This window comes from Eptesicus fuscus, chromosome 4 (genome assembly GCF_027574615.1).
Source record: "Eptesicus fuscus isolate TK198812 chromosome 4, DD_ASM_mEF_20220401, whole genome shotgun sequence".
Taxonomy (NCBI): Eukaryota; Metazoa; Chordata; class Mammalia; order Chiroptera; family Vespertilionidae; genus Eptesicus; species Eptesicus fuscus.
In genome coordinates, this window is record NC_072476.1 from 58,822,081 (window position 1) to 58,929,342 (window position 107,262).

The 107,262-nt window shown below is 41.8% G+C and overlaps 2 protein-coding genes and 1 long non-coding RNA gene across 8 annotated transcripts; 2 read left to right on the forward strand and 1 right to left on the reverse strand.

Annotated features, from left to right (window-relative positions):
• Window positions 1-1,916: 1,916 nt before the first annotated feature.
• GLRX (glutaredoxin) lies at window positions 1,917-13,248 on the forward strand. 3 transcript variants are annotated; one of them, XM_028149876.2, is made up of 3 exons: window positions 1,921-2,224; window positions 10,266-10,388; window positions 12,021-13,248. In XM_028149876.2, exons 1-2 carry the CDS (start codon window positions 2,003-2,005, stop codon window positions 10,380-10,382), a joined length of 339 nt encoding a protein of 112 aa, XP_028005677.1. In that variant the 5' UTR covers window positions 1,921-2,002; the 3' UTR covers window positions 10,383-10,388; window positions 12,021-13,248. The 3 variants fall into 3 exon arrangements, with proteins under 3 accessions (XP_054571029.1, XP_028005677.1, XP_008142778.1); XM_008144556.3 differs by having other exon boundaries at window positions 1,923-2,224; window positions 12,016-13,248; XM_054715054.1 differs by lacking the exon at window positions 10,266-10,388 and having other exon boundaries at window positions 1,917-2,224; window positions 12,016-13,248.
• A 13,259-nt stretch (window positions 13,249-26,507) lies between these two features.
• On the reverse strand, window positions 26,508-80,295 carry RHOBTB3 (Rho related BTB domain containing 3). 2 transcript variants are annotated; one of them, XM_028149877.2, is made up of 12 exons: window positions 79,890-80,295; window positions 79,492-79,717; window positions 74,544-74,730; window positions 67,160-67,311; window positions 64,036-64,147; window positions 61,398-61,763; window positions 53,906-54,018; window positions 49,019-49,139; window positions 42,199-42,372; window positions 40,403-40,569; window positions 35,296-35,392; window positions 26,508-29,605 (listed from the first exon to the last, which is right to left on the reverse strand). In XM_028149877.2, coding segments are annotated over exons 1-12 (1,833 nt in total). In that variant the 5' UTR covers window positions 79,892-80,295; the 3' UTR covers window positions 26,508-29,489. The 2 variants fall into 2 exon arrangements, with proteins under 2 accessions (XP_028005678.1, XP_008142749.1); XM_008144527.3 differs by having other exon boundaries at window positions 67,160-67,314.
• Window positions 79,576-94,277, forward strand: LOC129148855 (uncharacterized). 3 transcript variants are annotated; one of them, XR_008555847.1, is made up of 3 exons: window positions 79,576-79,635; window positions 92,345-92,489; window positions 93,941-94,277. It is a non-coding gene; the product is annotated as an uncharacterized LOC129148855 (long non-coding RNA). The 3 variants fall into 3 exon arrangements; XR_008555848.1 differs by lacking the exon at window positions 79,576-79,635 and adding an exon at window positions 79,696-79,881; XR_008555849.1 differs by lacking the exon at window positions 79,576-79,635 and adding an exon at window positions 80,280-80,600.
• The last annotated feature ends 12,985 nt before the right edge of the window (window positions 94,278-107,262 follow it).

The following is a 107,262-nucleotide window of genomic DNA, read 5'->3' on the forward strand; positions in this document are numbered from 1 at the left end:
GAGTGTATTTCTTAAAGCTGGGGACAGTGAGAATTTAGGAGAAAGAAAATAAAAAGTTCACACCTGGCCCTGCTCCAGAGAGACGCCCCAGCTGACATCCTTTGTCTTGAGGGCTTTTCTCTCTCCTGCAGGTGGGAAGGTTTCAGCAGCACATTCATCAGCTTTCTAGGCGTGTTTTTGAATATGTTAATGTACCAAAAGGAGTGTGTAGAGGGACTAGGGTCACTTTCTGGTCAGCTTTGCCTCTGTGTTGGATTTGTTTTAGTCTGATTGTTTTTGTTGCTGTTACTTATTCCCCTGACTTTATCTGTCCTGGGGTTTGGCTGGCACTAATGACACTAATGGGGTCTCTGTTTTCTATCTCCCTGACCAGCGTGATTTAAGCTATTTACTCTCTGGTTAGGGAGGAGAGGTGTAAACTGTTCGTTCCCAGCGTCCTTGGGTAGGGAAAATAAGAAGATACCATCTATGATTTACTAGCTCAGCTGTAAATTGCTTAGCTTGTCTCTAACTGTTGTGGGGTCGAACCCTGGAATCAAAAATAAGACCACCGGAGGCTGCTAATTGATTAAAAAAGCAGGCAAGGATTTATTGAACTGGCCAGGACGGCCGCGAGGGCACCACACGCAGGTGGAGTCCACACGACCGCACTGTCCCAGGTGTAGGCAGTCCTTTTAAAGGTCCAAACCACAAAAATTTTCCTTTGTTCTAAATTCTAAATTCTAAAGTCTGGGAACAGCCTGCAGGGGGGTTCCCAGCTCCTGCTGGACATTATTGGAATGTGGCCCTATCTTGGGAAAGCAGGTTTTTACAGAAGCAGACCCAAGCGGAGTCAGTAATCTCTAAAGGTTATCTACAGTTTCTACTCCTGGAGCCACTGAGTCCGTGGGAGTCAATCTCCTGTAGTCCTGGTCCACAGGCACAGGGAAATTACCTCTGTGAGTCTCCAGGTCTCAGTCTGGAAGCTGAGGTAACCACCCTATTGTCCAAGCAAGCAAGTGCGTGCAGAAGCCAGAATAGCAGGGTTAAAATTCAAACAGCAGTTTTTACCTAAGTATGGTTGCTACCATACTTCATAACCATATGCCTCAGTTTCCCTTTTCCCACTTGTCAAAAAAAAAGAAATTCTAACATCTAACTATTCTGCCTCAAAACTTCCTGTGGAAAAGGATGACTCACTTTGAAAGGAGATGGCTAGTCTTTGGTTTGCTCATGGAACTTACCGAACACAGAGGGGGTCAGAACTGACCTGGGCCAGCAGCCTTGGGCCCGCCTTCCGGGGAGCATGGGGACCCCAGGACAGAGCATCATCCTGCCCAATGTGGACAACAGCGACTCGGCCCCAGCTGCTGCCACAAAGGAATACCAGCTGTTTCGTCAGACCTGACTTTTCAGAGAACAACAAGACCAGATTCTTTTATGAAATCTCCAGATTTTTAAATGTTGTAAAATCATTCCATTGAAACACTCTCAGCAACAACAAAAAAAACCCTGTGCAGGCTAAGAAAACAGCCCTGGTAGCAACCTCAAGACCAGTCACAATTTTAGTTTCACTTCCTGTAAGGAGATTTCAATGCGTCCCATTTCTTGAAGGATTCTGTTTGTACACTCGTTTTTTCAAAACCATCTCTCCCCGAGGGCAAACAAAGATTTCACACAGGGAGGTCGCTGCCGGCTCAGACGCGTCCCTGGGGCTGGTCTGTGCGGTGGGAGTGTTCTGGCCCTGCCTCCTGCCAAAGGACAGGCGCCCCTGAAAGCTCCGAGACAATGACACCCCCCGAGCCCAGCTCCAGACGAAATGCAAATATGCATTCCTGGGATTCACTCGCCGGTGAATCACCTCAGGGTGTCATGACTTGCGGGCTGTCCCTTTAAAAATCAAGCACGCTAGGCTAATGGGGCAAACTCCTCCTCCAGGGAGGTTCCTTTAAATGAGGGCCAGCTGACTGGGCCTCCATTCTGACTCCTGAGCGGTACCTGCCGAGGAGGCTTCCCCCCCAGGATGCAGCCCACCTGCACAGCCCAGGAGTTTGTGGACAGCCACCTCAAGCCTGGGCGGATGGTGGTGTTCATGAAGCCCACCTGCTCCTTCTGCAAGCGGACCGAGGAGCTCCTCTGCCAGTACCCCTTCAAAAAGGAGTCGTTGGTGTTTGTGGATATCACAGTCACCAGGAACACAGAGAAGGTTCAGGATTACTTGCAACACCTCACAGGAGCCAGAACGGTGCGTCTGGGGTTTTGTTCTAAAAGGTTGGGGAGTGTGTGGGGGGGATACCCAATTCCTTTTTCTTGTTAGGGCCCTCCCTGAAAGGGTTCGCCTGTGCTTTTCTCTAGGACACCGCTAGGGCTCCGTCAGTCACTTAAGGCTCCGGGAGGGCGGGGGAGCGGACACTGCTCCCCGGCCTGGGCGGTGGGACTGCAGCCAGGGCCCGAGGGCCCAGCAGCTGTCCTGAGTGTGGGGAGTGAGCGGAGGCCTTGTTTGAAGCATGCTGTGCAGAGTTTCCAGCTTGCAGGGCTGGGGTGGACGGCGGGGTGAAGGGGCCAAGTGTGATCTGTACGTTTCTGTTGTCCACACGAAGGCCTTGCGTGCCCTTCTGTTCTCACGTGGCCAAGTGGGATTCGCTGCCCTTCCGTCTTTTCTCTAGGCTCTCTTTAACGTTAACCCAATTTGCTCATTCTCCCTCATCTAACGCCTCCCACTGGAAAAAAAAAATCTAATGAATAAAAATGGCTTATTATTTGCCCCTTGTTCTACATTATGGGGTGTTTTCAGGCCTCTCATAGGAGGAAGGCCAGAGGCCAGAGTTCCGGCCTGGCTCTCTCAGTGGCTTGCTGTGTGATCCTGGGCAGGTCACCACCTCTGTGGCCAAGGACCTCCTCGCTGCAAGGCTAGAGCAGCCACCTCTACATTTCCTTTGCTATGAATGGACCGAGGGCCCCTCTAAGAATTGCTGTCCTGTGTCTGAAAAGGCTTCTTGTGGGGTGCCCACCCAACCAGGCTGCCTGTACCAGTCCTGGTGCTGGCTGGGGTGCATGGTGTCCCACCAGCTCACCCAATTCCCTTTCCAGACGCACATGCTAGGGCACAGGGTTGCCGAAGCACATATCCTAGTTCCACGCGAGTTTGGCTTACCGGGTTTTCCCTGGGCTCTCAGGGAAAGTACGGAGGCTTTCCCCCTGCCTCTCCAGTGAGAAACCAGCGCTCTGGTGCAGACGGAGGCGACCTGGGTTTCCCCCTTGCTTCTAGGGCCCCAGCTGTGGGCTGAGGACTCCCGTCTCTGGAAGGTCCTGGAGCAGAGAGACTTGCTGCTTGGCTCCACACCTCCCCCTCCTACCCCCCCCCCCTTCGCCCCTCGGCAGCTGTCTAGGCTGCTGGGCTGTGAGAGGAAAGAGTCAGGCAAATACTCAAATACTGCCAAGGCCTTCTCTGTGCTGGGTCCCTCTTGGCCAGTGGTTCCCAAATGTTGCTACACATTAGAATCACCTGAGGAGCTTTAATAAAAAATAAAACCCCCATGCCCACATCATATCCCAAACCAATGAAATCACTGTGTCAGGCCTCAGGAGTTTTAAAGATCCCTAGGTCAAAGGGTACAACCTTTTAGTTACTATAAGATGAGTAAGTTCTAGGGATCTAATGTTCAGCAGGGTGACAATAGTTGATAATGCTGTATGTATGCTTGAAATTTGCAAAGAGATCTTGTTCTCACCTCACACACACAAAAATGTTAACCGTGTGAGGTGATGGGTGTGTTAATTGTGGTAATCATGGTAGTGTCTACATAAGCAAACCATGATATTTCGTACCTTAATGTATACAATTGGTCATCTGCACTTCATAAAAGCTGGGGAAAAGTTTTATTTTTCTATCCAAAGAAAAGATGCCCAGGTAATTCCAATTTGCAACAAGTTTTGGGAGCTTCAGCTTTCAGCTAAGCAGCACCTGTTCTTTACAGGAGAAACAAACCCCTTCCTGCATGCACTAGTGCAGTGGTCGGCAAACGCATTAGTCAACAGCCAAATATCAACAGTACAACGATTGAAATTTCTTTTGAGAGCCAAACTTTTTAAACTTAAACTTCTTCTAATGCCACTTCTTCAAAATAGACTCGTCCAGGCCGTGGTATTTTGTGGAAGAGCCACACTCAAGGGGCCAAAGAGCCGCATGTGGCTCATGAGCCACAGTTTGCCGACCACAGCACTAGACAATACTTTCTTCAGTTCTTTGTAATGCAATGGTTTTTCTCCTAGCGGTCCTCCTCCGAGGGGAAGAGCAAATCCCTTAGAGTTGTGTGCTTTCTGATCCCCAACAGTGATGGGTCTATGCTGGGAGAGACTGAAATCTTGGAAGCAGTTGCTCTCTGACCCTGTACTGGCCCTGGGTGCTGTGCACACAGGAAGCGCCCAGCAGGACTTGAGTCCAGAAGTGTATGCCTTCAACCAGCCATGCCCCTAGAGAAGCCCATTTTGGTTTTGCTACAGCCCCATCTCCTGGATCGGTGCCTTCATTTAGTCCTTCTCTGAAACTCTTCTTCACGTAGATTCAAGTTTCTGACCTCTATCATTTTCCTTCTCTCTGAAGAACTTCTTTAAACATTTCTTGCAAGGCAGGTCTACTGTCAACAAATTCCCTCAATTTTCATTTGTGTGAGAGAGTCTTTGTTTCTCCTTCACTTCTGAAGGATAATTTTGCTGGACACAACAAATATTTTTAAGCACCCATTACATACGAGGCACTTTTCTGCCCACTGGAAACACCTCAAAACAACAACAAACAACACAGCACAGAACAACAAAACAGCACAGAACAACAAACAAAAACTCGGCCTGTGTGGAACTTACACTCTAGTAAATACAATAAATAAAATATTATGTTGGAAGGCAATAGGTGGTAAGTGGTAAGTAGGGAAGGGAAGGAGGCAGGGAGCAGTAAGGAAAAGTTTTAATGGAGCCGTCGGGGCCTCACGGTTTGACTAGATCTCTGAAGGAGGTGAGGGAGCAAGGCTCACAGAAATTCAGGAGTGAGAGTGTGTTGGGCGGGGGAATAGCAAGTGCAAAGGTACTGACTAGGCCAGAAGTGCGCCTGATAGGGAGGCCTGTGTGGCTGGAGCACTGGAAGCTGGCAAGGCAGCAGGAGGAGCTGAGGTCTGGCAGGTAGTAGTGACCGTGGCTAGTGGTGTGAGATGAGCAGAGGGGTGCTGGGAGCTGCCTTACTTTTGGAAGAACCACTCTGGTGGCTGTGAGGAAAAGAGATTGGAGGAGGGCCAGGCTGGAGGTTGAAATGGAGACATCTGGAGGCTACAGCTTTCATTCCGATGAGGCATGCCGGTGGCTTGTACCAAGGATAGCCTAAGGTGAGTGACTTTGGCCGCATCTGAGTAACCTTACAGCACAGACAGTGCCTCCTAGCTGAGGCTGGGGGCTGGAGACACTTACTCCTCGTACCAAGCTTGCTTATGGTAGGAGCTGTCTTTCTCCTTCTTGACAGTAACAGACTCAAGTTCCCCAGAAAAAGGAGATGGGGCCAGGGGCCAGGAGGGGCAGGCACTGAGGGTGCCTCTTCCTTCCTCAGATGAATCAAGTTTCCTGTTTTGCCACCACAGACCCTCACACCCCACTTCCCCTCTCCCGCGTGTGCGCACACAGGCGGGTACAGCCTGTAATTCAGCTCCCTTTTGAGGTGCCCGTACCTGGTGGCTTTAACGTGGTTTGGGGGCTGCGGACACCAGAGGGTGGGTGTAAGAGCAAGGGGGCCTTTGGCTCTCGGGCCCACCAGCTCCCTTGCCAGAGGGGGGACACAGAGCTCCACCCTGGAGACAGCTGATGGTGTTTCGGGCCTGTCTTGGACATCTGGAGGCTGCTGGAGGCCTGTGGGGTTCTGGAGTCTCAGTTACCCTGGGAGGAAGGAACAGATGCTCAGTGTCAACCAGTCGTTGCAAACACGATCCCTGGAGCAGCAGCGTCAGCATCACCTGGGAACTTACCGAAAAAGCAAATTCCTGGGCCCCAGCTCGGATCTCCCGTATCAGAAATTGGGAGGGGGCGGGAGGAGGTGTAGAGCTCTGTTGGCAGGTCGGTGGCACGTTCCACTGTCTGAAAAGAGGACTCCTGGCTCCTCAGGACTCCTCCTGACTTAGCTCACACCCTTCTGGCCAGCACCCCACTCGCAGGTGGACATGTGGCAAGCTGTAGGAGTGATGACAAAGGCTGACTTCTTTTTGCAAAGACAGAAATTCTAGAATGCCTACATCTCTCCCTTACACAATACAAAATAATCTAGTATAAAAAGCAGTGATCTTTGTTTCAGTAGGCACTGCCTTCCACGGGAGTTCTGCAATGTATTAGAACTACATCAGGATTCTGCTCTGTTTACTGTTACAGCTCACCACAGCCGAGTTTTCCTGGGGAGACAGAAGCCAAAAGGCCCCCAACCATTTGTGGGGGAAGCTTTGTTTTCTCTGAAGTAATGGCCAGGACCCAGGGGAACACTTAGGCTTCTGACCTCAACTGTCTGCGGCTATTCTTCTTTCAGCCTCAGAAAAGCAACGTTGCCTGGATGACTCTGCCCACCTGCAAAGCCCCGCCCAGGCTGTGCTGCACCGGGCTTTCTCTCGGGAACGCAGCCCTGAGTGCGCTTGCCCACTGTCAGGGCACAGGAAATACCTGGACTTCTTTTTAAATATTTGGCCTTAATTTTTAAAGTCCACTTCCACCCAGACCTCCCCACCCCCCCCTTTTTTTTTTCCTCAAAAACATTTTTACTGTAATTTTTTTATTGATTTCAGAGAGGAAGGGAGAGGGGGAGAGAGCTAGAAACATCAATGATGAGAGAGAATCATTGATTGGCTGCCTCCTGCATGCCCAGGTATTGAACTGTGACCTCTTGGTTCATAGGTCGACACTCAACTATTGAACCACATTGGCTGGGCCAGGTCCCTTCTTTTTTATTTTTTATTTTTTTTTATTTTATATTTTTATTTATTTTTATTTTTTTTATGAATCTTTATTGTTCAGATTACAATTGTTTCTCCTTTTTCCCCACATATCTCCCCACCACCCAGTTCCTAATCCCCCTCTGCCCTTACCTCCCCCCCCCCCCGCTGTCCTTATCCATAGGTGTATGATTTTTGTCCAGTCTCTTCCCATACTCCCCACACAGACACCCCTTTCCCCCTGAGAATTATCAATCCACTCCCATTCTATGCCTCTGATTCTATTAAGTTCACCAGTTTATTCTGTTCCTCAGATTTTTAATTCACTTGACTTTTAGATTCACTTGTTGATAGATATGTATTTGTTGTTCATAATTTTTATCTTTCTTCTTCTTTTTTCCTCTTTTTAAAGAATACCTTTCAGCATTTCATATAATGCTGGTTTGGTGGTGATGAACTCCTTTAGCTTTTTCTTATCTGTGAAGCTCTTTATCTGCGCTTCAATTCTGAATAACTTTGCTGGGTAGAGTAGTCTTGGTTGTAGGTTCCTGCTATTCATCACTTTGAATATTTCTTGCCACTCCCGTCTGGCCTGCATGGTTTCTGTTGAGAAATTAGCTGATAATCGTATGGGAGCTCCCTTGTAGGTAACTAACTGTTTTTCTCTTGCTGCTCGTAAGATTCTCTCTTTGTCTTTTGCTCTTGGCATTTTAATTATGATGTGTCTTGGTGTGGTCCTCTTTGGATTCCTTTTGTTTGGGGTTCTGTGCGCTTCCTGGACTTGTAAGTCTATTTCTTTCCTCAGGTGGGGGAAGTTTTCGTTCATTATTTCTTCAAATAAGTTTTCAGCATCTTGCTCTCTCTCTTCTTCTGGCACCCCCATAATTCTGATGTTGGTACGCTTGAAGTTGTCCCAGAGGCTTCTTACACTATCTTCAACTTTCTGAATTCTCTTCTCTTCATGCTTCTCTGGAGGAGTGTCCTTGGCCTCTTTGTATTCCAAATCTTTGAGTTGATTCTTGCAATCCTCTAGTCTGCTTTTGGGTCTCTGTATAATATTTTTTATCTCAGTCAGTGTATGTTTAATTTCTAGTTGGTCCTTTTTCATATCCTCAAGGGTCTCATTGAATTTATCGGCCTTTTCCATGAAATTCTTGAAAAACCTTATAACCGTGGTTTTGAACTCTATGTCCAGTCGCTTGTTCTCCTCCATTTCTTTGGTTTGTGATCTGTTTCCTTGCTTCCTCATTTTCACTGCTTCCCTGAATTGGTAGGGTAGCTTTGTGTACTAGGTGTCCTATTGGTTCAACGGGTCAGCCTCCCAGTTACTTGAGGTGGACACTCTGGGTGTACCCTTGTGTACTGTGTGTCCCCCAGCAGGAGCTACAGCAAGGGCTAGTTTTCTTCTCCTTTGCTTGGGCGGATTTGGAGCAGTCTGACTGGAGCTGCAATTTATTTGGTTAAGCTGTCACAGAACAGGCCATTTATATGCAAAAGCCGCTGTGTGGAGCCTGGGAGGGTTTGTAGAATGTGCGGGGCGGGGCCTCAGGGCGGGGCGGGGTCTCAGGGCGTCACTAGGCTGGGGCGTGGCCAACGGCGATGGCTGCTGTCAGCCATCTCTGCCTTTCCACGTTTCCAAGTCCCTGCGCCCCGCACTCCAGCGCAGTAAACAATGATTGCTGGGCGCACCTCTGCAAAAAAGTCACTCTCACTTTCCGACCCGATGGCCGAGAGTCCAGCCTCTCCCCGTAGGTGCCTGGGTCCCCCGCGTGTCCCCAGAAACTGGATTTCCGAGTGATTGGGAGCTTGTCTCCCTGCGGGTTGAAGAAAAACCGTGCACCCAGCCGCCCGCCGCCAGCCCGATTCACGTGCCTCCGTACCTCAGCTTTTCAGCGTTTGTGCTCCTTTCTCTTCTTAGGTATAAATCTTCCACTCAGCCAGCTTTCCCGTGGTTCTGGGTGGTAGATGTTTTGTCTTTTAGTTGTACCCTTGAAATTGTTGTGCGAGGCAGCAGACCAGCCGTTTAACTATGCCGCCATCTTGGTTCCTCTCCCCCAGGTCCCTTCTTAATAAAAATAATGTAAGGACTTACCTGAAGTAATTCAGCCCCCTTTCTCATCTCTCTCACTTTTTAGAAAGTTTACTTGAATTACTATGGTTTCCGAGGAAAGCCGTAAAAGCTTTGAAAATATTCTTACCACTTCTTGTCTGTCACCTCTCCTGGTCCAGAAAGAGGACCGGCACGCAGTGGCCAATACAGTGCTTGCTGCTTCGCGGCCAGGCAGCCTCTCTGTAGCGGGGCCCTTGGCCTGGAAGTTGTCCAGGCCACCGTGAGAGGACTTCTTCCTCCTTCAGGATCCCCAAAGCCCTCTGGAATTCTGGAGTGTGCCTGCTCCTAGCAGCAGGGAGGGAGCCTGCATGTGACTGGAGATGAACGAACGCATCAGGTGTAATGGCTGCATCAGTCTGGCTTGCCTTGTGTGACGCACCGTTGCAGGTGTGAAACTAAAGCAGAGGAATGGCCGTGGCTCCCAGGACGGCAGCACTTAACACATCCTAGGATGGGCCAGGAATTGAAGGAGACTCGACACCACCATGCCTTTCCCAGCTGAGGACAGAGCTCACAAAGGAGAGCTGACTAATAAATGGTGGATCTAAAAATCAGGGGCAAAGACCTAATGCAAATACTTTGCCAGAAACAAACTCCTTCCTGCTTGCCCTGGCTCACATTAAGGGCTCAGAGTGGTCCCAGCTGCACAGACACCAGAATTCAATCAGGGTGGTGGTCCAGCTGTAGCCAATCAAAATTCCCTCCCGGAAACGTGTTTCTGTAGAGTGAAAGTTTTATTTCATTTAAAAAATATATTGCTTTAAGAGAGGAAGGGAGAGGGAGAGATAGAAACATCAATGACGAGAGAGAATCATTGATCGGCTGCCTCCTGCATACCCCACACTGGGGATCGAGCCCGCAACCAGGACATAAGCCCTGACCTGGAATCAAACCATGACCTCCCAGTTCATAGGTCAACACTCAACCACTGAGCCACACTGTTGGGTTATACCTGGTAGAGTGAAAACTTTAAATCACTGACAAATTAGGCAATCTCATGCACAGCATATTCAATCTGAAAGATAATGTGGCTTTAAAACATCCTTTAATGGATAATTTTATCCTTAGAATAAAATTTTGTCCTGTAAGACTATACATGAGGAGATTGTAAAGTGATTTGAAAAGCTTGGATTGTGGGAAATATTTAGAGGGAGGGTAACATGTCATTCTCGCTAAGCTCATAATTAAGTTCCTTAAATGTCCTGGCTTGTTTGCTTTTTTAGGTACCTCGAATCTTTATCGGGAAAGAGTGTATAGGTGGATGCAGTGATCTAGTAGAGATGGATAAAAGTGGGGAACTGATGGTACGGCTAATAGAAATGGGAGCTCTACAGCCGTAATTACAGGTGAGTGGGAACACTAGGAGATGGTGGAATTCTACTGCTATGTTTTATCATAATCTAGGAAGGCTAGGAAAAGGATGGTTTGGAGTGATCTGAGGAACTGTAATTTCATTTATTAACTTCCCTTTTTACAAAGGAATTGTGCCAATGGGAGACATCCTTTCACTCAACCTTCATTTCACAAATATTTATTGAGCATTTACTATGTGCCAGACACTATACAAGGCACTGGGAATATAGTGATGAACCAAAAGATAACATGAACCTTATATTCTAGAGAGGTGGACAGATTAAAAATAAGTAAATAATTCCTGAAACAAATGAAAAGACTAATGTGATAGAACATGGCAGGGGTGCGGGAGCAAATTTAGCTAATATGGTGAGGGAAGGTCTTTCTGAGAGGGGCTGGCTGAGTTGAGATCTTGTGACAGTCAAGTAAAGATGAAGCAGGAGAGCTTTTCGACAGAGGAAATAGCAAGTGCAAAGGCCCTGAGGTGATCAGTATAGAAAATTCACGAATGAGAAAGCAAGGAAGAGCAGACTGAGTACAGTGCAGTGAGAAGGGAGAGCAGTAACAAATGTGGGCAGGGGCCAGAGCTCACAGGCCATGGTAAGCAATTCAGATTATAATAACTGCAATGTGAAATGAAGGTAATGTTTGCTTCACTTGTGTTCACACGGCACCTCAATTTCAGTTAAAGGGCTTCCCAAACACCAAAATGAAGTTTTCTAAAATGGTAGCCTAAAGCAGCGGTCGCCAACCCGTGGTCCGAAGACTACTGCTGGTCCATGAGGTCTGAAAGGTTGGCGACCGCTGGCCTAAAGGGTATTCTTGGCTGAATAGAAAACCATAGGGCAATGAACCCTTTAGAAAGGAATCAGGATACTTTTGGGGTCTGATGAGCCCCCTTCTTCCTCAGCCCCCCTTAGTGCTAGCTAGCCTCTCTAGTCCAGTTCCACAGACTCAGACACAGACGTGGTGGTGGTTTTGTAGTCAAAGGAGACATTTATGGTTCTTAAAACCAAAATGTTCTTTGAGGGCTATTTATTGCCCAGTAATTAATAACGTAGCCTTGAGCAATGAGTATATAAACTTTGTGGTGGTTACTCAGAATAACCACAACAAAAAGAGTTCTGAAAAAATACAAATGAATCCTTTGAAATAAAAATCACTATTATAAATTTTCTAGACAATTCTATGACATCATCACAGCAGGTGAATACTATGTCTGTCTGTGTTAGCTTTCCAGCCAAACCCCATGTACTAAAGCTCTCAAAATTCAATTAGTTGGGGTGCCAAATGTTTTCTATTCTAGAACACCTTTTTTTTTTTTTTTTTCCTTAGCAGTGTAGGCTTAGATTAAGAATGGAAGAAAACAAATGACTTTCCTGGGAATATGGGAAATACCATTTCCCCAACTATTAGGTCCCCATATTCACAAGGCCTCTTTATTTGCTTTGCCCTTCAGCATGATATGCTCTCAGTATTTTGCTGACAGATGTTTTCAAGGCCACCTGTAACGGATTGTGTATAGATAACAGGAGTACGTGTTCTGGTGATGAAAGAGAACTGAGGGGAATTCACCTTTGCAAGAAAATGTAATTCTTTGTATTTTTTTTTTCCTGGCAGAGCAGACCCAGGCTGATGTCTCCCTCGAGAGCTGGATGGCATTGTGAACGGTGGCAGCACTTCTGGTGGATGGATCTGGGGCGAACTTTACCCAGCAACTGATTACTTAATCTTCTGAAATATCTAAGCCAAGAAATGGGAGCGTTCTCAGCAAAAACAGGCTTTTCTTCTTTCAACTCTATTGAAAGTGGACCCACGTGCCACAAACCACAGGTCTGAGATGGTGGATGGACATCTTGGGTTTCTTCCGGATGGGCCCTTGGGTTTCAATAGACCGTGACAAGTTATGGCTCAGGATTCCCTCATTGACCCAAAAAAGTTCTTTCTCTTTTGCACGTGGTTCTTACTAACTGTTGTTCGTGTGCCAGGACTCCTACCTCTAAGCCAGTGTTTCCCAACCAGTTTATCCCAGGCTCCCTAGGATGAATTGATAGTTAATTTTACGCTACTGCCCAAACATTAGTTTGTGGAGTTTGAATTTATAGTTTGTATTTTGAAGTCAGTAGGTATTTTGAATGTGCTTTTCCAAACTCCATGTGTCTTCCCCCATCCTATCTTGAGAATCACTGCTCTGAACTCGTGTTCTTAACCTTGACAACTCGCAGAGGTCACAGGAAATGCTCAACAATTCTGGGAAGGGTCTGAGGGCCGATTTGAGAAGTGCCACATGAAACGTTAAGCACAGTGGGTCTTCAGTTGGTCTACAGGGCTCAGAGGTTCACGTGCAGATGCTGTGATCATGTGGCAACACTGACTTGTGAGATGATCACTGTTTTGTGAGATGACCCTGCACAAGTGTGTATGAATTTTAGATGATGAACAAAAGTTAAATTTAAAACATTATCATAAAAACCTTGCAGCTCCCCTCTCCCAAGAATGTCTGTGAAAGTAGCTCTATTTGAGAAACACTGTCTTAAATGATTTTATCACCTTTTATCCCACACTCTATGAAAACTTAAGAATCCCTCATTATGAAGTTTGTTCTAGAATTACAAGATTAACTTAACTTCCTTTTGCAGTCTCTAGGGTGAAAGGTTAATATATTTTGGTAATAGAAAAGCAGTCACAGATGACTGACTTTTTTGGTCCAATTCTCTTCTATGTTCTCAAGTCCTTAAGGAATGATATTAATGTGAACACATCAATTTGAAGCTTTATTCATGTTTGTCCCCTGCCATTATAAATAAAGGTACATGCTATTCACTGAGAACAAATGGTTGATGTGATTTTTAAAAGTCATATTGAAATGACAAATAATTTGAATATGTCAACACTCGCCTATTGAATAATGTTTAGGGTTCAATAATTTTTTTTTTCCCTTTCACGTTCCATGTTTCAATTTCTCACCAAATGTCCTTGTACTTTTGGCTTCCTCTCCCTTCCCTTATGGGCCCTGGCCACTTCCTTCAACCAGGCTGTGGTGGGAGGTGCATATTGTGTGGGTTACTCACTGCGCAACTGTGAATGCCACCCCCTGGAGGTTGTGCGGTGTACAGCCTGCACAGCCCTTGATCGGTTCCAGACCACTCACCTGTACTTGCTTTCACACCTCTGCATCCTTGCTCATTGTGTTTCTTCTCTTCTGCTCTACTTTCAAATTCTTCCTTCAAGACTCATTTACAGATGATCTCCCCTGTACATACCCTCTCGTCTCACTGCTTTTTTTTTTTTTAACTAAAAGCAGATATTATTCCCTCTTCCATAATCCTAAAGCACTGTGCATTTGGGTACTTGACAACTCTCCCCAGGCTGTATGGTAGCTGATCATCTGTACTGGTTTCCTGCCAGATTCAGAAATACTGTACTCAAAGGCAAGAGCCTGGACTCTAACATTGTTGCATGCCCAATTCCTAACACAGAAGTTCTGTGTTATCAAAGCAATAGCTGCATGTGGTTTACCATGTCAAACGATACCAAAGTCTTTCCTCCTGTACCCCTCCCAAACCCTAGTCCTTGCCACACATTTATCAGTTCCATGGGTATTTAATCCTATTTTAAAATATCGTAAAATGTCTTAAACATATATTAGAGTGTAAGCGGGCAGAGTCCTATTTAAATTAACACCTGGGTATCTACCTTCTGAGTTAAGAAATAGAGGAACCATAGAACAGTGTTTATAAAGTACCTGAGAGGCCATGTGCCCCTTCCCAGTGAATCCTTGCCTTCCTCCACAGAGCAGTCTAGGTGGTGTCTGTTGTACTCATTCTGATGCTCCTCTTTATAGTTTTACTCCTTGCAATACCCCTAAGCAATACATTTTCGTTTTGAAAAGCACAGATAAAAATAAGTATCACATGATCTCACTCATATGTGTAATCGAATGAACAAAATAAACTGATGAACAAAAAGAGATCCAGAGACATAGAAGTATGGAACAGACTGTCTAACCTCAGAAGGAAGGCGGGGGAGGGTGGGTGGGAAGAGATCAACCAATGAACTTGTCTGCATATATGCATAACCCATGAACACAGACAACAATAGCATGGTGAAGGCCTGGGGTAGGGGGTGGGGGCAGCTAGAAGAGGTCAATGGGGGAAAAGGGGGGACATATGTAATACTTTCAACAAAGATTTTTTTAAAAAAGAAAAGCAATAGCAAACACCAACGTAACTGTGCAAGAAAAGGGCAATATCATAACAATCAGATGAATGACCCTGAGGGGAGAGAAGCTGAACAGAGGCTCAGCTTCCCTGGAACTGACCAGAGGGTGGTCCTGAGTGAGCCCCTGGGAACACCGGGCACCCGGTTGGGAGGCTATCGTGTGAGCAGGGAATGGATGGTCAATGGAAGTGGGCTGCTCGGCACTCTTTGCTTCCATGGCCACCTCCAGCTTTCAGGGGCAGGTCAGAGCAGGTGCCTCTTCTGGGGTGGGGGGCGCTCCCACGCCCCCTCAGCTGGCTCGTGTGCAGTGTGAACAGAAGTCATCAGCACAAGGCAAGCAAAGTGCAGATAAGGATCTGCTTCAGGCTCATTTGGGCATTCTGTCCTCAAGTTTAAAAACACATAACAGGAGAGCCCTCAGCGTGTTGACACTGCTCTAATCATCCCGGGCCCTCTATGCAGGGCAGCCAGGCACCGCTCTCTTCCTGGGGTCTACGCCCTTCTCTGTCATCCCAGAAATTCCATTTCCCTCTCTCCCGAATCAACTCTCCTGTTTCCCACACCCCATATATATTTGCCATAGCTAAACTGCTGTAACAAAAACATAAAATTATGCTAGAAGCTTACTTCCCATAGCAGCCCAGGGGTGGGCAGGTGGCTTGCTCCACAGTCACGTCACCCCAGGGGGTGTGCGCACCTCTGCCCACATCCCGTCGGCCAGGACGTAGCCCACGGCTGCACTTGGCTGCAGGGAGGCCAGGCAGCGGTGTCCCTGCCGGGGAGCCCCTAGTCCGGCTCACACTCAGGCAGTTACACTCCTAAAGAAATTAGGGGCAAATGAGCAGATGGTGTCCTTCTCTTTTAAGTCTTCTTTTTCATTTCAGAGGACCATCTATCCACCACAGGTTTAAGAGAGAGGGAATGGGAAGTAAACTTTTTGAAACCTTGCTTGTCTGAAAACATTTGATGCTGGTTTGACGCCTCCGAGTTGGAAATTATTTTCCTCCAGAAGTTCGAAGACACTGCTCATTGTCTTTTGCTTTCAGCATTGCTGTTAAGAAGTCAGAAGCCATTCTGATTCTTAATCCTTTGTGGATGACCTATTTGGTTATCTTATTTTATACTCTAGACGCTTAGAAAATCTTTCCTTTGAGCTCTGTGCTCTGAACTCCCACAGGGATGTGCCTTGGTGAGGGTCTATTTTCATGCATTATGGGGGCTGCTTGGAGGGCCCATTGGAAATGCTATTGGCTTACTTTGTGGATACTTTCCTCCCCTCCATTTTCTCTGTATTCGCCTTCTGGAACTCCCAGTAACCAGATACTGGCTCTCGTGGACTTGTCCCAAATTTAATTTTTGTTTTATTCTCTTTCTAATTTTATCTTTTTTTTTTCCCTGATGGGTTAACTCATCCTTATCTTCTCATTTTTCTATTGAGTTTTTAATTTCTGATATGTTTTGTTTTTAATTTCCAATAGCTCTTCAATATTATCCAAATGTTCCTTTTTTGTAGAATTGTTTTTGTTTCATGAATGTAGTACCTTATCTCTCTGGTGTTACCGTGATCTTTTTGTTTCCAATTACGATTTTTTTCTTCTTTCCATGAGTTCTCGTCGTTCTGTTATTTCCTTTTTTCTTATTCGTGTTTTATAGATGCAATCACTTATTTTTATCCCTCAAAAGATATTAATTATAGTTGAGGTTTTTTAAAAAGCTGTCTTCTGATTCCTGGATTCGCCCTCTTTTCTCTGAGTCCCTATTTGCTATGTCTGCTTTCCATTTGAAGGCCTCCCAATGTTCAGCACTGAACACTTGCGATCTGGTTGTCTGTAAATATTTAAGAATGGCACACAAGCGCAGGACCGCAGGCAGGACCGCAGGACGGGAGAAGCAGCCTCTGACCCCGCTCTCCCTCGCACTCCCCCCGCAGCAGCGCCCAGGGGCGCTGGGAGAGGAGGGGACTGAAGAGAAGGTCTGTTTCTCCGCTCTCCTCATCCTGTGCGTCCCCGCATTTCTTGATTTGGTTTTGAAAGGTGGGCAGGGCTCCCTCTGACTCTCCCTGACTTCTCCCTGGATTTAATTTAACTTTCTCTCCCCAGGACCTACTGTGGGTTCTGACTAGATGCTCCCTTCTCCTCACTGACTCCTCTGTCACACACTCAATATACAAGTGGAGATGTAAAAAAAAAAAAAAAAAGAATGGCACACAAAACACTGGTTGGAAGATCTGTATGTGCGGATTGGGCTTGTCAACTGGCGGGCTTCACCCAGAGCCTTTGTTGAAATGTTACTTTCTACGCAAGGCCTTCCACGTCACTCTATTTAAAAACATCGCTGGAATTCCCATGCCTCTTGCTTATTTTTCTCTAATTTATTTACCACCTAATATATTGAATACTTTACTTACTTATTTTGTTTATTGTGTGTCTTTCCCCTTCAAATGGAGGCCCCTTGAGGCCGGGAATTTGTGTCTGTTTATTTACTGCGATACCTACAGCACGCAGAAGACCACCTGCACATAGTAGGCACTTGATAAATATCTGTTAGGTGTTTGAATAAATTAATAAATGAATGAATGAACGATCAGGTGCAGATCCCCCAACTGTTGGTGCCTGGATGTTTTTCAAGCCCTTCAGTTTCTCCTACTCCTTGGCTACAGGGTTGGGGCTTCCTTCAGTTCTGGCTGCCAAACCAGCGGGGGGGGGGGGGGGGGGGGTGCAGGGAGATTTTTGGCAGCCCCCGGTCAGTGTACAGACTCTCCCAGAATCTTCTGTTTTCTGTCGGCTCCTTGCTAAGTAATTCCATGTGAAACACAGGGATAGAAAATACTATAATCCAAAGAGACCTGAGAAACTGGCATAGGAGGTTGGCAGAGGAAAGCAAGAATAACCAGGCAAAACATGCATAGCCAAAGCTCTACTCCTGCTTACTTTAAAAAGCAAGTGACTCACTCCCCTGTGCATGTCTCATTTTAGTAACTGCCTACCGTCTGCTGCCTCCAGCCTGGCCCCCAATTCAAGGCTGTCCAAAGATGGCCCTTAAGGAGAGACACAGCCATGGGTACTAAATGGGCCCGTGTGGCCGAGAGCAGTGAGTGTTGCTGGCCACTATCTAGACATCTGGATGTAAGAGAAAGCCATGCTCCCCAATTCACTGCACCATAGAAATTGTTAGTGGTTCTGGAAATATTTGAAAGAACTGGATTCCTGATATATTTGAAATAAAATTCCTTTCTTAAATTAATAGGGCTATGTTCTTGTTAAATACATTGAACATTGGAAGGGGCAGAACTTAATCTTACTAATTAGTGGAAGAGTATTCTGGCCTGGTCCCTTTAAGCACAAGTGGTATTTAAACATGGGCTTCTACCTATGCAGAGACTTGTATTTCCTGTGTCCAGGTGACTTTTCTGGCGAGCGTGCAGGACTGAAGAAAGAAGGGGAAGGAAGGGTATTAGGAGAGCCAACGAAAGCGAAAGCGCAGAACTTTGTGTAACCTCTCTGGGCTGCACCTAGCACACCCGGGGTTTCATTCCCAATGGCTGTTCCTGCCCAATGGGCTTCTCCCTCCCAGCCAGCAAGGCTGCCGCCTCCGGGCAGCCCCTACAGCCCAGCTTTCTTGGGAGGGAGCAGAGCAACTGCCTTTTCACTTTCCTTTTGTGTGTCTTGTGAAACTTGCACTTCTTCACACATAAAATTACAAGTTGTTTTTAAGGTAGAGTTTTGCACTGTCTTTCCTTAGGAATCTTCCAGGTCACCCTGAGGAATGGGTATGGATGCTCTTTAACACAATCTGCCCCGGGTTCTACCCAGAGGTGTCACATGGGTCCTCCATTCCCAGAGGATCCACTGGGGGAATGGAGGACCAACAACCCCTGGGAAGGTCAAATTAGCTGAGCTTGAAGCTGTGGCCACAAAGTTGTCCCCCAGCATCTAGAATGCATGCGATTAGTGACAGCAATCATACACGGACAATCATACAAGAACTAGGATAATTTTGTTATTATAAGGTACTCACACTACCTGTGAAGCAATGTATTGTTATTTGAAAGTGGACTTGTATTAGTTGTAAATGTATACTGCAAACTCCAGGACAACTACTAAACAAATAAAAAAGAGTTAAAAAATAACATGCTATGAAAGGAGAAAAAAATGGAATCATATAAAATTCTCAATTAAAACCACAAAAGGGAGAAAAAGAATTAAAGACAAAAATAGGAATAATGAATAAGGGCAACAAATAGAAAGCAGTAGCAAATATGGTAGATATTAATCCAAGTATATGAATAATCACTTAGAATGTCTAAACATACCAATTAAGAGAGATTGTCAGAGTGGATAAAAAAACAAGACTCAACTATATGTTGTCTATAAGAAATTCACTTTAAATATAAAGATGCATATAGATTAAAAGTAAGTAAATGAAGAAAGATACACCAGGCTAACACTAATCAAAAGAAAGCAGGAGTAGCTATATTGATTTTAGGCAGAGCAGACTTCAAGGCAAAGAAAGTTACCAAGGATTAAGAGAGGTGTGCCACATAAAAATGAGGGAATAAATTCTCCAAGAAGACATAGCAATCCTTAACATGTATGTGACTAACAAAAGAAGACCAAAATGCATGAGGCAAAACCTGATAGAACTTCAAAGAACAATAGATAAACTCACTATGATAGTTGGAGACTTCAACACCCTCTGAGAACTGGACAGATCCAACAGGCAGCAAATCAATAAGCACATATTGAACTCAACAGCACCTTCAATCAATGGGATGTAACATTATAGACTATATAGACTATATTCAATAGCAGAATACACATTCTTCCCAAGCTCACATGGACTACCCACCAGGATAAACCACATATTGGGCCATAACAAATTTAAGAGAATAGAATTCATACAAATTTAAAAGAATAGAAATCATACAATATCTGCTCTCAGACTACAATGGAATTAAGCTAGCAATCAGTAACAGAAAGATACCTGGAAAATCTTAAAATACATGAGGATTAAAGAACAACACTTCCAAAACACACAAGTCAAATAAGAAATCTCAAAAGAAAATTTTGATCTAAATTAAAATGAAAAGAGAACTTATCAAAATGTGTGGGATGTAGCAAAAGCAGTGCTTTGAGGAAATTTTATATCACTGAGTGCGGATATTAAAAAAGATCTAAAATCAGTCATCTAAGCTTCTAGCTTAGGGAACTATAAAGAGAAGAGCAAATTAAACCCAGATTAAGTAGAAAAAAAGAAATAATAAAAAGTAGAACATAAACCAATAAAATTGAAAACAGAAAAGCGGTAGAAAAAAAACAAAAAACCAAAAGCTAGTTCTTTGAAAAGATCAGTGAAATCAACAGGTCTCTAACCAGGCTAAAAGAAGAGGTGGGACGCAAATTGCTAATACCAAAAATGAGAGAGGATACATCCTTGTCGATCCATGGACATGAAAAGGGTAATTAAAGGAACATTGAACAACTCTGTGCCCACAAATTTGATGACCTCGCTGAAATGGACCAATTTCTTAAAAGATACAATTTCCCAAAACTCAAGATGAAATAGACAATTTGAATAGGCCTAAACCTATGAAAGAAATTGAATCAATAATTAATAACCTCCCCAAACAGAAAATTATCAGGCCCAGATAGATTCACTGGTGAATTCTAGCAAACATTTAAGGAAGAAATTATAACAATTTTCTACTATCTCTTTCAGAGGATAGAAACAGAAGGCTTGAATTCATTCTATGAGATCAGCATTATCCTAATCCTGAAACCAGAGAAGACGTCATAAAAAACCTACAGTCCAATATCTCTCATAAATACAGATGCCAAAGTTCTCAACAAAATATTAGCCAATCAAATCCAACAACACATACAAGGAATTATATACCTCAACCAAGTAGACTTATCTCAGATTTTCAGGACTGATTCAACACATGAAAATCAATTAATTACAACCATTCACATTAACAGGGTAACCCAAAGAAATCACATGATCATATCAATAGATCATATCAGAAAAAGTATTTGATAAAATCCAGCACTCATTCATGGTAAAAACTCTCAGTAAACTAACAATAGAGGGATACTTCCTCGACTTGGTAAAGAATATCTACAAAAAAAAACCTCACAGCTAATATCATACATAATGGTAAGAAACTGGAAGCTTCCTCACTAAGATCAGGTACAAGGTACAAGGCCAGAATGTCCCCTCTCACCATTCCTTTTCAACATTTCACTGGAAATTCTAGCTAATTCAGTAAGACAAGAAAAGGAAACAAAAGGTATACCGACTGGGAAGGAAGAACTAAAACTTTCCTTGTTCACAGATGACACAATCATCTATGTAAAAAATCCAAAGACTGAGGGAAAAAAACCCTTCAGGAACTAATGAGCAATTATAGCAAGGTTGCAGCTGTACACCACCAAGAGTGAACCCTGAGGTAAACTGAGGACTTTGTGTGATTCCAATGTGTCAATGCATGTTCATCAACTGTGACCTATGTAGCCCTAGAGTGGGGGATGCTGATAATGGGAGAGGCTGTGCAAGTGTGGGAGCAAGGGCTACATGGGAACTCCCTGAACCTTCTGCTGACTTTTGCTGTGAATTTAAAGCTGCTCTAAAAAAATAAATTATATATATATTTTAAAACTTATGCTCTTGGCCTCAACAAACTTCACTTTGCATATAAACTTTGACCCCTCTCCTTTCGCTGAGACATGGGAAAGGGACAACAATGGATGATGTTGGGGAAACAGCCTCCCTGCGGGCACCTCCAGCTTGGAGGAGGATGTGGGGATGAGTCATATAAGGTCATAAGCAGGTAAGCAGAACCAGGCCCTAAACTCAGTTTTACTCCTTGGACCTTCCAGATGTACTAAATCAGCATCTGCGACATGTTAGTGGAACTGAATGTTTGATTTGTCCTGGGTGCTAGCAGCAGAGCAGCAGCAGCCTGAACAGGTGCTAAGCTTGTCGAATTCACCCAGAGACACCCACGAGGCTTGGGAAGGCTCTGCCAGGCCCATCAGGCTGCCAGCTTTACCTGGGAACGTTTCAGAGTCTCTAATATGCTAGTGTGCACCGTGAGTTTCCAAAGTCATCATGGTTAGGTCTGATCAAGCAATTCAATCGATTAACCCTTCCCCTGGGAACAGACCTTTCTCTCTTTCTTTAAAAAAACAAAAACAAAAACAAAAACTTTATTTAGGCGTAGTCTATGGCTCACATAACTCACCCATTTCAGTTATACAATTCAATGAAGAGCGTCCATCTGAGCTGCACCGTTGCTCCAGGAACATGAAATTGCTGCTCCAAGGGGAGATTTCTATGGTTTAAAAGCAACATGGACTGAATTCAAACCCTGGTTAGGCTACTTCCTAGATGTGTGCCTGTGGCTATGCCAATTTCTCTGGTTTGAGCTCTCACTATGAGAATTAACGTCAATTAAGAGAGCTGCCCTTCTCTCTGACCATTTCATATCAGGATATGCTATTTGTTTCTGGTCACCAGCCTTGGGTTATTTATTTCAAACATTAACCACAAAGGTGGCATGTTAACCAGTCCTATCATTTGGAGAATGGTGATCAGATTAGACCCTGGGACAGTTTCCGGAGAAGGGAGTCGAGGGAAGAGGATGGAGGTAGGGGAGGAGAGATGACCTTGATAACTCCTTGACCTTGGAGTTATCCTTGCAAGGAAGCTCAATGGTGCCTCTCCCAGGACATGTCCAGTTTGCTCTTCCCACAGACCAGCAGTGTTGCAGCACCTTCAGAGGGAGCTGCCACCCCAGCCTCAGCTGGATGGAGGCACCCTTTTCTTGGCATTCTTATGGGGGCTGTTTGCTGGCTGGTAGAGCACTTGGGTTTTGGAATCAGGTTCCGGTTCTTCCCAGTTCTGTCATTTACTAACTACATGGCCTTGTGCTTTTACTCACTGCTCACTTTAGAATGGAGATACTGACAGCAACCTGGCTCATGGGGCTGCTGGAACTATATGATAATATTAATTAATGCGAATACTAATAATGTCAAGAGTATACGTATCACCCCCTTTATTCCTCCCAATGAAACGATGAGGTTGCTACATCCAGTAGCTCCATTTCACAAATGAGCAAACAACGTCCAGAGAGGTCACTTCGTGTGTCCGAGGTCACACGTGAGAGGCGGAGCTGCGATCGGATTCAAACCGGGCAGTCTGGTTTCATCACCCTTGTGTTTAGTCACCCCACCAGACTACTCTCCTGCACTCTACTGTCTCTCCTAAAGGAAATAATACAGGAATTGTGCCTGGCATTAGTAACAGTGCAATAAGTGATAATATTGAAATAGTAAGTAATACCTCAATTTCCCCAGGCCTCACCCGCCGATGGAGTTCATACCAACAGTAATAACAGAAATTTCACTTCATCACACCTCTGCTTGCATGACCCGGGTCCCTAAGTCTCTCAAAGTTACTGCTGGGATATCTCACCTGGATCTCCAGCCCTCCCACACTTGCCCCTCCCTGAAGGCCCTGCCCTTGAAGTCCCTTCTGCTGTGAGTGTCCTCCATCCCTCTTCACAGGGCTAAACGCCCTGGGCCCTCAGCAGACATGGGCCATCAGAGTCAGCACTGTCATCTTGGAGACTAGCAACTCTTGTCAACTGTGTGCTGTTACAGTTAGCAGACGTCTCTTAAGCAACTATTATGTTTTGGAAATGATGCCAGAAGATACAAGATACAAGCAACCAGTATGTCCAGACTGGTACCCTATGGCAGCTTAGGAACCCCTGGCGTCTACTAAGTCCCATACAAGATCAGCCTTTCTTACCATATTCATTTAAAATAGTGAGGGTTGTAAAATAGAAAGCTTTGTTGTTGGTGGTGATGTATAGCTTAGGAAAATGCCCAGGCAATTCTTGACAGTATCTATTTACTTTATTTAAATGGTCTTTACATTTGAATTCTTGCCAAGGAAATGTCCTAACTTTTACTTCCATCTGGCCAAGCTAAGCATTTGAACCTCCCCTGGGCCTTGCAGCATTGGAATCCACCCTCCTAGCATCACCAGGGCTTCTATTTGTGGCCTCTCGGGGTTTTGATATGCCATAATTCCCTTGGAGGCAATTTGCTCTTCAGAGGAAGTCTCTGTAAATTGAGAAAACCTCCCCCACTCCTCCTCCAACCAGGGGGACAGACGACCCAAGAACAACAATGTGTTGTCACCTCGGTGACCATGGGGACAGACTCAGACATGAAATTTCTATGAAAATAGAAATCATCTACACAAACGGGGGGGATTGTAGTTATTTTCCTACGGCCTTAAAGTTACTAAAAGTGAAGGGAAAGCAAGATACTCCAATCAGGAGGAGGAAAGGAAAAGCGCTCAGAAGCCGGAGGCAGACCTGTGTGAGGGGCAGTGGCTAATCAGTAATTTCCTGCTGTCTGTCATAAGCAGTCCTAGGGCTCACAAAACTGGTTTAACCAAACATTTGTCCTATAGGCCCTTGGCTTCAAAGTTAGTTATTTATGACTGTGCTTCAATATCGCTTTCAATTCTTAAGGGCAGCTGAGTCTTTTTTTAAAAAGCAGAAAACGAAAAGGTAGACCATTTTCAGGCAAAAAAAAAAAAAAAGTATTCTGAGGTAGTAGCAAAATCTGTCATTGTAAACAAGACAGGCACTAAGTCATAGATGAGGGCCTATGCTGCCGTTAGGGAAAATGTTTTGGTTTGTTTTTGAGTTACAGTACTCCCCTGAGGATCTTTCAGGCCAGGTTTCCTACAAAGGAAGAAGGGCTGAGATCCCATCTCCTTTCCACTTCATTTAAAAAATAATACACTGTGGCCACTAAATTGCGTGCTGTTTTCCTAAATGGGAGCAAATAAGAGAGCTCTTTGCTTTGAACATGTAAAAGAGAAAGCCAGTCACTCATACTAACGCTGATCATTAGCTCATTGTTGAGCATTTAGCTGTCACAGTAGGCCGGACAACTAAGGTTTTGAGGACATAGCCTGCTGCATGCCAGGGGAATCATTTGCATGCAGTTATGGAATTGTTTGCATGAAGTCAAACACTATGTTTAACACTGGAAGCCATTTCTGCCTCATTTTGTCCAATAAGAACTCTTCTGCACCCCCAAATGCATCTTGTTGCCCAATCTCCAATAGAGACTCCCAGGCAGAGGTGTCCCCAAGGATCATTTTGTACATGTTCTGCAACCCCCCTCAATGGCCCAACATTTATTCACTTTTCCATTGTATGTTCATCAACTCTCCAGCCAGCCAGCTGCCCTGGTCACCCCAGGTCTCATGACTATTAACTCAGGCTACTCCTGAGACAGGGCACACAGAGCTTCAAGTGTGAGCATACTTTTCATTTGCATTTGCAAGTTTTGTCTATTCCAGCTGAGGCAAGCTGGCCTTTTCAGGGCCATTTATTTAACATACAGCCTGAGTCAGTCCCTGTGCTTAGTGGAAGGTTGGAGAGTGGTTCACAAAGAAAATCAAGACATGGTCCCTGCTCTCAAGTTCTTGCCCAGTAGAGACCACCAATACCTAATAGGCAATAAGTACCACAAAAGAGCTAAGAAAGCCCTAGCTGGTTTTGCTCAGTGGATAGAGCATCGGCCTGCAGACTGAAGGGTCACGGGTTCGATTCCGGTCAAGGGGACATGCCTGGGTTGTGGGCTCAATCCCCACTAGGGGGCGTGCAGGAGGCAGCTGATCAATGATTCTCTTTCATCATTGATGTTTCTCTCTCTCCCCCTCTCCCTCTCTAAAATAAAATTTAAAAAAAAAAGAGCTAATAAAGACACATGTACAAGCAACTAATTCTTCCTGGGAGAGTCATAGAAAGCAAAAGAGATAGGATTTTTAAGCTGGGCTTTACAGGATATGCAAGAGTTTGCAAAGTAGACAGGGGATGGGAACCCAAACCAAGCCACAGGAAGTGTACGAGGTGTGCAAGTATATAGATAATCTGGATGAACAGTCCCGAATGTCAAAGTAGAAAAGATGGGGTAGGTTATGAAAGGCAATGAGGACTGTGAAGGTTCTTCCATAGGCAACAGTTGTCTTCGAGGAGAGTGTGTTCCCAGGTCAGATTTGTGTCAGGAACACTATTCCAAAGCAACTGTGGAGGACTTTATGGATACAGTAGCCTTTACTGACAATGTGGGAAGCCTGGGGAGAGGTTGTAATATATAGTGCACAATCTATCCACGTGTTAGGGCTTCCTGGTCTCTCTCCTGCTCCTATCTGTGCTCCTCAGCTCTGAGAAGTTCCAAATTCTTCTTCTATTTTTTTTTTTAAACTTTTAAATAGCCCAGATAGCATGACTCAGTGGTTGACCAGTCAGGGTTGCAGCTTGATCCCCAATCGGGGGCATGCAGGAGGCAGCCAATCAATGATTCTTTGTCAGCATTGATGTTTCTCTCGCTCTCCTTCTCCCTTCCTCTCTAAAATCAATAAAAATATTTTTAAAAACTTTTAAATATGTTTTTAAATTTTTATGTATTGATTGATTTTAGAGTGAGAAAAGGAGAGAGAAAGAAAGAAGAAGTGAGAGAGAGATATAAACATCTATTTATTGTTCCACTTGGCTGATTCTTGTATGTGCCCTGATGGGGATAGAACCTGCAACCCTGGCATAGCAGGACTACGCTCTAACTAGCTGAGCTACCCGGCCAGGGTAAAAGTTCCAAATTCTTAAGTCCATTATGCAGAGCCAACATTCAAGCCTGCAGAAGGCTCATTTCTATGCTAAAGAATTATCAAAGCACTTTTTCTAAGTAAAGACAGTTATATTGTTAGGAGAAATTGTGGTAATAGCTGCTAAATATAATTTTCTATAGAAGTTATAAATTTATTTCATTACACGCATATGAATCATCTACAATATCAGCAATATTCTAAAAGTTGTACACATAATGGAAATTTTTTGTGAAACATAATTATTGATAAACACAAGGCAGTATTCCCAAATTCACTCCAGCATTTCAACATCCAAGATAAAATAATGATAGAACACTGTGGTAAACTTATTTTTTAAAAAAGGTTTATTTGTTACAAAATGTTAAATACTAAAGCTAAAAACATATAAATTCAGATCAGGCTATATTAAAATACACACATATCCTTCTTTGCAAAATTATTAAAGATTTAATTAAACAGATGCTTTAAATAAAATAAAATACTCTTGAGGACTTTTTTTGTATAATTAACTGTATCAGTGTAGTGTAGTTTTAAAAATAATAGTTGAAAAGTTTATCTGTCTTGAAAGTCAAATTTATCCAAATCTTCAGTTTTCTACTACAGCCCAATATAAAGCCACCATGCTGGCTTGGACTAAATGAATTTCAGTTATGTTGCTGAAACTTCTATATTACAAGCCAGCTTTTCTACAGTATGACACAAGTAGCCAGAAGTATACAAAGGGTTACATAAGGTGAAAACCTGGCCCAGAAAGAGAAGGCCTTAGCTCTACCATACAGTCTCTTCTCTAATTAAAATGATTGGTAAATATATTGAAGCAGAGATGAGCACAGAGCACACATTCATATAGAAATAATCTTTCAATTAAAACCAAAACCAAAAGAGTACTCATTTCTCCAAGATAGCTAGAGATTATTTTATAATGTCTTGTTATTTTAAATTGAGTGAATTCAAATATTTTAATCTAGATTTCAAAACTAATTTGATTACTATTCTGAGCAGCTCTGAAGAGCCATGACATTTGCGTGTTTGAGTCGCTCACACAGGTGGTAAAGAACTTTTATAATAAAAACTACATGCTGAACACCAACAGAGCATCAACTTCCACACTCAGCTCCAATCGAACGACCTAAAACCTATATGTAGTACATTTAAATGTTAAATTGTATTTGCAAGAATATATTTTGCTTTAGAACTTTTATGTTTCAATTTCCTAGATTAAAAGTTACTGATTTAGAATTTTAAGTGCTCTAATTCATATAGGGGTAAGCATATGCTTATGAAGAATAAAATGCTGTCACTGCATTTTAAAAGTTCTTAAAAGTGAATGAATTTCTGGAAATCCACTACAGTGTCTATTCTTTACCATGCTAGTGCATGCCCACTGGGATTTACCAAGTTGATTAGCTCAAGTGATTAAAATTCAAAAAGACATAAAATGCATTCCAGTAATCTTCATCAACACAATTCAGTTAAAACACAATTCAGTTAAAATCCGGTTTCTTGGGAGAAATATGTAGAGAATTTTTATTTTTCCTCTCTGACAGTGTTGGTATACATCCAAGGACTAACTGTATGTGATTCTAATACTATAGCGTCAAACTGTTTAATCAAACCTTTGGACAGTTGGGAAACTATATGTATTCTAAAGTAATTGAAAATTAAAAAATACATATATCCAATACTGAATTTTACTACAGATGAAAATGATGCCAACAATAACACAGTAATCTGGTTTTCTCTCTCTCTCTGCTCGTGTAATTATTTCTGTTGACATGAAACACAAGAGAAACTAGAATTCTGTCCTCTATCCTAGTACCGTTTTCTCTACATGGAACAAGTACTTCACTTATATCCTTTCTTTTAACTTACTGGGTAATCTTGAAGGACAAAACTCATGCTACTCCTCATCAAATAGCTTTGCGGTCCTCAAAAGAATTCAAATAATTCAAGCCACCGACATCCTAATCTTAGTAAATACACTAAAACAAAAACATCTTGAGCCTTCGATAGCAAATTCTCTAAAAAGCACGTTTTTCTATGAGCATCTTCGTAAATACGTATAAAAGTCACGGTGGTCAGTCGGTTTTACCAATATCCGGGTCCTACAGAAAGATCCACAAAGTATTGGCTCATCTGGCACAGAGCCAGAACTGTGCGTGTCTTACAGACAACACAACACAACACAACACACACACCTCTCACTCGCTAGTCGCGGTGGCAGAGGCCCTGGGAGGAACACATTTCCCCAAAGCTCCCAGAACCCCACACGCCCTCTTCCCTCCAGAAAGCCTCCTTCTCTTCCCTCGGCATCGGTGCCTCTTTTCTACTTTCAGGAACAATGATGTCTGAGCAAGAAAACACAGTCCATATCCCCCGACAAGACAGACCTAATTTTGGAGGCACAGCACCAAGTGAAAAGGCAGGGCCCTTCTTCAAACATTGTTATGAATTTCAAGATGGAACCAAGCAGGGGCCCTTCTAAGCTCTGACCCTCTACGACCACACAGTTCCCTGGCCATCCCATCATCCTGCCTTAGGTTTCCTACCTAATCTGAATCCCAGGGCAGAGACAAGGTGGCTCGGTTGGGTTGTTCAGACGAAAAACAGAATTTTTTTCTTTTGATGGTTCCAACACGGATGTGAAAACAGGTGTCATTTCACATTCAAAATGTCAGGCAAAATTCGACTTCTGGAGTCTCTGATTGATCAGTCGTCCCCTAGATTTTTCATTATAGAAACAGTCACACTGGGTCTCTACATGCCCCTAATTTTAACAAAGCCATTAATCAGACATGATGAAATTTCCGTATTAATCCTACATGATTTCTAAAACATTTCAACGTTTCTTAACTGGGAGAGGAATTAATATCGCCAAAGCAACAGGTCATCTTAAAGGGAATAAGTAGCTGCACAACCGCTTTATACACTATGTGAAGCCTAGGTTTAGCGTGTAGTATATTTTGTTCCCTTTTAAGATCACGATCATTGTTTTTTCAAGGAGAGCTAGTAAACACATTAAGCTTTATGGTGACTTTCGCCCCCACGCCACATCCATATATATATATTTTAACGCCCATGTTTCGGTCACAAGAATTTTACTGGTACGCAGAGGTATCCCATTCTTCATAATGATAGTAATTTTAAAAGTGTGTGTACATAAAAGTGCCAGGTTACATGACTAAGCAACGACACTTCCGGGAGTGAATATACTTCCTGTATTCCGCAAGCTGCTTCAAGTACAGATTCGATGGCCATCTGTGCTTTTCAACGAAACTGCGTTCTTCCACTAAAATTTTTAGAAAAAAAAAAGTTAATTGAACATATTTTATTTGGGATCGAGTTTAGGTATGAATTATTGGCTTCCTGTTGAATGGATGACATCCACGCTCTTCTATATACTCCTTACTCTTCCCTCAAGCCTTCCAAAATCATTAAATACAACTTTGGTTAAATCAGTCATCAGGATACATCTTTCCATCACTTCATCAAGTAGTATTTGATAATGTGTTTATATATATAAAACTTTTTTTTTTCATGTAATTGTTTCTTTTTCTTTTGTAACTAACACAACCTCCCAAACGCTTTTAAAGTCCCCTCTGTCCTGTCTCCCACCAAGCCAGAGTGATCAGGTAGCCCATCCATCCCTGCAGGGCTGGGGGTGTTGCCCTGGAGACCCTTTCCTCCCGAACTTGTACCCTATTGCTTCCTAGGCCTGCTTCATGCTTTCGTGTTGGTCCAGGCACTCCTGACGCCAGGTCCTTCCCTTGGTCGATTCTCTAGTTTGGGTGAAGCAGAAGCTTTCTTAGCTTCCTGAAAAGGGCAGGCACATAAGAAGTATTTTTGAGACCTTGCTTGTGATGAAACGTCTTTCATCTCCTCACACACAATTCGTAATTTGGTTTGCTACAGAGTGCTGGAGACAGCACTGAGCAGATCTTCTCAATCTGCTGTCTCAAGGCCTTCACTCCTGGGATAACTCCTTGTATTATTTCTTGATAATTTCTTCCCCACTGTTTTTTACTAGTATTATCTGTATTAACTTCTATTATTCAGATATTTCACTTCCTGGATTGAGCCTCCATTTTTATTTATTTTTTTTAACTTTTCTTTCCGGTCTTTTTGTCCTTCTTTCTGGGAGATATCATTACTTTAGATTATTTTTGGGTTTTTTTTTTGCTATCATCTTTGTAATGTCCAAAAATGACTTCCTATTCTTGTATTGCTTTTTTGAAAATTGTGGTAAAATATACGTAAAATAAAATGAACCATCTTGACCATTTTTAAGTGCACAGTGTATGATAAGTGGTGTTAAATACATCCATGTTGTCGTGCAACCAAGCACCAGACGCTCCATCTTGCAAAACTGAAACTGTGCCGATTAAACAACAACTCGCTATCCCTGCCCCCTCTGTCCCTGGAAACCACCATTCTACTCCCCGTCTTTACAACTGTAACATTCTATCCCTGCTTTTTATAGCTGTCTCTTATGCTTTGAGGATATTAATTTTAAAGGTTTTTGTTTGTTTTCTTCTACTCCTTGTGCTCTTGTGTCTCTTTATTCCTCTAAGTTCCTTCTTGTGAGATAATAGAAAATATATATTGGTCTCCGCACCCAGTTCTTGACACAGAGGCTCCTGAAAGCCTTGTGATTTCCTGGGTGGTATTATCATCTTTTATTCTAATTAGGCAATTCTGGGTGGGCTCCTGATGAGGGCTGGTCATCGAAAAGACATGATTAGAAGTTTGGCCCTAGCTGATTTGGCTCAGTGGATAGAGCATTGGCCTGTGGACTGAAAGGTCCTGGGTTCGATTCCAGTCAAGGGCACATGCTCGCATTGCAGGCCTGATCCCCAGTAGGGGATCAATGATTCTCTCTCAACATTGATGTTTCTATCTCTCTCTCCCTTCCTCTTTGAAATCAATAAAAATATATTATTTTTTTTAAAAAAGAAGTTTGGACTTTCAGCATCCCCCCTTCCTGACCCCACCATTCTCTTAAGAAGGAAAAGGACTGAAAATGGAGTTGATGACCAATCATGCCTGCATAAATGAAGTGTCCATAAAAATCCCCAAAGTACGAGGTTCAGGGAGCTTCCAGGTTGGTGAACACATCCACGTGCGGGGAGGGTGATATACTCCAATTCCACTGGACATGAGCTCCTGCACTCGGGACCCCCCAGACCTCTCCCTATGTATCTCTTCATCTAGCTATTCATCTGTATCCTTTAAGAAACTGGTAAACTTAAGTAAGTGCATCCCTGCCTTGTGTGAGCCAATCTAGCAAGTTAACTGAACCCGTGGAGGGGGTCATTGGAACCTCTGATCTATACCAGTTGCTCAGAAATACTGGACTTGGACTGGTGTCTGAAGTGGGGTGGGGGATGGTCTTGTGGGACTGAGCCCTTAACCTGTGGGATCTGGCACTCTCACTATCACCAGGTCATAGCTGGTGGTGGGAAGAACTGCTTGCTGTGGGGTAAAACCCCACACATTTGGTGATCAGAAGTGTCAAAAGTGAAGTGTTCTGTGTGAGTAGTAAAGACCACACGGGATAAAGACTCACAGGAAAGTAACACAGGTGGAAAGACTGTAGGTTTTTCCTATTCACTTCTCTCTTGATTTTATTCATTGTGTCTTGGTTTGGGTATCTATCGTTCAGGTTGGATATTGCCTCAAATATCTGTTAATCCTCAGTTATCCTATATAATACAAGGCTAATATGCAAATAGACCGAATGGCGGAACGACCGGTCGCTATTACATGCACTGACCACTAGGGGGCAGATGCCCAATGCAGTAGCTGCCCCCTGGTGGTCAGTGCGCTTCTACAGGGGGAGCACTGCTCAGCCAGAAGCCCTGAGTCGGGCTCATGGCTGACGAGCGCAGTGACGGTATTGGGAGCCTCTCCCGACTCCGCAGAAGCGCTAAGGATGTCTGACTGACGGCTCAGGCCCATGGGGAGCGGGTCTAAGCCGTCAGTCGGACATCCCCCGAGGGCTCCTGGACTGTGAGAGGGTGCAGGCTGGGCTGAGAGACCCCCCCCCGCCCCCCCGCCGCCCGAGTGCACAAAATTCATGCCTGGGTGGTATTGTGTATGGCAAAAGCTTCTTAATCAACATGAAAGTAAATCTACTGCTTTCAGCCCCAAGCCTCATCCCACTTTCTAAAATACCTGGTACCTCAAATTTCTAAGGTTTTTGGTATTTCCCTGGGTGAATAAGCTTGTTTCTTATCAGTATTCCCTTCTGTGGGAACTCAGGTTTCCTCCTGCTAAGTCAGTTTCCACTTCTCCATCTACTGTTTGACCTCAACTATTGTAATTTGGATTAACAAGGTCTTGCCTGAATAAAGAGAAATGACCTAGCTACTCAGGAAAATTAGTTCTACGTTTCACTAAGAAGCAAAGGTGACATAAAACTACTCCCTTAGTTAAGATAAAATAACTGAAAAAATGTTATTACAGATGAGCTCTGGCCAACAACAACAACAAACAAGACAAAAAAACTCCATAGTATCTATAATAATAAAAGCATAATATGCTAATTAGACTTCTGGGACGAAGCCAGGGCTGCAGCCGCTGGATCGAGGCAGCCGCAGCTACAAAGGTCTACTCTTGCACGAATTTCATGCATCGGGTCTCTAGTAAAATACATAACACAATATTCAGCTAAATTAAACTAGCTGTGAGAATAATGGCTCCATAAATGCCAACGGTAACATATTCCTATGCACTGCTGTTTGCTTTCATGAGTCCAGTCTATAAAACGTCTAATATTTAATGAGCTATTTCACTGAGTTCTGATGCATTAGTGCTAGAATTGACAAGAGATCTTTTCCAGTCTCACCTTTCAATTTCTAAACACCCCTAAATAAGAAAAATTCTCCGTTAAAACAATTTGCAGAATTCCAGTAATAATTTTTCAAACTAAAATAGGCAATTCTTTAAGAAAGCTCTGAAGTGATTGTGACAAGAACCCTTTGAACTTAAAGTGACCCTGTGACGTGGGCCAGGTGTAAGGCAATATGGAGGAGAGGTGACTGTGACACTCTGGAAGACATGGCAGCTACTGCTTAGTTCTGGGTGGTTGTTGTGTGGGAAGATGGGCCAGAGTAGCCAGATCTTCAACTTTTCAAAAGAAGCCAAAAATTTAGATTTTTTTAATGTAACACGTTACAATTTTTAAATGTTGACACTCAATTTAAAACAAACAAACAAAAACCATGTGGTCCAAACAGACTACCAGTTTGTGACCATCTATTTAGACTATCAAATTCTCCCTTACCCACAGGGGGTTTTCCTGCCCAACAGGAGGATCACTGCAGGCCCTGGACATAAGCAGGCACCACGGATCCAGAGCACTCGTGACACCCTTTCATTCCCATCAAAGGAACACAGAAAATCACCGACACAGCCTCATCTTCTTACCGCGCCTTTTCAAACTATACCCTCGGGCCCTGCTTTTCACTATGCCAGGGGGTCATATATCCTTTATAGGTAATTGTATAAGTAATCAAATAAAAATTAATAACTCAAAGGACTTACAGGGCATCTTTCTCCTAGGTTGTAACAGCATTCTCCATGTGTATCATGCATTTATACAATATAGTAAGTGGAAAATAAACCTTATTTTTTGTTTACAAGTGAAGGTGACCTGAGGTAGCATAATGAAGGTAGTTCTGAAATCGAAATGTTCCTTCATTTCATTTTAATTGACTTCTGAACGAATAACTGTATAAGAATGTCTATACGAACAGCAAGCAGAATGTGCTTTTTTGTTTCTTTCTTGCACAAAGTGGATGGTTTGTGCTGTGCTGCTTTGATTTGTTTTGTTACTCTACAGCACTAGGAGTTGAATTCTACATTAAAGAGGCTTCCACTCGCCATTCAATGTTTGTTGTCTGGCTATGAATGTCTGTCAAGGCGTCTGCCAAAAACTGACTATTTCTTGGTTTCCTTAACTGTACAAGGAGCTGAATGAAACCAGGCACTTTCACTTTGTTTTAGCAGCAGATTCTCTTATACAAGTAAGATTTTATGTGGAAGGCTAAGATATAAAGCAGATAAAAGTGGAATTACTCTGGTTGAAGGTGTGAGGAAAATATCCAAGAAGCACAACCGTAGCCTTGTCTTCCCTCTACTTCTCTTGGCTCCTTCCTCTTCCCTCTCTCACTCCCCACTCTCCACCCCACCCCAGAAGACCTTCAAGCATCTCCAAGGAGTTCTCTGTGTAGAGTGTGAGACTGCTTGATTAGGTGATCTTTAATTTCCTTTCCCTCTTAATCTGATTATTCCTTGAATCAATTCTAGGTAATAATGTGAGCAAACCACTGTATCTAAGTAATCATCTACTCTGATGACTAGTCTATTTCATTTTCTTTCCTCTTATGTAACACTGAGAAGCTCAACTTTTGATTGATTTTAATTTTTATAATTTATCTTAAAAATCACACTACACATATTTTCTCTGCACATTTAAGTTTTGCAACCCTCTTTGATCCATAAATAATTGCTACTCGCAGGTAATACAGTGAACTCCTATATAGATGAACTTAATAGATATAGGTATTAGTACAATAGAACTATATATTATAAACAATACACAACAGATACATTTCTTATATTAAAAAACGTTTTTCAGTCAGTACTGCTTAAATTTTGCTTCTGACTTGGGTGGTTAAAACCAAGATCCTGTTTATCAAAACCAAATGCCACCAGAGGCCACTTTATCACTACACTTCAGGGAAAAAGTGCATTTAAAAATGATGGGAGCTATAAAACAATCATTAGAAAACTTCTTGTGTAATATAGGTCAAGCTACTTACATAAAGTGTCCTCAATGACCGCACTGCGTATTTAAAAGGAATGTATTACATTGATTTTTTAATTTTTAAAAACTACTATTCCTATATAAATTATGTTTCAAATCTAAGAACAAAGAACATAAAGTTTTCTTTCAACACAATAATTGCAATCTACCTGAAAGATCCTGAAATTCAGGCTTTTGACTGAAGATGAGGTAGTTAGTGGCAATGAAATGAAGTAGCCAGGTTGAAAGGCAATCAGAGTGGTGAAACTGCAAGAGAAATGGAAAGTGAAACAGTATTGTAAATAATGACCTTCAATACGATGATTAAATAAGAGAGAATGGTCTGGAGAACCCGTGGAGAGCCCCAATCCATGTTTAAGGTGTCTGTATATACGATGCAGCCTCCAGCCTACTCTGATAGCAGAAAGGAAAAGGGAGCATTAATAACAAATAATAATAAAATTACATCAATGGAGACACCAAATCAAATAAATAACAAGTTACTGCTGCTGCAGTGGCTGAATATCTTTAAGCAGATGTATGGTTGCATCCGTGGTTCACAAAGGCTATCTGAGGTTCTTGAAGATTTTGTTTAAGCTTTCAATCTAAGGTCATGGCCTTCACTAACTGCACTTGTATCTGTGCAAGATTATAGCCAGCAAAGGTATACACTTGGCCAAGAAATTCATCTGAGGAGCAAACTAAAAATTACTTAGAGGAGGAAGTGTCATCAACCAAAGGTTATGGTGGCACTGTGTACGTATTTCTATGAGGTTATGTTTGAATAGTTGCTTTTAACTCAGATGTACTGTTACACTGAGCAGGATTCCCAGCATATTTCTCATTCTGTTTCAATAGCTAATGGAGGGGGAACTCTGAGCAACTTGGCCATGACATCATCACCTTGGTGCCAATCCAGTGACACTCACTGATGTATGTAACCACTCAATTCAGAGTGTGGTAACTTGGTGGCAGGAAACTTGGATATATGAGTGTAGTTCTTTTTATTATTATTACAGTAAATTATACATAAAATTTACCATTTTTAAGTGCAACCATCACCACTATCTATTTTCAGAACTTTTTATTATCCAAAACTGAAAGTTTTTACCCATTAAATAATAAGTCCCCTTTCCCCTTAGCCCCAGTCCCTGGTAATCACTATTTTATTTAACCTTTATGAATCTGACTATTCCAAGTACCTCATATAAGTTGAATTATACAGTATTTGTCCTTTTTCTGTCTGGTTTATTTTACTTAGTGTAATGTCCTCAAGGTTCATCCATGTTGCAGCATATATTAAAATTTCATTCTTTTTAAGGATGAGTAATACTCTATTGTATGTACATACCACACTTCATTTATTCTTTCATTTGTTGATGGACATTTAGGTTGTTTCCACTTTTAGGCTATATATAGCTCTGTTAAGGACAATCAAAAATATGTAAAAAATAAGTAATACTAAATTGAGGAAAGATTTGTAATCTGAAATCTTAAGGAAGAAACTCAAGTATTGCTCTTTTAAAAAGTTATAATGTGGGAATATGTTTTAACATTTCAATTCATAGGTCTCTCTGATTCTTATTAAACAACAGAATTTTTGAGTTGTATGAAACTTTATAGTTCATCTAATCCTATATCAGATTTTAACAATCTTTTTTTCACCTTGTATTTTAGCAGATGAATGTGAATGATCTGAAGGGAATAGAGCAAGAACATGTAGCTATTTTAACAGAAGCCACCAACACTATTAGATGATTAACCAGAGCATCTAACCTACCAACAGAGTTCAGAACATTGCTGATGGCTGTGACTTTGAAAGAGAAGGGAGATCACAGAAATAAATAGCTGCCTACAAAAACATAATTCAAATGCAGAATTTTATTTTTGACCGAAATTTAAGATATCCTAAGTGTGGGCTCTTGGCAAGAGATGGGATGCTATAAACTAACTACTTGTGGGCAAAAATGTATGCTGAACTGAGAAAATAGGTTTAAACTTAAATAAACAAAAGAATAAAAAAGAATAGGCATTAAAAAACACACCTGTAAACCAAATGCTGTAGCATTTAACAGCTCTGTAATGAATAATAATGGTGCAGAAAGTACCTAGAAACTCACCAGGAAAAGATCAGAAACAAAACTGGTAGCCCGAAGCAGCCAAATATATTAATGCACAGATTATAAAGAAGTTGAGTTTAAAACTTTAATATGAAGAGTAAATAGGACTTCACAGGAATCACAAAGTTTGGCTAGAAAGGGTTAAAAGTGGAGTAGAGATAAGGAAATCTCTACCTCAATCCCAAGGAACTGGTCGATTAGGGAAAGAAGCCGGTATTTTATGTTAAGAGTTCAACTTGATGGAAATATATGGACCTAAAAAGTGGAAACAAGGTAAAGAATTGAGAGAGTTTAGGGACAAGTGGAAGCGGAAATGAGAAAATACTAAAACTGCTAATCTATATTGAAGGTATGAATGATGCTTTCCTGACACACAGTACACAGCTGGCAGAGATGATGAAAGGATTAGAAATTTCAATTACTCAGAGAGCTACTAGAAGTCTAAGTCTGCTAAAACAATTTCACCTCCTAGAAGTCAGAGAAACAATGAGGAAAAGGTTAACTAAATTCTGACTACAGGATGAACTGGCTAGTGAAGTAGAACCTCAAACTAGAAACTTCAAAGAGAACTTAGGGAGAAAACTATCCTGTTATCTGAAACCCATAATTCCAAACTAGGGACCATCAGGAATAGAATAGAGGAAAGCTGATAAGCGTAGGCTTAATCTTAGCAAATAGAAACATTATCAGAAACAGTAAAATTTAAAAAGAATTATTTCCGAATTTTAAAATTCAAGAGAAAAACAAGTATAATCACATAATCAGAAACCACACAGTTGGGGGAAATAGATCAGGAAGAATTTATGACAATGCAATCATAAATGATGCTGGTGATGTGTGTGTATGTGTGTTTGTGTATGTGTGTGTGTATTTGTGGGGAGGGGGCACTTAAAGGAAATCAATGCAATCATACTGAAAATTCTCTTATGTATAAACTATCTACTTGAAAGGATATTACACGAGGCCCAGGCCAGGTAGCTCAGGTGGTTAGAGCGTCATCCCAATATGCCAAGGTTGCAGGTTCAATCCCCGGTCAGGGCACATACAAGAATCAACCAACGAGTGCATAAATAAGTGGAGCAACAAACTGATGTTTCTCTCTCTCTCAAATTAATAATAAAAAAGGATACTACAAGATAAGGAAAGAGAAGCTCGTATCCAGTTTTTTTGTTTGTTTTTTAATATATTTTATTGATTTTTTACAGAGAGGAAGAGAGAGGGATAGAGAGTTAGAAACATCGATGAGAGAGAAACATCGATCAGCTGCCTCTTGCACACCCCCTACTGGGGATGTGCCCGCAACCAAGGTACATGCCCTTGACCGGAATCGAACCTGGGACCCTTGAGTCCGCAGGCCGACACTCTATCCACTGAGCCAAACCGGTTTCGGCTCGTATCCAGTTTTTTAAAGTATGACAGACTTGTTGGAATAGTCTGAAAATGATACATCAAAAATGAACTGAGATTGTGAAAATACTAGACAGAATAAAAATGCATTTTTAAATTAAATCTAGAGGGTAGCTATTTATCCCAAGCTCACTGTAAATATATTACAAAGAAGAGCGATCAGGGTTACTCAACTTTTTAATATTTGTTTTTATCTCTAATGTTAACTATGTATGATCTTATGACTTTATTATGAAAGAAAAGAACTCCAAAATAGTAGGAGAGAGTAAGGAAGACCTGGATGCTTTGAATGAATTCCATTCTATGCCTAGAAATACAATTTGATTAATGAATTCACCTCAGCACACGTTTTGCTGTCTGAGAGTCTGTCCTTTTCTGCATTACGTGGCTCTATTTCAGCAACTTGGATGAAGACAAATTCATCATATTTTTCTAATTCTGGATGTCAAAGTTGATAGGAATAGCCAATATGTTGTATGCCAGATAACATTTTACAAAGTTTTGATAGTCTGTAATGATGGAGCGAACATGTTCCTGTGAAAAAGACCTTTAAGTTTCAGTTTACTGCTCGGTCAGTACTCATCACTGTGTGTATGACTGCTGCAGGCCCCGAAACTGTCTCAGGGAGGGGGTGAAATGGTAGAATAGCCAAGGGCTGGACAACCCATCTGCATAAACTTCTTGCTCCCAGGGATAAAAGAGAGAGAGAGTGGGAGCCCGGCCAGTGTGGCTCAGCGGTTGAGTGTCAACCTGTGCACCAGGAGGTCATGGTTCGATTCCTGGTCGGGGCACATGCCCAGGTTGCGGGCTTGATCCCCAGTGGGGGACGTGCAGGAGGCAGCGGATCGACGATTCTCTCTCATCATTGATGTTTCTATCTCTCTCTCCCTCTCCCTTCCTCGCTGATACCAATAAAAGAAAACCAACAACATATTAAAAGAGAGTGGGAATAAGGAGATGGTAAATGTCTGGGACAACAGGTGAGAGTTCCAGAAGCAGAGTTCAAGAAAGCAGACCTAGTTTATTTACAGACCTAGCCTGGTCCTTTGTCAGGTTCCTATTCTAGGGTCCGTGTAACTACAATTAGTCACAGTAAGTTGGCTGTGTAAAATCTACCTGTTCCCTAGAATGTGCAGCAAAACAATTATTAAAAACAAAAAGGGTCCTGAGCTTAGAAGAGGCAAGAAATTCTGAGGAGAAAGTAGGTGTACTGCAGTGGTTCTCAACTCAAACATTTTTTACTAAATATATTCCCGATACCGTGAGACATATCAACAAAAGGAGGTTGGAAAGGACTAAGAAGTATACCTATACTTCCTACAAACAACTGAAACTTCAAAACAGGTTCATAAAGTGAATGAATGGATGGACAGGTAAACGAGTTCAGCCTAATCATCCTATCAGTTTGTAGGGCCCAATCCTGTCATTTTCCTTTCAGGAACCCTAAGATTTGATCATTTTGGGTAAATTCTATTTCCTATAATGCCTATATGACACAATAGTGCGCCACACTCAAATGACTCTAATAATGGCCACCATTCAGTTGAAAAGTTCCCCATCAGCAAATTCTACCTCCTTAGAAAGGGAATGCTCAGAAACCCTATCTCCAAACAAAATTACCTGCCCACAGAAACGGCTGTGAGGGCACTTGAGCCTCATTTAGCCAAACTTCCAAACTAGGACAGGTACTAACATATCTCTTAAGAGGATTTTTTGAAATTCAAATAAGCAGATACATAGGGCCAATTACCTTGGCTTTCTTGAGCAGGTCAACTATATCGAGGTTCATGGATGCCAGCTCCCTGCTGGGCATGCTCTGCAGTTGGGTAATGATGAACAGCTCACAGATGTGCTGCAGTCTGGACACCTGGTACATCTCAGCACAGATCAGGAGACACATGGCCTGGAAAATGCCAGCTGATACAAGGAGGGAAATAAAAGAAAATGGACAATAATACCATTTATTTTATGGCCTAAGACAAACAGAAAATGCTGACCCTATCATTCAATGCAGAATAGAGTGCCCAGAGAAAACCTTGAAGAAGTCAGCATTCTAAACTCCATTTTAAAAAAGAACTAATTTAAGCCTTCATACTCAGAAGAGAATCCATGTGTCGTTTTTTATTTTTTAATTATCCAGAGAGGGAGATTCTATAATTGCCCTTAATAATCAAGTCCAGAACTACGGGATAATTCCTTCTGCTCCCTAAGCTATATCCTTGCAATTTTTCTCCTTCTGGCTTTAGTTCCAGATTTGTTTGTTTTGTTTTAATTGTGGTAAAATAAACATAAAATTTACCATTAAGCATTCTTCTAGTTTTACAGAGAAATAACTGACATACATCACTGCTTAAGGGGTACAGCACGATGGGCTGAATGACATATACTGTGAAATGAATACCACAGTAGGTTTGCATAATATCCATCATCTCATATAGATACAATAAAAAATAAAAGAAAAAAAATGTTCTCCTTGTGATGAGAAAACTTGGGATCTATAATCTTAACAATCTGCCTATATATCATGCAGCAGGGTTAGCTACAGTCGTGTTGTACATTTCTAGACCTTGTTTATTGACCACCTTCCTCCAATCCCCCCCACCCTACCATCAGCCATTTTTAAGTGTGCAGTTCATTGGTATTAAGTCCATTCACAATGCTGTGCAACCATCACCGCTACCCATCTCCAGGACTCTGACATCATTCCAAACTGAAAATCTGTGTCCACAAATAAGAACTCCCCACAGCCTCCTCCCCCAACCCTGGCCATTACCCTGGTGGTGGTTGTTTTAACACTTCCTTGTAAATCCGATTTTTTATGTAATTCTCTTATCCCTCCTTAAATGCCTTACATGCTTTTACAGTTAGGAACCAAGAATGCTGTGCATGATATTTAACATAATGAATAGATTACCTTTCTTTCTGTGAGTGTCCCCATGTAAATATCCCAGTGTCTACCTTAACTTTAGATTATTCATTTTGACTCATGTCCCCCTACACCTTTTACCAATTTGTAAAGTGCTTTGTCCTACAGTTATCAGTGCTTCTCTGAGCATTTTTTCTAATTAACAGGATAAAACCTTAAAAAAAATCAAAGCACCAATTACTCTAGTGAGGGGATGACGGAGAAACCAAATTTTCTTATTATTTCAAATCTGGTCGAGTTTTTGTTTAATATACATGTGTGCCAGTATCAATATAACATAAACAATAACAAACACAGGATATCTTCGAAATCTAAAAATCCAGACACCTCCATGTCTAGGGTGCCCTCGGTGGCCACCATGCTGTTGGTGCTGGCTGGGACACCTGAACTTATGTCCGACTCAGAGCCCATAAGAGGTACCCAATCGCTGCTCTTCCACTTGAATTGACTGAAGAGTCATTGCTGTCCCAACACTACCTCCACCTGCTTAGCACTTTCCATGGTGTCACCTCTGATACGCCTTAAGTGAAAACAGATTTCACAGAAAGCAATTTATTTAAATGGCTGACATTTCTAAAAGAGGGAATTGTCAGATGTTACCTAACATTTATACCGCTCACCTGGGCAGCAGGAGTCCGTGTACAAGTACTCTAGGAATGACAAGAACGTCTCTTTGGAAACACCATACACGGGAATCAGAACACTCTTTGCTTCCATATAATTGCCATTGAACATGGCTGCCATCACCTCACACCGAGCCACCAGGATGGCCCTGTGGGCTGGCACCGTCGTACCTGCACGGTTCAAAAGGGAAACAGAATTAAGTAAAATAAGCTTGCAGAGTTACTATTCTAGCAACTTTCCTTGTGTTTAGAATGGTATTGCATTCGGTACAGCTAAGCTGATACATGGAAACCAAATTTGGGGGTGGTAGCCAGTATTAATTCAGAGACTTACTTTTTCATTGAAACATAAAGTGTTCAAAAGTTGCCTTTGAAACCAACAATTTGCAAGTCAGGCAATTATTTGTTACTTAGTTTATACTTCATGAAGATAGAAACACTGAAATGAAATATTTTGCTTCATCTTATATAATAAAAGCCTAATATGCTAAGTGTCCAGTCATCCAGTCGGCCATTCAACCAATCAAAGTGTAATATGATAATGTTATGCTAAGGCCACTCAACTGCTCACTATGATGTGCACTGACCACCAGGGGGCAGACACTCCCATCAGTAGATTAGCTTGCTGCTGGGATCTAGCCAGTCAGGACTGGGCGAGAGGGCGGACACACACAAGAGCCCTCCTATGGTCCCTCCCCAGCTAGCCAACCTCCTGTGTCCCTCCCCGGCCCCAATCGTGCACCAGTGGGGTCCCTCAGCATGGCCTGCGCCCTCTCACAATCTGGGCTGAGGGACTCCCCCCCCCCACCCAGTGCACGAATTTTGTGCACCGGGCTTCTAGTGTGTTTATAATGAAACATCTATTTTTTATCTTCTCCAATTGGCCTGAAATAACACCGCCACCCTTGTCCATGTGCCTCCCAAGAAAACAATGCCATTCTTTTCTTGGCCAAGTCACAGGACAGTCCTGGCCAGACTTCCCTTATCAGAAAAAGAAAATAAGCCATCCTTGGCCTAAGCAGTCCATACATCACAAGAATGCCCAGGGAATCTCCGTGAAGCCAAGGGGAGCATTTCAGATCTTATGGAAAGTTTGCAAGGGGATGGCCTAGTTCCCTGCTGTCTCCCCAGCATACTGCCTCCCAAAGGAACCTCTCTTTCCTAAATGAACGATGCCTACTTCTGGGAGAGACAGAGCGACTTTAAAATTTTAAAGGCCCCTCAGCCCACGCCTCTCACTGAAGCTCATTAAACTACACTGACTCTCTTGTAAAAGCTGCTTCTCCAGACCACACAAAGCTCCAGAGGGACACATAACCCCGGGCTTGTGGGTGGAGAAGCAGCTCTCACCACTCCCAGCACAATGGGGAGCCATGGATCCACAGCCAGCCCTCAGGTTAGTCTAGATCAGTTCAACAGATCATTATGGAGCACCCATCACCTGCTAATGGCCGTGCTAAGTACGAAGATACAAAGATGAGAAAGACAAAGCTGCCCAGCTTAGGAGAGGCCAAGCCTTTAGGTGGAAGACACCACAGCCAGTATGAGTGACAAGGCTGTCACCTTCTGGAACGTAACTATGAGCCAAACCACCCTGCTATGACCCAGAGTCTTCACTATGCATCCTTCAGATCTCCTTCTCCTCAGGAGCATACATTCTTCCCTAAAATATTTGTAACCACTGGATTCTTCGCTCTCTGGAAATCTAAGCACAACATCTTTTGGCTCAGGAAAGAGTTCCATCTAAGCCCACTGGCTTTCTCCAAAGCCAATAATCCCTCAGGATTTGCAAGCAAGTCCCAACATCGCCAGTTCTGAGCTCACTGCTTGGCACTGTGATTTGCCAGGCACACCTCCCATGGGACAGGAAGAAGGGATCACAGCAAGCACTCCTACCAGGTCACACACACCTGCTAGCAGACATCCTACCCTCTCGGCCCTTTTAATCCCTGCCTCTTTGCCTTTAGGCCACCTGCCCTCAATATTAGCATCCATCTATAGAATGACCAGTCTCCATACTCAGTGCCTGCTAGAGATATTTGTACATAGCAATAATAAAGAATTCAAACAGGTAATGTAATTTGACTTGTAATCTTAAGGTTTTAAAATCTTAAATAGGCTACTATGTAAAAAGAAAAGAAAAATTTGAAGCATGGCTTACACAAATTAGATACCCTTTCATTTGGGTTAAGCAGAGGAATTTAAGATTGGCCAATCTGACAGGTGTGAGATGGTACCTCATTGTTGTTTTGATTTGCATCTCTCAGATGATTAGTGACTTTGAGCATGTTTTCATATGTCTCTCGGCCTTCTGTATGTCCTCTTTCAAAAAGTGTCTACTTAGGTCCTTTGCCCATTTTTTAATTGGATTGTTTATCTTCCTTTTGTTAAGTTGTATGAGTTCCCTGTAAATTTTGGAGATTAAACCCTTGTCTGAAATAGCATTGGCAAATATGTTCTCCCATGCAGTGGGCTTTCTTGTTGTTTTGTTGATGGTTTCTTTTGCTGTGCAGAAGCTTTTTATTTTTGTCCCATTTGTTTATTTTCTCCTTAGTTTCCATTGCCCTAGGAGCTGTATTGGTAAAGATATTGCTACAACATATGTCTGATATTTTGCTGCCTATGGAGTCTTCTAAGATTTTTATGGTTTCCTGCCTTACATTTAAGTCCTTTAACCATTTTGAGTTTGTTTTTGTGTATGGTGTAAGTTGGTGATCTAGTTTCATTTTTTTGCATGTATCTAACCCAGCACCACTTATTGAAGAGACTGTCTTGACTCCATTGTATGCTCTTGCCTCCTTTGTCAAATATTAATTGAGCATAATGGCTTGGGTCTATTTCTGGGTTCTCTATTCTGTTCCATCGGTCTGTATGTCTATTCTTGTGCCAGTACCAGGCAGTTTTGAGACCGTGGCTTGGTAATATAGCTTGATATCTGGTATTGTGATCCCTTCTACTTTGGTCTTCTTTCTCAGGATTGCTGTGGCTATTCGGGTTCTTTTCTTATTCCAGATGAATTTTTGGAGAGTTTGTTCTAGGTCTGTGAAATACAAATGACAAGTGCTGGCGAGGATGTGGAGAAAAAGAAACCCTCGTGCACTGCTGGTGGGAATGCAGACTGGTGCAGCCACTGTGGAAAACAGTATGGAGTTTCCTCAAAAAGTTAAAGATGGAACTCCCATTTGACCCAGTAATCCCACTTCTAGGAATATATCCCAAGAAACCAGAAACACCAATCAGAAAGGATATATGCACCCCTATGTTCATAGCAGCACAATTTACAATAGCTAAGATTTGGAAATCGCTTAAGTGTCCATCAGCAGATGAGTGGATTAAAAAACTGTGGTACATCTACACAATGGAATACTATGCTGCTGTAAAAAAGAAGGAACTTGTACCATTTACAACAGCATGGATGGAACTGGAGAGCATTATGCTAAGTGAAATAAGGCAGTCAGAGAAAGATAAGTATCACATGATCTCACTCATTTGTGGGATATAATGAACAACATAAACTGATGAACAAAAACAGATCCAGAGACAAGGTGGCACTGAGCAGACCATCCAACCTTGGGGAGAAGGCAGGGGAGGGGAGGGGTTAGAGATCAACCAAAGGACTTGTATGCATGCATTATTGGCATTACCAATGGACATAGACACTAGGGTGGTGGGGGCTTGCCCTCAGGGGTGGGAGTGGCAAGGGGAGTTATTGGGGGGAAAAAAGGAGACATGTAATACTTTAAACAATAAAAGTTGTTGGATTTTGAAAAAGAAAAAAGAAAAAAAAAAAAAGATTGGCCAAAAATACCAAGTGGATAGTAGATGGGGAAGGAATCTGAGAAGTAATCTTGGAATTTTAACAGAAAATTTTCATTGATAATGTGATTACAAAATCAGCAACAAAAGGCTCAATACCTTAAAGCATTTTCGAGACAATTTCAAGCTTGGAATTTAGTTTAGAAAACCATTATACCTCCAGTTAAGGAAAGATCAACTTCTCTTTCTCACCTTTTCAAACTACTGTTTTGGTGTTATAAACTGTTCTATTGTGAAACTGTAATATCAGTACCTCAGAATAGCCACATTTCTAAACATTGTATATAAATTATATAAATATATAAACACTGCACACAAAACTTGCTGAAAAAACATAATGCAGTGTTTATATACTAAACAGCAGTAGATTAGAGCTGAAGACTTACTCAGGGAGGAAAAAATACATCAATTTTCTGGTTAAAAGATAAATACGTTCTTTGAAAATGTCAAGACCAAAAGTGTCTTTCCTGTAGTATCTAATTGCTGTTATAGTTTTAAGAAACTTTTTTTAAGGAAAAGAGTTTTAAGAGTGAAACAAAATTTAAAAGACCAAGTTTTCTAATAATTTAGCATAGATTATCAAAGGTCTATGTTTTTATTATATACTAAAATAAAATGCTACATTTGTAATACTTCTTCCTATCACTTGCCAAGTTTTAAAAATAAAAATGTTAGAAATGTTTTTGTTTTATTCTGAAAATAGTAAACTTGCCTGCTCCAAGGGAGATTTAGAATATGTACTACTTAAGTAAACAGGGACAGAATGTAAAAGTATTTTTCATGAGACACAGCTTCCAATGTCAAAGGGAAACTCATATCTTTCCATATCAGGTCTAAATGTTTACCAAGACTAGTTTCAGAACTGCCAGGTGGCTTCTTTAAAAATTATTTCATGGAAAAAGATACAAACCCACACAAACAAACCGGAGGCGGTAGTATTTTTTTGATTACTATCTATTGCAGGGATAGGAAATAGGTTTTATATCCCACGTCATCTCCAGCCAGTTGTTGATGATGGCTTAGAACATTTTAAAAGAAGGATTCGCTGAGGCCCTGGGTTCAGGAAGAAACAGCACATCAATCCTTCAGAGTTGGCTGCCAGTGCAGGGGGAGGGGAGGGGTCTACCAGGCAGGCCTCTATCTACACCTTTATACACACCGTCTCAATCCCTGTGACCACGCTGCCAGGTGGAAATTAGTATCCCCATTTTATAGGCGAGGAGACAAAGGATCAGAAATGTAAAGTAACACAGCCAAACCTATTATATAGTAAATATGCACCCAAGCAATATCCAAGCCAGGTCTTCTAGTCCCTGCCACTACCACTTCATCAAGCCCAACACTAAAAAGGACCTCTTTAGAACCTATATGGTTTACCTTCTTCCCTCTGCAAATGGGAAGACTTAAGGCCAGACGTGCTGAGTGACTTGTCCGAGGACACACACACCGGTTGGAATGCAAAGGCAAGGCCGGAGCTAGGGCTCCAGCACGAGGGCTCGGCCTCCTCTGGGAGACAGCACTACTGCCCTCCACCCCTGCCACACTCTTCCGAAGGGAGGCTTGCCTTTCCTCCAGATGATGTCAGAGAAACTGCCGCGGCACCCTGTGCCCACCCATCCACCCATTCCTGCTTCTCTCTGCTCCCGACTCCCTGGGAGGCCGAGGCGTTGGAGCTGGAGAGGCCAGGAGCCCCCGCAGCTGCTGCTGGGCACCAGCACAGGCACCCACACAACCAGCCCTTCGGACCCAGGCTCTGCACAGGTGGGCGTAGCAGGTGCCTGCGGAAGGGCCCAGGGGTGGAATCGTGGAAGAAATGCAAGCAAGTAGGAGGAGAAAGGGTTCTCCATGTCACCACTTATTTCTTTTCTTTTAATAGAACATATTTTCATGTGTTTCACATTCCTTTTGAAAACCTTTTCAGTAGGTTATGCTGACATAATGTTTGGTGTCAATGCCTGCTGTGCAAATATTAAACAGGTTAATGACTCTTGTGTAAAGAGGCAAATCTGGTCTCCTGTTCACTTTCTTTTTCCCCCCAAATCATTTTTTATGTATTTCAAGGTGACTCTTATTGTCCCATTTTCAGTGTCCCACGCTCACATTGCACAGTGCCAACGGTAGCTTCTCAGGAGGCACTTGGGAAAGTTTCCAATTCGCTGTTAGACTTGGTAGGTGGCCAAATTGAAAAGTAAAACGGATCTTTCTGGGGAACATTTTTAAAAAGTAAATGACTATTGGCTGTCATACATTTCTACCATAAAACAAAATTATATCTTCCTCTTAATAATAGCCCACCTGAAGTTCTACTTATTTCATTTAAAAACAACTCTTTCTAGCCTTGCATAATTGAAGGTATCTGACAATTCATTTTTAAGATTATGCTCTTAATCTACTAAAGTGACAAAATTATCCAAATGGATAATCAATAATGGGCTTTAAAGCAGCTCATCGTAATTAAAATTAAGTAGCATTACTTTCCTACAGAGATAAAAAGCAGCTCTCAGTTCTGGTGATAATTCTCAGTGCTGGGAGGAATAAATGTAGCCCTTTTCTGTAGACGCCTGATGTAAGCCAGGCAGGACCCTAAACCCATGGCTGTTCCTTTTGCTCAAATAACAACTAAGAGAGCTGAATAAGAGAAACTAGAAGCAATATAATTTTAAGGGGGCTGGTTTCAGACGATTAAAAAACTAGGATCTTTAAAAGAAATACACAAACAAAAATATTTTATTTCATATTAAAGATCACCTTGCTGGTTCTTAAAAGTTAATGAAACATATGGTAAAAGGGAAAAAATCTAAGAAAAATATAAATTTCTTTTCTTATTTTAGTAAGATTCTTCATTACCCTAGAATATTTTGTTGAACTTAAGGCAGTGTTACTCTATATCCTGCAATAGAGGAAAGTCATTCCTACACCCTAAATATTCAAAGCTGAAACAGAAAGGTAAGAAAACAGGGAGTAAAAATAAGCAATCAACTTTGTAAAAACTGAAGCATACCTTGTATTTCGAAGACAACATCAGCAAGCATTGGTTTATTAAGGAAAAACTTGAGGGAAGTGTTATAAAACCACAGAGGTTTTCTGGCTTGATAGGTTTTGCAATTCCTCAGGCAATTAATCTGTAAGGAAAAACAAAAATACAAGAGTAAATGTTATACAAAAAGCTTTGATAACATATATGGGCTAATTAGAGAATTTGGAAAACGGTGCTAAGTGTTTAAATGAGTACCTATGGCCTCTTTCATCATAGTTTCAACTGTATCTTCCACCCGCCAAAGAGCAACACTGCACTATGCAGCATTCACAGCAGTGAAATGAACTGGCTAAGTGAAAATTCAACTCTATGGCTGGGGAGCTGTGGGGTCCTGAGTCCCGGGAGTCTGTTACCTGGGAAACAGACAACAGCAATCCAACCTCACACGACTGCCTAGAAAAACATGTTTACACATACAACTTGCTCATCTGTTCACTAATTAAGAAAGTACAAACACAAAATTCAATTTGTGATTAAGGAAAAAGAATACCTATTTCCCCCTGATCACACCATGTTCTATTCTAAAGCTCTATGAAAATACCCAAGAGTGAAGAATTGGTTCATGGACAATTTTGTAATTCTAAGTACCATGCCCACCCACAGCAGGGACTGCTGAAACCTGTAACAGGTGGCCGGGATCTCCAATCTAGGGCCCCGGGACTTCTTCCAGGACTACGCCATCTGTCCTCCCGCACCTTCACTCCAGCCCCCCGCCTCCAGTAACAGTGCCTGTCTGACCTACAGGTCCCCAGCCTTCCTCAGCCCGCAACTCGGGATTTTGACGCTTTGTTTATCCTTCCTTGCCATCTTCCCTCACCCTCCACCCATTCCTCTGATGAATCTCACAACCTCTCTCTGGCCTCTGCTTGCCTAGCTGGGGAATTCAGAAAGATTTATCACTAAAAAAATAATTGGGCGTACAATTTTAGTATTAAGGATAAATGTCACCGGCTTCCCACTCCGGATTAATCTACTACAGTGACACTTTAAAATATTTGGTGAGGAGGGAAAAAAATATTATCCTTCCTCACAAGGAGAAAGAAAACACTCCAGAATGTTATCTGTGAGCAAGACAGGAAAGCAAAACAGGACCATACCAATGCTGGGCCTACAGAGAGCGTGCCGATTCTATACACAACGCACCTTCACACACTGAAGGGGCTGACGGAGAGCCTTCAGATGAGTGTCACACATGAAAGAGACCAACAGTGAAAGCATCACAGAACTGGGGAGCTAGCAGGACCCTCAGGGACCACCCACTTACCTCTCATGTTATCGACAGCCCCGAGAAGACGGGCACAAAGCCACAGAGATAATTCGTGGCAGCACAATTTAAATGTAGCTTTCCTGACTCCCACTCCCTGTGTCATTCTCAAAGAATGAGAGACCCTTACCCCTGGAAAGCACAGGAAGAAGGCACAGAAGACCACTTCTTTCCTCCCAGGCCCATGAGGGGATTCAGTTCCTAATCATGGACTCATATAGCCTCAGCCTCCCTTTCCCCAACAAGAGTTCATTTTATTCTTAGTACTCAAAGGAATGACTGTGTTCAGACACAAACCCAAGGAAGGCTTGGCTTAGAACAAATGACAACACTTCTGTCCTAACCACTCACATGTAAAGGGTATGAGTTTGTATATCATGAACATTCCTTTGCCTTGAATGAGAGGGCAGAAGTTTGGATGTACATTTTCAATGGTCCATAAACTAGATAACCTAGAAAACTTTTGAAAAATGAATGCAGGTTTATGTGCACATTTCTACAAAAGCATTAAAAACATATCCCTGAGTGAGGATTAAGAAATGTTAATAACTTAGGTTGTAGAACTGACAAAGTCATCTGTATAAAAAATTAAAGAGGAACCAAGATGGCGGCATAGGTAAACACCTAAACTTGCTGCCTCGCACAACCACATCAAAACTACAACTAAAAGACAAAACGGATATCATCCAGAACCTGAGAAGGCTGGCTGACTGGAATTGATACAACTAGAAGGAAAGAGAAAAGCACACTGAGACTGGGAGGAGGTGCGGAGGTGCAGAAGTGAAGTGCGGAGGTACGGAGGCGCGCACATGGAAAGGGGCTTCCAACTGAGTACGCTGTTGTCTTTCTCAATAGGGAGGGAGATACAAGCTCCTGACTGCTCTGAACTCCAGTTACAGGCGAGGCTCTGGGTACCCAGACTCATATGGGGAGAAACTGGACTGTCTGGCATTGGGCCGGAACACAAGGGAGGCTTTCTCTCAGAGGTGTTTGCAGCGATCATTGTTCCTGCACGGTGCCGTGAGACACAGAGACCAGAGATTGGGGGACCTCTTTGGAGCAGGGCTGATGGTCAGCCATTGCTGCTTGCTCCACCCTGGTGATTCCCTGAAACCCTGCCCCCCAATTTACAACCCCACCCAAGCTGTGTGCAGAGGCTTTTGCATATGAATGGCCTGGCCCTTTGCTATCTAAAACCTAACAAATTGCAGCTGGGTCAGAGAGCCCCAGAACCTCCAAAAGAAGGCCCAAGGCTGGACAGCAGCTTTCATTGCTTCACAGCTGGGCCTCATCTGGGCACCTTCAAACCCCAAACAAAGAGGAGGAATCTGCAGATCTCTCTGTAGCTCCTGCTGGCTGGCCTCAGGCAGTGGCTGACTTTGCACCTCCTTGGAGATCCAAGAGCCAGTGTACCCAGTGGTCAGAGTGAGACCATCCAGATTACAACTCTTCACATCCATAAGAGACATACTCAAGGGGCAGACTCAGTGAGCGCCAAAGCCCCACTGAAGCAAGTCTTGCCCCATAAGGGTGTCTCCAGCACAGTAGTTCTCCCATTGTAGACACAACTGATCCTCACAGACAATTGGCCTGGAGGTCAATTCCTCCCAGTGATACCAACAGCAATCAAGGCTTAACTACAACAAGACTGTGCACACAGCCCACAAAGGGGTGCACCAAGAGTGTCCACCTCAGGTAATTAGGGAGGCTGAGCCACTGGACCCTATAGGACACCTAGCACACAAAGCCATTCTATCAACACAGGGAAGCAGCCAAAATGTGGAAACAAAGAAACAGGTCACAAATGAAAGAAATGGAGGAAAGCAAACTACTGGATATAGAGTTCAAAACCACGGTTATAGGGTTACTCAAGAATCTTCTAGAAACCTCTGAGAAATTTAGTGAGACCCTCAAGGATATGAAAAAGGACCAACTAGAAATTAAGCATACACTGACTAAAATAAAGAATAATATACAGAGATCCAACAGCAGACTAGAGGATCACAAGAATCAAGTCAAAGATTTGAAATACAAAGAAGCAAAAAACACCGAACCGGAAAAGAAAAAAGAAAAAAAGAATCCAAAAATATGAAGATAGTGTAAGGAGCCTCTGGGACAACTTCAAGTATACCAACATCCAAATTATGGGGGTGCCAGAAGAAGAGAGAGAGCAAGATATTGAAAACCTATTTGAAGAAATAATGACAGAAAACTTACCCTACCAGGAAGCACAGAGAACCCAAAACAAGAGGAATCCAAAGAGGACCACACCAAGACACAGCATAATTAAAATGCCAAGGGAAAAAGACAAAGAGAGAATCTTAAAAGCAGCAAGAGAAAAACAGTTAGTTACATACAAGGGAGTACCCATATGATTGTTAGCTGATTTCTCAACAGAAACTATGCAGACCAGAAGGGAGTGGCAAGGAATATTCAGCGATGAATAGCAAGAACCTACAACCAAGATTACCCAGCAAAGCTATCATTCAGAATTAAAGGTCAGATAAAGAGCTTCACAGATAACAAAAAGCTAAAGGAGTTCATCACCGCCAAACCAGTATTATATGAAATGCTGAAAGGTATTCTTTAAGAAGAGGAAGAAGAAGAAAAAGGTAAAGATAAAAATTATGAACAACAAATACATATCTATCAAAAAGTGAATCTAAAAATCAAGTGAATAAAAAATCTGATGAACAGAATAAACTGGTAAATATAATAGAACCAGGGGCATAGAAAGGGAGTGGACAGACAATTCTCGGGGGAAAGCGGGTATAGGAGGTGTGGGAAGAGACTGGACAAAAATCGTACACCTATGAATGAGGACAATGGTGGGGAGGTAAGGGCAGAGGGTGGGGTGGGAACCTGGTGGAGGGTAGCTATTGGGGGGGGGGAGAAAAGAGGAACAACTATAATAATCTGAACAATAAAGATTTATTTTTTAAAAATTAAAGAAATAATGGTTCTTACATTTAATATAAACCTATATTCTGCTAGGCATTGCACATAACTTACCTTTTTATCTACTGCAGCCAATTTGTTTATCACAGAATCTGAAATAGGAATACACTGGCTAAACTGTGTAATGCAGTTGTTCTAAAATGTAACACATTTACTTTTAAAGCCTTGCAGACTCTGCACAGTCTGGATGACTAGAGGTTTAACGTGCACAGCATCTGGCCGTACGGAAAGTCTGCCTTTTTATAACCTATGAATCTAACTTATACTTTTGAACCTGTATTAGATGAAAAATAAACCTTTAATTGGTCACTTGCTCAAAGAGATTTCTCAGAACTCTTGAGAAAGGCCTTGTTCCTGAACATTCTGGAGCATCGGGGGAATGTTTCCGAGGATGGAACCCATAAGTCAGCATTTTCAAGAAATGACTTATACATATTTTAATTCTTACATGAATTAAAATGTGAGACGGTGAGAAATAATGTGTTTACATTTAAAATATTTAAAAGGCAAAAATATACTTAAGGAAAACATTTGTAAAGTACTGACTCTTTTCATGACTCAGTATCATATTCATTATATCACTTACAATTCAGAGAAAGTAAAAATAAACTTACAAAAAACTAACTTACCTTTCCTGGTGTTTTTAAAATGCATTTAACTTTCTCAATTACATTTGAAACATCCCCAGAATCTTTCAACTTCTTCCTGATATCTTCTTCCAGTTCTTCCCATTGGAAAGCACCTGCAAACAAGTGAACATGCATGTTGACTTTTTCTGTTAAAGCGGGAAGAAAAATAAATATCTTATTAGATATCCATGTTCCCTCTTTTTTAGTATTCTAGTTTTCCTTTACCAAATATATATCCTTGTAATTACACCAAAACATTTAAACAACTCTCACATTTTAAAAAAATCAGTTTGCCTTCCCCTTAGTTATTCAAAACCTAGTCTTCCTCCTCGGAGAGCTGCCACCTTTCTGTAGTCGGTGGTCAGCTGGTGATAAGAGCAATGGCCAGGAGATGAGTTACCATCACAAGTGATCCAACATCCAAATTATGTACTTGTCCTGGGCAAGAAGGCTTGCCTGGTCTTTCCTAAGGTTGAATAACTCATAGGATCATGGAGAGCAGTGACTGTCCCCAGGCAGAGGAACGGGCAGAATGCATTCAGGTCTCATGCACTGTCAGGGTCACATTAAGATATGTTCCACAGCCACCTCTACAGACCAACCAGAAAAGGGGGAGCTGGATAATTTTCTGAGGAGCCACACGACCGTGGCATTAGAGCAAAATCGCCCCACCTGGTCCCTCACTCCTCTGTCCTCACCCCGACCCACTTCCAAGTTCTCTCTTCCTGGGCTCACTTCACTTCTGTCTCACACTCTGTCAGCCCTTTCCCCTCAATGTTCTGAGAAATTCCCACTGTATGGTCAGCATAAGTTCACCTTTTCCGCACGGACTCCTCTCCTTTGGCCTAGAGCGGCCTCCCTGCTCCCTAGTGGCCTTTCCCATCCGATCTATCCCCTTACTCAATGCTGATATGTTTCCATTCTGACCATGATATTCTGGGAGATTATCCTCATCCACTCCATGGTTTATAGGAAGTCCTACCTCCTAAAAATGGCATTTAAAAAGATGTGGTGTGGGAGTTGGCATAGCTGGGGGACCCAGTTTCTAGTTCTATCCCTGCCATTAATTACTGGTGTGACTTTAAGCAAGTAACTTGGGGTCCTATTCTATATGCTCTCAATCTCTCTCTTCCGACGTTTCCCTTTATGTATCCAGAACTTTGCCAGATGCCCTCATAGATACTGGGGACTGCAGAGGGCACATGATAAACATGTACAGAACCATGAGGTCAGGCAATGGCAGCCAGTCTGTCCCAGTGAGATCCAAGGCTAATCTGAAGAGCCAGACTGATAGATAGTCCGGCCGCTCTCAGGCTTCGGACAGGAGAGCGGCACTTGGTACTCTTGCACATCTTTAAAGCTCTCCTCCCCTGGCCTTTATGATGACTACAGCGTACGTCATGATGGGGCCGGAGAAGGACAGCCCTGATTTGAGGTGTGTGCTATTTCTGTGGTGAAAATACTCTCACCAAGGCCATCTTCAAGCTACCAACGTGACATCTAGAACACAGAATTGGGAATAAACGCAATCGGTTCTCACAAGCCGGTGCCAGCTGGCTCCAGCACGCCATGCTACTTCCTACCTTAAATTGCTCTTTTTCTGACTTCACTGTTAGCTCCCATCCACCTCAAATTCCCAAAGGTGTGCAGTCCAGAACAAATCCATAGTTTTTGTTTTCCTCTTCCTGCACTAATGATTTTCAACGTCAAGGTCACACATACTCTTTTCACAATCTGATAAATTCTTTGCATTGTCTCCAGAAATTGCACATGCACAGATAGACATTAAAGTATACATAAAATGTCAGAAGTACAAGAGCCCTTTAGAAGCCAAGGGATGCCAGGTCAATAAAATGTATTCTACGCCAGTGATTCTCAAGTCTTGCTATGCATTACATTTACCTAAATATCTTTTACAAACCCCTGGTCGGTTGCTCAGTGGTTAGAGCGTTGGCGTGGACCGAAGGCTCTCAGGTTTGATTCCTGGTCAAGGGCACATACCTCGGCTGCAGGTTCCCCAGTTCCTAGTAGGGGCACATGTGGGAGGCAACCAATCATGTGTCTTTTATAAAATAGATCATTTATAAAATACTATTGGAGAAGGTCTCAGCCTCAGACCAACTGAATTAAATTTCTGGTGCTGGGTCCCAGACAATGATCTTAAAAGCCTCCCAGTTTAATCTAATGTGTACTTCCCTTAGACATTTCACCCATTGCCAAAAGCCAGGGTTAGTGGTATGCAGCAAACAGTGAGTGCAGGGACTTGTGATTGTTTACACTCATGCTATTAAAGGAGAGCACAGACATTGTCTCCTAAAAGTAAAATTATATTAACTAAAGAACACCTATACGATATCTCTAGTCAGAAGATTATGTGAAAGAAAGCAATCCTCAAATCTAAATAAATGGGATTAGTGGCAGGTAAATTCCCACAGGCCACGAATCTGTTTAAGAACAGACACAGAAAGATCCAATAACCTAAACCAGAACGAAGACTAGTTCATAAAGGCACTCTTTTAATAATTAGAAATGCTAACTAATCATCTCTGACACTTTTAGGTCCTAATAAAGCAATTATCCTTAGACTGGGATTTGTTCTTTTTTTTTTTTTTAACTATGGTAAAACTATTTAACATGAACTCTATCCCCTTCCCAGAATTTTAAGTGTTCAATACAGGATGTTAACAATGGGCATGATGTTGTATGCACAGATCTCTAGAACTTACTTGTCTTGCATAACTGGCTGGAATTTCCTTTACTTAACTTCTCAGAGCATTTATTTACTTTATTTAGACTCTTAGAGAGCATGGCATACCTTTGTGTCCGAAGCTGCATTTTTATGCAGTGCAGAAAAGAGCGTGCCACAGAATAATTCCAAGTGCTGACGAATACTATGCAAACTGAAGATGAAAATGTGCTTCCACACATTCATTTACCCTGACGGCATTTCAGTAAGTGATGTGAAATTCTAAGGGCCATCTGTGGCAGGAAGGGTTCAAAGCTAAATTCTTGAGGCTCTTACAAATATTTCAATTCATAACCATCTGAGATCGTGTGACTCAGGAATTTGCAAGCATAAAGACTGTACCGAGGGGCATAGTAAGACTGTAAGAATGTTACCGTTGTATGCCATTTAAGGATTGCTCCATGCAGACCAGGAAACTGCTGCCCTCACTGTTCAGATCACTCCTTCTTTAGTGTTAGTCAGTAAGTACTTACACATCACGCAGTGTTAGCTATTGTCCAATGGAAAATTAACATGTACAGAACACAAACACTTTTGCGGTGTCTACTCAGAAATGTGGATAGAAAAATAAACCAAGACCTCATAGGTATAATGTGTTAACCCGACTATTACACAGGCCCTTTCCTAAATATAGGACCCAATTGTTCTGTATACAACATTTCAAATTCCTAAAGATAAAAAAGGGGGGGTTATTTCTTAAAAATTAAGGTATTCTTTGTAATTTGGTTCATTAAAAATAAAGCTAGGAGGTAGATTTTATATGGGTTTCCAGCCACGTTTGCTCAGGGCAAATATTCCCGAGTGTGCCACGTCATGGACTTGTACCTCTGCTTTGCCAACCCAGCTAATGTGAGTACAGACAGCTCCTACTAACGTAACTGCGGGTAGGCTTCTGTGAGGAACCATTACACAACTGGGTCTTACAACCTGTGCACTGTTCAAAAGTTTTTAAATGTTTAACAGACAACAAGAAAAAAAAAAAAACAAAAACAGCTCACAACCTGGCCTCCTTACTGAAGTCTCTAAAAAAAAAAAAAAGGTTTAAATTTTTTGTTTGATTTGATAGAAAAATATATCAAAATAAAACAGAAACCAAGTCAAAACAAAACATTAATAAATTTCTAGGCATTTGATAGTGGGAATCTGATGTTTTTTCTCCATAAATTTTCTGCATTTTAAAAAAATTGTCTTTACTATGGAACTATAGCCTTAATATCTGTTAAAGCATAACTCAGATAATACAACTTTTGCGTGAGTCTGAGGTTACCCTTTGTAACTAATTAGAGAATAATGCACAGGTACCTACTGAAGCATCGGGGTCTCCCTACAGCCCCAGGTCAAGGGCCTGTGGCCCTGCTCAGACCTGACACCACCTCTTGCTGGGCCGTGACTTACAGGAGAGATCAGAGCAGAAATGCAACCGCTCAGTGTCAGACTAAGAAGCCAGAGCTCTGAACTGGCCAAGGAGATCAGCAAACTCTCCTGGCCCATGGCCCGAGGCCCTCTCCTCGCTATTCCCAGGCTCACTTAGTTTCCACCCAACCGCTAAGCATCCACTCTCCCCAGCTTCAGGAAGGGACTACAACAGGGCACCGAGGGCTCCAGCTCTGAATAGCTCTACATCAGTCAGCCTTGCAGCCGACCCCACTTTGATTTTGGCACTAAATCTGAGAACTGGGCTCCTCTCCTGGGTCTCTGGAGTGAATTCTTGGTCCTTATCCCCTGGTTACGGCTGTACCCAGTTCTCCCAAGAGGTGCTTGCAACCGCCGTGGTCAATCACCACCTGGGAGACTTGGGAACGCAGACTCTCGCGCCCACCCTGGGTCTACGGAGTCACTGGCCCAGATGATGGACAAACCGCAACCCCAACCACCTGTTGTCAGAATGTTGGCCTTCCGGAGGTGGATCGTGAGTGAGGGGGCCTCGGGATTGGACTCCTGTCTTGTCTGCTCTATTCACTCCTCCCTCCATCACCAGAGATGAGTTTTCTAAAGCCCAGTCTGATCATGCTTAAAACTCCTGAACCGCTTGTAAGAACAGCAAACACCGGTCTGGCCAGCCTCATCTCCTTCCAGCCATCACCTCCCACGCTTCCTCCAGCCACGGGGAGCTGCCCGGGGTTCCCGGAAAACAGCAGTTACCAAGGATTACATTTTCATTAATGCAAATGTCCCAATATGTAATTTCTTTCAAACAGCATTAGGGTGAACATGTGAAAACCCAGTAATAGCTCACTGACTCTGGGGAAGGGAACTGGGGGATGAGGAGTACTTTTCTTTTTCCTTTCTCCCCTCCTCCCACCCCTTTCCTATCTGCATGTATTCATTTTGCAATTTAAAAAAATTACTCCCTAGGAGAAGACAAGCAGGTCTGTCACTGGAGAGACAGCTAGCAATTTTACTGCTACAATATTACAGGATATAACTGACCTCAAAGTGTTCATGTGCCTTCAAAAGTATTCAGTATGTGGGAAACTTGCTGAATAATTCATAATTACAACAATAACATCATTGAAAGGGACAGTCAACACTTCCTTCGTAGTTTTCTAAACATATCATTAAGGTAATTTTTTAAACATGTAAACATTTTGTTTTTACACAATTAGCCTTAAATTATGCACTGTGAGATTCTAGGTTTAAACATAAAAATCTGTAGAACTAAATGAAGTCTTTAGTTTAATCATATGATTCCCCACTACTGGAGCCTACTCATTAGTTTCACCGACACTAGCAGAGAACCTGCCATGCTAAAGGCACCGTGCTAGTGTGCCCTGTCCGAGAGATTATTTATGCCTTTTCCAAGTCAATATTCACTGAACAATAGATTAACACCTACCACCACATTCTACTCCAATATATGTATACTAGAGGCCCAGTGGACGAATTCGTGCACGGGTGGGGTCCCTAGGCCTGGCCCACAATCAGGGCCAATCAGGGCCAGGCCGACTGGGGCCTGCCGGACCGGGGGAGGAATAGGGCATGGGAGGTAAGTCGCCGGCCCCGAGGAGGGAGGTGGTCCTCGGCCCCCCTGGGAAAACGACCACATTTGCCGCCACCCACCCCCGGTTCCCCATCCCAGCCCGGGGCCAAAGGGTCGGGAGAGGAAGCGATGGTTGCAGGCCAGGCACAGAAGGAACGACCTGGCTGCCGACGCTGCCAGCCAGCCGCAGGAGTTTGGCTGTGGGAGCTCACTGACCACCAGGGGGCAGCTCCTGAATTGAGCGTCTGCCCCCTGGTGGTCAGTGTGCGTCATAGCAACTGGCTGACCTGCGTTTTGGTCGTTGGGTCATAATGGCCACTTAGGTTTTTATATATATAGATAGAGAGAGAGATAGATAGATAGATAGATAGGTTTTAACCCACTAAAATCTGCATGCTGCAACTGTACTTTTCACAACCATTACTTATTTATTTACTTTTGTTAATCCTCACCAGAGGATATTTTTTCCATTGCTTTTTCCGAGAAAGTGAGAGGTAGAGAGAGAGGAAGGGAGAGAGGGTAGGAAGAGAGGAGAGAGGGAGAGAGGAAGGGAGAGGGAAAAAGAGAGAGAGAAACACTGATGTGAGAGAGACATATCAACTGGTTGCCTCCTGCACACACACACACCCTGACCAGGGGCAGGGCACAAACCCGCAACCCAGGTACATGCCCTTGACCAGGAATCATACCTGAGACTCTTTGGTGCCCAGGCTGATGCTCTAACTGCTGAACTATACAGGCCAGGGCCAACCATTACTTTTTAATTGAAAATTGTATAACTACAGCCACAATGAACAAAATAAAATCTTATTTTTAGCATCAATTATTTCAACTGAAGGCTACTCAAAACTTTCTTACCTACAGGAAACAATACTTCTCTATTTGCAAACCTTTATAAGCTTCTTATCTGTTCCCAATTCTGATGTCTAAAAATGGACTATAAATGTTTCTCCGGACACATTCGAGAGAAGGAGTGACCTTAACCTAATATTTCATCAGCATGTGGTTCTAACTGGGGGAAAAATTAAAGAAGAAAGAAGTCCTCAGAATATATATATATTTAGATGCTTTAAAAGTCCTTTTACATTCGTTCTTTTCCATTCCCATATGGGACACTTAGATGTGAGACCGTCAATTCAGCTGATAAAATGACTGTGGTAAAATTTCTATTCTTTAAAATATAGTTGCTACTGGGTCTTTAAAAGGATCAGGAGAAAAATAATGAATAAGCTGATCCTAAAAAAGTAAGAGCACAGTAAGAAAAAAAAGGTCTAAAACAGTCATAGCCAAAGTTGATCAGATCTCAGCCTAAACTACCTGATAGTGCTATTTCTAGTTCCTAAACAGAATGCAATGACCCTGCTAATTTCTCTCCTCATTCCCTTCCCAAATCTAAGGGTCAAACAGAAAGGGGAACATATAGCTAGGTTTAAAACGCAGATACTTATTTTGATGTACACCTGGACAATGTTATTTCTTTAAAGTTAAACTGGACAATAACTTCTTGTATTTTCACAGGGGGGTATTTCTTGCTTAGTATGAAAAGAGATTATTTTTTATACAAGAGGATGTGAAACCAGGCCAAATAAACCAGTAAGGAAGATGGAAAGCTTTGAACGGTTCCTGCGCATAAAGCCAATACTATTTCATGTATAATCTTCACTCCAGATGACAGGAAGAAGATAAACGTGAAAACTCTTGAGGACCACTGGCATACTTCATTTCAATAGCCTGAGAGAATGTACCAGAGCCATTGGACAAGATACCTGAATAAATGAAGCGCAGAATGTCCGACAAACACGAACAGAAGAGGGCGTCTTTAACGATGACTCGCAGTGGTGGGTTGCCTGGAGAGTCCTGGCTGGCACCTGGAAACACAGCCTCTCTGTTTACAGCAAACAGATCCTGGGCCGTGCGGATGATCCCGGAATCCTGGATGTCAGCAGGACTCTTCACATTGAAAAGCAGCATGAACACGTGGCTCACGGCGCAGAGGACGATCTTGTGGGCCTCCGCCACCTCCTTTAGGTCTGGGCTGTAAAACACCACGTCCACACACTGGCAGCAGAACAGCAGGTTATGCAAGTCAGAGTTATAATGCGACGCTTCGGCCTTCAGGACGGGCATTTTTTCTGTTTCAAGACAGAAAATAAAACTAGTAAACTACTCTCTAGGTCTCCAGGCCAATCATTTCAGGTTTACAACAAAACATATTTTTTTAATAGTATTTGGCTGAATCATGCAAAAGTGCCAATATTTGGCCATTTTTGACCTACAAAACCAGCAATGTTATATAGTTTAACCTAATTAAAGACATAAAAACTAATGATCCAAGGACTGTAAATTTTCATAACTCACACACAGAAATGCTGTACGTTTATAGTGCAAACAAAAAACCTATTAACGCCATAAGGAGCAATAACATTTCTCATTATGTCTGTGCCCCCAAATAAAACACTGCTCCAAATACTGAATTTTAGTATGTTGATAGTCATCATTCTTTACTGTCACCTGCCAAAAATTCAAACAAATTATTGAATAAGTCTCGAAAATGACATGGGAAGTCATTTTCCTCCTAGGACTAGAAATGGGGAAATAAATCATTAAAACTGCAACTTCTCAAAGCCAGGGCTCAGTGTCTTGGACTTCATTGTTTAAAACCACCTTGATCATTTTGTGTTGATCCTAAAATTAGTATATTGTTCCTCCCAGTAAAGCAATATGCTTCCCTAGAATCAACTTTCCCCCCTCAGCACATCTGAGTGTTGGCTCAGCTCCCTAATTTCCAAAAGAGGAAACAACTTTCCATTCCCTGGTTTGATCACTAACAAAAATAGATTAGCCTTAAATCGATTCAAATATCCACACAAAGTCTGCACCCCAGGCTCTCATCATTGGACTAATTGTAAAACTCTGCTAACTTTTATTCAAAGCTGAGCTGAGGAAAGTGTTATCTGTGAAGGGTTGCCTGGAGGATTTGCAATCACCTGAGTCAGGGAAATTCAAACTTCTTTGGCAATGAAAATGTTTTATGCTAAAGCAAAACTCTGTAAGATGAACAAAGTTCTTTTAGTGGTAAATAACATGAAATGGCTTTGCTTCCTCTGAGGAATTGGTGTGCTTTTTCTTCTTAAAACGGACTAAGAAATTATCTATCTGCATCATTTATTTGGCTATCCTCCACCCATCTTCTCATCCAGAAAGTATTTAAGGCCTCAGTGTTTCCTACGTAATAGACCATGTCTCTCCTTTCCCTGTACAATAGAAAGTTCAAAGCCACGTGTGTATCGTTTACGGCAACGATCTTCAACTGGTGAGCCGCAAGCATTTTTAAAACATGCAATACGTGACTAATTTAGTCAGGGGCACTGACCTCTTTTTCCTTAGACTGTCAAAAAAATGACAGCAGATAACACAACAATAGCCATCTGGTATGAACCGATCAAAATTACACCTATTTTTTTTTGTTTTTGTTAGATCAGCAAAAAATATATTTTTGGTGTAATTTTAGTAATCAGGTTATATGTGCCAGGAGATGAAAAAGTTTGAAAACATCTGATTTATGGTGTAAATATTTCTATATTTGTTTTTAAAACCTGGAATTGACTCCCCATACTAATTTATATTTTCCTGATTTTAAATTTACATTCACTCACTCAACAAATACTGTATCAAGTACCTACTTTTTATACAATAGTATCCTACTACATCTATCACAAAATTATGCAAAAAATTCTGATAACAGTTGATGTAATTTTACTAGTTTTTTAATTTTATTTTCTTTCAACCTTGTATTGTGGACATTTTCAAACATTCAAAAAAGTTGAAGTATATAATGAGCACACATATACCCTTCCCTTAAATTCTGCAATTATTAATATTTTGTCATTTTTTGCTTTATCTCTAGATACACACACACACACACACACACACACACACACACATTCACTCACTCACACTACTGACCCATTTAAAAGTAAGCTGAAATCATCAGGATATTTTGGGTTTAAATACTTTCACATTTATCTCCTAAGAATAACAACATTCTTCTATTAACCACAACGGCATTATCATACGTAAGAAAATTAATGAAAATTCGATAATATTACCTAATTTCTAGTCCATATTAAAATTTTTAAACACAATACACACTATGTTTCAGAGTCTATAGGTTCAAGTTTTTAAGACAGTAGTCCTCAAAATATGGTCCAAGTAACACCTGCTTCCAAATCACCTGGGAATCTTATTTAAAAGGCAGATTAAAGGCTCCGTCCCAACTTTACTGAATCACAATGCCAGGTACGTCCTAAACATGCTGAAAGTTGACAACAATTGCTCTAAGACCTGTGAAATGATCTGTAATAAATATCAACAGAATATCTGGACATTGGCTAATAAATCCACCTGGTTGTTCAAGCTGAGGTGGTCTAATCCCATGAAACGAGTTGCTCATTTTCCTTTTCTTCATTTTTTCACTTGTCTTCTGATTCAAGGCTTGAATCATAAAATACTCCAACTAAAACGTAAATCAAATTTTAATTAAAGCTCCAACAAAACTATGCATGTGACATGATTATTTGTACCCAAATCACATTTGCCAAATGTTTTAAATGCCCAGACCACCGACATGTAAGCTTTAGCAAACACCTTCAAACATTATTTTTTAAAACGTATCAGGTAAAACAGATTGTGCCTTGCCTAAACATAAATAAGCTATCCATTCAAGAAGGAACTGTTTATTCTCCTGAATAATCAAGGAAGCCTAGCAGTACCACTGTGTGTGCCAGTAACCATCTCTCTGGTAACCATGGCAATTAACATTAGAGAAAGTCAAGGCAGGAAGAGATATGCTAGGTCACGTATGCTCATATTAGCTAGGGAAGCTCACTGCTCTTTTTCCTGAATAAATTCCTTACAAATACATCCTTTATTTTATAAATTTAAAATCTTAACCACATGTACTTACACAGCTCCAGGCCTATGCTTTACATTGTGAGGCCTGGAGCAAAAGTACAAATGCAGGTCTCGGTACCACATACCTAAATATTTAAACTATATAAATCAAGAAAAAGAACTGTTATGTGAAAATACTGTATCCTCCTGCTTTGACAAATATGTCATCATAAACGCCTGGAAGGCCAGGTTCGGATTTGAATTCTGAGTCCTCAGAGTTTCGTGCAGCACAGGGAGAGTTTGGCCCTAACTCCTGGGCCCCAAGATCACCCCTTCTTTTCTCAGCCCCTGCTCCATCCCATGCCTTGGGGAGGTTTATGCACACAAGCTACACATCCAAGCTCCATCCACTCTCCCTTCCCCAATCCTCTCACACAATATCCCCTCGGCCACCTCTCAGGTCCAGGGGTACACACACCAGCACTGTGGTCCCCCTGGAGGATGGACCCAGGAAAGAGTCCTGAGCAGGCCTGGGAAACAGACTCGGGCCAGCTACCCAGAGAGTTCTGGGGTCCTGGGCTTTGAAGCATGGTCAGTACAACCCTCTGTTCTGTGTTGATGAAACTGTTCTGAAATGTCTGTGCTAATCAGCACAGCAGCCACATGTAACTATTAAAATGTGCACCTGAAATGAGACAAGTGCACCCAAGGAACTTAAAAATTTAAATTAATTTAAATATAATTAGCCACATGTGGCTAGTGGCTACCATATTAGATGCTGTGGGTCTGGAAGGGGCTACCAGCTCTAGAGGGCACATCCCTTTGGCTCCAGCATCTCGTGCCCTGTCGGGAGGGTGCACTGGAGGAGGGCTAATGGGGCTCTCCTTGCCCTGATCTGAAGTAATCCTGCACAGCTCTTCACCCCTGAATCTCAAACACAAGATTTCAAATGCTCCTTTCACTCTGACATTATCACCTCCATCCATATTCTTACAAACATCTTCATTTCTTACACTCACGATCTCAGCTGTACTTTACTTCTCAAGAGTCTGAGAAGAGACCGCTCTGATCTTATCTCCACATTCCCATTGAGAGAGTTTAGGGAAAAAACGAGTTAAGGAAACATTGAGTTAAGGAAAAAAAGAAACTGCCATGTTTTTCTTCCAACCTTGGCCACATCTTCAATTCTCTTCATACCTCCAGCCCTAGCTGTAACACTAGTATCAGGAGCGAAGAGAGGAAAGAAGAGAAAGTGAAAGTTGGGAGGTGGGAAAAGTGACACTGAGAGTTTCAGGTTCAGGAACTTGAATGGGGAACAGGAGGCCTAAGGACCTCCCGGTACCCCTATCCCCACCAAAAGAACCAGCCCCTCTTCTCCAACAAATGAAACAAAACTATATCTCCCCCGCCACGCCCCCCCCAACTTCATAGGTATTTCAGGAAAATGTAAGGGTATTAAACCAAATTAAGATTTTTTTTTAAGCCACTATAATATCTGCTTGACAGGAAAATTAGGTTCCACCCCTCCCAGTCTTTCTACCCATTGCTTATCAATATAATTAAATAAGATAAAAATTTCTCAGTCATTGATAATATCAATATTGTGAGCACATCTCCCATAGTGGTTTATTATTAATGTTTCTTATATTACTGGGTGAATAATAGCCATTCTATTTGGTAGAAATCAGAACCATTTATATCTGGTCCTTACTTTAGCTTTGGTTCTTATCTGGAGTTTAGTGACTCCAGAACAAATGAAATTTCTATAGTTACCTGTGGACACCTCAACGTCTTAACATAAACCTACATAATGAATATTCTGGCCTATTGGAAAGGGTACGTGATGAGGAGCTAGGGAACTGAGGGTAAAGTCCAAAGTGCTGCTGCCTAATGCAGGGCTTACTTGGTGTCAACCGCTTATCAAGGCTGACTGAATTTGTCTCTTCAAAGAAACCACTTCCTAGAGGGTTGGGAAGGTGAATTCTCAAGTCAGTAATACTTCAATGACACAACTCCACGGCATTGCCCGGGGACCCTGCAGCCCTAGCCCAGTGGGGTAGGTGCTGTGTGCTAGGAGCTGGCCTCCAAGGTGCCTGCAGAGCCAATACATGTCCCTGCCACCGAGCAACTAACCCTGGCTCCCCACACATCCAGCGAGAAGCTGCTCTGTAAGTAGTTCCTCAGTTTTGAGCTACTCCGAGATCAGAAGTGCATGGAGTCTCGCTGAAACCTTCACACAGAGAAGAATAACTGTTCTTTTCAAGTAGACAGAGATGAAGGAGAACCTTCCAGGCCCATCGGCTCAGGGTGCCAGGCTGGTTGAGCTATTTAAAGATGACTATTAAAGCTGACATCATGGGCTTGTGTAAATAAACACACTTTAATAAAGTGGCACCAAATGGAAAATTCCAAAACGTCATACATAGACAACAGGAGATGTTTCGTTTGGAGAGAAAAATAAAATTATAATTGTATTCTGACAAAACCCTTTTTTTTTCTACTTATACTCATATTATTTCTCAAGGTTAAAACTAATCATGCCTTTCAAACTAAAGTTCGAATTGAGGTTCTGGAAACTAGCTAAAGAAACACCCGACAAATGCCGTTAATTTGTGTAACAGGAATTTCCACTCACCACTCCTCCAAAATATTTCCCGATGTAGAAGTCATCCAGGCTGTGCAGCTCCAGGTAGGTAGCCCCTAGCTCTTTAGCAAGTTGGATCCCTTCGGTCGTACTGACACAGCTTCCTCTGTCTGAGGTGCACAATGGGCATGTGCAAGGTAATTCTTCTAAGAGGAATGTGAGCAACAAAGAGCTTTGAGTTTAAACGGGGGAGGGGGGGGGAATGTACAGACGATCTGAACATTAAACAACAAATTAAACGCTCATACCAGCTCAAGGGCATTTAGTACATCCATGATCCACTAAGACTCTGAATAAAAAGCGTCAATGAAAAGTCCCTAAAATAAACAAGCTTTAACTGCAAGAAGAATAAACAGTATTTTAGAAAATAGAAGAATTTAAAAATAGGATTATGGATATTACCAAGTATTACAGTAACTGTACCGTGAGTCAGTAATGGCTGGCCTGCTTCCTTTTACGCAACCTTGCCATCCTAAGTATCAATACAAATTTAACAACTTGGTTGCCCATAGAAACCATGGAAAACAGTGGGTTCTCTCTCTCTCTCTCTCTCTCTCTCTCTCTCTCTCTCTCTCTCTCTGTATTACATTTTAATTATATTCACCAAGTTTGAATAGACCTTATACTTTTATTTTAATAGAATTCTCAATTTGACCTGAATCTTCAAGGCTGTAAAACTGCCTCCTCTTTGTAGATTTCATATAAAGTGTATTCTTATTCATCAAGACATTTCAATCATTAGATTCTAAAGCAGAGACCAACTTTAATCACCCTTTATCTTTTTCTTCAAGATTGAAAAAAATAAAAAAAACTGACGGAATAAAAAGTATTTACTCAAAATGCGCACTGTCCCAAGGTTCATGTTTGTAACATGTACAAATCTATGACTGGGAAGGTGCCAAATCAACCTTCTATTAAGTACACTCCTTAATAAGGCTAAAAATGTATGTTCAACGCTGTATTTGTCAGCTGGCTTCATTTTGTTTCATGCCAAAACATGAGATGTGTCACTGTTCAAAGGCAGCCAAGTCCAAAGAGGGTAAATCTATTTCTAGAAATGCATGCTGTTGTAGGTTGGCTTCCCTGGGAAGCCGACTTCGAGATGGAAATTGGTGTGCAGGTGGTTTACTGGGGGGTGATCTTGGGAACAACTCTTCTTAGGAGTGAAGGAAGTAGGATTGGGCAGAGGAAAATTTCAAACTGCAATACAGTTGCAACGGAGACCTCAGCTGATCCTACAGGGTGTCCTGGAGCTTAAATGACCCTTAGGATGGTTCCCCTTTGGGGAAAGGCAGCCGGACCTTTGTATCCCTAAATCCACCAGCAATCAGAGGAGGATCCCTGCGTGCAGGAGCCATAACCTTGGGAAAGCAGCTTCTATAGGCAGAGGGTAATGCCTGGAAAGGGACTCAGCTATGTGGCATCAGCAGCCAATGAGCCCAGTAATATGGGGAGTAAGAACAGTGGCCTTGAAAGGGCATTTGTGAAACTCCCCACGGCCTACACAACCAATCTTCTACCAAGGAGCTGCGTATTGATAGAGCACATGTGTGTATATAGGGTGTATTCTAAGGATATTGAGTGCACGTGCATACTGTGTATGTAACTATGCGTGTGTGCACACCTGACAGGTAATTTTAGCTTCACTGAAAGCATTTTAGAGCTCAGAAACCATGTACATACTCACATCCTCATTTTATAGAGGAGGAAACTGAGGCTCATAGAGGTTACGTGACCTGTCCAAGTCTCCTTGTGTTAGAAATGGAGAAACAATAAAAAACTGTTACTTGCTCCATCTGATAAATAAAGGGACATCAAAAAATAAGCTGAAAATTTAGTTTGAATAAAGAATTATAGATTCCAAACATACGGTGATTTAACAGTTAAACTTGGATTCTCTAAATTATGGTATACGTTCTACTCTGAGCTTCTGCATTTAGTTTTTCCAAGATCGTTTTAGGTTTGGAGTAAAGTTTTCACACAGAATTTAGCCTACTTTGAAAAACACTGCTATTTCACAGTCTTTCCAAAGCGTTCATAAACAGCGCCTTTAATTTTCTGAAGACAGAAGGTTTCTTATGTCTACAAAGCTCTTCTTATGTCGGTGGAATGGGGTGGGCAGGCATTAAACTTTATTTCTACACAAAAATAAAGCAAAGTCAGTAGTTTTCAAGTGAAAATTAAGTGAACAAAATTTAAAATACTTTTTAAAAAATCATCTGATTTGAAGGAAAATACAACTAATTTCAGGTTTAATCCAGCTCAGTAGGGTTTCCCAGTGTGAGGAGCCATACGTATCTTAGTGACACTAAAAAGTTCCTCCTTATATGTAACTAGAGGCCCAATGTACAAAATTCGTGCAAGGGGCTCAGCCCTGCCTCGGCCCTCGCAGCCCTGGCTTCGTCCGGAAGGTCATTCTGCTGCCAGTCTAATTAGCATATTATGCTTTTATTATTATAGATTCTTATATAGCCTCTTAGTCACAAAAGACATTTCTTTTTGTTCACACACACACAAAAGGAAAAATGACTAGGCATTATGTGTTGGGTAGGAAAATCAACAAAACATTTATGGATTAAATAAGCCTTCATTGAGCATTTCATCAGAAACAACCGAAGGACCCAAAATAATTTTAAACTGTGGAGCCTTTTTCAGGAGCTTACTCCTACGAGCCTACCTCAGGGTCAAAGGGACTTTGTGAATCAGAGTGTTATGCTTCCAGTTAACATTGTAGCTTTTTTTCTTCTATGTTATCTCTTTAGTTATCACTAAATGTCCATTATTTTAAAGCAAACACAATGTAACTCTGGAATTCAAATGAATGGCATCTCTTTCAAAGAGGTGGCTTTGTGAGTCTTTAGGGTGATTCTTACAATGTTGCCAATGCTTGAAACTTTTAGAAACCCTTGCAATGCCCTGACCGGTGTGGCTCAGTTGGTTGAGCGCTGTCCCACACACCGAGAGGTCACTGGTCGGATACCCAGTCAGGGCACATGCCCGGTTTGCAATCTCAATCCCCAGTAGGGGGCATACAGGAGGCAGCTGATCTGTTTCCCTCACATCAATGTTTTTTTCCTCTCTCCCTCTCCCTTCCTCTCGCTAAAATCAATAAAAACATTTTTTTAAAAAAATCCTTGCAAGAATTCTAGCATGGCAATGTACTAGCCTATATCAGAGCTTCAAAAAGAAGATAGAATGCCAATTTTCAGGAGCTGAAGGCTATGAATACACCCTAGGCATGTTTGGAAGATCTTTTTCCTACTTTAAAGATTAATTCAATATTTAGTAAAAGCCAAAAATTTATTCAGAGCCAAGAACAATGAAGAAGATATACACAGTCAAGCTTGTCAAAACATGGGTAACAAAGGAGAGATGAGACTGATTGTATTTGCTAAACTAATTCTAAAAAGAGACCAAGAGAGGAGTTACCAGGAGTTTCATGTATTACAAGGGATTGGCAGGGGGAGGGGAGACAATAAATGTCCTTGAGTTGAATAGACAAATTTAGCTTTGCAATTACTTTGTGATAAAATCTTATATGGTAAGTTAATTTCATCTTGTCAGTGAAATTTATTTTTTTCACTCATGTGTTATCGTTCATAAAAAGATTAAAGCATTCCTAAGCAAATATGTACTAAGCCCCTACCACATCAAATACTAGGGATATAAGGACACACAGATAAAATAAATTCATAATCAACTGAGCCAATATAGACATGACTGCAAACAATTATAATGTAAGTACTAAAATACAGGTAAACAAATTCACCATGGAAATAGAAGAAGATGAACTCTGCCTGGGGGATTATGGAAGGCTGCACAGAAGAGGCACTGATTTAAAAGATAAACATGAATTTGCTATGCAGGTAGGATGGGGGTGTGCAGAGGGGCACTCCAATCAGAGGATGTGGCATTCGCAGAGGCCTGGACGTGAGAGAAAAAATAGAACACATTCACTTCCAGTTTCAAGATGACAAGCTAGGCCCACACTGCAACCTCTTCTCCCTGCTGAATCACAAAATGATAAAATAAAGAGGAGAAGGGGGTAAGAGGAACGAGGGAGAAAGGAAGAAGGGAAGAAAGGAAGGGGTGGGGGAGGAAGGAAGGGAGGGAAGAAGGGAGATATGTATATACAGCAACACAAAAATCAGAGGAGAGATTCTCGCCCAGAAACTAGGAGTGCATGAGAGGCCAAAGGCTGATGGCATAGGACCCAAGGGGAAAGCTGAAGCTTGGAGTACTGGTGGGTCATGAAGTTCTGCACTGTGTCAACATCAAGAACGCTCCCTGCTCAATGACTGGGGAGGGAGGGAGTCCCAAGGGCAACCCAGTGGAGATTAGCCGAGTATCCTAGTGAAAGCTGCTAGGCCTGCAGATCCTGTTTGTACTTCCACTCCCACGCCTACCCCAGAGAGCAGATGGGCAGAGGAGGAGGAAGGCATCAACAGGGAATCCAAATTGCAAACGTAGGCAAATTAAGAACTATCAAACATTTGAGAAGCATCTATACCATGAAATAAAATCTCATCAAATGGAAAGACTTATAAAATGCCCCCCACTCAAAACCAAACTTAATAGAGCAATCAAAACAGAATCTTAAAATAAGTATAATTAATTGAGGTTTTTTTTAAAGTAGTTATATCCTTAAAACAGGAACAAAAAATTATGAAAGATAACCAATTAGAGATCTTGGATATGAAAAGCTGCTGAAATTTTTAAAAAAGCAATAGACCCAGAAGAACTAATTTGTGAGTTGGGGAAGAAGAAAAAATAAAAAAAAAAAAATACAAGAATTCTCCCATAATATGACAGGGAGAAATAAGGGATAGGAAATAAAAAAGATGAGAGAAATGGAGGCAAGATCCAGAAGTTTCAACATCAGTCTCCTAAGAGTCCCAAAAGGAAAGAATAGAGAAAATGAAGGGAAGGTGATATGTGAAGAAGTCAGGAAGCTGGACCTTCCTAGATCTAAAGAAAGACATTAAGTTCTTCACATAGTTCAGTATGATGGGCATATGACACAGAGGATGCACCTATCTTGTATTTTAGGCACAACTTTACATTAGAAAATTATGGAAATAAGATTAAAATATCGGATTAGAATAAGGGTACCAATAATTTAAAAAAATACACACACACACACACACACACACACACACACACACGCCTAGAAGCCCTGACACCTAAAGTAATGAGCACCGCAGAGCCCAGATCTTGGTTTCTAAATATCATTACTCATTATCAGGGACCAGAGCTCACTGAAGAAAGGACTAATTCCAGGCCTGGCGCAGGCAAAGTGTAAGGTGAGCCTGGGACATCTTGTGCCAGAAAATAAGGAAGAACTCAAAAATTCATTAGAGCTAGCTTGAAGAGGCTCAGGAATGTTCCTGCCACCCACTGTGCTGATGTATTTGATGCCATGACACAAAGATGCCAAGCTGAAAGGCGAACACAACACAAGCTATAGTGCCCAGCACCACTGTGGACAGTGAAGAAATATGCTGGAAGAAAACTGACTATCATTTCTTCTCTCTATAGAAGACATTAAAAAGTGCTTATCATACAAAGAGGTGATCAAAGACCATGTAGCCCCCAACATATAAGAAAAGTTAAAGAAGTGTCAAGCTGTTAAATAACAGAAACATTGTTTAAATATTTTGTGGTATCCGACAGCTGTTTAAGATTTACAATCTCTTGTTTCTTTTCTCTTTCATAAATTTTCACTTCTGTACATATAAGTATCTGTGATTTTGTAGTTGTTTTTCTTTTTCCTTACAAAGAATCTCTAAAATTGTGTAAGTTTCAGGTCCTACAAAATCTGGAACTGCCCCTTTCGGAGATCAAAAAGAAGGCTGCTATGACAGAAAATTAAATGACTAGGATCTGAAATCCAGTAAATATGGAGAGGAAACATGAGTTTGAGATTCATTTAAAATGTAAAATCTAGAGCTCTTCAGTCAACTGGATATAGGGGATGGGAGAGAAAGCAGGATTGGATGATTCTAGTTTGGATGAATGTATAGATTTGAAATTATTCACCAAGATAGGGAATTCAGTAGAATGAGGAAGATGTCTGTGGAGCTATGGGTCATGCAGGAGACTGGAGCCAGAGAAAGAGACTGGGTAATCATCAGTGTTGATACAGGACAAGCTGGGGCAAAGGATGAGTGGGTTCCTGGTCAGAGTAAAGAGCAAGAAAAGGTGAAGTCAACCGATGGAACTCTGTGCAACAACTACAGGACGTGTTGGTGTGTGTGGGGGGGTTGGGGGGGGGGGAGGAGCAGTAAAGAAGATAGAACTAGAACAATTACTAAAGTACAAATAACTTTATTAACCAAAGGAAGAGGTGTGTTTGAATAATTTCAAAGAGCAAATTATTATTGAAATGAATTACATTTGGCAATAAGCATATAACCTGGCAACCCTGAGTGAGAACAAACTCAGTGTAATTGTAAATGTCAAAATTAGACTGTAGTGCACTGAAGAATGAATGGGAAGATACTTTCAAGAATCATGGCCAGCAGTAAGAAGAAAAAGAGAGAAATAGAGGGGATCTGCAGTCAAGGAAGGGTCAAACTTACTTTATTTGTATCTACTAATGTTAAACATGTACCTACCCTATGACTCAACAGCCCCAATTGTAGGTAGAAACCTAAGCATCATCAAAAGGAGCATGGATAAATAAATTACAGCTCTTCACACAATGGAATATGCAGTAATAAAAAGAACAAATTACAGATAAGCACAACATAGATGAATCTCAAAAGTATTATGCTAACTGAAATTAGTCAGACACCAGTCATTACATTTGTATGAAGTTCAAGAATAGGTAAAACTAATCTATGTTTTTAGAAGTCAGAACAGCAGTTACCTCTGGGGAGGGGTGTTATTATAACTGGGAAGAGGTCAGAGAGAGCCTTCCTACATACTGCAAATGTTCTGTATCTCAATCAGTGTGATGGCTGCATGGATGTATACAAATGTAAAAATGCTGCACTCAAAGATTAGTGAACTTCATGTCCTTTACTCTGCTATATCTCAATAAAAATAAATAAATGAATAAAACTAAAAACTTAAAGAGAGTTTTACTGAGAAAATACCAGTACTATTAAGAAATATAAGGTATCACCAAATCAAAGTGATTTTTGAGTTGGCTCTGAGATACTTGATGCATTGTAATCACAGCAGTTTTCAATACTTTCCTTTGACATTTCATGACCGTATCCAATGATGAAGACATAATAGCTGGCATCTGAACCCACAGTCATGTAGGCTTTTTTTAAAAAAATAAAAATTATATTAATCATTAATAAACTTAGATCTATTTAAAATGAATATGGTACTCTCATTATAAAAGAGAAAATGTAATACTTACCATTTTGTCTGGTACCAACAGCAGCAATGATTACTGGAACTGAATTTAATGCTCTTTTTATCACGGGAATATAATTATCCTTCACTTCATGGAATGAAAACTTGTCATTTACGTTGTATTTGATCACAATGATGTCAGCACCCCCAATCAGATTTCGAGAACTGTACCAGTCACTGTCAAAAATGTCCTAAACCAAAATGCAAAGAGTAATCTTTAGTCTGTCTTCAAATCAATCATGTATCAGTAGTTTAATTTTTTTGTTATATTTTAACTTTTGGAATTCATTAAAAATTTTATTTCACAAAAGAGACTACATAATTTTTTTTAAATGTTTGAAGTCTACCAGCTTTTTATTTACTCATTTAGCCTAGACAACTAAGTAGTGGTAGACAATCTAGAGAATTCCTGAGAATCTAATGAAATAAGCAACTTCTTTCAATATTTGTGTTTAAAGATAAGCACTTGGTTTTAAAATGATGCCTTATTCTTACCATCTAATCATTTTAAAGACATAACGCTATACATTAGATGCATAGCATCAGTATGAGTAAGGAAGCTTCAGAGGATTTTCCTTGACCCAGTTAGACACTGCGGAATTATTCAGTGTTTTGAATTGTAATGCACTGTAAATTCTGTGGCGCTCCATATATTTTATTCGTATTTTCAAAATTCATATATACTTTCATGTATACTTTGGATAGCACCACATGCATACAGTGTACATGCATGTGCATGGTGGGAAGGGTGCCTCCATAAAAAGATACTGTGTATTATAAGATGCTAACATGGTAAGAACTCTACTTGCAGTTCATGTATTTTGCTCATATAAATTAAAAATTTAGGCCCTAGCGGGGTAGCTTGGTTGGTTGGAATGTTGTCCCATGCTCCAAAAGGTTGCAGGTTTGATCCCCAGTCAGGGCATGTACTGGAGTCAATCAATGGATGTTTCTCTCTCACATTGATGTCTCTCTCTCTCTCCCCCCACTTCCTCTCTCTCTAAAAATCAATGAAAACATATCCTCGAGTGAGGATTAAAAAAAATTCAGGATAAGTCTTTCTAGTTTTGAAATATTTACTTTTGCACGAGAGTTCTAATATTTACATTTAGAACTTGGGCCAAGAATAATTCATTATGGACCCTAGTCCTTAAAATTCAGTGCTTTATGTTTTTCAAAGTTTTTGTGTGAATAGTAGAAAGAAAACATCTTTATGAGTCTTAATACCACTGCTAAATATGCATAAATAATTTCTTCTCAAATTCTAGTTAACTATTCATCATTATTTGTCCTGTCATGTGGCCTTTTCTATATATTTTATGGATGTAATAAAGCTGGATTAAGAAAATATGGCCTGACACCTATTTTTGTGTGAATAAAGATTTACTGGAACACACTCACACACACACACACAAAACACACACACACACAAATAAAATAGACAGGTAGATGTGGCTAACAGGTCCAAAAACTGCTGGATTACGGAAGTGTTCATTTTGACAAAGGAGTCTAAAACAAGTTTAATGGTGTTTGAATCAATCAATCGAGATCTGTGCCTGTGTATCAGGGCTCTTACCCTATGATGGAAAATTCTAGAGAAGTGTTACCCAGCAGTGCCCTGGGCCGAGAGCTTCTTCTCATCAGTACTTCCACAGCCCCAGCAAAACCTGTGTCGATTCCCTGCACCTTCCCAACCCACCCATTTCCTACAAGTACACTCATAATAACAAGAATTATGAATTTTTAGGTATGCATACTCTGCTGAAAGTAGGATGAACACCACATTTTTAAAGAAAGATTAAAAAAACAACCCAAAGGCAAAATATAGGAATATAAAGTGCAAAGTCTTACACTTAGTAGAGGGTGTAAGATAGGGGACACAGATTAAGAAAATGTGAAAGCTTCCCAGCAGAGCTCTGGCTAATTTCCAAATCCCAAACCACAAAACCTATTCAGTTCCAATTGTATCTGTTATAGTATTCAAACTCTAAGTATAGAAGTATTAGACGGTATATAAGGATAACAATGGATAAGGACATCAGAAGAATGGTATACAAAACTAAACATAAGTGGAATCAATAGTAAGCAGCCATTTAACTCTAGGAGAACAAAACAAAAGTAACTTGCTCTTTGCATTCCAAATAGTTCAAAATTCCAGAGTTATTGGAGAGATGTAAGGGGGTTGGGCAGTGGGTAGAGAGAGAAACATTTAAGGGAAAATGTCATGAGAAAATGGGCTTTGGCATCATTAACACTATGGTATTGGGAATATAAAGACATAAATCATTTTATTTTTAATACAAATCAGAGTTTCAACCCTTGCACAAGAAAACTGCATGCATTACTTCACTGCTTCTTGTGGAATTATTTTTGGTAAACAGGAAAAAGATCTAGAAATAAAATAACTGCAACAAAAAAGGGTGGGTTTGAGGGAGACATACTAAATAATGAGCTACATAAAACGAATCTGAAGCACATTTATTTTTTAAATGCCAAGTTTATATGGCGAGGATCCAGAGTAAGGCTAGAGATCTAGAGAAGAAAACTAGAAAAGAGAAGCACAGCTATCTCATTCTAGCTCCAAGAAAACACCACATTTCTTCTCAAAGAGAAAAACGCTCCACTGGTTCTAGAAATATTAAGGAAATAAAATTTTCCTGCCCCTTGTAAATCAGTTCCAGGATTTCCTCTAGGAGGTTATGTAACACAAGGCTTGGAGTCACATTTGGAGAATCAAACTCATCTTTTTAAAACGAAAACTAATCTGAACTTTTACAGCAAAACAACAATTTTATTCTACTTCATTGTGGGGCTGCAAATACAATACTAAGTACTAACATTTCTGCATCGATGTACTGTATTTGTTTAAATCTTGAATGATGTATGGGAAAACTACTTTGGCTTAGCATAACTGATACACGGCTACACTAAAGTTGTAATAAATACTCTATTATTATAGTAGCTAGCACTTATTCAGTACCTACTACATGCCAGTTTCTATACTAAGATCTTTACCTGTACTATCTCATTTACTCTCCAGCACAGCTGTAGGGGGCAGGGATTATTATATTTACTTTATACACAGGGAAAGTAAGGCGAAAAGAGGACAAGTGACTTAGCAAGGAATACAACCACTAAGCAGCAATGTGAGGATCTGAAATCAGGTCCTTTTGATATAAAAACCTGTGCTGTTTCTGCTCTGTTATATTTAATATTCTGACTCAGTACATGTCAAATATCAGCTGATGAGTACAACCAACTTTAATATCTCTGATGTGCTTTTATTTAACACCAAGAGAAGAAAAGCACCTTATAAAGAATAGCTCTACAAATGTTTTCTACTATGTCTGCAAACCATTGTAACCTAGAAAACTATACCTGGTTACAATTCAGTGCCTTAAATAGGGCCCAAGTCTAACCAAACAAAATGTGATTTTATGATAAAACATAACAATCAGTAAATGGCAAAAATCCACTGGGGCTTATTTTAATCTATTTGGAAGATTTCATTGGATCACAAGTACTGCTGTTTGCTAAATTAACAACATAAACAGGGAAGAGTCAACAGCTCAAAGAAAAAAATGTAAAAGGTAATCCTAACATCCTAATCCAGCTTATTTTATATTCCTGACATTTATTTCCTCTATTCACTCAATGGTTGATCAAGTTCATGTAGAACCAGTAAGTTTTTAGACTGTAAAGTCTTTCACAATGAAATACCAAAGTTAAAAGCAGTGTTTTATTTGCTTGCATGGACTTCAAACAATACATTCTCTATCAATGCTTCTTATGGTCAGCAGCATCTCTTTCATCACTAGGAGTTTAATAGCATCACTATTATTGAAAAGGCCTGTTTTTCATTTATTTTAGTCTATTAATGTAAACTCCTTTAATCACAAACTTATTTGGACAAGTGATCTCTTCCCACAATATAGAAATTTGTACATTCTATACATTTCCTTAGAAAGGTATATTAGTTCCTTATTGTCCCAAATTCAGTTTTTAAAACTTGCCAAATGTAAAAATCTCACATAATGATAATTTGTATTCCCTTTTTCAGACACTAAACTTTCTTCTGTTACAAAATCTAACCTTTGGTAGCAATATAACTCTAATCCCAGTAAAGAATCAGGCATTTTCAAATAAGATTAAACAAAAACATTAAAAAATATGATGTCATTGAGAACTGAAAACATTTATATGTGTCAGGAAGTAGATTCCTTTCTCCCTTTATCAAACAGTCAAGAATCGAATTAGCATTTATCACTTTCATTACAACTGCTGCCAAATTATTGAAAAATTTAAAGCTTTTAAAAAAATTCCAAGCATATTAGTAATACCATTTCTGATTTATGGATCACTAAAATCAAATGCCTAATAGATCAAGAGTATCCGTATTATCAACATTAAAAACACTAGTTTAAACACTGTCAAAGGCACACAGTAATATCAATGAGTTCTTTGAAATTACTTCTCAGCCCCTGTCTTTCTCCTTTCCAGGTCCTGTTTCCGACCTGCCCAGTGGAATGTATTGTTGCCTGTGTGGAGCTTTCGGAGAGAGGGTTTATTTTTAGAACACTAATATGACACTATCACTCCCAGGGCGGGCTTAAAAACATTGCTCTCTGCTGGTGAAACTTGGTGACCCCATCCCTCGTGGCTGGCACATCCAACTGTCAGCGTCTACCAGGGGACGAGCCGCAGCCGCGAGGTGCGCGCGCTCCCCCATCCCGCCGGGCTCCGTGCCTTCTAAGAGTGCTCCCTGCCCGACCAAACAAAGAACCAAAGATTTCCCCTCCAATGTTCGAAAACTCCACCGGCCACTTCACAGACATCCACATGCATAAAAGACGGGGGCCTGGGGGGAGGGGGGCGGGGAGGAGGAAGAGGTGGGAAAAAAAAAGAAAGAAAAGCCGTGTCCGCCTCCTCAGCGAGCCGCTGCCGCGCCTTACCCAGACGGGACAGTCGTGGACCACCAGCTTGACGTTCCCAAACGCGCTGGCCTGGTACTCGGTGAACACGGGGCGCGCGACGGTGCCGGCGGCGCTCAGCAACAAGCTGCTCTCGTCCCCGGAGACCAGCGGGCTCCTCCCCAGGTACGTGCGGATGAGCCCGGACGGCCGGTGGTCCTGGTGGAAGGAGTCCCCCTCGTTCCCCAGCGCCACTATGTGGATGGACCTGCCGGGCACAGAGGGGCCGAGGGAGAGGAGCGCGCGGTCAGCGCCCGGAGCCCTGGGTCCGGACAGGAAGTGCGGGGCCGGCGCGCGGAGGCCGGGCACCGGCCGCTGCCCCGGGGCGCAGCACACGCGCGCGGAGGAGAGACAATGGCAGGACCCCGCCGCGTACGTACATGATCTCCAGTCCGACGGCTGGGCCGGCGACGCGGAGAAATGCGGCTCCCCACGGCCTCCCGGTCCCTGTCCGCGACGGGTTTGCCCGCAATCAGCTCATCCCCGGCCGCGACCCCCTCGCGTGCTCCACCGCGGCGCGCGCGGCCGACGCTGAGCGGGCCCCGCCGGGCGGGCAGCGAGCACCCGGGCGGGGGGCGTGCGGGGCCGGCCGAGAGCGCGGGGCCGGCCGAGAGTCAGGAAGTGCCCGGGATCATCCAGGGCGGCCGCGCCGCTCCCCACCTCCGGCCACCGCCACCGCCGCCCCGGGAGCCCCGGGCGCCCTGGCGCTGCAGCCCCTCTCCGCCACGCTCCGTCGGCCGGGCAGCTGTCGCCGTCTGCGGCTTCTGCTGTTTCTCCTGCTGCTCCTCCTCCTGGCCGAACGGGGTTCGGAGGAAAGCTGGGCCTCCGCCCCCTCGGCGGGGCGGGCGGGGAGGGCGCAGCACGTGCCGGCCTCGGGGGTCGGGCGGACGCGGGGGACGCGCTGCCGCCGGGGAGGCCCCGGAGCCCGGGAGGCGGCGGAATGGGAATGGATAAATGCACCGCCCAAGCCGCAGCCTCCGATCGCCAATCCGCCCGCAGCAAGTTGGTTCAACTCGGAAGGCTGTAACCAGAGCCAGGGAAAGGGGGGTGGGGCGCTGAGGCCCCGCTCCCTAAAGCCTGGAAAAAAGGAGGTTAGTGAAGCCGGGGCTTCCAGCCCGTCCGCCTCTCCAGCGGCCCGGGGTCTCCCCCTCGGCCTTGGCCTTGGCAGACAGTGTTTCACCGCGTCTGCCGCTTTGTGGTTTGTCAACATGTACTTGAGCTCTTTTCTAAAATCGCGCGTGCGGGGTGCGGTGGGGGAAGGCAGCATTCATGCTGGTGCAGAAAGGGCTCTTTGTTCGCACACCCATTTGCTAACATCGCTCTGGGGGGATTATTTACAATTTCAAGCTACGTTTGGCATATTTTACCCCCCCCCCAAAAAAAAACCCCCTGCAGGATTTTAAGTGCTGGGGTTCGTAGTGCCGTGGTTTTAAACAAGTTATGCATGAGGTGTTCGACGCGTTTACAAACTAAATGGTAGTTTTCTTGGAGATTTTTTTTCCCCCCCCCCCCAGCACACATTATGGCTACGTATTTCATAATAGTCCCTGGACCAACTGCAAAAATAATGTTCATGCTAATGCAAGGTTCCTTTAGATTCCTTCATGATAACGCACTGTAGCGAAGGTTATGGATGTCTCTTCAGGGCCTCACACTACCTCGGTGCAAACGAACGCTGGAATCCACTAATACCAAGAAGGGCCAGAGGTTACTCTGGGCTCAGCTTCTCCATAAACATGAAAATTCTTACAAGTGCTCTGTGTTGAAAGAGTTCTTGTTTATCCCTTTATTTCGCCCTACTTTAACATTTTGCAGCTGCTTGTTCTCAGCAGAGCTATTTTGAGGGTATGAAGCAGGAGGTACTGAGTAGGGCGGTGAGAAGACTAGGGTAAGAGGCCTTTGGAACGCGAACAGCTTTTTTTATTATGGGCCCTTGTTGCTCCCATGAAAAGAGTGTCAGTACCGTATGCTCAGACAGGGCATGGTAGGAGGCATTCTTTCTGTAGCCACTGATTTAAAAAAAAAAAAAAATCTAATTTCCCTTTGCACTTAGTATCATTTACCTCTTAGTCTCCAGAACCTAAGCCGTCCTATAATATTTAAGTACAAGAAAACCTTTTCTCTTGGGTCAATAGAAAATCTATTTTCTCTTAGCCCTCTCCCGTGACCACAGGTCACAATCAAAGACACATAATGGATGCATGGATAAATAAAAATGTGGTATGTACATACAGTGACATATTAGCCTCAAAAACAAGGACCTTCTGTCATATGTTACAACATGAATGAATCTTTAGGGCATTTTAGTAAGTGAAATTAGCCAATCACAAAAGAACCAAATAGTGAATTTTCCGACTTAAATGAGATAGCTTAAGGTAGTCACACGCTTAGAAACAGTGGTCACTAAGAACTGGAGAGGGGGGAAGGGAGAAGTTGTTTAATGAGTATAGTTTCAGTTGCAAGATGACAAAGTTCTAGAGATCTGTCGTAAACAAGGGGCATATAGTTAACACTACTGTAATGTACAGTTAAAAATGGTGAGGTTGCTAAATTTTGTTGCGTTTTTACCACAATAACCAAAAAGCGGGAGAGAGATACTGGGAAGTGGCAGGAGGGGAGACAGGATGCATTTCCCCTCAGTTATGTGAGCCAACCCTGTGCTGAGTAGGCATGGGAGCTACTAAGATACATAAGACTCAGTCTTTACCCTTTAGAAGCTAAGTCTACTACTCATGGTCACTATATTGTGAATATTAATGCACCCAATCCTTTTGAAAACATGCTGGTTCCTTAAATAATTCTCATACAGGCTAATGAATCTAGTAATAAAAGTGGAACTACAAGAGTCAAGTCCAGTGAACATTCAGTAGAGATGTGTCTTCTGTATCATTAGAGCAAGTTCATAGAGAATGTAAACGTTGTCTTAGGTCTTAAAAGATGAGGAGGAGACTTGGAGGAAGAGGAGGCTGGGAGGGAAGGAGTACTGGACATGATATGCAAATCACATGCAAAGGTGTGAAAACCCGGAAGATCGGGACTTGTTCTGGAAACAGCTGAAATTAGTGCTGTCAAGCAGATTCCTTTATTACAGCAGGTTGAAAAGAGAGTGGTAGAGACTACCCAAGAGATTTCCAAAGGCAGACCTGGTGATGTTCAAGTTATAGAAGATTGGGAATCCCTAGACCAACCTCTGAATGTATGACAAAGCCTGGCTAGATGCTAACCAAAACCCATTTTCTCTTCCAGGACCCATAGCTAAACCATATTTACCAAAGATTTTGCCTGTAGGTAGGATCATATGATTAGTTCTCACCAGTGGAACATAATCCCTGCTGAGCAGTTAAGAGAAGGTATGCCTTCTCCACTCTCTTTTATCTCTCCATCTACCAACTGGATAAAACTAGGTCAACCTTGACACCATGTGCTTGAATTTGTTGGTCCGAAGTGTGGAAGAAGCTCGAGTCCCTAAATGATCCGTCACAGTAAAGCCTCTTCACAGCATGCATTTTACGTAATACGAATGAGAAAACATATATTTATAGAGTTAAGCCAGACATTTTGGGGTCAATAATTACAGCAGTTAGTGCTAATTATCTTGGTTAATATATTGTCATAGACGATCCATTTCCTGGTATCTTAATGATTTTTTTCTTAATTATCTTAAAACATTTTCATAGTTATTTCCCTTTTATTTACAACTAGAGGCCCGGTGCACGAAATTCATGCACTGAGGGGTGGGGGGGCATGTCCCTCAGCCTGGCCTGCACCCTGTCACAGTCCAGGAGCCCTGTGATTGATCGCCCCAAAAAGGTAGGCCCAGCCGCGGCTCCACAATAGATCGCCCCCACAGAGGGAGGCCCAGACTACCTGCTGCAGCCTGCTGGTCAGTGGCCTGGGTCTCCCTCTTTGGGGCGATTGTGGAGCCCCCCAATTGGTCGATCGCCCCACCAACCAGTGGCCTGGGCCTCCCTCTGCAGGGTGATCATGGGGCATTAGCTGGGCCCCTGACCAATTGCATTGCACCCACCTTGGCTGGCCTGGCACCAGTGGGTGTCATAGCGTGGTCATCCGGACGGTAGTTCCGCTGTTTGGCCGTTTGGTCTATTTGCATATTATGCTTTTATTATTATAGATACTATAGATTTTTATTTGGTTTATATATCTGTAGTTTTCCTCATTAGTAGCATTAATTTTTTTTTTTAACCAGGGTGTAACAAATTGGATTATCGTACGTTCTCTAAACTCAGGTTCACTGGGGAACACACAAGGAAGTGCCTCCAGCCCAAACAACCTGTTTTCCTATTTTGTTGGGTGAAATGCCACCATTTTATATTCATTTTGAAAGATGTCCGTATCCTCAGATTAAAGGTAGCCACAAATGAATGTAAGGAACAGGGGAGGTAACTCAGTGTACTACCATTGGTCCCCAGATCATGAATATTAATATATTCCAGCCTTTAAAAAAACGTGCTGGTTCCTTAATGCTTAAAGAGGAAGCAAGTGTTAGTGAGGGCAGGTCTGAAGAAGGAAGCCTGGCATAAGATTTTTCCTACTGTGTTTCAAGGAAACTAGGTTTCCACAGAGGAATCTTCAAGTCCACCTGAAGAGGTAGGGGAGAGAAATGCCTAGAGGGGTCTGAGCCCCTACTGCTCCCACATCAAAGTCTTATTGCCATCTTTTTTTTTTTTTAATATTAGAGTTTCATGTTCATTTTCATTAAAAATAGTGCTTTCTAACATTAACAATTTAAAGACTACTTATCTAAAGCAAGGGTCTCCAAAATGGGGTGCAGAAGATGACCCCTGAAATTCCAGAATTGAGTATTTGAACTTCTATTTACAAGCGCGCACGCGTGCGTGTGTGCGTGTGTGCGTGTGTGCGTGTGTGTGTGTGTGTGTGTGTGTGTTTTTTAAACCAAAAAGAGAGAAAGAAACTAAATTTTACTAATATTTAATATGAGGCTTGGCGCTGGCACCGCCCCTTGATCTGTAAGTGGGCAAGCACGCGGTGTTCTTGGGAGTGGGTGGGAGCACAGCACAGGGTGGGGGACAGAGGGCTCTCTCCTTTGTTGATTGTCAACATATTGCCACATGTTGCAGCTTTTGTATCTAAGCGGATTTATGGATATTTAAGTAAACTAACTGTTACAGCTTGGACCAATGGAGATAGTATTAATAATGCAATAATAGGCAAACACAATTGGCTAAACTGACATTTCTGACACCCTTTGGGAGCCATTTTAGGAGGTGAAAAACGACTAATCAGATCTGACAATAAGTTAGCCATAATAATTGAAATTATAAAGAACATTGGTTCAGGTATGAATTTCCATCTTACTTTTGCTAACATCAACTTCACTCTAAGTGTGTAGTATAGTTAATAGATAACGATATGCTGAACTGATCACAATTAGGTAACCATTTAAAAACTAGGCATCAGACATGAAGATAAAACTCAACAATATTTACAGGATATTAATGTAAATTACTATTAAAGCTGATACTTTAAAGAAAACTCACCAATTATAAATGCTATAAAGCCTCTTCTGAACTTTCTTTAAAAAAAGGAAAGTCAAAAAGCAGCACACAATTGGGAAAATAGTTTTCTTCTTGCGAAGAAGATACAAATGGCTGAACTATACATGGGACACAAATGAAAAAAACAACAACTGCATTCCTTTGGCAGCGAATACCTTGAGAATATGGATATAAAATCTTGCTCAAGACCCAAAGACACAGGTATTGGAACAAGTTACACAGTGTGGGAAATTTATGATAAGGTTAAACTGCAGGTGCAGGTGGTTTTAATATATATATCTCATGTTATGGTTTTAATAGGTTCTGTTTCAGAGTGGTACTTATTAGATTGTGTTTTAATAACAAAATACATTTTAAAATAACATTTTTGGTGAGCCATTAAAGGAAAGGGATAGTTGAGAGGTTATTCTTTCTCTAGTACATCTTTCAATGATATTTTAAAAAACAATTGACTTAAAAAAATAAAAGAACTGTTGTATGCAAGACATGTATAAGTGTAACTACTGATGGGTTAGTTGTTTAGACTAAAAAAATATTTTTACATAATGGAAGGAGTCCAAACTAAGATTACAGTGACAGCAACTACATTTAATTCATTCACGATATATCTCATAGACAGTTATTTTAGCAAAGAATCTGGAGCCAGAACACATAATATAGGATATTATTAATGTGGTTAGTTTTGTGAAAGCAAGATTTGTATAAATGGGGTGTGTTTTTTTTTAAACATTTCCTCATTGTGAAATATCACACACATAAAGAAAGGTGCATAATATCTATGCACATAAGTTAATAAATAATTATAAAATAAACATTTCTAAACATCCTCCAGGTCAGGAGAATAGAGCGTTATCAGCACTCATGCAAGGTCTACACCACACACACACACACACACACACACACACACACACACACCCCTTATCTGGTTGCCCTTTCTCAGTTATCGTCTTCTTTTTCTCAGAGATAATCACAAGCCTGACTTTTGTGCTGGCTCTTTATTTTTTCTTATAGTCTTAGTACCTATGTGTGCATTCCTAAACTGATGTTTTGGTTATCCTTCTCATTGAACTTTATAAAGGAGGCATCACAATGGATATACTCTTTGTGTCTGGGTTCTTATGCTTATCATCATTTGTAGGATTTTTCCATGTTTCTATAGTTGTGATTTGTTCCTTTCATTTCTTTTTGTTGCTGAATAGCCTTCGATGTGACTATTCATTTATCCATTTCCTGTAGATGGACACGTGAGCTATTTCTGGGTTTTGCCTATTACAAACACAGCTGCTAGGACTACTCTTGTTTTAAAACATAGTTTCTTGGTGGGTATGCTGTCACAGGGTAGGTGTATGTCCTACTTCGGTAAATAATACCGAACTGATTTCAAAAGTGATTTTAATGATGACACTTCTAATAGGGCACGAGAAATCTTCCCATAATCCTTTATACACTTAAATATACTTACTATATGCCAGATATTATAGTAAGTGCTTTACAAATATTGGCTTATTTTATTCTCATAATGACCCTATTGAATTAGGCTCTATTAGAATCCTAATTTAGAGGAGAGAAAATTGAGGCATAGGATGCTAAGTAATTTGCCCACAGTTACACAAGTAGTGAGTAGAGGAGTTGGGATTCCAGTTTAGACAATTGGATCCAGGATCTGTGCCCATACCCACTATGCTATGTTGATGATTGCTGTTTCCTTCATTACGTAATTTTTATTGAAAATAATGCATGTAGCCTCTTTTGTGATTGAAAATAACGAATATAGCCTATAAAAACTCTTATATCTTACAGAATTTTTAAAACCAACCTAAATATTTTTCAAATAAAATTGCTATCGATTTTGAAGTTCTTTGTGAACAGTATAAAAATGTACGACACCTAATTAGTTTGCTGCAACAAATGAGTAATAGTAGGCAAGATGGAAATGTATTCATCAGATTTCAGCCAAAATCTCTGCATAATGACTAATGGGACTGAAAATTAAGTCTCATAATTAGTAAAACAGCTAAGGAAGCAGTTATACCATTTAAATCCACATATCTTGCTCAGTCGGCATGGCTCAGTGATTGAGCATCGACCTATGAAGCAGGAGGTCAGGGCATGTGCCCAGGTTGCCAGCTCAATCCCCAGCGTGAAGTGTGCAGGTGGCAGCTGACCAATGATTCTCTCTCATCATTGATGTTTCTATCTCTCTCTCCCTCTCCCTTCCTCTCTGAAATCAATAAAAAATCTTACCAAATAATAGACAAACATGTAAATTGACTGTACCTCCGCTACACCACCAGCCAATCAGGAGTGATATGCAAATTAACTCAACAAAGATGGCGGTTAATTTGCATACACAGGTGCCGAGTGATGGGGGCTGGCGGGACGCTTGCGTCGTGGTGACGCAGGCCTTCTGCCCCACCCCTGGTCTCTCAGGGCCTCTGGGCAGCATGGGAAGGCGGGACTGGAGCGGAAATGGGTGGCTCCCAGAGCAGAAAGAGGCGGCTCCGGGGCCTGAGCGGAAAGGGGCTGGGCCAGAGTGGAAAGGCGGTGCCGGCAGCCAGGGAAAGGAAAGCCCATTCTAGCACAAATCTTCGTGCATCGGGCTCTAGTCTATATATATAAAAGCCTAAGCAACCGTTTGACCATCCGACCATTAGCTATGATGCCCACTGACCAACAGGGGGCAGACACTCAACGCAGGAGCTGCCGAGCTGTGGTGAGTTGGCAGCTGTGGTTCTTGGGTGACACACTGAGAGCCAGACAGGAGAGAGCCCAGTTCCGGGGTGTGTCACCTAAGAACCGCTCTCGCAATCCGGGACCCCTCGGGAGATATCAGAGAGCCGGATTTGGCCCGATCCCCACAGGCCAGGCTGAGTGACCCCACTGGTGCATGAATTTGTGCACCAGGCCTCTAGTGTGTTATAAATAAATAAATAAATCCACATATCTTTGTGAGCTCTCCTCAGAGATCCTTTAAATAAACCTAATATAAAAGCAGAAATCGGCATTGCTGTATCACACAAATGTTAAACCAATATTTTAAAAATAATGAGGCATATTCCATTGTTCTCCTTAAAAGCTTTATTAACAATAACATTTCAGAGAAAGATGTATTTTGTATTATTAATACATTTTTAAATGTTAGAAAACGATGATTTATCTAATCTTTATCTCAACTATTGAAAATTTTCTATTTCAGTATATTTTGTTGTAATCATAATATATTGGCAGTCATATGCATGTAATTTATAAAAATATTGGGGGTATACTCAGAATTATTTCTGATAGGGCGCTGAGTCAAAAAAAGTTTGCAGATCACTTCGTAAGTTATATAAATGTCTAACTACTGTGCTGAACACCTGAAACTAGTATATTGAATGTCAACTGTAATTGAAAAATAATATATAAATAATTTCCAGACCTACTGGTCTGGTGCCTAGGGCTGTGCTCTAGAGAGCAAGCCGAGAAGGAAGGACACAGTGGCGGAGTCCTGAGCCACCAGGAAGCAGAACAGAGAATCTGGACTGGCTGCTGGGGGCCAGGGAGGCTGTGAGAAAGGAAGTAGGAGAAGGCAACACAGATAGACTACAGGTCTACTTGCCTAGAAATCAGCCAAGTGAAAAATGTATTTGTATTGTATTAACTAATCTTATGAGCGATAAAGTTTGCAAATTTACACAAAAATCATAAAAATCAAGATTAGCATTATTTTTTTACAAGAGCTTGCACATACTTTATATAGAGTAACTTAAGCCAAGTCATGTCCCAGGGTTGGTAACCATACAGTTAGTCATAAGAAAAGTTGACTTTACTAATTTTATTACCTGGGTAATTTTTCTCAGATAAATAACCAACGTTGGTTTTTTGTGTTTTTTTTTCCCCTAAATTGTCGATTTCTTCTAAGGCACAAGGCTGCAATATCCTCAATTCTGTTTGGAGAAGCTAAAGAGGGAATCCAGAATGTTATTTAAATGCAAAATACTTCTATCCTATGCTCTTTCAGAAAAGGTCTAAAATGTTCATTTTGTTTGTTTGATTGGATTTATGTTACCAATCCACCTCTATCATTGTGCCCAATCGTGTTTTTAAAACAACTGTTCTGCTGTTTCGTTTTGTTTTGTTGTTTTGTTTTCAGTTAAAATGTTACTTTAAAATACCAATACATATACCGTATTTTCCGGCGTATTAAGACAACTGGGCGTATAGAAGATTTTCCTGGGTTAAAAAGTCATCTTATAGGCCGGAAAATACGGTATGTTCCTTTGAAATAGGACTGCCTATTTCTACCAGCATTTCTCAAAGGGTTGAACTTCCAAGAAGTCTGGTTGTATGGCCTTTAATATGTCTTTTGTGTTATTTAGCCCTTGAAAAATATGTATACAAGTATCTAATCAAGTACTATTGATTATATCATTTATTTATACATAATATTTTGTGAAGTTGTCCATTTGTAGCCAAACAGAAATACAGGATATTAGATTTGAATTCTTTGCCTATAAACCTTCTTTTTGAAGAATTCAGATACATTTAAAAAATAGCCCAGCTGGCATGGCTGAGTGGTTGAGCATCGACCAATGAATCAGGAGGTCTTGGTTCGATTCCCAGTCAGGGCACATGCCCAGGTTGTGGGCTTGATCCCCAGTGTGGGATGTGCAGGAGGCAGCCAATCAGTGATTCTCTCATCATTGATGTTTCTCTCTTGCTCTCTCTCTCTTTCTCTTCCTTCCTCCTTCCTTCCTCCCTCCCTCCCTCCCCTCCTCCTCCCCCTTCCTCTCTGAAATCAATCAATATATATATATATATTTTTTAATAGATTTTTTAAAATATTACTATAACCTGGCTCTAGTTTTAACTGAACTAAAAGTTGTGCCATTTACAATGGTAAATCCTTCTGAAGTCTTCCCCATCATCCTTTGCACTCTTTAACTTGTCCTGTTCATGTGTCTCTGCTATGGCCAACCATTGGATATCATTCCCACTGGGGCATTTCATAAGCATGCTTTGCAATGTTCTACTTTTTCATTCAATAGCTGTCATAAGCCACTTAACCTGACTTCTGCCCTCACACAGTACTTCTGATCCTTATTTTTCTCGACTTGCTTTTTACTTTATACTTCTGAGTCTATAATCCTGACTACAGTTTAAAACTCTATTTTACAGTGAATAGCAACTGAAATTTTCTTATAGGTCTTTTTTTTCCCCCGCCTAAGGAAAGCCCAGCTGATACCATTAAACACGAGGTTTGCAGGTTAGTTTCTTGGTGAACAGTACTTTTGGCATTCTAACAAATCACCTCGCTGAAGCATTTAAATATGTTGGCTTATCCAAAGGACATTTTTTTTCTCTCGTTCCCTGCTTCTCACTTTCCCCAGAGGTCTCCTTGGTCACATTCCTACTGACACTGATCTCCAGGCTCCTCTTTAGAATCCATTCTGTTTTTAACATCTTAATCTGGGACTTGAGTATCATTTTTTATTCTATTCCCTCACTTTTAAATTAAAACACCTGGGCTTCTGTAATTATTACCATCGCTTCAGCTATACTCTCGGCTTCTTTCCGTACTATAGTGAGATCCAACTTTCTCAGCCAACGATTGCCCCTCTCCTACATGGCTGATAGTTTCTGCTAACCAAGGGGCTTGTTCCATGTGCTTCTCAAGATGTCCTAGTGGTACAGGCTCCTTCCAGGGTTAGGACACGGGCAATTCAATCCACACTAAAAGGCATTCATAGCTTTCTCAGTGAAGTGGTAAGAAGGGGAAACAAAGCAAAGACTCTCTGGACTAATCTCAGCAGCAAGCAGAGCTTCTCAAACTCTCCTCTGAGATAGCCCGCAAAAGAAAGGCACTTGAGCAAAAACCCCAATATTGCATTCCTAACCCCCCCGCCCCGCCCCCTGCCCCGGGGGTGGCATAAGCTGCCCACTGAATACTCTGGACTTTTTGTTTAAGTCTTCCCAAGTTTTACCTTTACGCCACAGTATATCCTTGTTGAATTAGTATAAAAATTCAAATTAAATTGCTTGACAACAGGTAAAATTAAATGATGGGCCTTTTTATCCTGTGACTGTTCTTTCACATACCTTGGTTTACTACTATGGAAATCAGCAAATCTTAAAGAGAATTTATGAAATTCTGATGGAGGAGAAAACTCTTCTCGTGAAATCTGGCAAGAAATGACACTTTGTAGATCTGGCTAGTTATAATCTACCTTTTTGTAGGTGAATGGAAACAAAAGAATAATAATTGTTATTGGAATGTTTGTCGAGTTGGGGAAAAAAATCCTGTTTTTACTGGTCATTATGTCTACCTCTTCAGAATGGAGGGGAGAGTCGATGATTTCTATAAACAAAAAGAATGAGACACTCAGAAATGTGCAATGCTGGCATAACACAAGAAGCAATGAAGTGCAATAGAATACAAACAAAACAAAACAGCCCAGACGGCAGAGTGTGCAGCGCTTTGCTGTGTTTTCCTACAAGCAGGCTAGAACGCACTAGCTGTCGCCTTAAAATGGAACAGTCTGTTTCTAGGTTGCTCCCCATGAACAGTCACACAGTGTACACTGTTAGCAACTCCCATGCTAGACTCGAGAATTAGGAGGCATTTTCAGACAGTGTGTTTTATTAATTCACTGAGATGTCTAAGAAATTGCTCAGCCCTCTTGCATTAACTATGATTACCACAATGTTTTGGTAACAACTTCATCATGGTCTCAAAGATTTTTATTGCAGGAGGTCAGATTGATTTAAATAGAGGCACTGTTCTAAACAACCAAGCTAGAAATGTCATAGGGAGAGGCCAGCTGGGCTGCTTAGGCTGGCCTCAGGGTAACATTGCCTCACCCAAGTCACATTTTCCAGGGCTCATTCCTTGGTTTTGCAAGTCCAGAAACTTTATTTTGTCTGGGTGCCCAGAGCTGATCTTACTCAAGGGACAAAGCTTGTGCTAACCCAATGCACAAGAGGCCAGTGTGTAAACTAGAATACTAATTTGATCATTGATATTGAGAAAGGAAACTATCAGAGGGCCTAGAAACATATGATATGTGGCCTACATTTTCTTTTCTCTGCAGGAAAGCCTACATGGGAAGCCCATTATTATCTTTTCAGTTCAACAAACATTTATTAAGCACCTAAGGTACAGGTCATTTTGATCCCAAGGATGTTTTTGCATAATAAACACTTTAGTTAGAGTTATGGGAACACTGAATTGTCATAGAGACATTATTTTCCAAAGGAAACTACATTAAGCCAATGTATGCTTTGATCAGCTTTCTAAAGTTTTCTCTTCTGATTGGTAGGTCCAGCCTTTTAGGAGAGACGAATACCTACCTGCATGAGGAATTAGCCATGAAGATCACCCAATAGGCACATTCAACACAAAGCCACCTTCTAAATATGGTCTTAACCCTGAGCTTCAGAGGAATCTGATAACCTGATGAACAGGTATGCAAACGGTTGTGTATAATGAGCATGTGTTCTTTACCACTAGATTCTCCTGTCAGGGAGTGATCTAAGACTTGGAGTCTTCCAGAGCCAACCTTGGCATCTAGGCTACAATACCACCCACTACTCAATACCAGGCCGAATTCTTTAAAACCTTACAGCTGGTTTAACCTAACATGTCCCATTTCCTAACATTCTCACCACAGGCCCAGCTATACCTTATCCTGGCCCTCTACGTTGCCCTATGCTTTGCTTCCTAGTTTCTACTTCATCTTCTACTTCCAGTTGGAGTGAAGGATGAGAACCAGACCATCACTCCATCCTCCTGAAGAACTTCTGTTCTGAGATCCAAGAGAGACTATACTGTCCCCTTTCTCCTTCGTTGCTCTCAGTTAGCAACTTCACCGTTAACCCCTTTAAGGTCCCCCATAAACTGTTCACTGCTTTTCTCTCTACCCCAATATGTCCATGGTCCTCCATGATGTCAGCGTGGTATAAGCCTCCTCACTGTTCCCCACCTCTGACTTCGACATCTCCTTCCTCATGTTTTCTGTCACAGAAAAAGGAAGCATCGAATAGGGAACTCCCCTGTTTCCCACTGCCAAGCCAACAAATGTATGTGCAGCCACGTGCATGCTTTTCTTTCCTTCGGCCACAGTGCAATAAATGTTCCTCATCTTCCCTCTGACTAAGTCCCCTGGCAGTGCTCTGTGTATCCCTTTTGACATTGGAGGGACTGCACTCCATCTATCTCCCTTTCCTTCTCCTGTGTCTTCAGCATTGGCCTCTCTACCGTTTTTGCTATCAGCATTTAAACATGTCCAAGACTCTGGCTACTATTCTTTCTTCCCCATCTGGCTTGAAGCAGACTTCTTTTTTTTAAAGAAAAAATCTTTTAGTTACGAGTTATTTAATTCTTTCACTTGTCAGGACTTGTATGCTTCTCTGTAACAAATTTTCTTGTTTTAAACAGACTTGTTTTAAGTGCTGCAGCCGTCCTCTCCTGAAAATTTATTATGACTTTTAGAATTCAAATAAACAAGTTCTTATTGTTCAGCATTGTTTTTTCTTTAAACTTTTAAATTATGAAATATACAAAAAGCACAAAACCTACATGTATAGTTTAATGAATAATTGTAAGACAAACACCCATTTAACCACCATTCCGATTAAGAAACTATCCCCCCCACCCCCCCGACCACCACCACCACCACCTATGTGTCCCTTTTGAATCGTTATCTACTCACCCTTCTAGAGGTAACCACCATTCTGAATTTTACGATAATAATTACATAGCTTTTCTTTAACAGTTTAACTCTTTCTTTGCCCATCCAGGCCCACTCTTTTCTCTTCTCCACCCTGCTCAGTATACTGGGAAGCTAGGCTGTATGAACCATAGGGTGTCCCCAAAAATATATACATACTTTAACTCAATTTTCACTCCTTTTCAGGTTTAACTGATTTGAAACAATGGGTGAAGCCAGACTAAGCTTTGAACAAAGAAAATGTATCCTGAAGTGCTACTAGACTTTTTTTTTAAATGGGGATACATAAAAGATAAAGTTTACAGTACAAAACCAGCAACAATTGACAAATTGAGGGTGCACAAATACCGAATGAAATGATTCTTGATATTTGTAATTCCATTGCTTTGTGTTATCAGCAGTGCCTGGACCAGAGCGGTCATCGGTTTGAAAACAGGCATTGACAAAAAAATTATTCATTTCTGTAGATTATTTTAAATTTTGAAAATCAACTGTAAGTTATTAAACATTGACTTTATAATCATTCAAAGTGTGTATACATTTCTTTGGGACTCCTTGTATATCAACAGGCTCCTTCCCCTTTCTGGCTTTTGGTTGCATTTTGTCAACAGGGAGTCCAGAGGGAGCAAAATAGGATAGGATATTTCCCTCTCTGGTGTCATCCCTACCAAGTCTCTCCAAGGGCTAGCGGGGCTGGATTTGTCACCAACTGTATTCGTCAGGATAAGTCACAGAAACAGAACCATAGCATTTCTCTGGCTAACCCTGATGAATATATAAATACTAGAGGCCCAGTGCACAAATTTGTGCAAGGGTGGGGTCCCTAGGCCTGGCCAGTGATCAGGGCCAATTGGAGCCATCTCGCCCAGTCCGAACTGGGGCCGGGTCAATCGGGGCCGGGCCGATCGGGGCCTGCTGGCCGGGAGGAGGGACAAGGGGGTCAGGACCACAGGAGGTTGGCCAGCCAGGGAAAGGGACCAGGGGGGAGGGACCAGCCGGGGGAGGGAATGGGGGAGGTTGGCCGGCCATGGGAGGTTGGCTGTGGGAGCTCACTGACCACAAGGAGGCAGTTCCTGCGTTGAGCGTCTGGCCCCTGGTGGTTAGTACGCATCATAGTGAATGGTCAACCAGTCGTTTGGTCATTTGGTTGTAAAGGTCGCTTAGGCTTTTATATATATAGATGAGAGAGAGTAGATTCTAATGGCTCACAGTGAAGCAACAGCATTGAGTGGCCCAATGACTTGGGGCTGGAATCATCTGGAGACCTCTTTTACTCCCATGTCTGACAGATAATGCTTACGTTTGGCCCGATTTCAGCTGAGGGACAACCAGATTGCTCACACATGTCCTCTTCTTGTGCCCAGTATTTTAGCTTTCTGTTTTTACTGTAAAACTTAGCCCTTGTTATAAGTTCAATGTTTGGTTAGATTTATGCATGTGCTAATAAATCTCTTTTATTAACTTTATTTATCATACTCCTATCCTTCCTTCAGCTAAATTGTCATGCAAGAATAAAAGTGAATAGGCTCTAGGTTTGGTAAATTCTTCTGATTCTTGTCTGAAAAAAACACCTTTATTTTATTTTTATTCTTGAATGGTAATTTAGCTGACTGTAGACTTCTAAGATTCGTTTATGTTTGCTTTTGATATCAAATATTTTTATTAAAAATGTTTTGTATCAAAACACCCTCGGGTTCAAATACAGTAGGATCAAAATGGCAAACGCAAACCTTCCATTGCCCCATTATATTATACTAGTACAAGTAACTTGATAAGGCATGTTCCTGCAAGCAAGGAGCTTGCTGTCTCTTTAGCTGTAAAGCAGAAATATTAAACAAAAAGTGAACAATATACTTTATTATTATTGAACTAGCTTTCCCGTTGCAGGAAAAATCCTGCAATAGGATTTCCTGCCACACTCTACCCCGCCTCCGTTCCTCCCTTGCCGCCCGCCTCGCCTTCTCCTCCAGCCCGCCCGCCTGCGTTTCCCTTCGGCCCCACCCCGCCTCCGCTCCACCCTTGTCGCTGGCCCCGCCTTCTCCTCCAGCCCGCCCGCGTTTCCCTTTGCCTCCGGCCCCGCCTCCGCTCCACCCTTGTCGCCGGCCCCGCCTTCTCCTCCAGCCCGCCCGCGTTTCCCTTCTCCCCTGCCCCGGCTCCGCCCCGCTCTTGCCGCCCGCCGCGCCTTCTCCTCCAGCCCGCCTTCGTTTCCCTTCGCCCACGGCCCTGACTTTGCTCCTCCCTTCTCCTTCCCCCCGCCCCCCTGACTTGCTTGCTTCTTCGAAGCTTTACTCCCTTTTGCAGCTCTTGGCTTCTTTCGACACTGTCTTGATATGCAAATTAGCCGCCATCTTTGTTGGGGTAATTTGCATACTCGTCCTGATTGGTTGGTGGGCGTGGCTTGGCTGGTGGGCGTGGCTTAGGTGTAGCGAAGGTACGGTCAATTTGCATATTTGTCTATTATTAGATTAGATTCGTGCACTGGTGGGGTCCCTCGGCATGGCCTGCGGGGATCAGGCCAAAACTGGCAGTCCAACATCCCCTGAAGGATGTAGTAGTGCGCAAAATGGCAGGCAGCTGGGGAGGAGCCCAAGCCTGGGCCAGGCAGTGCGCCACTTCTGCTCATCCCGGCCCCGCTGCGCCTGCCGCCGCCACCACTTGGTAGGCTCACTACCGCTCCGCTGCGGTCTCTGCAAGCCCGTCCTAGGGCAATACCAGCGCGCCTATGACTGGGAAGTGGCCGCAGGCTCGTGCCCAGTTGGTCCTGATGCCAGTCCCAATCCTGGTACAGGTCCGGATGGGGGAGGGGCACACAAGGGGAGTGTCTGTGGGCCATGAGCCCAGTGTCTGGTGCCTGTTGGTCAGCTGAGCAGTGCTCCCACTGTGGGAGTGCACTGACCACCAGGGGGAAGCTCCTGCATTGAGCATCTGCCCCTCTAGTGGTCAGTGCCTGTCATAGTGACTGGTCGAACAGTTGAATGGTCGCTTAGGCTTTTATATCCTATATAATAAAAGCCTAATATGCTAAGTGTCCAGTCAGTCAATTGGCCATTCAACCAGTCAAAGCATAGTATGCTAATGATATGCTAAGGCCTCTCAACCACTTGCTATGACGTGCACTGACCACCAGGGGGCAGATGCTCTGACTGGTAGGTTAGCTTGCTGCTGGGGTCCGGCTGATCGGGACAGAGCGAGATGGGCTGGACACGCCCTGGAGTCCTCCCACAGTCCTTCCCTGGCTGGCCAACCTGTCACGTCCCTCTCCAGCCCCGATCATGCACCAGTGGGGTCCCTCGGCCTGGCCTGTGCCCTCTCGCAATCCAGGATCCCTCGGGGGATATCGAAGAGCGGTTTCGGCCCAATCCCGCAGGCCAGGCCAAGGGACCCCCCTGGTGCACGAATTTGTGCACCGGGCCTCTCGCATATAGATAAAGATAGACTTTACATACAAAATTTTATATTGTGTATTTTAGATGATATATATCAAACAAAATAAGCATTGTTGAAAGTTTTTATGATAAACTCAAAGAGTTTCTGGTTAGGTAAGTTTGAGAAAGGGAGAAATTTAGTGAAAGGAATATTAGAGTTTTGAAAATCTGTTAAGTGATTAAAGGAACGAGCAGGGAGGGGGAAGACTTAATTTACCTTTACAATGTAAAGCAGAAGATCTGCCTGAGGCCTCTCTGAGACTGACCTGTGGAGCAGTTCCTGTAGGAAGGATGGAATCCTCTCTTGGTTGGAAAACATCATAGCCTAAAGGAATCAAATGGGCCATTGAAGAATGTGGTACTAATCAACCTAAAAGAGGTCTGAGGAATGGATTTTTTCCATGAGGGGGATAAGATCAAATGGAGGTGCTTCAGGAATCGGTGAACCCCCAGACATTACAGAAAACGTTTGCCTTTCCTCCTCCTGTGCCTTCCTTATTTTCCTTACAGTAATATAATAGTAAGGAAATAGATAAATTTTTCTGTATATTAAAAATAAATCTGCGAAGGTTTCTGAGTAAGAGGAACCTTAGATTATGTTTGAATAGAAACCATGGACAAACACTAGAAATACAGTACACTGGAAATAGGTTTTCACTAACTCTGGTGTTGTTTCAGATTTCAATTAATGTTTGTGTGTTTCTTGACAGTTATTAGCTGTAAAAAAATTATTTAAAATGAAAAGGCTTCTTACACTGTGGCAAAAAATTGGATAACTATTAGATTACAGTGAAATTCAATCTAGTCTACCATCATTCAAATAAATGTGTAGTGTTGGGTTCAAAGCAGGCTCTCCATAAATACTCAATTAATTTTCTTTTTACAAAATTGTATTAGGGAAACATACTTCATAAACATTATTACCAGCTGACCTTTATTTGACTTTTAAAGAAAATGTTAAGGATTAGCTCTGGACATAATTGTAAAAATGAAAAAGTTGAGAATCAGCGACTTTTTATTCTGACTAAACCATTAATATATTTATAAAATGGTCATTGACATGCTCCTATATGGAGTTATTGAATTCATGAATGAAATATTTAATAATATGTATTTATATGGACTGTTTTATGAGGGCTAGTTTTATCTCGCTGCCTTTTTTATTAATGAATGGATACCCACATTTTATTTAAAACTATTTCTTATAGATTAACAACATAATTCTATACATATGCATCTAAACAAAATAATTTTTTTAATTAAGTTAAAAAATTATTATCTTCTGTCAGCTGTTTCATATTAGTCTGTTTCTGTTTTGATTCCCTAAATCTATTTGTTATCATTTTAGACTAGCAGCTGTGACAGCCATGCATCTGTCACATGTTCAAAGATAGTCTAGTACACAGGACAAATAGATGGAACAAATGATTAGCCACAAAAACAGAAACCCAAAAAGGGGTCAGTTAGAGATTTATCTTCCACCAAGAGAAGTTATCCTATCTAATACAGAGGAAATATGCTAATTGACTCTCACGCCATTGCAAAGATGGCTGCACCCACAGCCAATAAGGAGGGAATATGCTAATTGCCCTGCCCTAAAAGATGGCAGTGCCCACAGCCAATAAGGAGGGAATATGCTAATTGACTGCCACACCCTCAAAGATGGCTGTGCCCACAGCCAATAAGGAGGGAATATGCGAATTGACTGTCATGCCCTCAAAGATGGTGGTGCCCATAGCCACAAGATGGTGGCGCCCAGTCCCCTAGGCCCCGCTGGGGTGGCAGGCACTCTGCGCACCTGTCTCCGGAGTACCCCAGTCCCCTCAGCTCTCCAGCCACCCAGTGCTGGCCCGAGGCACAGGCAAGCCTTGGATGGTGGCTGCCCAGCCACCCAGGGCCACCTGAGGCTCAGGTAACCAGGGCTGGCAGAAGCTTGCACTGCTGGCAGTGGCAGCAGCAGAGGTATGATGGGGCGTCGCCTTCTCCTAATTGCTGGGTCGCCTTGTGCCACTGAGGGCTCCTGGACTGTGAGAGGGAGCAGGCCAGGCTGAGGAAACCACCCCCTGCCAGTGCATGAATTTTCATGCACCAGGCCTCTAGTACATTTTATAATATGAAAGCATGAAAAATATTGCATTCAAGTGTTGCAAATGAAAAAAAAATTTAGAGAATAATGAAAGCTATTTCCAAGATTAGAACCATCAAATCTCTGCCACACTCTTTCACTTACACCAAAATAAGTTTAATGAAACTGTATCTCTGTGTGTCTTTCTCTGTGCATGTGTGTTTCTATTGTGTGGAAGACTGTCTTTTGTCCATGTATTTGTATTTCTCTGTGCACATCTGTAGGTCAATATTTGTGTATCTATTGTATCTTGGGGGCAGGATCCAGAAGGTGGGAATATAGTGGTATAAAAGAAAGGATTGGCCTGGTTGGTGTGGCTCAGTGGTTGAGCATCGACCTATGAATTATGAGGTCACTGTTCCATTCTTGGTCATGGCGCATGTCTGGGTTGCATGTTTGATCCTCAGTGTGGGGCATGCAGGAGGCAGCCAATCAGTGATTCTCTCTCATTATTGATGTTTCTATCTCTCTCTCCCTCTTCCTCCCTCTCAGAAATCAATACAAGTATCCTATATAATAAAGAGGTAATATGCAAATAGACCACCACACCATCACAAGATGGCTGCCTACAACCAGGCCGGCAGGGGGGTTAGTGAGGGATGACCAAACGACTGAGCAAGCTGGCTGCGTGGGGCGACCAGGCCGGCAGGAGGGTTAGTGAGGGATGACCGAACGACCGAACAGCAGGCTGCATGGTGTGACCAGGCCAGCAGGGGGGCCAGTTTGGGGCGACCAGGCCAGCAGGGGGGCAGTTGGGGACGATCAGGCCGGCAGGCAGGTGAGCGATTAGGAGCCAGTGATCCAGGATTGTGAGAGGGATGTCCGATTGGTGGCCTAAACCGGCAGTCGGACATCCCCTGAGGGGTCCCGGATTGGAGAGGGTGCAGGCTGGGCTGAGGGGAACCCCTCCCCCGTGCACGAATTTCGTGCACTGGGCCTCTAGTATTTTAATAAAAGAAAGGATTGAATCCATTTCTGCTGGAATACATCTTCCCTAAGATATGAAAAGAGAAGTGTATTTTTATTACAACCCCTCCCAACAATAGGTGAAATAACTGAATAATTTAATATCTAAACATTTAAAACTTTATTTCAAAAGAAATGCTTATTCATTATTTTATGTTTCAAATAAACAAATCTGACCACCCACTGATAACCACTTGATAATGTCCTTCCTGATATGTGTGTGTGTGTGTATACACATATTTCTATAAAATGGAATTATCCTAAATAAGCCATTTTTTAGCAATATGGAATGAATACTCGTTCATTCTATCCCTAACATACAGTACAGTGCAGGGTATGTAGAAGGCATTCCAAAAATACTCGTTAAATAAATGGAGGAATCCTTTGTTTTGTCAGTCTTTCCCCTTTGACATGTTTATATATTATTTATGAATTTCATAGAAAGTGAAGATTTTGGCCCTTTGGTTGATATATATATATATATATATATATATATATATATATATATATATATATATATATATATATTACAATTGCTATTTTTCCCTATTTATATTTAACTAGAGGCCTGGTGCACGAAATTCGTGCCCAGGGGTGGTCCCCTCAGCCCAGCCTGCACACTCTCCAATACAGGACCCCTAGGGGGATGTCCAACTGCCGGTTTAGGTGCGATCCCCAGGACACCCCTCTCACAATCCTGAACCACTTGCTCCTAATCGCTCACCTGCCTCCCTGCCTGGTTGCCCCTAACTACCCTCCCTGCTGGCCTGATCACCCCTCACTGCCTCTGTGTGCCAGGCTGATCACCCTGAACTTCCACCGCTGCCGGCCTAGTCGCCCCTAACTGCCTCCCGCTGCCGACCAGGTCGCCCCCAACTGCCCCCTCCCTGCCAGCCTCATCGCTCCTAACTGTCCCCCCCTGCCGGCCTGGTTTCCCCCAACTGCTCCTCCACCAGCCTAGTCGCTCCTAACTGCCCCCCCCCACCAGCCTGGTTGCCTCTTACTGCCCCCCCTGCAGGCCTGATCACCCCCAATTGCCCCCCTCTGCCAGCCTGGTTACCCCTAACTGCCCCCTCACCAGCCTGGTTGTCCCCAACTGTCCTTCCTGCTGGCCTGGTTGCCCCTCATGGTCCACCGCCAGCCTGGTCGCCCCACGCAGCCTGCTTGTTCAGTCATTTGGTTGTCCCTCACTAAACCCCCTGCTGGCCTGGTCGTAGGCAGCCATCTTGTGAGGGTGTGATGGTCAATTTGTATATTACCTCTTTATTACATAGAATTTTAATTTGCCTTTTCCAAAAGAAAAAAAAAAACTATTTGAACACATAGTTTAATTGAATAAAGTCATCTGATTTAATAGAAATGGTGCTTTATTGTGACTGTTAAAGAAAGAAATGTGTTATATAGGAGCAAAGTGCTGAATGCTCCTCAGTAGAGGCTGTGCTCTATTTAAATATGTAGTTACGATATATAGATACATAGAATATGCCAGAAAGCAGTGGATTTGAGCCCAAAAGACTTGGTTCTTATCCCACTTCTGACCCTCAGCAGCTGTGTGGTAGCAGAAAATCACTTAATGCTTCTAAGCATCTGTAAATTGGGGATATCGAGGCCTCCCTCCCCGAATTAGCACCCAACAAATCGTCTGTCTGTGACATTATATTCCTTGAGAGGTATTTCCAAAATAAATACTTATTCTTAAATACAAGAACAAACTAGATGTAGATCCCCAGATCAGGCTGAGATTCTCTGCCCCAAATTTGACGACAACATAAAAAATACTTTCTGCCATTATTATTTTTAAATACCTGGGTTTTGCTGTGTCATGTTTCCTACTTCTTGGAGAGAAATATTTTTCTCTACCAACTTTGTTGACCAAACGCCAAGTACTTTGTGTTCTTAAGTTGTCCCCTAAAAGAATTCTTGGTATCATGAAATGAAACTACTGGTATAGTTTTAAATGGAACAAGCTACTAAACAATCCTTCAAGAATTTAAATATACTCCATTAATTTTAGTTCAGTAAAAGTAACACCATGAAGTGCTTTAGTCCACTGTTATTATTTTCTAGAACATTACTGAATTAGAAATCTAAACTTACTATTGCAGTATGTTACCATCAATATGTGAAATGTAGGAAGGCTGTCAAGCTTTCTAAGGTGACTGTTGTACAAAGTCTACATCTCATGGCCACTTTTATAAAATGGTGTTTACTCAGCCTACAAATATTTACTTTAGCACTGATCTTACTTACATGGATCTTCTACTAACATTTTAGTCCAAACACAAAAGCTTTTATTATTTTCATGAAATTTTAATTGCAGTTCTTTAGGGGGATCTAGTTTATAAATATTAATTTTCTTGGCAATTGACCCAATACTACTTTCTTCCTAAATAAAAGCTTCCTTCTTGTCTAGCCCACGTCAGAGTATTACAAATTTTGATTTAATTTAGTAGGAATGAAGCTCAATGCTAATATGTTTCATGTTGTCAGAACAGAATGGTTTATGATGATTTGTTAAATGTGTCAGTTGTATAGATCAGTGGTCAGCAAACTCATTAGTCAACAGAGCCAAATATCAACAGTACAACGATTGAAATTTCTTTTGAGAGCCGAAAACCGACTTCTGCGCATGGGCCACGAAGTTTCAATCGCACTGTATGTGCGCGCCCGCACGTGGTATATTGTGTAAGAGCCACACTCAAGGGCCAAAGAGCTGCATGTGGCTCGTGAGCCACAGTTTGCCGACCACTGGTATAGATAATAATACCTAAGTATGGTCTGCATAATCATTCTGTTTCCTATCTATATATACTAGTATAAAAGCCTAAGCGACTGGCAGGTAACTATAATGTGCACTGACCACCAGGGGCCAGACACTCAATGCAGGAGCTACTGAGCTGCAGTGACTTGGCAGCTGTGGTTCTCGGGTGACACACCCAGAACCATAGAGGAGGGAGCTCGATTCCCGGGTGCATCACTCAAGAACTGCCCTCTCACAATCTGGGACCCCTCGGGGGATGTTGGAGAGCTGGTTTTGGCCCAATCCCCACAGGCCAGTCTGAGGGACCCCACTGGTGCATGAATCCCTGCACTGGGCCTCTAGTCTTTACATAAAATCTAGGAGGAAATCTGCCTTTCCTACATCCTTTTAAGAGAAAAAAACAAAGAGTTCTTTGCTTTTCCAATCCTCTAACTGCCAAGATAACACATATTAGACATAATTAGTTTTGAGTTTTACTGGCTTTTTCATGTAAAAATTTTAAAAAATACCCACAGATCAGGTATATACAGTTTAAATTGTTGACCAGGTAGACTTTATTTTAAAATAAAAGACATTGTTATTAATATAAATGTTATATGTTGTCTTCACAATTTAGGACTGTGAGCAATTTATTACATTTTAAACATGTAAGAATTGTTTTTGTACAGAGTAACTTAGAAATACCTAAAAGGATTGGTTGGTACTGGATAAAAATAAATCTAGTCTCATGGTGAGTTTAGATACATTGGCATATGGACTGAGCTTTAAAGAGGTGTCATCAACTTGCTGTCAAAGTGTTGGATGAAAGAGTGGAATGCATCCTTTAGTGTTTTCATTTTTAGCACTGTTGAGTGAACATAACAATTTTTTTATAATTATGTGAATTACCAAGGTTTTTTTTTCATTATATTTTAACATTGTTGGTTTGACCCGGGACACCAGTTTAAGTATCTAGGCAATTAAGTTATACATTGTATAATTATAAGTGCAGCGGTGAAAATACAAAATCTGTATTTTTAGTCATGCTCTGCAGAGGTTACAGTGTGAGTAAATCTAAGACTTCTAACCAAAGGCCATAAAATATGTAGATCATGAATACTTAAAATAATTTAATATGTATTTAAATACACCGAGTGGTCAGATTATTATGATCTCTGAACGCATAATAATCTGGCCACTCAGTATATATATATTAGAGGCCTGGTGCATGAATTCGTGTATGGGTGGGGTCTGGCCAGCCTGGCCAGGGGTAGGGGACATGGGTGGTTGGCTGGCCTGCCTGCTGGTCGAACTCCTGGTCAAGGGGACAATTTGCATATTAGCCTTTTATTATATAAGATATACACTGAGTGGCCAGATTATTATGCATTCAGAGATCATAATAATCTGGCCACTCAGTGTATATTCAATATTGCTTTGCTTGAAATGCTTCAATTATAGATTGCCATTCCAAGGTGGAGGAGTCTATAAGAAGACATACTGCTGCTCAAAAACCCTTTTTGGACAATGATGACTACAGATTTAACGAGTGAGATGTAAGGAAAGAAAGACTTTAATTTAAAACAGATTTATAACAATTTTAAAGGCTAAAATAAGATCTACTTCTCAATCAGAGGAATATTTTATGTCATATACAGTTAACTTTTTTCAAGTGTTGTATAGATTGTAGTTGTCACATATTCACCTCAAAATCTGAGCAAGTTACTAATAAAGAAATGCCTTGTGTAGGTTCATAGAAAATAGCAAATAAGTAGTTTGAGTCTGTTCCACTGGATGTATGCTCCAGAAGAGCAAGGGTTTTTGTCTGTTTTGTTCATTACTCAATCCCCAGTGCTGAACAGTGATGACACATAGTAGGTGCTCAATAAATATTGAATGAAGAAGTCCCCTTTATCATTATTACTGGAATAGCCTTTAATGATAATTTTTCACTTAAGTTGTTACAGCAATTTGTTCATTAGGTTATTTTATTCAATTGTTTATTAATATTAAGAAGATACTTATACTGCCCTAGCCAGTTTGGCTCAGTGGCTAAAGCATCGGCCTGTGGACTGAAACGTCCCTGGTTTGATTCTGGTCAAGGGCACATGCTCAGATTGCGGGCTCAATCCCCAGTAGGGGCCATGCAGGAGGCAGCCGATCAATGATGCTCTCTCATCATTGATGGTTCTATCTCTCCCTCTCCCTTCTTCTCTAAAATCAATATAAATAAATAAATAAATAAGAAGATACATCTATATATATAAAAGCCTAAGTAACCTTTATGAATGAATGACCAGAACGACCAGTAGACCAGTTGCTATGATGCACACTGACCACCATGGGACAGACGTTCAGTGCAGGAGTTGCCCCCTGGTGGCCAGTGCGCTCCCACAGCCAATCTCCCCTGGTTCCCTCCCACCCCTCCACTGGTAAACCTCCCGCAGCTCCCCCTCATCCCTCTCCCCATCCAGCAGGCCGTGGCTGGCCCGGCCCTGATCGGGACTGGGCGAGATGGCCCCAATAGGCCCTGATTGCCTGCCAGGCCTAGAGACCCCACCTGTGCATGAATTTCATGCACCAGTCCTCTGGTGTACTTATAAATTGTTATAAGTCATAAAGAATTATAGTACATTGGCATCTGTACACATGATTGAATTTTAGAAAAAGTATTACCTTCGAAAACCTTATGTGCCCTTGTCCAATCATATCTCTTCATTCCTCCTTCAGAGGTAGCAACCACTATCCTGAACTCTTTCTTTCTTTCTTTCTTTCTTTCTTTCTTTCTTTCTTTCTTTCTTTCTTTCTTTCTTTCTTTCTTTCTTTCTTTCTTTTTTCTTTCTTGCTTTTTCTTTCTTTTGAGAATATCACATAGCTTTGAATTTTTTATTTTTTTACTTTTAACTTCTTAAATTTATCTTTTAACTTACTAAATTTATTTGAAAGTATTACAAATTCCTCCCCCCTTTTTCCCCATTGACTCCCCCCACCTTCCACCTTCACCTCACTATTGTCTGTGTCTATGGGTTATGCATATGTGCATATAAATTCTTTGGTTAATCTCTCCCGACCCACCAACCCCTGCCTTCCCTCTGAGATTCATCAGGATATATTCCTAGAAGTGGAATTATTGGATCAAATGGCAGTTCTGTATTTAATTTTTTGAGGAAACTCCATACTGTTTTTCATAGTGGCTGCACCAATCTGCATTCCCACCAGCATGGGCTAGGGTTCCCCTTTCTCCACATCCTTACCAGCACTTTTCATTTGCTGATTTGCTGATGATAGCCTCCGACGAGTGTGAGATTATACCTCATTGTCCTTTTAATTTTATATTTATCATTCCCTTGCTTTTTTTTTCTATATACATTTACTATATGTGTGTACTCCTAACATATTGCTTAGTTTTCAATTTTTGAGCTTTATATAAATAGAAGCTTGCTATGCTTTATTTATCTATATTTTGCTTCTTTGATTCAAAATTATTACATTCCTGAGATTTATCTATGATGTTGCATATAGCAATAATTCATTTTTACTGCTATATAGTAACCATTATGGATATGTATTATTTATTTACTAATTCTATAGTTGATGGATATTTAGGTTGCTTATATTTCTTGATATTATAGTTAGTGCAGCAAGGAACATTCTAGTACATGTCTTCTGGTGTAAGTGGGGATATTTTTAATATTGAAAATGGTGATCATAGCTATGCATATCTTTAATTGTACTTAATAATACCAATTGTTCTCAGAGTTGGTAACATTCTTTACACCAGTGTATGAGAATTTCTGAGCTCCACATCCATTGTAGCACTTGCTACAATATGGAAACTTGATGAAAATACAATTTGTGAAATATTTTAACATTTCTTTTTCAGTAATAGAGCTAATAGGCAAATATTAGTATGCTATAAAATAATTGAATAATACAGTCGATAAACTCAGTTTATTGTATTTTCATATCCTTTGACAAAACATGTTTCCTTTGTATGATTTAAAACTTTATGAAAATTTTGTCAGGTAGTTGGACACAAAGGGAACCTTAAAATCAGGAAAGTAGAGATTTTATAGGCTGTATTATCTGATTGGAAAGCCCATCAAGTAGAAATAAGTAATAAGAGTATCAAATCTTAATTACTTGGAAATTTGAAAACATAATTAAGATAGCTCTTGTAGCAAAGAGGTAATAAATGGAAGCATTTAAAATTACTATTTCAAATATCTATGGAATAAAGTAAAAGATATAT

Excerpts from the sequence above, each read along its gene's own strand:
- GLRX (XM_028149876.2), top strand. The coding sequence starts at position 2,003 with ATGCAGCCCACCTGCACAGCCCAGGAGTTTGTGGACAGCCACCTCAAG. Across the intron at positions 2,225-10,265 it reads ACCTCACAGGAGCCAGAACG|GTACCTCGAATCTTTATCGG; the intron begins GTGCGTCTGGGG and ends TTGCTTTTTTAG.
- RHOBTB3 (XM_008144527.3), bottom strand. Across the intron at positions 64,148-67,159 it reads GGAAATATTTTGGAGGAGTG|TTGGAGTATTTTATGATTCA; the intron begins GTGAGTGGAAAT and ends TTTACGTTTTAG. Across the intron at positions 40,570-42,198 it reads CACGGACTCCTGCTGCCCAG|CTGGCATTTTCCAGGCCATG; the intron begins GTGAGCGGTATA and ends TCCTTGTATCAG.